Source organism: Scyliorhinus torazame, chromosome 5, assembly GCF_047496885.1.
Source record: "Scyliorhinus torazame isolate Kashiwa2021f chromosome 5, sScyTor2.1, whole genome shotgun sequence".
NCBI classification, from domain to species: domain Eukaryota; kingdom Metazoa; phylum Chordata; class Chondrichthyes; order Carcharhiniformes; family Scyliorhinidae; genus Scyliorhinus; species Scyliorhinus torazame.
The window spans coordinates 147,200,517-147,328,006 of record NC_092711.1 but is presented as its reverse complement, the minus strand read 5'-3'; the positions used below and the strand labels follow the sequence as shown (position 1 = coordinate 147,328,006).

Below are 127,490 nucleotides of genomic sequence, written 5' to 3'. Positions count from 1 at the left end.
ACTAACCCACCGGCTCAAACTGTCTCGAAACTTCATCCTTCCCTGAGCCTTGACCTCCCACCTTTCTTTAGTTTTTCTCCTATCTCTCCTCTTGCCCTCTGAGCTCACCTTGTCCACGAGACCCACCTCCTGCTCCCTTGACCGTATCCTCACTAAGTTACTGAGCAGACATGTTCCCCATGTGAGCTGATTGTTTTCACTGTTCCCTCACTTCCTATCTCACTCTGCAAACTGCTAACATCACCCTCTCCATGAAGAACCAGCCCTTGATCCCACCCTCTGTGCAAACTGCCTCCCCATCTTCAACCTCCCTTTCCTCTCCAAAATCATTAAATGTCTTGGAAATTGGAGTCCGAGAGAAAGCGTGCATCAAAAAACAACAGCAAAAGTTTCCACAAACTTATAAAAAGGAAAAGAGCAACTGGATTGAGCAAGTAAGACAGAGCATTCACTAAGTCACCCGACCTGCTGATCCACCAGCGAGTTCACACTGGGGCGAGACCATTTACCTGCTGAGTGTGGGAAGGGATTCACTACTGCAATCCAATTGATGAGACACCAGCGAGTTCACACCAGGGAGAGGCCATTAACCTGCTCTGAGTGTGGGAAGGGATTCGCTCATTTACCCAACCCGTTGAGACACAATGTCACCCAAACCAATGAGAGACCCTTTAAATGCTCTGACTGTGGGAATGGGTTTGAAAGCTCTTTGGTACTGATGGAACATCAGTGCACTCACACCAGGAAGTAGCCCTGTGGGAAGGGTTTGTGGGAAGGGATTCACTCGGTCATCCAATCTATTGAAACACCAGCGGATTTTGAGGATACGGGGTGAACCACTGAGGACTGAGATTAGGAGAAAGTTCTTCACACCAGCGAATTCACAAGTGATGACAGGAGTTGGACTCTACTGTTATTGCTGCTGTTAATCACACCCAGGACTGAACCATGTTCATTCTGACATTTGGTGAAGTGGGAAGGTCGGAGGGTTTCTCTCTGCTGGACTGGCCGGTCTCACAACTTTGCTTCCAGTGGGCTGATGCTCTTTGAGACTGAGAGTATTAGGTAACCAAAGGTAGTTTTAAGGGATTTATTTTTGTATGGATAAACATTAGAAAAAAGTTATAGTTTTGTGCCTCGAAGGGAGCTGTAGTTAGATGTTAAAGGCTGTCTGCGTGGGGGTTAGCTTCATCCTGAGATACTATTGTGTTTAGATAGCTCCGCATAAAGGAAAGATAATTGATTAACAACTAGAGAGGCCCTGTAAAGTAGCAAACAGCATTCTTTTGTTCTTTAGTTTATAGATGAAAGCTAGCAGTCGTTGCAGGCAGTTGGAATCAGGTAACAGAGCAGTGAACAGCTCCCAACTCTGCTCAGAGAAGCTGGAGAGAGAAACCAACTCTCTCATAAGAACTAGGAGCAGGAGTAGGCCATCTGGCCACTTTGAGCCTGCTCCACCATTCAATGAGATCATGGCTGACCTTTTGTGGACTCAGCTCCACTTTCCGGCCCAAACACCATAACCCTTAATCCCTTTATTCTTCAAAAAACTATCTATCTTTATCTTAAAAACATTTAATGAAGGAGCCTCTACTGCTTCACTGGGCAAGGAATTCCATAGATTCACAACCCTTTGGGTGAAGAAGTTCCTCCTAAACTCAGTCCTAAATCTACTTCCCCTTATTTTGAGGCTATGCCCCCTAGTTCTGCTTTCACCCGCCAGTGGAAACAACCTGCCCGCATCTATCCTATCTATTCCCTTCATAATCTTATATGTTTCTATAAGATCCCCCCTCATCCTTCTAAATTCCAACGAGTACAGTCCCAGTCTACTCAACCTCGTAATCCAACCCCTTCAGCTCTGGGATTAACCTAGTGAATCTCCTCTGCACACCCTCCAGTGCCAGTACGTCCTTTCTCAAGTAAGGAGACCAAAACTGAACACAATACTCCAGGTGTGGCCTCACTAACACCTTATACAATTGCAGCAGAACCTCCCTAGTCTTAAACTCCATCCCTCTAGCAATGAAGGACAAAATTCCATTTGCCTTCTTAATCACCTGTTGCACCTGAAAACCAACTTTTTGCGACTCATGCACTAGCACACCCAGGTCTCTGCACAGCAGCATGTTTTAATATTTTATCATTTAAATAATAATCCCTTTTGCTGTTATTCCTACCAAAATGGATAACCTCACATTTGTCAACATTGTATTCCATCTGCCAGACCCTAGCCCATTCACTTAGCCTATCCAAATCCCTCTGCAGACTTCCAGTATCCTCTGCACTTTTTGCTTTACCACTTATCTTCGTGTCGTCTGCAAACTTGGACACATTGCCCTTGGTCCCCAACTCCAAATCATCTATGTAAATTGTGAACAGTTGTGGGCCCAACACTGATCCCTGAGGGACACCACTAGCTACTGATTGCCAACCAGAGAAACACCCATTAATCCCCACTCTTTGCTTTCTATTAATTAACCAATCCTCTATCCATGCTACTACTTTCCCCTTAATGCCATGCATCTTTATCTTATGCAACAACCTTTTGTGTGGCACCTTGTCAAAGGCTTTCTGGAAATCCAGATATACCACATCCATTGGCTCCCCTTTATCTACCGCACTGTTAATGTCCTCAAAAAATTCCACTAAATTAGTTAGGCACGACCTGCCCTTTATGAACCCATGCTGCGTCTGTCCAATGGGACAATTTCCATCCAGATGCCTCGCTATTTCTTCCTTGATGATAGATTCCAGCATCTTCCCTACTACCGAAGTTAAGCTCACTGGCCTATAATTACCCGCTTTCTGCTTACCTCCTTTTTTAAACAGTGGTGTCACGTTTGCTAATTTCCAATCCGCATCCGCCGGGACCACCCCAGAGTCTAGTGAATTTTGGTAAATTATCACTAGTGCATTTGCAATTTCCCTAGCCATCTCTTTTAGCACTCTGGGATGCATTCCATCAGGGCCAGGAGACTTGTCTACCTTTAGCCCCATTAGCTTGCCCATCACTACCTCCTTGGTGATATCAATCCTCTCAAGGTCCTCACCTGTCATAGCCTCATTTCCATCAGTCACTGGCATGTTATTTGTGTCTTCCACTGTGAAGACTGACCCAAAAAACCTGTTCAGTTCCTCAGCCACTTCCTCATCTCCCATTATTAAATCTCCCTTATCATCCACTAAAGAACCAATATTTACCTTAGCCACTCTTTTTTGTTTAATGTATTTGTAGAAACTTTTACTATCTGTTTTTATATTCTGAGCAAGTTTACTCTCATAATCTATCTTACTCTTCTTTATAGCTTTTTTAGTAGCTTTCTGTTGCCCCCTAAAGATTTCCCAGTCCTCTAGTCTCCCACTGATCTTTGCTACTTTGTATGTTTTTTCCTTCAATTTGACACTCTCCCTTATTTCCTTAGATATCCACGGTCGATTTTCCCTCTTTTTACCGTCCTTCCTTTTTGTTGGTATAAACCTTTGAAACCTTTGAAAAAACCTCTCAGCTTTGCTATAAGCAAAGCAAAGCTGTACATTGGAGTAATGTGCAGGAAAGAAGATTCCGAGGAAACTCAGGGATAGCTGGGTCTGAAAACCTGGAAAGAGAACAGGATTCTGTTCAAGAATCAGACAACGCTGAGAAGTAATTGGTTAGTGAAAATACAAGACAAATGTTTTCTAAAAATAATCCTCACTGTTAAAATGTGTTAATACCGTCTATGAACAAATTGCAAAGTATTGGTTGGATATCGGAATTTGAGTAACAGTGAAAGTCAATGAAAGCAGTGAAATCATAAATGGGTTGATCCAAAATCCTGGCACGGATGTACTGCTAAAAATGGAGTCAAAAGGGCCCTTTGGAAAAGTTGGATTGGATTTTGGAATGTGGATCACTAAGTAAAGGTATTCTTATAAGGGAATATTATAAAAATTATTTTGGGTGTGAAGTTTGGAAACTTTCGAATGACAACCATCTGGGGGGATTCTAAGGAGAAATCCGGAAATACTAACTTTGTGCCAATTGGGGCTTCAAATGTATTTTGTCATCCATGTTAGTCTTAAAACTTGTGTGTATTGGTGAAGCGGAAGGAGGTGTAAAGGAGGATTGTATTATAATCCATTTTTATGTTTCATTTTTTTCTTATTGATAAACTAATCAGTAGCCCCGTGACTCTGTTTAATTTAAAAAAGTTAAAGTCTTTTGAGCCAGGGTTCCATTATGGGATCTTCCTGTTCCGTTATAACGTCAACTGGGATCGGAACAGGAGTGAAAATTTCCACTGAAATGGAAACATGGAAAATAGGAGCAAGAGGAGGCTATTCGGCCCGTCAAGCATTCTTTACCATTCATTCTGATCATGGCTGATCACCCAACTCAGTACCTGTTCCCGCTCCCCCCGTGTCCTTTGATCCTTTAACCCCAAGATCTCTATCTAACTCCTTCTTGAAAACATACAATGCTTTGGCCATAACTGCTTCCTGTGGTAGGAAATTCCACAGACTCACCGCTCTCTGGTTGAAGAACTTTCTCCAAATCTCAGTCCTCATTGATCGAAAATAAATTCAGAAAGAACTGGAAAAACGCAGCAGGTCTGACAGCATCTGTGGAGAGAGAAACAGAGAGAACGTTTCACGTCCAATGTAACTCTACTTCAGAACTAAAGAGAGGGAGAAATGTGATGGGTTTGATGCTGATGAGAAAGGGGGAGGGTCAGGTAGAATAAAAGAGAAAGTCACGGATTGATTAGAGGGTGGGTGAGATTAAAAGACAAAAATTCCTGGAACAAAAGACAAAGGGAGAGGTACTGGTTGCAGTAAAGAAACAAAGCATTGGGGCAGCATGGTGACACAGTGGTTAGCTCTGCTGCCCACGGCGGTGAGGTCCCAGGTTCGATCCCGGCCCCGGGTTACTGTCCGTCTGGAGTTGGCACATTCTCCCCGTGTCTGCGTGGGTCTCACCCCCACAAGCCAAAGATGTGCAGTGTAGGTGGATTGGCCACGCTAAATTGCCCTTTAATTGGAAAAAAATAATTGGGAATTCTGAAAAAAATGTAAAAACAAAGAAATAAAGCATTTTTTGAGTAAGTGTTAATGGCAGAATAAAGGACAGCTCTGTCTGGAAGTAAAAAAACATGTAAACAAGGTGCAGACTGGCACTGGGCAAAAAAACAAATCAAAATGGAGGAGAGCGTTCAGGGTCTGAAGTTGTTGAACTCAATGTTGAGTCCAGAAGGCTGTTAAGTGCCTCATTGGAAGATGAGGGGCTGTTCGTCCAGCTGGTGTTTCTTTTTTTAATTTAGAGTACCCAATTCATTTTTTACAATTTAGGGACAATTTAGCGTGGCCAATCCACCTACCCTGCGCATTACCTGGAATTGGAGGCTGATCTTATAAGAATGATTGGACATGCTGGGTTCGTGTCCGATGGAGTTTAGGTGACTTGATTGAACCGTATAAGATCCTGAGGGGCCTTGACAGGGTGGACGTGGAAAGGATGTTTCCTCTTGTGGGAGAATCTAGAAATTGGAGTCACTTCAAAAGCAATAACTTGCCCATTTAAGGCAGAGGAGAACTTTTTTCTCTGAGGGTTGGGAGTCTTTGGAACTCTCTTCCTCAAAGGGCAGTGGAAGCAGAGTCTTTGAATATTTTTAAGGCAGAGCTGGACAGATTCTTGAAAATCAAGGGGGTGAAAGTTTATCAGGGGTAGGTGGGAATAAGACCACACTAAGATCATAAGGAATAGGAGTAGGCCATTCGGCCCCTCCAGCCTGCTCCACCTTTCAATAGGATCATGGCTGAAACCAACATTCCTCACGTTCACTTTCCTGCCCTTTCCCCGGAATCCTCGGTTCCCTCACTGATCAAGAATCTATCTAAGCTGGGCAGCACGGTGGTGCAGTGGTTAGCACTGCTGCCTCACAGCGCCGAGGTCCCAGGTTCAATCCTGGCTCTGGGTCACGGTCCGTGTGGAGTTTGCACATTCTCCCCGTGTTTGCATGGGTTTCGCCCCCACAACCCAAAGATGGGCAGCGTAGGTGGATTGGCCACGTTAAATTGCCCTTTAATTGGAAAAAAAATGAATTTGGCACTCTAAATTTCCATTTAAAAAAAACAAAACAAAAAAAAGAATCTATCTCAGCCTTAAATATACACAAGGACTCTGTCCCCACAACTCTCAGTTCTAAAGACTCTCAGAAGAAATTCCTTCTCATCTCAGTTTTCAATTGACATCTCTTTATTCTGAGACTCTGCCCTCTGGTCAACTCTCCCATGAGGGAAACATCCTCTCCGCATTTACCCTGTCAAACCCCTTCAGAATCCTGTATGTTTCAATGAGATCACCTCTCATTCTTCTAAATTCCAATGAGTAGAGTCCCAACCTGTTTAAACTTTGCTCCTAAGACAAACCCTCCATACCTGGGATCATCCTCGTGAACCTTCTCTAAACAGCCTCCAATAAAATAATATATTTCCTGACATAAGGAGATCAAAACTGCTCTCTGTTCTCCAGATGTGGTCTCACCAGTACCTTGTACAGCTGCAGCAAAACTTCCCGACTCTTATACTCCAACCTCCTTGGAATCAGGGCCAACATTCCAGTAGCCTTCCTGATTACCTGCTGCACCTGTCGGCGAGCTTTCTGTGTTTCGTGCACAAGTCCCCCAAGTCCCTTTGTGTTGCAGCTTTCTGCAGTTTTTCTCCATTTAAATAATACTGTTCTTTTGTTCTCCCTTCCAAAATGAACTTCACATTTTCCCACATTATGCTCCATGTGACAACTTTTTGTCCACTTGCTTAACCTCTCAATATCTCTTTGCAAACTGTTAGTATCCCCCTCGCTACTTGCCTTTCCACCTATTTTTGTGTTGTCTTCAAATTTGGGCACAGTACGTTCGCTTCCTTCCTCCAAGTCATTAATATAAATTGTACACAGTTGCGGTCCCAACACTGCCCCGTGGAACCCCACTGGTTACAGGTCACCAACCTGAAAAAGAACCCCTTATTCCCACTCGCTGTTTCCTGCTCATTAGCTAATTCTCTATCCAGGCCAACTCCATGGGTTCTTATCTCATGACTTAATGTTTTGGGAGGTACCTTGTCAAAGGCATTCTGGAAGGTTAAATACAACACATCTACTGGTCCCCCTCTATCCACTCTGGTTGAGACTTCCTCGAAACACTCTGATAAATTAGTCAGACACGGTTTCCCTTTCACAAAGCCATGCTGACTCTGCTTGATTAGATTATGATTTTCTCAATGTGCTGCTATTACTTCCTAACAATTGATTCCAACATTTTTTCAACAATAAATGTTAGGCTAATCGTCCTATAGTGTCTCATTTTTTCCTCCCTCCCATTCTGAATCGGGGGGTTGTCACATTGACAGTTTTCCAATCCTCTGGTACTTCTCCAGAATCCAAGGATTTTTGGAAAATTACAATCAATGCATCCACTATCTCTGTAGCCATTTCTTTTAGGATCCTAGGATGCAGCCATCCAGGGGACTTATCTTATCCCCATTAGTTTGTCCAATACAACTTCTCCAGTGATGGTATTTAATTGCTTCCTCCGTATTCTTTCGTATTAATGGGATATTCAAAATATCTGTTTAACTCCTCTGCCATTTCCTTGTTCCCCATAACTGACACAGCGGCATGGAGGCACATGGTGGTTAGCACTGTTGCTTCACAGCTCCAGGGACCTGGGTTCAATTTCCGGCTTGGGTCACTGTCTGTGCGGAGTCTGCACATTCTCCCCAAAATTGCGTGGGTTTCCTCCGGGTGCTCCGGTTTCCTCCCACAAGTCCCAAAAGACATGCTTGTTTGGTGAATTGGACATTCTGAATTCCCCCTCTGTGTACCCGAACAGGTGCCGGAGTGTGGCGACTAGCGGATTTTCACAGTAACTTCATTGCAGTGTTAATGTAAGCCTTCTTGTGACACTAATAAAGATGATTATAATAAAGAATATTATTACGCTCTCTCAAGATTTATTTTGTAAGGAGCCTCTGTGAAGTTGAGATGTGAATCAGATCAGCCGTGAACTTATTGAATGGTGGAGCAGGCTCGAGGGGCCGAGTGTCCTACTCCTGCTCCTAATTTGTATGTTATCACATCCTTTATAATAGATTGCAGCATTTTCCCTCCGACTGATGTCAGGCTAATGGGTCTGTGGTTCCCCGTTTTCTCTCTCTTCTTAAATATTGGGGTTACATTTACCACCTTCCAATCTGCAGGAACCATTCCAGAATCTATAGAATGTTGAAAGATGATGACCAATGTATCCACTATCTCTCCAGCCGCCTCTTTCAACACTCTGGGACGTAGAGCATCAGCTTTTGGGCATTTATTAACTTTCAATCCCATTATTTCCTCCAGTACTACTTTTTCACTAATACTAATCTCTTTCAGTTCCTCGTGCTCACTACTCCCTTGGTTCTCTAGTATTTTTAGGACAATTTCTGTATCTTCCTCTGTGAAGACAGATTCACATTGTTTAGTTCTCTGCCATTTCCTTATTCCCCATTATAAACTCTCCTGTCTCTGCCTGGAATGGACCCACATTGGTCTTTGCTAATCTTTTCTTTTTCACATTCCTATTGGAGCTTTTCCAGTCGGTTTTTATGTTTTTCCCCAGTTTGCTCTCATATTCTATTTTCTCTTTATCAGTTTCTTGGTCTTTTGCTGAATTCTAAAACAAGTTCCCAATCCTCAGGCTCACAAATATTTTAGCGACTTTGAGTCTCCTCCATTGATCTAATGGAATCCTTAACTTTTCTTGTTCGCCACGATAGCTTCATTTTGCTGTTTAATTTTTGCTTCTTAAAGGAATCTATATTTTATGTCAATAAAATGCGAGCGGTTGCCTGTCTATTGTCTATCATCATACATAGATCAACAAAGAACAAAGGACAGTACAGCACAGGAACAGGCCCTTCGGCCCACCAAGCCTGCTTGGATCATGATGTCGGTCTAAACTAAAAACATCTGTGCTTCCAGGGTCTGTATCCGTCTATTCCCATCCTATTCATGTATTCATCAAGATGCCTCTTAAACGTCGCTATCATACCTGCTTCCACCACCTCCTCCGGCAGCGAGTTCCAGGCACTCAACACCCTCTGTGTAAAAAGACCTCCCTCACACATCTCCTCTAAACTTTGCCCCTCGCAACTTAAACCTAGGTCACCTGTTAATTGACTTTTCCAACCTGGGAAACAGCTTCTGACTATCCACTCTGTACATGCCACTCAATTTTGTAAACTTTTATTAGGTCGTCCCTCAACTCCGTCGCTCTACTGAAAACAATCCGAGTTTATCCAACCTCTCCTCATAGCTAATACCTTCCAGGCCAGGAAACATTCTGGTAAACCTCCTCTGTACTCTCTCCAAAGCCTCCACATCCTTTTGGTAATGTGGTGACCAGAATTATAGGCAATATTCCACGTGTGGCCTAACTAAGGTTCTGTACAGCTGCAGCATGACTTGCCAATTTTTATACTCCATCCCCCGACCAATGAAGACAAGCATGTCGCCTGCCTTCTTAGCTCCTTATCCACCTGCGTTACAACTTTCAGTGATATGTTTATTGTAATTTCCCAATCTACCACAGACAACTTGTCCCTCATACCATGACAGTTTCCTTCTGCGAGAAACACCCAGATAAATTAGGCAAAAGAACCCTGTAACCACCATAGCCCATCTTCATGGCAACATGGCTGCTTTGGGAACTAAATATCTTCCAACGTGCAAACACCTTTTTATTCTATGCTCGTCGTCAAACTTGGAACCAGGTAATCGCAACTAGCCTCAAAAATGGTCAGCCCACCGGAGGCAGCGGTGTTAGACTGGCCAGTCCAGCAGAAAGAAACCCTCCAATCATCACCGTTCACCAGATGTCAGAATAAACAAAATTCGGTCCTGGATGTCAGTAAGAGCAGAAACAATAACAACGGAGCCAACATCTGCAATTTATTGTGAACTTGTTGGAGTCACAACAGGTGCGATGAATCACAACCCCCCCACATTGAGAGCAGATGAATGGTCTCTCCCCAGAATTAACTCGCTAGTGTCTCCATAGTTGGGATGGATCATTGAATGTCTCCCCTGCTCAGAGCAGGCGAATGGCCTCTTCCAGGTGTGAACTCGCTCGTGTTCCTGCAGGGTGTATGGATATCTGAATCCCTTCTCTCACTAAGAGCAGGTTAGCGCCTTCTCCCGTGTGAACTCGCTGGTGTCTCTGCAGGTTGAATAACTGAGTGAATCCCTTATCACACACAGTGCAGATGAATGGCCTCTCCCCCGTGTGAGCGCTCTGGTGTATCTTTAGGGGGGATAAGTGAGTGAATCCCTTATCACACACAGTGCAGGTGAACGGCCTCTCCCTGGTGTGAACTCGTTGATGTATCCGCAGGCTCTTTAAAGTAGTAAATCTCTTCTCACACTGAGAGCAGGTGAACGGTCTCTCCCCAGTGTGAACTCGCTGGTGTTTCTTCAGCCTCGATGAAGTAGTGAATCCCTTCTCACACTCAGAGCAGGTGAACGGCCTCTCCCCAGTGTGAATTCGCTGGTGTATCAGCAGGCTCGATGAAGTAGTGAATCCCTTCTCACACTCAGAGCAGGTGAACGGCCTCTCCCCAGTGTGAACTCGCTGGTGTGTCCGCAGGCTTTTTAAAGAAGTGAATCTCTTCTCACACTGAGAGCAGGTGAACGGCTTCTCCCCAGTGTGAATTCGCTGGTGTGTCAGCAGGCTCAATGAAGTAGTGAATCCCTTCTCACACTGAGAGCAAGTGAACGGCCTTTCCCCAGTGTGAATTTGCTGGTGTGTCAGCAGGCTCGATGAAGTAGTGAATCCCTTCTCACACTGAGAGCAAGTGAACGGCCTCTCCCCAGAGTGAATTCGCTGGTGTATCAGCAGGCTCGATGAAGTAGTGAATCCCTTCTCACACTGAGAGCAAGTGAATGGCCTCATCCCAGTGTGAACTTGCTGGTGTTTCTTCAGTCTGGATAACTCAGTGAATCCCTTCCCACACTGAGAGCAGGTGAACGGCCTCTCCCCAGTGTGAACTCGCTGGTGTCTCTTCAGGCTGGATAACTCAGAGAATCCCTTCTCACACTGAGAGCAGGTGAATGGTCTCTCCCCAGTGTGACTGCGTCGATGAGTTTCCAGCTCTGATGGAGATCTATATCTCTTCCCACAATCCCCACATTTCCACGGTTTCTCCATGTTTTGGGTCTCCTTGTGTGTCTCCAGTTTGGACAATCAGTTGAAACCTCGTCCACACACAGCCCCGCTGTGAATAGTGTGATGTTTTTTTCAGGCTGTGTAACTGGTTAAAGCTCTTTCCACAGTCAGTGCTCTGGAACACTCTCACTCGGGTATGTGCGTGACTCGGTGCTTTTCCAGTCACACTGGTGTTTAAAATCTTTTGAAGCCGACAGATTGGGCAAACATTTCTCCTTCTGGATTCAAAGGCCGATGATACTCAGATCCCAAGGTATTGAGTGAGTCTGTAAGACCGAGACGTGACAATTGCGATTTCTGTCTGTAATTCCTCCTCTTGTAATATCTGTAAAAGGAGTTTACAAAAGTCAACACTCAGTACAGGATAGAAATTCAGAACAGAGAATTCTAGTTTCTATGGAACATTCCTTCCTCTCATTCCCCAATACCTCGTCTCCAATACCTATTCCCCATACCTAGTCTCCAGGGAGTGGACTCGGAGGGATGGAGTTTCGGAGCTGTGAGTACAGAAACCTTATCTCGGGGATTCGCAGCCGAGTCTCCAGGGAGCGGGCCCCGAGGGACAGGGTATCGGAGCAGTGACTGTAGAAGGATGAGCTGGCTGACCACTGCACCCTGGTACAGGAGGCCATTCAAGCGGGGGGAGGAAGTGGTAGTTGTCGGGGTTTCTATAATTAGGGGAACTGATAACATCCTTTGGAAGCAGGACCGAGAGTCCCACATGGTCTGTTGCCTGCCCGGTGCCAAGGTGAGGGGCATCTCTAATCGGCTTGAAAGGATATTGGAGAGGGAGGGGGAGGATCCAGTTGTTGGGGTCCACGTTGGGACAAACAACATCGGCAAGACTCGGAAAGAGGACCTTTTTGGTGATTATCAGGAACTAGCAACAAAATTAAAGAACAGGTCCCAAGGATTATAATCTCTGGATTATTCCCCGAGCCACGTGCAAATTGGCATCAGGATGAGAAAATTAGGGAGGTAAACACGTGGCTAAAGGAGTGGTGCAGGAAAGAGGGGTTCCATTTCATGGGGCACTGGCATCAGTATTGGGACAGGAGGGATCTGTACCATTGGGACAGTCTCCACCTGAACCGATCTGGGACCAGTGTCCTCGTGGAAAGGATAAATAGGGAGGTAGTCAGGAACCTAACATCAGAAACTGCAGCTCATAGCAAAACTACAAGTAGGGTGGAGGTATGGGCTTGGGTAGGGTGCCCTTTCCAAGGGCAGGTGCTGACTCGATGGGCCGAATGGCCTCCTTCTGCACTGTAAATTCTGTGATTCTATACTGGTTAAAGCAAAAGTGAAAAGTAAAAAACAAGTAAATAACAAACAAGCAAATAACAAACAAGCAAATAACAAACAAGCAAATAACAAACAAGCAGTGCTGAGGGAGCGGTCAGGGGGAACAGCCCGATTAAGAGTTCTGTAGACAAATGCACGGAGTGTAAGGAATAAACTAGACGAGCTGCAGGCGCAAATGCAAGTTGAAGATTATGATGTTGTCGCTATTACAGAGACTTAGCTGCAGGGTGGTCAGGACTGGGAACTAAATATACCGGTTATAAAGTTTACAGGAGGGACAGAGAATATGGCAGAGGGGGTGGAGTAGCCTTACTGATTAGAAATACTATCACCTCAATGGTGAGGGAGGAAACAATGAGGGGAAAACATCCAGTGGCGACCATAGGAGTGGAACTGAGGAAGAAAAAGAAATCTAAAACTGTAATGGGTGTTGTGTATCAACCTCCTGGTCGCAGTTCTGAGGCGCTAGATTGTATAAAGTCAGAAATTAAGCAAGTGCGTTGCAAAGGCAGACGAGTATTAATGGGGGATTATAACTGACACACAGATTAGGAGAGGCAGACAAGCACCTGTCAGAAAGGGAGTGAATTTCTGCAATGTGTCCGGGATAGTTTCTGGACCACCCTGCTGTCCCCTCTTCTGCCCATCTAGCCAGCCCATTTTTATTGTCCTGTAATCTAAGGCCTTGTTCCTCACCATTTACTACACCACCAATTTTTGTGTCATCTGTGAACTTCCTAATCATACCTCCTACATTCACATCCAGATCATTGTGTACTACAAACAAGTGACCCAGCACTGATCCCTGCAGAACACCGCTGGACACAGGCTTCCAGGCATAAAAACAACCTTCAAACATCACCCTCTGCCTCCTACCACTAAACCAGTTTTGGATCCAGTTTGTCAAAGTGCCCTGAATCCCCTGGGCTCTTACCTTCTGCATCAGCCTCCCATGTGGGAGTTTGTCAAAAGCCCTACTAAAGTCTATGTCGACTACATCAACCGCACTACCTACATCTACAACCTAGTCACTTCCTCAAAAAATTCAATCAAATTTGTAAGACATGCTCTCCCTTGTTTAATCTTTGCCTCTCCAAGTGGAGATTAATTCTGTCCCTCAGAATGTATTGCAGTAGCTTCCCTGGCAGTGAAGTTAGACTCACTGGCTTGTAATTTCCTGGTTTGTCCCTACTTGCCTTCTTGAATAATGGCACCACATTAGCTGTCTTCCAGTCCTCAGGCCACCTCTCCTGTGGCCACAGAAGATTTGAAAATTGTCAGAGCCTCTGCAATCTTCTTCCTTGCCACCCACAGCAGCCTGGAACACATCTCATCTGGCCCTGGGGATTTATTCACTTTCAGACCTGGTGAAACTGTTCATACTTTCTCCCTCTCAATGTTGTTATTCAAGCAAATCACAATGTGCCTCCATGATTTCTATACCTACATCACCCTTCTCCGTAGTGAACACAGATGCAAAGTACTCATTTAAAACCTCACCTGTATCTTCCAGTTCCATGCACACATTGCCACATTGGTCCGTACTCTTACCCTGGTCAACCTCCTGCTCCAAATATACTTATAAAACATTGTTGGATTTACCTTTATTTTACCCGACAGTGCTTTTCCATGCTCCCTCTTTCTCTCCTAATTCCTTTCTTAAGTAATCCTTTACACTTTCTATGTTCCTCTAGAACTTCCACTTTGAGCCCTCGGTATCTGTGTTAAGACACTTTGATTCCTTATCCAACCCTGGATATCCCTTGACATTCAGGGTTCCCTGGACTTATTGCTCCCATCCTTCACTATCATGGGAACATAGAATCACAGAATTTACAGTACAGGAGGAGGCCATTTGGCCCATCGAGTCTACACCGGCCCTTGGAAAGAGAACCCCACTGAGGCCCACACCTCTGCCCTATCCCCGTCACCCCACACCTCTGCCCTATCCCCGTCACCCCACCTAACCTTTTTGGACACGAAGGGCAATTTAGCATTGCCAATCCACCCAACCAACACATCTTTGGACTGTGGGAGGAAACCCACGCAGACACGGGGAGAACGTGCAGACTCCGCACAGACAGTGACCCAAGTCGGGAATCGAACCTGGGACACTGGAGCTGTGAACCAAAGCGCTAACCACTGTGCTACAGTTCCGCCATGTGCACTCCCTATTTCTTTTTTGAATGAATCCCACTGCTCTAATGTAGATTTTTTGACAAGTGGCGGCTCCAAGTTGCTTTTGTACAGATCCTGTCTTATTTTTTTTAATTTGCCCTCCCCATTCTGTAACACATGAGACCCCAACCTCAAATTCAGATGTTTCAATTTCATTGGCTTGCTCCTCCTGGGCTTCCCATGAGCGAATTCAATTTATCCATTTCAAGTTGACTCTGTTGTTAGTCAGTTTGCCAATACTTTGGGGTGTGTGAGCTGCATTGTTATCCTCCTGTTTTTATAGAATCTAACCCTCTTTCCCCACTCACTATGTGAACATGTTGACTGGTTGTTGAATTGCTGACATTTCATCTGGAGGCTGTGCTCCCTCAGATATCCTGTTCTGAATGAATTCCCAATGTCTGGTTGTATTTCTGCGGCAATATCTCTTGTTCTCTGGGCCCATTTCCCGCCAGTTCTTCTGCTGCTTTCAGTGTTTGAAAAATGGTGAAAAGAAAAGTAATAAAAATATTGACATTTGCGGGTGTCTGGCGGGAGGTGCGCGGCTTCCCTTCCGACAGGGAGTCAGGGACCCGCTTCAGCTCTTTCCGTGCAGCCTGGTCAAGCTGCCGAGAGCCTCGGGACTCGCTGCTCGGTGTCGCCGGTCGGTGCTGCGGGTCTGACGGGAGGACAACCAGTCAGTGACCTTCCCCTCCCCCGGCCCGGGACTGCGCATGTGCGGCTGAGCTCCCCCCCCCCTCTTCATGACCGTCTAGATGGGGTATTGACCAATAGAAAGACTTGGAGGACCGGAAGGACTCTGGGCCTCCAGCCAATCAGCACGCGGGCTGTGTGTAAATGCGAGATTGAGCTTCACACAGGGTGAAACTTCCTCCTGTCTCCAACATCTGTGAGTAAAACACTTTCATTTCTCCCCCTTTCCATTTCTTTACTCATTCTAAGAAGTCTTACAACACCAGGTTAAATCCAACAGGTTTGCTTCAAACGCTAGCTTTCGGAGCACTGCTCCTTCCTTCACCTGAGGAACGAGCAGTGCTCCGAAAGCTCGTGTTTGAAACAAACCTGTTGGACTTTAACCTGGTGTTGTAAGATTTCTTACTGTGATCACCCCAGTCCAACGCCGGCATCTCCACATCATTTTCTCATTCTGACCTTCAATTGGTCACTTGCAGCAACTGAAGGGAAAGGAAGTGAATCCAGGGAGGGTGCAGACTCTGGAAAGCTTGGCCCAGGTCTTTCTCTCTCTCTCTCTGAAAGACGTTGACATCCTTTGCTCCCTCAGCTTGACACGGGGAGAACGTGCAGACGCTGCACAGACAGTGGGACCAGGCTTTTGGACCGAGCCCCTGGGTGGTTCCAATGTGCTTGCCCCGGCGGTCACCTTAAGGTTATCCTGTTCCCGACCCACACTTGAGCCGAGGTGTTTATGTCACAAAGGCCCCTGGGTTAAGGGGGTAGCTCTGCCCCCCCCCCCCCCCCCTCATCCAGGTAGATTGTACTCGGGTTAGGCCTGAGGGAATGTGAGGTTGCAGATCCTTTGGCCTTATAACACTGGGGAAATGGTGCTGAGGTGGAGGGGCCAAGTATCTCATCGAATGGTTGAGCAGGCTTGATGAGCCAAATGCAGCTCCTATTTGTTCTGTCTTGAAGCGCATGATAGCATTGTGGTTAGCACTGTTGCTTCACAGCTCCAGGTTCCCAGGTTTGATTCCCGGCTTGGGTCACTGTCTGTGCGGAGTCCGTACACTCTCCCCGTGTCTGCGTGGGTTTCCTCCGGGTGCTCCTTTTTCCTCCCACAAGTCCCGAAAGACGTGCTCTTAGGTGATTTGGACATTCTGAACTCTCCCTCTGTGTACTCAAACAGGCGCCGGAATGTGGCGACTCGAGGCTTTTCACGGTAACTTCATTGCAATGTTAATGTAAGCCTACTTGTGACAATAAAGGTTATTATTATAAAGCAGGGAGCATGGATTTGTCAAACAGCCTGAATCAGCACCTTCAGGAAAATTGGACGGGTGAATATTAAAAACAGCAGAGTGAGAATGGAGGGAGAGTGTGTGGGATGGAGATTTACAACTTTTAGGAACATAGGAACTGGAGTAGGCCATTCAGCCCCTGGAGCCTGTCCCGCTATTCAATGAGATTATGGCTTATCTTTGACTGAACTCCATATACTTGCCTTTGGCCCATATCCCTTAATATCTTTGATTTACAAAAATCTATCTGTCTCATTTAAAATTAACAACTGATCTATGTTCAACTGCAGTTTGTGGGAGCGAGTTCCAAACTTCTCCAACTCTTTGAGTGAAGAAGTGCTTCCTAACATCTCTCTTGAACGGTCTTGCCCTAATTTTTAGAATATGGCCCTTAGGTTTAGAATCTCCAACCAGGGGCATCCGGTGGAGGCCATGGAGTGAGTGGTCACACATTTGGTGGCTCCCACTCAAGATGTTTTTGTTGTTGTCTTTTCCTGCTTGAAGGGCTTGTTATTTGAAGGCAACAGGTACAGGAGTGCCCGGGGAAAGTAATACTCCTCTGGTGTGGTTGGTGGATGGATCTGCGGACAAGGAGTGGTGCAGGAGAGTCTGTGTGGTGTGCCACAGGAAAAGATGACGGAGGACAAGTGGAGCGCGTTGCCTGCCCAGCGGTCGACGGAGCAGTTGGTAGAGTTTCTGACCAATAAGTTCCTACAACAGAGGAAAGAGGCCCTGGAAGACCTGGCCAAGGTGATGGAACTGCTGAGATCTGGGATCGAGCGAGTTAAGCAAAGGCTGAAGTCCCAGGGCCAGGCGAACCAGAAAGTGGAGGAGGCGGTGGGGGAAGCACGAGGGGCAGTTGGCCTCGTTGGTGCCGGAGGTGGGAGTGATGCTGGAGAGTTTGAAGAGGCTGAGGGAAAAGGTGGAGGATCTGAAGAATCAATCTAGCAGGCAAAATTTAAGGGATGCCTGAAGGCATTGAAGGTGCAGAGGTCGCTGTGTATGTGACAAGGATTCTGGATGGGGGAGAGGGCCGTCGAATGGCCTCTGGAGGTGGACCGAGTGCACAGGCCATAAGGAGGAGGCCGCAGGCAGTCGTGCCACCGAGGGCAATGCTGGTGCAGTTGCACCGCCTTCTGGTGAAGGAGAAGATCCTTTAATGGGTGAGGCAGACCAGAAAATGTACCTGGGAAGGGACTGAGCTGCAGGTGTACCAGGACCTGGGTGCGGAGCTAGGGAAGAGGAAGGCCGGGTTTAATCGGATTAAGGCTGCCGTCTTTGAAAAGGGGGTGAAGTTTGGGGTATTATACCTGGCCCACCTGTGGGTGACTTTCCAAGAACGAGAGCTTTATTTCGACATGCCAGAGGAGGAGATAGAATTTATGAGAGGCTATGGACTGAGAGGAATGCGAGGACATTGAACTTTGGAGGAGTTGTGAGTGGTTTCTGAAGTGTCTGGGGGTGGGTATTCTGGGGCAGGTCTTGGCAGGAGGGCAGTGATGGTGAGTGTGCCTTTTGTTACTCTTTAGGGGTTGACAGGTGAGATGGTCGGGGGGGAGGGGAATTGGAGGGAGGCAGGGTGGTTGGAGGCTTTGGGCGGGGGCCGCCATGCTAGCTGGGCGGACCAGTTAATAGGAGTGAAGTAGGGGGATGGCTTGGGAGGGGGGGATGGGGTTGTTTTTTGTTTGGGGGTAGGGGGGGGGGGGGGGGGGGAGCGTTGCTGACATGGGTGTGGTTGGTTTGCCGCAGTTGGGAAGGAATGGCGGTGACATCCGACGGCCTGGAGGGGTGCGTGATATGGGCTGGGGACTGGCCCAAAAAAGGAATATGGCTGATCGGCAGTGGAAGGGGGCGGGGAGCCTCCCGACTTTCCTGGTCATGTGGAACGTGAGGGGGTTGAATGGGCCGGTTAAACGGTCGCGTGTGTCCATGCGTTTGAGGAGTCTGAAGGCGGACGTGGCTTTTTTTGCAGGAGACGCACCTGAAACTGGGGACCAGACAAGACTGAGGAAAGAGTGGGTGGGGCAGGTGTTCCATTCGGGTCTGGATATGAAGCCGAGAGGGGTGGCAGTATTGGTTAATAAGAGGTTTGTGTTCGAGGTGGGGAGTATTGTAGACGATCCGGGGGAGGGGGGGGAGAGATATGTGAGGATTAGCGGGAAGTTGGCGGGGATGCCAGTGGTTCTGGTAACGTTTATGCCCCGAATTGGGATGTCGTGGATTTTATGAGGCAGATGTCAGGGAAGATTCCGGACTCCCGTCGGTTGATTAAGGGGGTGATTTAAATTGTGGTCATAGATCCGAGCTTGGACCTGTTAAATCCCAAGTCGTCGAGGGTGTCGACAGTGGCCAAGGAGCTGAGGGGGTTTCTGGGGGAGGAAAGGAGGGGAGGGGGCCCTCTGGAGGTTTTGGAGGCCGAGAGCGATGGAGATTTTATGCTTCTCCCATGTGCACTCGGTATACTCCGGATTGACTGGGGTGAGGGCTGCTATTTGGGGCTATGTGGAGCTGAAAGACACGGGGAAGGTCACAGCCACCATGCTGTAGGGGGCACTTAAGGCTGTAATCAGGGGGGAGTTTGTATCAATTCAGGCGCACAGGGAGCAAATGGAGCGGGAGGAGAGGACAAGGCTGCTGGATGAGATTTTGCGGGTGGACAGGAGATATTCAGAGGCGCCGGAGGCAGGTCTGTTGAAGGAGAGGCAGATGCTGCAGATGGAGTTTGCGCTAGTTTCCACGGGGAAGGTAATGGGACCATTGCGGAGGGCCAGAGGGGCAGTGTATGAATACGGGGAAAAGGAGAGCAGGATGTTGGCCCATCAGCTGAGAAAGCGGTAGGCAGCAAGGGAGATTGGTAGAGTGAGGGATGATAAGGATCAGATGGTGATGGACCCGGGAGGGTGTGAATGGGGTGATTGAGGCTTTTGAGAGGAGGCTCTATGAGTCGGAGCCCCCGACCGGAGAGGAGGGGATGCGGCGGTTCCTGGATGGGTTCAAGTTTCCCAATGTGGAGGAGGGACTGGTTCAGGGTGGGGACCCCAATTGGACAGAGGGAGGTGATGGATGGTATGGGGGCGATGCAGGCAGGGCTGAGGGAGGTGATGGATGGTGTGGGGGCAATGCAGGCAGGGCTGAGGGAGGTGATGGATGGTATGGGGGCGATGCAGGCAGGGCTGAGGGAGGTGATGGATGGTGTGGGGGTGATGCAGGCAGGGCTGAGGGAGGTGATGGATGGCATGGGGGCGATGCAGGCAGGGCTGAGGGAGGTGATGGATGGTATGGGGGCGATGCAGGCAGGGCTGAGGGAGGTGGTGGATGGTATGGTGGTGATGCAGGCAGGGCTGAGGGAGGTGATGGATGGTATGGGGTTGATGCAGGCAGGGCTGAGGGAGGTGATGGATGGTATGGTGGTGATGCAGGCAGGGCTGAGGGAGGTGATGGATGGTGTGGGGCGATGCAGGCAGGGCTGAGGGAGATATTGGATGGTATGGGGGTGATGCAGGCAGGGCTGAGGGAGATGATGGATGGTATGGGGGTGATGCAGGCAGGGCTGAGGGAGGTGATGGATGGTCTGGGGGTGATGCAGGCAGGGCTGAGGGAGGTGATGGATGGTGTGGGGCGATGCAGGCAGGGCTGAGGGAGATATTGGATGGTATGGAGGCGATGCAGGCAGGGCTGAGGGAGATATTGGATGGTATGGGGGCGATGCAGGCAGGGAAGTCCCCGGGGCTGGATGGGTTCCTGGTGATGGTATATAATGAAGCGTGGGGGAATTCCCCTGACATTGTCGCAGGCTTCCAGCTCTCTGATTTTAAAGAGGGACAAGGACCCGGAGCAGTGTGGGTCATACCGCCCGATATCATTATTGAATGTAGATGCCAAGGTATTGGCGAAGATGTTGGCCTCATAAATTGAGGACTGTGTACCGGGGGTGATGGGACGAGGCAGGGGTGTCCGCGCTCTCCATTGCCATTCCCCTTCGACCCGTTATATATTTCAGACTCGGTGGGCAGCATCGGAGGCATCATGGAAAATGTGGGAAAGAGAGACTACAGCTTCAAATTCCTGGGTGTGCTCGTCACCAACAATCTGTCCTGGTCCACCAACGTCGACGCTACGACCAAGAAAGCACAACAGTGCCTATACTTTCTCAGGAAACTAAGGAAATTCAGCATGTCCACATTAACTCTTACCAACTTTTACAGATGCACCACAGAAAGCATCCTATCTGGCTGCATCACAGCCTGGCCTGGCAACTGCTCGGTCCAAGACCGTAAGAAATTACAAAGAGTCGTGAACACTGCCCAGTCCATCACACGAACCCACCTCCCATCCATTGACTCTGTCTACACATCCCGCTGCTTTGGGATAGCGGGCAGCATAATCAAAGATCCCTCCCACCCAGCTTATTCACACTTCCAACTTCTTCCATCGGGCAGGAAATACAAAAGTCTGAGAACACGCACTAACACGTCCAAAGACGTGCAGGTTAGGTGGATTGGCCATGATAAATTGCTCTTAAGTGACCAACAAGGTTAGGAGTTATTGGTTATGGGGATGGTGTGGAAGTGAGGGCTCAAGTGGTTTGGTGCAGATTTGATGGGCCGAATGGCCTCCTTCTGCACTGTATGTTCTATGTTCTAACAGATTCAAAAACATCTTCTTCTCCGCTGTTACCAGACTCCTAAACGACCCTCTTATGGACTGACCTGATCTCTTCACACATCTCCTCCACTGAATAGTGCTACACTCCTGTATGCTTCACCGGATGCCTGTGTCTATGTATTTACATTGTGTATTGATGTTTGCCCTGTGTATTCTCATGTATGGAATGATCTGTCTGAACTGTACGCAGATCAATACTTTTCACTGTATCTCGATACACGTGACAATTAACAAATCCAATCCTCACCATTGAGGTGATAGTATTTCTAATCAGTAAGGCTACTCCACCCCCTCTGCCATATTCTCTGTCCCTCCTGTAAACTTTATAACCGGTATATTTGGTACCCAGTCCAGACCATCCTGCTACTTGTTTTTGAAACTGTGTTGAGCACTGTCCCAGGTTCGATTCCCTGTCGGGTCGCTGTATGTGCGTCGTCTGCACATTCTCCCCATGCGCGTGGGGTTCCTCCGGGTGTTCTGGTTTCCTCCCACAGTCCAAAGACGTGCAGGTTGGGTGGATTGGCCATGATAAATTGCCCTTAGTGACCAAAAAGGTTAGGAGGGGTTACTGGGTTACGGGGATAGGGTGGAAGTGAGGGCTTAAGTGGGTCGGTGCAGACTCGATGGGCTGAATGGCCTCGTTCTGCACTGTATGTTCTATATACAGGTAAAATGATAATGAAATGACATACAAAACAAGTGATAGAAACATGAAAAATGCCCATACAAAATACAAACAGAGGGAAAACGAAAAAACAAATACACCAATACACATTCAAGTAAATACAGTAATTCCAGTTACTGGTGCTAACAAGTAGGAGTACCAGAGGGTCCTCTAATTTGGTGCTATTTGGGGGGCCCGTGTCACAAACATGGGTCCCAAGTCCCGATGTGTGGTTATTTTGGCTTCCCACCTACGGAATTGGACTGTGAGGATGATGAGGTACATTAGTGTGAACAGGATCAGGATTGCAGCCAGGGGTAAAATGAGGTGAATGGTCGAGTGTAACTGTACATCTGAGTCCAAAACCTCATCCCACCACATGGTGGCTCCACTTGTCTTAATCTGCCTTGTTACCTCCTGGGTTAGTGAAGTTTTTGTGCGTAAAAGCCAATTTTAACCGAATCTAGTGCACTTCCTCAGGTCGGGGGTTTAATTTATTGTCTCGTGCTGACTTTAGTCCTGTCCTGATCTCACCTAGGGCGAAATGACCCTCGAGGAGTGTCCCAGGGCACTTTTGTCCAAGTTCTAATCCTTTTTCGAGGCTATAAGCAAGACATCCAATTTCAGGACACTCATTATTTGAAAATCCCCACCAATCCCCTTTTGTGGTGACACTCAGATAGCATTCATTCAAGGTCCTCTTTGGCTTTTGGTAAATAAGCCTCTGATTATTGCTCCTGAACAAAATACTCTTAATTCGGGTGTATCCATATCCCGCCATCCTCACATTCCGCTGCGTCAGGTGGAGAAAACCACAGATAGCCGGGGTATAAAAGGTTCATAATGTCCTGCGTTTTGAGTCCGGTGATGAGAATGATGAGAATACCAGGTTTCATCCTGTGTTGTCGTCCGTTGGTGCCCTGGGGAGATCAAGCATCATTTTTGTTATTATCTGTTGCTTAATCTCTGCCTTTTATAGTGTCACTATGTGTAAACCCCCCTTTCTTTTTGTTCTTATTTCAAAGAACACAAACAGCCTTAGAATGACTGAGGCTTGGAGTGGTCGGAAACTGTCTTCGAACACTGCCATCTTTTAACACAACCATACAGTGATTGAGGCTTTCTTAACTGGCCGAATTTTAGGGGGGTCGTTTCTATTCGGTTTTGTCCCGGGTGCTCAGAGGTTCACTGAAGGGGCCGAATTTTAGGGCAGCCCGATTCTGTGTAGCAGCAAACACCAAAAGGTTCAGAAGTGTAAATAGCATGTGGGATCAGCCAAACATGACCTCCGAAAAAGAGGAAAGAGAAAGGGAAGTGGAATGAGTCGGGTTATGGGATAAATACATTCTGCATCCCACAACCAAACTGTGGAGCAGCTCCCTCAATAAGTTCACAGCTGATCTGATTGTAACCTCAACTCCTCACTCCCAGCAACCCCCCAATAACCTTTCACTCCCTTGCTTATCAAGAATCTATCCAGCACTGCCTTCAAAATAGTCAAATCGAGGATTTGGATTCTCACCAGCTGATTATGGGAGGGGGTGGTCCGGATTTCAATTGTGTAAGGGAGCCAAGGTTGGATAGGTTCAGCCTGAATTGTCACAGAAACTTCATTGCAGCGTTAATGTCTGCCTACTTGTGACACTAATAAGACATAGGAGCCGAATTAGGCACTCGGCCCATCGAGTCTGCTCCGCCATTCAATCATGGCTGATATTTTCTCATCCCCATTCTCCTGCCTTCTCCCCATAATCCCTGATCCCCTTAATAATCAACAACCTATCTATCTCTGTCTTAAAGACACTCAGTGATTTGGCCTTGATCGATAATGTCCAACTAAATCCGCTACCTTGATGGCGGGGCTTGTCCCTACCGGCCATGTCGTTGGTGTCCGAGGCACATGGGCCTTCCCAAATGAGAAAAACTCAAATGCGGCAAAGAATTCCACAGATTCACCACCCTCTGGCTGAAGAAATTCCTCCTCACATTTGTTTTAAAGGATCGTCCCTTTAGTCTGAGATTGTATCCTCTGGTTCTCATTTTTCCTACAAGTGGAAACATCCTCTCCATGTCCACTCTATCCAGGCCTAGCAGTATCCTGTAAGTTTCAATAAGATCCCCCCCGATCCTTCTAAACTCCAATGAGTTCAGACCCAGAGTCCTCAACCGTTCCTCATACGACAAATAAAGGGTTGAGCAAGTTTAATGGGCTAAATGGTTGACTGCAGCTCCTATTTGTTCTGATCTCTGTGTCCAGGACACGAAGCAGTGAGCAGGGATCTGTCAGTCAGCCTGAATCAGCACCTTCAGGAGAATTGGGAGGGTGAATATTAGCTACAGTGAATGGAGGGAGAGTGTGTGGGATGGAGATTTACAGCTTTTGGGGAATGAGAGAGGGAAGAATGTTCCATGGAAACTAGAATGGTCTGTTCTGAGTTTCTATCCTGTACTGACAAGTGATGTATTTTGTAAATTGTTTTTCCAGGATATTAGAAAAGGAGGAATTACAGACAGAAATCCCAAACATCACATCTTGATATGACAGAGTCACTTGATTCTTTGGGTCACACACACCCGAGTGAGAGTGTTCGAGAGCACTGATTGTGGAAAAAGCTTCAACCAGTTACAGAGCTTCACAGAGGGGAGGGACTGTACACGTGTTCTCTGTACGAGTAAGGCTTCAATTGTCTAACCTGGAGAGACACAAGGAGACCCAAAACATGGAGAAACAGTGGAAATGCCGGGACTGTGGGAAGGGATTCAAAGCCCCATCTGCACTGGAAGCTCATCGGCGCATTCACACTGGGAGAGGCCATTCAGCTGCTCTCAGTGTGGGAAAGGATTCAGTCAGTCATTCACCCTGTAACACACCAGAGGGTTCACACTGGGGAGAGGCCATTGAACTGCTCTCAGTGTGGGAAGAGATTCAATCAATCAGCCAGCCTGACGTCCCACCGGCGAGTTCACACGGAGGAGAAGCCGTTCACCTGCTCTCAGTGTGGGAAGGGATTCAGACATTTATCCACCCTGCGGAGACATCAGCCAGGTCACCCCGGGGAGTGAACATTCACCTGCACTCAATGTGGGAAGGGATTCTGTGTTTCCTTGTACCTGCTGAGACACCAACAAGGTCACAAGTGATTCCAGGGGTTGGATTCTGCTGTTATTGTTGCTACTCTCAATTACACCCAGAACAGCAGTGTGTTCATTCTGTCAGTTGGTCAATGGGGAGGGTCGGAGGGATTTCGTTCTGCTGGACTGGCCGGTCTCACGACTTTGCCTCCAGTGGGCTGATGCTCTTGAGCCTTGTGGCAAATACTTGGCTTCAAATTTCACAAGATTACAGAGTGAAAGGGTGTTTGGAAGGTAGATGACAGATAGTTCCTGTTTCTGTTTGGAACCCCAAAGAAAGCAGGTTTAGATGAAGATAGGCTTTGGTGGTTACATGGTTCTGTCTCAGAAGGAAACTGTCAAGCTATGAGAGGCAAGTTGATTGGGAACTTACAATAAAATGTGTAATGATACAATCGCATTTAAAGAATTATCACATATTTACATAAAATATAGATTCCTTTAAGAAACAAAAATCCAACAGGAAAAGTGACGCAACCGTGGTTAACAAGAAAAATTAAAGATTCCATTAGGTCAAAGGAAGAGGCTCATTAATCGATGACAGATTTATTGCTTCACTGATTTATTGGTACCTTGAAGAATCGATGCAGTATAATTCTTAAATTCAGTATACATACAGACAGAAAATGGAATATCCACAAGGCAAAGTCATTGTTTCAGATAAAAATATGAGAATTGCTGTACAGAAACTTAATACGTGTCAGAATCTAACACGGTTTCAAGAAAAGTTGCATAAAAGCCCTCGTAATGAATAAACCGTTGTTCTACAAATACATCTAGTAATGAAAAAGTTTTGCAGCCTTAACAGAAACATTCACAAAATGTAGCAAAGCCTTAGCAACAAGCAAGGTTAATGCAGAACACCTTGGGGGCGATTCGCCAATATTGGGCCCAAGAGTTCGCGCCATCATGAATGCCGTCGTAAACCGGGCCCGGTTATGTACGATTCTGGCCCCCATAGGGGCCAGCACGGCGCTGGAGCAGTTCACGCTGCTCCAGCCTCCTTTCGCGGTGCCAAATGGGTGCCGCGCCAACCCACGCATGCGCAGTTGGGCCAGCTCAATCCTGCGCATGCGCAGTTGGGCCGCGCCATCCTGTGCATGCGCGGGGGACTTCTTTAGCACGCCGCCCCCGACTCAAGATGGAGTAGGTGTTCAGGGGCCGGCCGTGCCAGAAAGTAGGCCCGGGGAGGGATTTGAAGAGGAGGCAAACCCATCCACCCACTCCAGGTTCAGTCCTGGATGTGATTAACAGCAGGAATAACAGCAGAATCCAATCCGTCATCACTTGTGAACCCTTTGGTGTCTCAGCATGTTGGACGACTGAGTGAATCCCTCCCCACAGTGAGAGCACGTGAATGGCTTCTTTCCAGTGTAAACTCGCTGGTGTCTCCGCAATGTGGATGATGTTTGAAACCACTTTGTGCAGTGAGAGCAGCTGAACGGTCTCTCCTCAGTGTGACTGCGCTGGTGGGACATCAGTACCCTAGAGCTTGTAATCCCACTCCCATAGTCAGAGCATTTAAAGGGTCTCTCATTGGTGTGAGTGACATTGTGGCTCAGCAAGTGATGACCGAGTGAATCTTTTCCCAGTCGGAGAGGTGATCAGGCTCTCCCCGGTGTGACCTCGCTCGTGTTTCATCAGGTTGGATGAGGTTCTAAAGCTCTTTGTGCAGTGAGAGCAGCTGAACGGTCTCTCCTCAGAGTGAACGCGCTGGTGGGACATCAGTAGCTGAGAGCTTTTGAAACCCTTCCTGCAGTCAGAGCATTTAAAGGGCCGGCTCTTGGTGTGAGTGACATTGTGTTTCAGCAGGCTGTATAATTGAGTGAATCCCATATCACACACAGTGCAGATGAACGACTTCTCCCCAGTGTGAACACTCTGGTGTCTCTGCAGGCTGGATAACCGAGTGAATCCCTTCCCACAGTCAGAGCAGGTGAACGGCCTCTCCCCAGTGTGAACTCGTTCGTGTCTCCGCAGGTTGCCAATGTCATTGAATCCCTTTTCACAGTGAGAGCAGGTGAAAGGCCTCTCTCCAGTGTGAACTCGTTCATGTCTCTGCAGGTTGCCAATTTGAGTGAATTCCTTTTCACACTGAGAGCAGGTGAAAGGCCTCTCTCCAGTGTGAATTCGTTCGTGTTTCCGCAGGTTGCTAATGTCAGTGAATCCCTTTTCACACTGAGAGCAGGTGAAAGGCTTCTCTCCAGTGTGAACTCGTTCGTGTCTCTGCAGGTTGCCAATGTCAGTGAATCCCTTTTCACACTGAGAGCAGGTGAAAGGCCTCTCTCCAGTGTGAACTCGCTGGTGTCCCTGCAGGCTGGATAACTGAGTGAATCCCTTCCCACAGTCAGAGCAGGTGAACGGCCTCTCCCCAGTGTGAACTCGTTCGTGTCTCCGCAGGTTGCCAATGTCAGTGAATCCCTTTTCACACTGAGAGCAGGTGAAAGGCCTCTCTCCAGTGTGAATTCGTTCGTGTTTCCGCAGGCTGCCAATGTCAGTGAATCCCTTTTCACACTGAGAGCAGGTGAAAGGCTTCTCTCCAGTGTGAACTCGTTCATGTCTCCGCAGGCTGCCAATGTCAGTGAATCCCTTTTCACACTGAGAGCAGGTGAAAGGCCTCTCTCCAGTGTGAACTCGCTGGTGTCCCTGCAGGCTGGATAACTGAGTGAATCCCTTCCCACAGTCAGAGCAGGTGAACGGCCTCTCTCCAGTGTGAACTCGTTTGTGTCTCCGCAGGCTGCTAATGTCAGTGAATCCCTTTTCACACTGAGAGCAGGTGAACGGCCTCTCTCCAGTGTGACTGCGTTGATGCCTTTCCAGCTCGCACGGGGCTCTGAATCCCTTCCCACAATCCTCACATTTCCATGGTTTCCCCGTGGTCCGGATCATTTTGCTTCTCGCCACATTGGACGATCAGTTGAAGCCTCGTCCACACACCGAATTCCTATTGTTGGACGTTCAGTTGAAGCCTCGTCCACACACAGAACACCTATACAGTCTCTCCCTGCTCTGAATGGTGAAGTATTTTTTCTGGCAGTGTCGCTGGTTAATGCTCTTTCCACAGTCAGTGCTCTGTAACAGTCTCACACGGGTATGCATGTGTGTCTCAGTGCTTTTCCAGACACACTGATGTTTAAAATCTCTTGAAACAGACAGAATAGACAAACATTTCTCCTTCTAGATTCAAAGGCCAATGATCCCAAGAATTGAGTGACTCAGTCAGTTCTTGACGTGATATTTAGTTTGAGATATTGGCCTCAAACTCCTCTCGTTCGAACTTCCTGTGAACAGATTTTACAATAGTAATCATTGTCAGTACAGGATAGAAACTCAGAACAGACAATTCTAGTTTCTATCGAACATTCTTTCCTCTCTCTTTCCCTGAAATGCTCTAAATCTCCATCCCACACACTCTCCCTCCATTCTCACTCTGCTGTATCTAATATTCACCCTCCCAATTCTCCTGAAGGTGCTGATTCAGGCTGATTGACAGATCCATGCTCACTGCTTCCTGTCCTGGACACAGAGACCTGAAAAACTTCATGCAGGCTGCCAGACAGATATATGTCTATATTACTGGATGAAAAATGGGTGTAATATACAGGCTGTATTCACTTACTTTTCCTCCCAATTTTCCTGAAGGTGCTGATCAACAAATCTAAACTCACTAAAACCTGTACAAGAGTAGAGAATCTCCATACAAGTACATTTACTGATTAGAGATGGGGAAATTCTGAGGAAGAATTTTATTTAGTCATGGAGTGGTCATGACAGGGAACTCACTGCCCACAAGGGTTGTGGAAGTCGAGATGATCAATAATTTAAAATAAAATAGGATGGTCACTTGAAGAAAATAAGCTTTCAGGTGAACAGGGATATTGAGGGGGAATGGGACTGACTGGATTGTTGTACAGAGAGTCAGCATTGACTCGAGTTACCAAATGGATTCTGTCATTGCTGCAATGACTGTATGACTGGAAATATATAATGTAGGTACAGTACTATTTACAAAACTAGAAATAATAATACATGTATTTTATTACAGAACCATCAATAATATATATAATACAGACCATATAAACACACTCGACATATCTCTGTCCGATATTAAAGTTTAAAAAAATTAATTTACGGGATGTGGACAATGCTGGTTAGGCCGGCATTTATTGCCCATTCCCAGTTGCCCTTCCGAAGTAGTGGTGAGCTGCCTTCTTGAACTGCTGCAGTCCTTGAGGTGTAGGTACATCCCCTGTGCTGTTTTTAAAAAAATATTGTTTTTTATATATTTAAAGTTCCCAATTCATTTTTTCCAATTAAGGGGCAATTTAGCGTGGCCAATCCACCTACCCTGCACATCTTTGGGTTGTGGGGGCGAAACCCACGTAAACAAGGGGAGAGTGTGCAAACTACACACGGACAGTGACCCAGAGCCGGGATCGAACCTGGGACCTCGGTGCCGTGAGGCAGCAGCGCTAACCATTGCTCCACCATGCTGCCCTACATCCCCTGTGCTGTTAGGGAGGGAATTCCAGGATGTTGCCCCAGGGATAGTGAAGGAACGGCAATATATTTCCAAGTCAGGGTGGTGTCTAACTTGGAAACGAACCTCCAGGTGGTGAGGTTCCCAGGTATCTGCTGCTCTTGTCCTTCTAGATGGTAGTGGTTGTGGGTTTGGAAGGTGCTGTCTGAGGAACCTTTATAATTTATTGCAGTATATCTTGTAGATGGTATACACAGCTGCTACTGTTTGTTGGTGGTGGACGGTTTGAATGTTTGTGGAAGGCGACGCAATCAATCAGGCGGCTTTGTCCTGGATAGTGTCGAGCTTCTTGAGTGTTGTTGGAGCTGCACTCATCCAGCAAAGTGGAGCATATTCCATTACACTCCTGACTTGTGCTTGTAGATGTCCGGTAGACAAGCTTTGGGGCATCAGGTGGTGTGTTACGCGCTGTAGGATTCCCAGCCCTGGGAGCTACAGTATTAATATGGTTAGTCCAGTTCAGTTTTGATCAATGGTAACCCCCAGGATGTTGGTTGTGGGGGATTCAGCAATGAAAATGCCACTGAATGTCAAAGGGTGGTGGTTAATCCTCTCTTGTAGGAGATGGTCATTGCGTGGCACTTGTGTCGTACAAATGTAACTTGCCACTTATTAGGCCAAGCCTGGATATTGTCCAGGTCTTACTGAATTTGGACATGGACTGCTTCATTATCTGAGGAGTTGAGAATGGTGCTGAACATTGTGCAGTCATCCACAAACATCACCACTTCTCACCTTATGATGGAAGGGAGATCATTGATGAAGCAGCTGAAGATGGTTGGGCTGAGGAAACTGTCCTGAGGAACTCCTGCAGTGATGTCCTGGAGCTGAGATGATTGACCTCCAATCACGACAACCATCTTCCTTTGTGCCAGGTATGACTCAAACCAGTGGAGATTCCCATTGACTCCAGTTTAGCTAGGGCTCCTTGATACCATACTCGGTCAAATGCTGCATTGATGTCAAGGGCAGTGACTCTCACCTCACTTCTGGCATTCAACTCTTTCGTCCAAGTTTCAAGTAAGGCTGTAATGAGGTCAGGAGCTGAGTGACCCTGGCGGAACCCAAACTGAGCGTCCAGGAACAGGTTATTGCAGAATAATTGCCACTTAATAGCAACTTTGATGACTCCTTCCATCACTTTGTGTCCGCCCCCGGGCCGATTCGAAAGGCAGGCCGCCTCTGGGAGCTTCCTGGATGGGGTGAAACAGCAACTCGGCGCCCATTGCTCCTGGTCCCAGAGGGAAGGGGAGAAGACCGGTTTCGGAGTACTGCGACCAGTCGTGTTTCAAGTCAGCGGTTGAGCTGCGGAGACGCTGCTTCGGACTGCGAGGTTTGCTGTCGGCGGTTTTGAGTTCGCCCAATGGAGGACGAAGGAATGGAGGAAGGATGGCAGCTGGATAGGCTGCTGGAAGCGGCGGGTCGGAACCGGGAGTGGATACCCGATGGGCGGCCCGCGGCCTGCAGCCCGGGGTGGGTTGCTGCCGTTCCTGGGGTCTCCGGGGGTTCGGCCCCCCCTGGACGCCCTGTGGGCGGTTGGGACTGACTCTGGGACTTTCTTCCCCGTTGTCGACTGTTGCCAACATTGGAGCGACTCTGGCCGCTGCCATAGGAGGACTTTGAGGACATGTTGTTCCTTGTGAAATTTCGGCTGGAGCGCCGGGGTCATGATGTGGAACGTGCAAAATTAATGGACTCTTTTTTATGGACTTTTCTATGAGTACTAAGGGATTTTGTTTTCATGTTTTCTTTGCTTTCGTTTTCTTTAGCAGCCTATGACATTCAACTCATTTCGGGTTTCCCTGAAATGGTAATTAGTAATTGTGGTGGAACGCTAGTTGGTGTGAAACTGCTCTCCCTCCGAATGGTCCCGTGCCTTTGGGCGGGGTCCAGGAGGGGGGAACCCTCTCCTCCGCCGCGCCCAGGTCTGGCTCTCCGGAGGTCTGTGCTCTTAGCGAGGAGGGGCCTTTCCCCCGGGGTGTCGGCTGCAGGGCGGGGTGAACGGGGGTGGGTGAGCTGGGATTAGTGTTCGGTGATTGATTCTATCCTGTTAAATCTTTTCTGGGGTAAATTGAGGCCTGGTGCCTGGTGATTGGGTTTGATATGACACTGTTAAAATGTATCGAGGCCCTGTGGGTCATATTTGTTTCCGAAGCGGCCGTATTGTATCGGGGCCTTGTGCCTCGCGACTGCTTGTTCTCTTAGAGGCCGTTACCTCAAAATGTACTTGTGTCTTGTGGTTTTTTGTTCCTTTTTTCTTTGGAATGGTCGTTGGGTTTCGAGGTCTTGTGCCTCACGACTGTTCGTGTTATGTGACTGTTCGATTGTTACTTGAACTATGCGTAGGGCCTGTGCCTTGCGGCTGGTTGTGATAAGTGACTGGTTAATTGGTATCTGGAAACGTATTTCGGTCCTGTGCCTTGCAGCTGTTTGTGTTCAGTGACTGTTTAATCGTCAATTTGAAGTGCGTTTAATCGTCAATTTGAAGTGTAATGAGGCCTGGTGCCTTGTAAATTGGTTTCTGTAATAATTGTGACGACAATAAAAGAGTTACTCACAGAGGCAGGAGGGAGTTTCAGTCCGCGTGCAGCTCAATATCCAGCCACACAAAGCCCGCGCGCTGATTCACTGGAGGACCAGAGTCCTTCCGGTCCTACAAGTCTTCCCTTTGACCTGAGCCGGGCAGAAGCTCTGAATTGAAGGCGCGCGCATATTTTGGGGGTGATGCGCATGTGCAGGTTGGCTGGCGACCGGGACAAAGCGGTGCACTGTCAATTGTGTGTCCGGGTCTTCCAGCCTTTCCCATTGGACACCAGCTCAGCGCAGCTGGAGGGAAAAGTCACTCCCACCCCCACGTGGGGTTCCGCCCCTCATTATCTGTCAGCGGGGGACTGACCAATAGGAAACCGGTAGCACCGGAAGGACTCTGCTCCTCCAACCAATTAAAGCTTCCCCATTGTTTGAATGCGGAAGCTGGACAATGAGCAAAGCTGCTGCTTCTGTGTCTGAGCGGAGATTGAGCTTCACACAGACTGCATCTTCCTCCTGTCTCCCAAATCTGTGAGTAACTCTTTTATTGTCACAATTATTACAGAAACCAATTTACAAGGCTCCAGGCCTCATTACACTTCAAATTGACGATTAAACACACTTCAAATTGACGATTAAACAGTCATTGAACACAAACAGCTGCAAGGCACAGGGCCGAAATACGTTTCCAGATACCAGTTAACCAGTCACTTATCGCAACCAGCCGCAAGGCACAGGCCCTACGCATAGTTCAAGTAACAATCGAACAGTCACATAACACGAACAGTCGTGAGGCACAAGGCCTCGAAACCCAACGACCATTCCAAAGAAAAAAGGAACAAAAAACCACAAGACACGAGTACATTTCGAGGTAACGGCCTCTAAACCCAGAGAACAAGCAGTCGCGAGGCACAAGGCCTCGGAACCATACGACCACTCCAAAAGAGATGAAATAAAAAACCAAAAATAAAATCCACAAAACACAAGTACATTTCAAGGTGACGACCTCTAAACACATAAGACAAGCAGTCGCGAGGCACAAGGCCCCGATACAATACGGCCGCTTCGGAAACAAATATGACCCACAGGGCTCGATACATTTTAACAGTGTCATATCAAACCCAATCACCAGGCACCAGGCCTCAATTCACCCCAGAAAAGATTTAACAGGATAGAATCAATCACCGAACACTAATCCCCGCTCACCCACCCCCGTTCACCCCGCCCTGCAGCCGACAGCCCGGGGGAAAGGCCCCTCCTCGCTAAGAGCACAGACCTCCGGAGAGCCAGACCCGGGCGCGGCGGAGGAGAGAGGGTTCCCCCCTCCTGGACCCCGCCCAAAGGCACGGGACCATTCGGAGGGAGAGCAGTTTCACACCAACTAGCGTTCCACCACAATTACTAATTACCATTTCAGGGAAACCCGAAATGAGTTGAATGTCATAGGCTGCTAAAGAAAACGAAAGCAAAGAAAACATGAAAACAAAATCCCTTAGTACTCATAGAAAAGTCCATAAAAAAGAGTCCATTAATTTTGCACGTTCCACATCATGACCCCGGCGCTCCAGCCGAAATTTCACAAGGAACAACATGTCCTCAAAGTCCTCCTATGGCAGCGGCCAGAGTCGCTCCAATGTTGGCAACAGTCGACAACGGGGAAGAAAGTCCCAGAGTCAGTCCCAACCGCCCACAGGGCGTCCAGGGGGGCCGAACCCCCGGAGACCCCAGGAACGGCAGCAACCCACCCCGGGCTGCAGGCCGCGGGCCGCCCATCGGGTATCCACTCCCGGTTCCGACCCGCCGCTTCCAGCAGCCTATCCAGCTGCCATCCTTCCTCCATTCCTTCGTCCTCCATTGGGCGAACTCAAAACCGCCGACAGCAAACCTCGCAGTCCGAAACAGCGTCTCCGCAGCTCAACCGCTGACTTGAAACACGACTGGTCGCAGTACTCCGAAACCGGTCTTCTCCCCTTCCCTCGGGGACCAGGAGCAATGGGCGCCGAGTTGCTGTTTCACCCCATCCAGGAAGCTCCCAGAGGCGGCCTGCCTTTCGAATCGGCCCGGGGGCGGACACCAAGCTCGCACACAACCGCCCAAGCCTCCTCCACTTTTCACCCCAGGAGTTTGGACAGTGACGGCCGTAGCTCCCACAATCCCCCGCGCTGGGGAACCCGCTCTATCCGCCGCACGGGCGGGTGATCAGGTACTGCGTATGTCCAAGGGTGAGGGGAAGCTGCGCATGTGTGGACGAAAGCCCAGCCCCTGACCTTCCTGTGAGGTGTTGGCTAATGGATAGAGTTAGGACCGGAAGGACCCTGCGCCTCCGCCAATCAGACCTCCCCTATTGTCTCAATGCGGAAGCTGGACATGGAGGTTTCTGGCGAGCAAAGCTGTTGTTCCTCCAACCCTGAATGAGCTTGAGCTGCACACAGACTAAAACGTCTCCCTGTCTCCAACATCTGTGAGTAAAACACTTTCTTTTCTCCCCCTTTCCATTTCTTTTCTCATTATCACCTTCAATTGGTCAATTGCAGTAACTGAAGGGAAAGGAAGTGAATCCGGGGAGGGTGCAGACTCTGGAAAGGTTGGCTCAGGTCCCTCTCTCTCAAAGACATTGACATCCTTTGCTCCCTCAGCTTGACACATCTATTTGTTTGGCTAAAAGGGTGGTTTCTCTCCTAATGTTCACAATTAAAAGGGCTGGTTTCCCCAGAGTTCTCCCTGTGTCTATGCGGTTTACTGCAAGTGCTCCGGTTTCCTCCCACAAGTCCCGAAAGACGTATGTCTGGTAATTTGGACATTCTGAATTTTCCCTCTGTACCGGAACAGCACGGTAGCATTGTGGTTGGCACAATTGCTTCACAGCTCCAGGGTCCCAGGTTCGATTCCCGGCTTGGGTCACTGTCTGTGCGGAGTCTGCACGTTCTCCCCGTGTATGCATGGGTTTCCCCTGGGTGCTCCGGTTTCCTCCCACAATCCAAAGATGTGCAAGTTCGGTGGATTGGTAATGCTAAATTGTCCTTAATGTCCAAAATTTCCCTTAGTGATGGGTGGGGTTACTGGGTTATGGGAATAGGGTGGAGGTATAGCCTTGGGTAGGGTGCTCTTTCCAAGACCCGGTGCAGACGCGATGGGCCGAATGGCCTCCTTCTGCACTGTAAATTCTATAACAGGCGCTGGAATGTGGCGACTCGGGGCTTTTCACAATAATTTCATTGCAGTGTTAATGTAAGCCTACTTGTGACAATAAAGATTATTATTATTATTGGAGTTGGCTAAAATTTAAAGGAACAGTAAATACATGTCGGACAGAGATATGTCTAGTGTTTTTACATGGTACAGATTAGATATATTATGAAAATAAATTACTGTGGATGCTGGAATCTTAAACAAAAACAGAAAATACTGGACAAAATCTCAGAAAGTCTGACAGCATCTGTGGAGAGAAAAGGGAACTAATGTTTCGAGTCTGCATGACTCTTTGTTACATTTAGAGAGAACTGGAAATGGGGTCAGATTTGTACTGTATTGGGGAGGGGTGGAATGGAGCGGTGGGGCTGGATAGGGGCCAGCAATAGGTGGAGATATAGACAAAGATGTCGAGAACAGAAGATAAAAGGAATGCAAATGGTGGTAATTAAGGCTAAGTAGGGCTGATAGTGGTACATAAAAAGGTTAGAATGTGTGAATGGCAGAATAAAGGTGAGCAGTGTGTAAAGGGCAACTTGAAATAGTTGGAATGGGGGGAGGGGAGGAGAATAATGGGGAGGGAAAAAACGATCAATGGAAGAAACTAAAACAAAAATAAATTGATAGATAAAAATGGGGTAAAGGTGGTGGAGAGTCTGAGGTTGTTGAACTCAATGTTGAACTCAATGGTGTAACAAGCCTAATCGGAAGATGAGGTGCTGTTCCTCCAGTTTGCGCTGGGCTTCACCTGAACATTGCAGCAGGCCAAGGACAGACATGTGGACTGAGAGCAGGACGGTGAGTTGAAATGGCAAACGGCAGGAAGGTCTGGGAACTGCTTGCGGATGGACTGGAGGTGTTCTGCAAAGCCTGGAAAAATATATTCATTTTGCTTCGGTTTGCACCCCTCTATCACCTCCACATGGTCTATCTCCAACACTTCCCTTTCCTTCCTTGACCTTTCTATTTCAATTTCTGAGATAGGCAGTCCACTAATATCCATTACAAACCTACCGACTGCCACGGTTACGTCGACTACAGCACTTCATGTCCCACATCCTGTAAGGACTCCATCTCATTCTCTCAGTTCCTTCACCTCCGTCGCATTTGTTCCGATGATGCCATTTTCCAAAACGGTGCTGCTGACATGTCTTCATTCTTCCTTAACCGTGGCTTCCCACCCACTGTGGTCGACGGGGCTCTCAACCGTGTCCGACCCATCTCCCACACCTCTGCCCTCCCCCTCGCTCCTCTCTCCCAGAACCAGGATAGAATTCCCACTGTCCTCTGTAGCCACTTATAATGGCCAACTCCCAAATCAAAATGGCGAATGGCAGAGGCTGATGGGAATGTCAGCCAACAAGACACAAATGAGCAGCTACAGGTTGGCTGTGTATTTACCTCTGGAAAGGCCAGACAAGATCGATACCAGCAACCATCAGCATAACAAAACACCAGCCACCTGCATACTAATGAGAACTCCCTGTGAACAATATGCAACACTTGGACACACAAAGCAAAACCAGACTCTTCGGCGCCAGCAGAAGCCTACACAAAATGAGGTGAACGACCACCTGAAGACCGCCCATCGATCAGGGAACCGCTCCAGCATTGGAGAAAACCGAACCAAGCGATTGGGACAAAGTCCAATCACTTGGGACCAGGTACAGGGTCCTCCCCAAAAGGCGGGAAGCCCCCGAGGACTATAAGAATTGAGCCCAAGTTCAAGTCTCTCTCTTCTCCACCACTTCTCCAGCTCTTCACTCTTCAGCAGCTGGTCGAAACTGTAAGTCTTACTTCAATGCTCGCTACGAGATAGGCGCTCCTAGCTACCAATCTGTACCAACTTCGAATCCCGCAGGCTCAGAACCCGAATGAAAGGCCATTCGTTTCCCTGACCTGGTGGGCCAGTTCCAAGTTAAGTATAGGCCTGTTAGTTGTGGAAGTAGCTTAAACATAGAATTTGTGCATGAGTAGTGATTACTGTGTATAATAAATGTGCTATTCTTTAAACCTTACTAATCGGTGTATTGGATTATTGATCATTACTCGGACTTGAACCACGTGGCGGTATCATAAAGATACCTGGCGACTCAAGAGCAAAGGTAATAAAACACAGCAATTGAACTAAGGCAAAATTAGCACCACCTCACTTTTCACCCCACCAGCCTCCGCACTGAAGAAATCATCCTCCGCCAGTTCTGCCAACTCCAGCATGATTCCACCACCAAACACATCTTCCCCTCACTCCCCCGTCAGCATTTGGAATTCTCCACCCCAGAGGACTGTGGAACCTCAGAGTTTCAAGACAGAGATTGCTAACATTTCAAGGGAGTGAAGTTATCGAGGGATATGGGGGATAGTGTTGGTAAATGATGCTGAGGTAGATCGGCCAATGCTCTCATTGAATGGTTGAGCAGGATCGAATGGCCGACTGCAGCTCCAATTTGTTATGGTCCCTGTGTCCAGGACAGGAAGCAGTGAGCATGGATCTGTCAATCAGCCTGAATCAGCACCTTCAGGAGAATTGGGAGGTTGAATATTAGATACAGTGAATGGAGGGAGAGTGTTTGGGATGGATATTTACAGATGTTGCGAAATGCAAGAGAAAAGAAAGTTCCAGAGAAACTAGAATAGTTTGTTCTGAATTTCTATCCTGTACTGACAGTGATGTCTTTTGTAAATTGTTTTAACAGGAGATTCGAAGAGGACAAATTACAGACCGAAATCTAATACATGTTGTCTGGATCTGACAGTCCCTCAATTCCTTGGGACCTGAATATCATTGGCCTTCGAATCTAAAGGAAAAATGTTTGCCTCATCTGTCAACTGCAAAAGATTTTAAACACCATTGAGACTGGAAAAACACCCGAGTGAGAGTGTTCCAGAGCACTGACTGTGGAAAGAGCTTTAACCAGTTACACAGCCTGAAAAAACATTGCACCATTCACAGCGGGACAGACATGAGGAGACCCAAAACATGGAGAAACCATGGAAATGTGAGGACTGTGGGAAGGGATTCACAGCTCCGTCTGTGCTGGAGGTTCATCGACGCATTCACACTGGGGAAAGGCCATTCACCTGCTCTCAGTGTGGAAAAGGATTCACTCAATTCTCTGACCTGCAGAGACACCAGCGAGTTCACACTGGGGAGAGGCCGTTCACCTGCTCTCAGTGTGGGAAGGGATTCACTCAGTTATCCCACTTGCGGAGCCACCAGCGAGTTCACACTGGGGAGAGGTCATTCACCTGCTCTCAGTGTGGGAATGGATTGAAACATTCATCTGCCCTGCAGAAACATCTGCAAGTTCACACTGGGGAGAGGCCGTTCATCTGCTCTGAGTGTGGGAAGGGCTTCACTCAGTTATCCATCCTGCAGACACACCAGCGAGTTCACACTGGGGAGAGGCCGTTCACCTGCTCTCAGTGTGGGAAGGGATTCACTCAGTTATCCCACCTGCGGAGCCACCAGCGAGTTCACACTGGGGAGAGGCCGTTCACCTGCTCTCAGTGTGGGAAGGGATTCACTCAGTTATCCAGCCTGCGGACACACCAGAGAGTTCACACTGGGGAGAGGCCATTCACCTGCTCTGAGTAGGTGAGATATTCCGTGATCCATCCCAACTATGGAAACACCGCCGAGTTCTCACTGGGGAGAGGCCGTTCATCTGCTCTCAGTGTGGGAGAGATTTTGTGTTTCATCACATATGCTCACACACCAAGTTCACAATTGATTACAGGGGTTGGATTCCGCTGTTCTGCTCTCAATTGCATCCAGGACTGCATTTTGTTAATTGTGTCAGTTGATCAATAGGGATGGGCGGAGGGTTTCTTCCTGCTGGACTGGTTGGTCTCACAAATTTGCCTCCAGTGGGCTGATGATCATTGAGCCACGTTGTGAATTCCTGGCTTCAACTTTCACGAGGATCACAGAGCAAACGTGTGTTTGGTGGTGTAGCCATCTGGGATGGCCACTTACAAAGAAACATGGACATTTGCAAAGCCTCAAGGGAAATATGGCCAATGTAAGATTCAGGCAGGCTCAGAGCCTAAATGTATATTTGTAAGCAGAACCAGACAGGATCGAAACCCCCAGCCGATTTGCACGCTAATGACCCATTTCCCTAAGACAAAGGAACTGGTACTCAGGTATCCGATACAATTCCAGACACATCGGTGCCACTCCCTTTACTCAGGAAGCATAAACAGCCAAGGTCAATGACCGCTCAGGACCCGCCCAGCCATCAAAGCACCCGCCCCTTTATTGGCTCAGATCGAAAGCAGTGATCGAGGACTGCCGAATTATTGGGTCCAAACCCAAGGACCACCCAAAAGAGCGTGAAACCTCCCAAGGATAAAGAGAGACACTGCCATGTGTTCGGTCTCTTTTGGACCTGGCGCTCTGGCAACGTCTGACTCCATCTGCAGCACCACGACCAGAAGCACGGTCAAGTTCAACGTTCGCTACCAGGCGGATGAATCTAGCTGAACCACAGTTACTTCTCCAGACCCAGCAGATCCAGATTCGAACAAAGGCCACTGTTCCTCTGACCTAAGCCGGGTGCCTGAAGTTAAGTACAGGTTGTCATAATGATAGGTATAATTTAGCTCTTAGTTTTTATGTTGCATGTGTAAGTTAATCTTGTGTATAAATAAAGTATTATTGTTCTTGAACTAACTAACTGGTTGTTTGGGGCTTTGATCGATATCCGGTTGAACCTTGTGGCGGTATCATTTGATGCCTGGCGACTGAAAGCATATCCTATTCATATTTAGATTAAGACGGGCAACCTTATTAGCTGCCATATTTATAGCAAGTAAATATAGCAACAGTGGTTGGAAGATATTTAGTTCCCATTTCTGTTTGGAACCTCTGAAAGCATGCCACGTTGCCATGAAGATGGGCTATGGTGGTTACATGGTTCCTTTGTTTAATTTATCCACGTGTTTCTCACAAAGAAAACTGTTGAGGTTTGAAAGGCAAGTTGTCTGTGGTAGATTGGGACATTACAACAAAAGGTATGACAATAGACAGGCAATCACTAATTTTTAAGGTATTATTACATGTTGGCATCAAATGTAGACTCCTTTAAGGAACAAACAGCCACAGGAAAAGTGGTACAACTGTGGCTAACGAGAAAATTTAAGGATTCCATTAGATCAAAGGAAAAGGCTCCTAAAGAGGCCAAAATAACCGTATGCCTGTGGATTGGGAATTGATTTAGAATTCAGCAAAGGAGGACCAAGAAACTGATAAAGAGAAAAGAGAATATGGGATCAAACTGGCGAGAAACATAAAAACCGACTGGAAAAGCTCCTATAAGAATGTGACAAGGAAAAGATTAGCCAAGACCAATGTGGGTCCATTCCAGACAGAGACAGGAGAGTTTATAATGGGGAATAAGGAAATGACAGAGAAACTAAACAATGTGTGTCTGTCTTCACGGAGGAAGATACAGAAATCGTCCCAAAAACACGAGAACACCAAGGGGACTAGTGAGCACGAGGAACTGGGTGTGGTCAGTTAATCCTTGTTCCACTTGTCTTCTTCAATATTCTCTTGGCTGCCTGGGAGTGGCAGTGGTCACTTGATTGACTAGGGCAGGGCAGGAGTAACTGTGTTTATTGGGTCGGGCGGAGGGTCTGATGGGTGGTGGAGTGAGTTTCCCTCCCTGTGTTGTCCCCTATGGAGGCCCCTGGTCTGCTCCTCCTCTGGTCCTCCGCAGCCTGGTATGGCAACTGCTCGTGGCAAGACCATTAGAAACTACAGAGAGTCGTGAACACAGCCCAGTCCATCACGCGAACCCGCCTCCCATCCATTGACTCTGTCTACACCTCCCACTGCCTTGGGAAAGTGGGCAGCATAATCAAAGACCTCTCCCACCCGGGTTATTCTCTCTTCCAACCTCTTCTATCGGGCAGTGAGATACAGAAGTCTGAGAACACGCACTAACAGATAAAAAACAGCTTCCCCGCTGTCACCTGACTCCTGAATAACTCTCTTATGCTCTGACCTGACCTCTTCACACACCTTCTCCACTGAGTAGTACTGCGCTCCGTATGCTTCACCCGATGCCTGTGTCTATGTATTTACATTGTGTATTTATCTATGTCCTATGTTTTGTTTTTCATGTATGGAACGATTTGTATGAACTGTACACAGAACAATACTTGTCACTGTACCTCGGTGCACGTAACAATAAAACAAATCAATCAAATCATCAATCAATCCTCTCGGGATAGGTTCCACTGGGGAGGTAGTAACCTGTGGGTTGGAGGGTTTGAGTGAGAGTTTGAGTGTTGTGGATCAATGATGTTTGAGCCCTCATTGGGTCTGAGGGTGAGGCTGAGGGGGGAGAATAAGGGGAATAATCCCCTTATTCCAAGTGGGATTATATAGTGACTTCCTGAATGCCCTCCTTGTTGAAGCAGGGTCTCCCGTGGGGAGGCAGTGTTTTGACGCCAATGAGGCTACGCAGCTCTGCCCCGAGTATCCGTTTTGTGACGGTGCACGGTGCAATGTTCTTTCATTGGGCTGATGCTGAATCTTGATATTGTCGTGGAATAAAGAACATTAGACTTTGTTTCATAAACATAGTTATTTATTACTAACACTACACTAACGAATTACTAAAATGTCTAAGATTAATACAGTTGGAAATAATGGTCTAACGCTAACTTACACTAAGATACTACAGAGCTACTCGAATATGCGACTGCTGCAAACTCCTCACCAACACCTTCTCCTGGAACACATGGTGTGTCCGGGTCATGTGTCTGCATACTCATACCACCTGATGGTCGGATGCTGGAACTACAACAGTTATACATATATTACTATTTATGTACAGATGATAATATAGATGACAATCTACTTATCACATACGATGCTGGTTCTTGTCTGGCCTCCTTTGGCCAATCCTGGTGTTCCTCTCTTTTGAAGTTACTTTTCCTTGAGGAGGTAGCGTACTGATGTCGGCCCCGATTTGGTACATTGTATCTCGGGGGTTTCCTTTGCCGTGAGCGGGTTGGAGGATCGCACCCCTCCCGAGATGCCGAGTTGTTGGGTGCCTTGACGAATTTTCCTCTCCTTGTGGGTGGAATCTCCTTGGTGGAGGACGGTATGAATCTTCTTGTGTGTGCTGCCCTCGGATGTGGTGAGAGAGGAGTGAGGTTGGGTGTCCTGCACAGTGTGGCTATCCTTGCTTGCCTGACTCCTGTGTACGAGGGTGTACAGGGCCGGGCCAGGTCTTGTACTGTGGTCACTTTCCTGTTGCCCTCTTTTGCTTGGGAGGTTCCTTCTTGGCCGGGGTGTCCTGAGAGGCTGAGTGAGGTTTCAAATGAGCTTGTTGTGAGGGGCGTACGTCAGGGGACCCTGTGCTCAGAGCTGTATCTTGGTCCCTGTTATCCTGAGATCCTCTGCTTTTGGTCGTACTTTTTAAAAATCCTGTTATTGTTAATCTCTTGGAAAAGGAAATGGCTAAAGAGTGGGTGGGCGGGGATGGTGTGCGACGCTGGGGGAGCGAGCGGGAGCGCGGAGGCGGGATATGGGACTGGCCTAGAGAAGGTAATGGCTAGTCGACACGGGAGGGGGGCAGGTAGCCCCCTAGTGAGGCTGATCACGTGGAACGTGAGAGGCCTGAACGGACCGATAAAAAGGGCCCGAGTGCTCGCGCATTTGAAAGGACTAAGGGCAGACGTGGTTATGCTCCAAGAGACGCACCTAAAGGTGGCGGACCAAGTTAGGCTAAGGAAAGGATGGGTGGGACAGGTGTTCCACTCAGGACTGGACGCAAAGAATAGAGGGGTGGCCATTTTGGTGGGGAAACAGGTCGCATTTGAAGCAAAGAACAGCGTAGCAGATAGCGGAGGTAGATATGTAATGGTGAGTGGCAGGCTGGAGGGAATGGAGGTCGTGTTGGTTAACGTGTATGCCCCAAACTGGGACGATGCGGGATTTATGAGACGGATGCTGGGGCGTATACCGGACCTGGAGGTAGGAAACTTGATTTTAGGAGGGGACTTTAATACGGTGCTGGACCCGGGGCTAGATAGATCCAGCTCAAGGACCGGAAGAAGGCCGGCAGCGGCCAAGGTACTTAAGGGGTTTATGGACCAAATGGGGGGAGTGGATCCATGGCGATTTCTTAGACCTAGGGCTAGGGAGTATTCCTTCTTCTCCCATGTCCATAAAGTGTACTCCCGGATAGATTTTTTTGTTTTGGGAAGGTCGTTGATCTCTAGGGTGGAAGAAGCTGAGTACTCAGCCATAGCGGTTTCGGATCATGCCCCACATTGGGTGGACCTGGAATTAGGAGAGGAAAGGGAGCAGAGAACACTCTGGCGATTAGATGTGGGACTGATGGCGGATGAGGGAGTGTGTGCAAGAGTGCGGGGGTGTATTGAGAGATACCTGGAGGTCAATGACGACGGCGAGGTCCCGGTGGGAGTGGTATGGGAAGCACTAAAAGCGGTGGTCAGAGGAGAGCTGATCTCCATTGGGGCCCACAAAAGGAAAACAGAGGCCAAGGAAAGGGAAAGATTACTGGGGGAGATTTTAAGGGTGGATAGGGAATTTGCAGAGACCCCGGAGGAGGAATTGTACAGGGAGAGGAGACGACTCCAGACGGAATTTGACCTTCTGACCACCAGAAAGGCGGAGGTACTGTGGAGGAAGGCACAGGGGAGGAGGTATGAATATGGGGAAAAGGCGAGTCGCCTGTTGGCTCATCAATTGCGAAAGAGGGCAGCAGCGAGGGAAATAGGAGGAATTAGAGACGAAAGGGGAGACACGGTGCGAAGGGCAGGAAAGATAAATGAGGTGTTCAAGACCTTCTATGAGGAACTGTATAGGTCTCAACCCCCAGAGGGAGAGGAGGGGATGCGGCAGTTCCTGGACCAATTGAGGTTCCCGAAAGTGGAGGAGCGGGGGGTGGTAGGCCTGGGGGCACCGATTGGGGTGGACGAGGTTATTAAGGGACTGGGAAGCATGCAAGCAGGGAAGGCCCCAGGACCAGACGGGTTCCCGGTGGAGTATTACAGAAAATATGTGGACTTGTTGGCCCCGTTGATGGTGAGGACGTTCAATGAGGCCAGGAAAGGGGGGACTCTACCCCCGACGATGTCGGAGGCGACGATATCGTTAATTTTGAAGAGGGATAAAGATCCGTTGCAGTGCGGGTCCTATAGACCCATTTCATTGTTGAACGTGGACGCCAAATTGTTGGCAAAGGTACTGGCATCGAGGATAGAGGACTGTGTCCCGGGGGTGGTGCACGAAGACCAGACAGGGTTCGTAAAAGGGAGACAACTGAATGTTAACGTGCGACGACTATTAGGGGTGATAATGATGCCCCCAGTGGAGGGGGAGGCAGAGATAGTGGCGGCAATGGACGCAGAGAAGGCATTTGATAGGGTGGAGTGGGAGTATTTATGGGAAGTGTTAAGGAGGTTTGGGTTTGGGAACGGGTTTATTAGCTGGGTTAGACTTCTTTATGGGGCTCCAACGGCAAGCGTAGTTACAGGTCGACATAGATCGGAGTATTTCCGACTATATAGGGGAACAAGACAGGGATGCCCGCTGTCTCCATTGTTGTTCGCGTTGGCAATTGAACCTCTGGCCATGGCGTTGAGAGACTCCAGGAAATGGAGAGGGGTGATTAGAGGGGGAGAAGAACACCGAGTCTCGTTATATGCGGATGACCTATTGTTATACGTGTCGGACCCAGCGGGGGGAATGATAGAGGTTATGCGAATTTTGAGGGGGTTCGGGGATTTCTCGGGGTATAGGCTAAACATGGGGAAGAGTGAATTATTTGTGATACATCCAGGGGACCAGAGTAGAGAGATAGAAGGCTTGCCTCTAAGGAAAGTGGAAAGAAACTTCCGATACTTGGGGATTCAGATCGCTAGGAGCTGGGGAACCTTGCACAGACTTAATCTGACACGGTTGGTAGAACATATGGAGGAGGACTTCAAGAGGTGGGACATGCAGCCTCTATCGCTGGCGGGCAGGGTGCAAGCAATTAAGATGATGGTCCTCCCGAGGTTCTTATTTGTATTTCAATGTCTCCCTATCCTAATCACTAAGACCTTTTTTAATAAAATAGACAGGAGCATCACGAGCTTCGTGTGGGCAGGGAAAGTTCCGAGAGTAAGGAGGGGGTTCCTTCAGCGTAGTAGGGACAGAGGAGGATTGGCACTACCGAACTTGGGCGATTACTATTGGGCCGCCAATGTGGCAATGATACGTAAATGGATGATGGAGGGTGAGGGAGCGGCGTGGGAAAGACTGGAGAGAAAGTCCTGTAAAGGGACGAGTTTAGAGGCGCTGGTGACGGCGCCGCTACCGATCTCACCTAAAAAGTTTACCACGAACCCGGTGGTGGCGGCAACATTAAATATCTGGGGACAGTGGAGGCGACAGAGAGGGGTGCGGGGAGCCCTGGTGGGGTCCCCAATCAGGAACAACCATAGGTTCGCCCCAGGAAGAATGGATGGAGGATTTCAGAGCTGGTTCCAGTTGGGAATTAGGAGGGTGGGAGATTTATTTATAGATGGGACTTTTGCGAGCTTGGGAGCATTGGAGGAAAAGTATAAGTTGCCCCGGGGAAATTTCTTGAGATATATGCAGGTGAGGGCATTTACTAGACAACAGGTGAGGGAATTTCCATTGCTCCCGACGCAGGGGATACAGGACAGGGTGCTTTCAGGGGTGTGGGTCGGAGAGGGCAAGGTGTCAGAGATTTACCGAGAGATGAGGGAAGAGGGGGAGGAGTCGGTGGGCGAACTAAAAGGAAAGTGGGAAGAAGAACTAGGGGAGGAGATAGAGGAGGGTATGTGGGCTGATGCCCTAAGCAGGGTAAATTCCTCTTCCTCATGCGCCAGGCTTAGCCTGATTCAATTTAAGGTGCTACATAGAGCACACATAACGGGAGCAAGATTGAGCAGGTTCTTTGGAGTGGAGGACAAATGTGGGAGGTGTGGCGGGAGCCCGGCAAACCACGCACATATGTTTTGGGCATGCCCGGCACTGGAAGGGTATTGGAAGGGAGTGACGGGAGTGATTTCGCGGGTGGTGAAGGCCCGGGTCAAACCAGGCTGGGGGTTAGCTCTATTTGGAGTTGCGGAAGAGCCGGGAGTGCAGGAGGCGAAAGAGGCCGACGTTGTGGCCTTTGCGTCCCTAGTAGCCCGGCGCAGGATCCTACTCATGTGGAAGGAGGCGAAACCCCCCGGACTGGAGGCCTGGGTAAATGATATGGCGGGGTTCATTAAACTGGAGCAGATAAAGTTTGCCCTGAGAGGATCGGCTCAAGGGTTCACCAGGCGGTGGCAGCCATTTCTCGACTACCTAGGGGAACGTTAGAGGGAAGACAGATGACCAGCAGCAGCAACCCAGGGGGAGGGGGGGGGGGGGGGGGAGGGGGGGTTTAGTTTAGGTCAAAGATAAAGGGGTTTTGTTACTTGTGTATTGTTTAAAATTTCTGTATTGTTATTGTTGCGTTTGCTTTGTAAGAGGGGAAAAATTGTTGTTTGGGGAAAAATTTTCAATAAAACATTTATAAAAAAAAAAAAAAAGTTAATCTCTTGGAAGCTGCAGCGATTAGAATTTGAACCAATTATTTGAATATTTGCTGGTCTTCTCTGTGTAATTGTGAGAGTTTGGCTCAAGAGGAATAGAGCTTGATGGGAAATGGAATGTCAAATAGAGCTTGGTGTTAACTGGAGTGTCAAAGCTTTGTGACTGTACGTGACTTTCGAGATGAATCACTTCTGCTTTTGCACTCAAGAGTTTGCAATAACAGGATGCAGTTGGGAATGGGTTCCTCATTCTAAAGATAATTATAATTTAGCTGAGAGCAACAGAATGTCACAAGTGAGGCCTCCCAATTTTGGGAACCAAAGGGGCTGTCCCTGATGCTGTATATAACCTGCTGTATAATATTTGAAGACTGACTGAGTGCTGTAGCTGTTCCTGATATAGCATCTTGGTCCCGGCCGTGAAATAAGGTACACGTTGAAGTGACTTGGTGTTCGATTGATCATTTCATCCGGACTGACAATAGCGAATCCTCATTTGGTGGCAGCGGTGGGATCTCAAGGAGCCTCGCCGGAGACAGACGGCGTAACTGACTGATCATGCCTGGACGCCGAGGAGGGATTGGGCCCCCAAATGTGAGTACCCTTATTACCACTTTGGTTTCCCCCTCCGCTGTACTGAGCGCAACCAGGTCCTGCTGTCTGTTTCTGAAGAGACTCTTACGAGATCCAGGTTAGTCCGGCGAACCTGTTACAGGAAGGCTTGGAGCCCCATAAGAGGTTAGAGTCCTCTTCGAATCCCTGGGTTGGAGCCCCGTAAGAGGTTAGAGTCCTCTTCGAATTCTGGGGTTGGAAACCCGTGCGCGAGGGTAGGAGACCCTCAGCCCAAAAGAGATACGTAGGGAATGATGATCCTTCTGGTTGCTTGATACCTTCGCGATAAAAGGTTGTTTAAATTCTTGAGTAAATAAGTGATTTAGGATTGCTATCAAAATTAAGTAGGTAACCACAAGGATCATCCGAGGATAGGAGACAATGGGTAATACCCTGTATAGTACCTCTGATAGTGGAAGCGCGCTTCAGGTTCTTTGCGAGCAGTATCCGGAACATTCCAAACAATTACGACAGCTCTCCGGAGAATTACATAAGATCTTAGGAAAAGGACAATGGCCCCTAGGAGGACCAAAGGATTTACCCACTGTTCTCGAGGCACAACAACTTATTTGGCAGCATAACCGTAGTTGCAGGGCAAAAAAATTGATTGTCCTATGGCGAGAGTACTGCCAAAAATTAAAAGACGCGTCTCTGCTGGCAAGCGAATGCTCTAAAATTGGGAATAGAGTTGATGGAGGGTGGGATTGTTAAGACCGCTGAGGTCTTAAAGAAGGAGTGTGCCCACAAGAAACGGGCCCGATCTCCTAGGTCTAAACCACCACAACCCAGTCCGTGCGGACAAATGGCCGGCCTTGCCTTAACCGAGGGAGACGACGAGAGCGATTTAGAAAATTGGCCAGTGGGAAGGAGGCAGCCGACTGCACCCCTGCCTCAGCCATCGCCTCCACCATACTATGCCCCTGTGGCCATGGGACCGGTCCCTGTCTCGATTGTTCCTGTTGCCGTAATACCGGTCCCCGTTCCACAGTCCCCGCCCATGGCCCCCGTAACAATGGCAGGCCTTAATGCTCCCTAAACAAATAGCCGTGATAAAATGCGCAGCCCACACAACTGGTAAAAGTTTGGTGGACGTGGGCAACCGGCAGGCGGACCACCAAGCCAAAGAGGCCTCTTGACTAAAAGACGTGGTGGTGCCCAAAATGATGAGTCAGACTAAAAACTGGAAAAGTCAGTCTCCCTCTGAAAAGCCAATGCCGACCATCACTGACGTCATTCAATTACAGGAGGACGCTCCTGCTTGTGTAATACGATTGTGGGAAGAATTGGGATGTTGTTATGATCCTGTAAACAAATTGTGGGTCACCCCGGAAGGGCAAACCTGTATGCCCGACGCATTAGCAGCCTGGGTCACTGAGTGTGTTCACTTTGCAACTCATTGTGGTGCACGTGCAACAGGTGACGTGCTGCTCAAAACATGGTGGCATCCGAGACTGCAAGGTATAGCGCAAAATATTAGCAGCCGTTGCCTGGTATGCCAGCAGTATAACCCTGGAAAAGCAATACCCTGTGAAATGGGTAAAACCCCGCTACCAGAAGGTCCCTTTGAGACCCTCCAGATGGACTACATTGAGTTGGAAAGATGTCAATGTTATAAGCATGTGTTAGTTATCGTTGATGTATTTAGTAAATGGATAGAGGCCTACCCCACCGTGGACAACAAAGCCGCCACGGTGGTGAAGGTCTTGATGCGGGAAAATGTTCCCAGGTTTGGGATCCCGTATCGGCTAAGTTCAGACAATGGCCCCCATTTTGTGGGACAGATTAACAAAGAATTTTGTGCTCAGCTGGGCATAAAACAACAGTTGCACTGTGCATATAGGCCACAAGCAGCAGGAATGGTGGAGCGCGCCAACCAGACATTGAAAACCAAACTAGCCAAATTACAGGCTGAGACAGGCGCTACCTGGCTCAAGCTATTGCCCATTGCCCTTTTCAAATTCGCGCTACACCAGCTGGAAAAACTCGATTAAGCCCTGCTGAGATATTGTACGGAAGGCCTTTTCACACTCCCTGGGATCAAGACAAGCCAAAAGATGTAAACTTTCACCACATAACCACGGAAATGGCCAATTACGTTAAAACTCTGACAAAGGTTTTAAAAGGTCTCCACTCGTGGGTCTGAGCGGCCCGTGGGGAAGTACCCCCCCTTGCCAGTACTGTCACTATTAACCGCGGCGAGTACGTTATGATCCGGAACTGGGTTCGGAAAGGGCTGGAGCCACGATGGGAGGGACCGTTTCAGGTTCTCCTGACCACCCCCACGGCCGTGAAAGTGGAAGGCCGGAATGCTTAGATTCATATTCATCATTGTAAGAGTGTAAAAATGTCGTAGGAATTAAAACTCTTTGTCTTAAGTTCTAGGGGAACGATAAAGTTGAACTACAGTCATGAATATCGTTCTCGTCGCTCTGACCTTGGTTGGCCTCATAATCCTGAAAGGGGAAACTAGACGAAAGGTCTGTGAGCCCCAGCGGAGGAGCCCTCACCATCTTTGCCAAGGGGACACCCTGCATTGTGCCAGTCGGGGCCCGCAAAGGAGATCATGGGCCATGATGCCCGTTGATCGATGTTCGGCTCAGTTCCTGCGCCAGGGTCAAAACTGGCCCTTGGATACGACACATCACCTATCCTGCGACCAACATGCCTGCAAATGAGATTATGAATGCAGGCACAAAGACAGAACAATGCCGTTACAATGTGAAATGAAATGAAAATGAAATTAAATGAAAATCGCTTATTGTCACAAGTCGGCTTCAAATGAAGTTACTGTGAAACGCCCCTAGTTGCCACATTCCGGCGCCTGTTCGGGAAGGCTGGTACGGGAATTGAACCGTGCTGCTGGCCTGCCTTGGTCCGCTTTCAAAGCCAGCGATTTAGCCCCGTGCTAAACCAGCCCCTAAACCAGTGACTTGCAGAAGCAACCATCCCGGGCTAAACGAGAATTGCATGTGAACACTTATTTGTATATGTCATATGTGTACGCAAAGGATATGAATGTTTCTGGTTGCTGGGTATGTACACATATCCCGACCCATGCTAAGGGAGGGATCCCCTCAGACTTGTTCCCCTTCACCTGTCAGAAACAGTAGAATGGTATATTTACCAGAATGGTACTCGTCAATCCCCGAGGACAATAAGAATCGCAACTGTGGTAAGACACCCAGACTGCGGGGCAGCTTCTAGTTTATCGTTTCTCCCCATATCCCCAAGGCCTTGGAAAGAGGGGGGCTATCCAATGAATACCTTTGAGATGTGGTACCAACCAAGTTATGACTGATCCCACCAGCCTCCGTTTCTTACCCTCACTAATACCACCAACATGGGAAGACCACTGGGAATAATATGTTTAGTGAGGAATGTGGTTAAAGGGATATTCGTAGGTGCGAGTCAATGTGAGCACAGATTTGTAGTGGCCAACATATCCAAGGTCTATCCCGCATATACGTCTCCTCAGTTTATGGATGTACACTGGACGTCCCATACGCTAACGGGACTGGTACCTTCAAGTACTCCCTGATGGCTGAAGGGTTTGACGTGGACAAACTCACTTCATACAATGGGACGTACTTTATTTGTTGCCACAAGGCATATCCCTGGCTGCCAGAGAATTGGACGGGATCCTGTTATCTGGGGTATGTAGTCCCCTTTATACACCACCTCGCCAATTTAGGCGACCATTACCAAATGATGAAGTGAGAAAAGAGAGCAATAACTGAAACGCAGCGATACTTTGGGATCCTGCCTCCCCCTATCGGGGTAGCTCTTGCAATAAAGGAAATAAGGAAGATAGCAAAAATCCTGGAAGAGGTAGCAAACGACACCACTGAAGCATTGACTGAGATAAATAATGAAATGGTGGCAATAAGAACCGTAGCCCTACAAAACCGAAAGGCCCTCGATTACCTCCTTGCAAACAAAGGTGGGACATGTGCCGTGATCGGTTCGGAATGTTGCACTTACATCCCCGATAGTTCGGAGAACATCACCCACCTCGTGGATTATATCCGCAAAAAGGTTAAGAAACTGCATGAAACATCAAGAGATGGGTGGTTAGATTGGTTGTTTGACGGATCATGGGGGTCTTACCTGGTGCATGGATTAATAATCCTGGTAGTTGTAATACTTGTAATAATCATGCTTAGCTTCCTAATGAAATGCTTGTGTAAAAGTGTCGGTGCAGCAGTAATTTCCCAACAGTTAGTACAGCAACATGAAGTGAGCCTCGAATAGCTAATGGATGTGAAAAAAGGTGCAGAGGTACGTAGGAAAATGATGGAAGTGCAGATAGAATGGGAGAAAATGAGACAAATGGCTATGGATTAGAAGAAGTTATCATGAAATGATCAAAGGGGGGAATGAGAGTTTGGCTCAAGAGGAATAGAGCTTGATGGGAAATGGAATGTCAAATAGAGCTTGGTGTTAACTGGAGTGTCAAAGCTTTGTGACTGTACGTGACTTTCGAGATGAATCGCTTCTGCTTTTGCACTAGAGAGTTTGCAATAACAGGATGCAGTTGGGAAAGAGTTGGGAAAGGTTCCTGCAAAGGTATAGACAGGTCTTGTACCCAAGAAGGGGAGATATGGATGTGTTATTGATGCCTCTGGTATGACTGGAGCTGGGGGAGATGTGTTCTGACACCCGCCTGAACCTGGCAGCGTGATCTTATCCTGGATTCTGGTGGGCGATGCGAGCACTCGCTACGTGAGAAGGTGTGCACCGTTTCACCATGTTTTCATGGCTTTTTCTTCTTCTCCCTTGTTCTCCAGGATATCCATTGGTACATACGGATGCATCAAGCTTAATGATTACACAGATCCATCTGTATTGTCGTCCTCCTGTCCTCTCCTGTATTTCTGTATTGCTGAGACATTTCTGCTGTGCTGCACCAATCCTGAGCTTTTGTTGGATATTTGTTAAAATGGAGAAACATCAATAAAAATATAAATACAAAAACCTGCAAATGGCTGAAACATTGGCTCTTGTTCCTCCCAGACTGACTCACTCTCCGTGTCTTCCCCCATCGTGGAAGTCTCACTGCTGGAAAGACGGATCTCCCGCAACAGTAAACCTCCCACTGAAGGAACATTCCATTAGACTTTGGATTCTGGACACATGGAAAACCATGTCTTGGATTTTATTGTGGTCATTCCCGGAACCCTCTTCCTTTTTCCTTATCCCCCGTTTATTGTACAAGTGCAAAAGTGGGTGGGTGTTGGGAAACCCCTCTCACCCCCGTGTGTGTAAAAATAAACCAACCTCTTTATTTCATCTTACCTTGAGTTTGCTGTGCAGGTTATTCACAGAGAATTGAAACATTCTCCGATTTTGGGCCTGTTTTACGTGGGAAAAATGGGCGAGGTCCCAGCACCGATCCTCTGACCGGAGAGGGGCTAGCAGCCGCGCCACGTAAAACGCACGGCCTCCACAAAATAAACAGCCAGAGAATTGCCGGGTCCGTGGCCGCACATGCGCATGGCGACGACCTGCAGCAGTCGCGCTGTACAACATGGGGTCGGCCACGCGCGGACCTGATCTGGCAGATAGTGCCCCCCTGGACCTCCCCTCGCCGAAGCGCCCCCCCCCCTCCCCCCGGCCAGCAGCAAGGCCCCCCCCCCCCTGCTGACTGTGGAGCTGCTGGACACAGTGCGCAGCCGCCACACAGGTTGCCGCACGGCTGGGCCCACACGTCAACTGCGTGGTCGGGCACTCGGCCCATCGGGGGTGGAGCATCAGGGGAGGGCCTTCAACTAACATCCTGAGGCCGTCCCAATGGCATGCGGCTACTCCTCGATGTAGCCGTTTTGGAGGGTGCGGAGCGTCCAAAAACCGCCGCCACCCCCGATTCGGTCGGAAAAAGGAATTCTCTGCCTGATCGCTGATTACAAAATCGCCGTCGGCAAGCGGAGAATCCCGGCCCCTGTCTCTTTAATCAGTGAGAGTTCCTGGGCCAAATTCTCCAATTCCGAGGTGAAGTGCGGAGGATCTGTGGCATTTTACAGAGAAACAATCGGCGCAGCCCCCTCACCGATGCTGCGACCGGTGAGGGGCTGGCAGCCACGCCACGAAAAGCTCTCGGCCTGCACAAAATAAATAGCCGGGTCTGTGGCCCCCCTGGCCACACCCTCGCCAGAACAGAGATCCTGTCCCTTTAATCAGAAAGTGACCCTGTCCCTGGAACAGAACAGAGATCCGGCTCCTTTAATCAGAAAGTGACCCTGTCCCTGGAACAGAACAGCGGCGGTGGGGTAGATGATAAGGGTGAGAGGGGCGGTGTATGGGTATGGGGAGAAGGCAAGCAGGATGCTTGCGCACCAGTGGAGGAAACAGGAGGCTGCGAGAGAGATCGGGAAAGTTAAAGACGCGGGAGGGAATATGGTCTTGGACCTGGCCGGGGTGAATGGGTTGTTTAGGGACTTTTATAGCAAGCTGTATGAGTCAGAACCCCTTGCCGGGGCAGAGGCGATGAGTCGATTTATAGAGGGGTTGGAGTTCCCAAAGGTGGATGAGGAGCTGGTGGAGGCCCTGGGGAACCAATTGGGTTGGGAGAAGCGGTGGAGGGGCTGGGGGCGATGCAATTGGGCAAGGGTCCACACGGGTACCCGGTGGAATTTTAGAGGACATTCTCGGGGGGTATTGGGGCCGCTGCTGGAAAGGGATTTTACGAGGCAAGGGAGCTGGGAGTGCACCCCCCCGATGTTGTTGCAGCTTTGTTCGCCCTCATTTTGAAGTGGGAAAAGGACCCGGAACATTGTGGGTCATAGAGACCGATCTCCCTGCTAAATGTTGGCTAAAATGTTGGCCTCGAGAATAGAGGATTGTGTCCTAGGGGTGATAGGGGAGTATGAGACAGGTTTGTGAAAGGAAGACATCTGGCAGCCAACATCAGGAGGCTACTGAATGTGATCATGATACCTCCATGGGGGCGAGAGGTAGAGGTGCTGGTCGCAATGGATGCAGAGAAAATCTTTGATCGAGTGGAGTGGGACTATTTGTCGGAGGTCCTGGGGCGGTTTGGATTTGGGCAAGTTTTGTGGACTGGGTCTGGTTGTTATACTAGGCAGGGATGGCATTTACACGGACGAACAGGGTGAGTTCAGATTATTTCAGGCTGCACTGGGGGACGAGGCAGGGGTGACCACTCTCCCGCTGCTGTTTGCCCTGGCAAAAGAACCGTTGGCGATGGACTGAGAGCGTCAGGGGATAGTGGACATTATAAAAGAGACCATTCTTTTCGCCAGACAAATAAATGTGTCAAGCTGAGGGAGCAAAGGGTGTCAATGTGTTACAGAGAGAGAGAGATCTGGGCCAACCTTTCCAGAGTCTCCACCCTCCCTGGATTCACTTCCTTTTCCTTCAGTTGCTGTAAGTCACCAATTGAAGGTCAGAATGAGAAATGAAATGGAAAGGGGGAGAAAAGAAAGTGTTTTACTCACAGATGTTGGAGACAGGAGGCAGGTTCAGTCGGTGTGAAGCTCAATCTCAATTCACAGAATTGGATGGTTTGGCTGATTGGATGGAGGACATTGAGTCCTTCCGGTCCTAACTCTTCCCATTGGTCAATACCTCAGAATGAAGGTCAGGGAGTGGGTTTTCCCTCGCACATGCGCAGCCTCTCCTCTCTTGCACATGCGCAGTCCCGGGCCGGAGGAGGGAAAATCACCGAGAGGCTTCTCGCTCTGGCCGGAGCTGTCAGCCAATTGCCTGGAAACCTTGTCTCGAGGAAGGGGAACAATGAGTGGGGCGGAGCTGATGTGTCCGTGCGCCGATCATGCGCACTGGAACCCTGAGACGTCACCGCGCATTCCTATGCATGCACCGGAATGTTGTTGGCCAATGGGAAGAGTTGGTGAACCGGAAGGACTCTCTTCCACCATCCAATCAGCTCCCCCGTTGTTTGAATGCGGAAGCTGAACAATGAGGAAACCTGGGGCCTCACACAGACAGAAACCTCCCTCCTGTCTCTAACATCTGTGAGTAAAACACCTTATTTTCTCATTCTGGATGGAAAGGATGTGATTCGAGGGCGGGTGCAGACTCTGCAAAGGTTGGCCCAGGTCTCTCTCTCTCTCTCTTAAAGACATTGATATCCTTTGCCCCCTCAGCTTGACACATTTATTTGTCTGGCTAAAAGGATGGTCTCTTTCCCAATGTTCACAATTAAAGGGCTGCTTTCCCCAGGAGATGGCTTACATTTAAGGGGACAGTAAATTAATATCGGACAGAGATATGTCTCGTGTTGTTATATGGTACAGATTAGATATATTATTTATGGTTCTGTTATAAAGTACATTTATTATAATTTCCAGTTGTGTAATATTGTGCTGTAGCTATGTTATATATTTCCAGTCATCTCTTCCCTCAAGAGGGTTATTAGTCTCTGGATTTCTCTTCCACAGGGACCAGTAGGGTGTGAGGGTCATTGAATATATTCATGGATGAGGTGGACAGATTGTTAATAAGTTATTATTTTTTTAAATCATTTTTAAAACAATGAGTGCTACAGAGTAACAGAAAAAATGGTGGAAAATGGGCACAAAGCGGAACAAGAGATATTGCCAACATAAATCCAAGCAACACATTGCAGAATTAATTTGGAACAGGATATTTGAGGGACCAGAGCCTCGAGATGAAATGCCAGATCAATTGAACGACCAGTTAACAGGTTAAAATGGTGAGTGGGGAAAGAGGGTAAGATTATATAAAAACAGAGGATAACAATTCAGTTTGTAAAATATGACAAAACAGACTAACCGCATATACAAATGAAAATTAATAACACAAAATGAATGACAGAGAACGCCAAGAATACAGAAAGCCATTCACCCCTCAAGTCTGCCGTGAGCCTCGGAAAGAACAGTTCACTGAAGCCCACTCCCCATCCAATTCTCTTAACCCGGTGCATTGATCATGGTCAAGCCACCTAACCTGAACATCTTGGACACTAAGGGGCAATTTAGTGTGACCAATCCACTTTAGCACAGTGGAACCACCCTTCGGCAATGGCACCACTCAGGTCTGCCATGATTAACACTCGGATAATAGAAGAAAGACGATGGATAATAAGCACACGGCACATCTACCATAACTGAGATAAGATAACACGAGTCCCTGGAACACTCGAGGAGAAGAATAACAACTCCCTTCAACAGGATAAAAGATAACAAATTCAAACAACAAATCCATGATAGGGAAAGAGTTCAGATTAGAGCCTGAGTTAGTCTGAGCTGCAAATCATCGCTCCAATCCTTGCCCTTTAAGGATTTAGCGAAGACTAAGGCAGTATTAGGATTATTGAAAGACTTGACGGAGTTGTCGGATTCAATTTTCAGGGTCACAGGATAAAGTGACATAATTTACTGTAAGGTGAGATGGGGGCCAGGTCCCACCTCACTTTACCCGTCTCCAAGACCCTCTGGTGATCTTTCAAGTTGTGGAAGGGAATGATTACAGGCCTGGGATGAAAACTATCCCTCGGCCTCAAAGACAGAATCCGATGCCCTTTCTAATTTGAAACGCCAAGGCTTCACATCCCGCTTGAGAAAACGTGGCAGCCGGTCCTCGAAGAACCGAACGGGGGCCTTACCCTCCACACCTTCTGGCAGGCCGACGACTCGGATGTTCTTTCTCTGACCCTCGATTCTCCAAGTTCTCCAGGAGTCCACCACACCACTCAGCCAGTTTTCCAAGGATTGAATTCTTGCCTCCGCCGAGGCTCAACGTTCAGGATTCTCTCCTCCGGATCATTGAGCCTCTTCATGGTGTTTTACAGCTCGGCCTCATGAGCTCACAGATATTGAGTCAGCACACTCAGCCTCTGGTCAATAACACTGATAATGTCGCTGACATAGATCGACCAATGATCCCACAGAATAGACGAGCAGGCTCGATGGGCCCAATAGCCAACTGCAGCTATTTGTAATGGTCTCTGTGTCCAGGACAGGAAGCAGTGAGCATGGATCTGCCAATCAGTCTGAATCAGCACCTTCAGGAGAATTGGGAGGGTGAATATTAGATACAGCACAGTGAGAATGGAGTGAGAGTGGGATGGAGATTTACAGCGTTTGGGGAATGAGTGGAAAGAATGTTCCAGAGGAACTAGAATTGTCTGTTCTGAATTTCTATCCTGTACTGACAGTGATGTATTTTGTAAATTGTTTTTACAGGATATTAGAAGAGGAGGAATTACAGACCGAAATCTCAAACTTCACGTCTCAATCTGACTGAGTCTTTCAATTCCTTGGAACTGAATATCACCGGACTTTGAATCGAGAAGGAGAAATGTTTGTCTTTTCTGTCAGCTTCAAAACATTTTAAACATCAGTGTGACTGGAAAAGCACTGAGACACACACACCCGAGTGAGAGTGTTCCAGAGCACTGACTGTGGAAAGAGCTTTAACCAGTTACACAGCCTGAAAAAACATCACACCATTCACAGCGGACAGAGACCGTACACGTGTTCTGTGTTAGAACGAGGCTTCAACTGATCGTCAAACCTGGAGAGACACGAGGACACCCAAACAAAACATGGAGAAACCGTGGAAATGTGGGGACTGTGGGAAGGGATTCAGAGTCCCATCTCAGCTGGACGTTCATCGACGCAGCCACACTGGGGAGAGGCCGTTCACCTGCTCTGTGTGTGGGAAGGGATTCACTCAATTATGCACCCTGCAGACACACCAGCGAGTTCACACTGGGGAGAGGCCGTTCACCTGCTCTGTGTGGGAAGGGATTCACTCAATTATACACCCTGCAGACACACCAGCGAGTTCACACTGGGGAGAGGCCGTTCAGCTGCTCTCAGTGTGAGAAGGAATTTGCTCAGTTATCCAACCTGAGGAAACATCTGCGAGTTCACACTGGGGCAAGGCCGTTCACCTGCTCTCAGTGTGGGAAGGGATTCACTCAGTTATCCAACCTGCGGAAACATAAGCGAGTTCACACTGGGGAGAGGCCGTTCAGCTGCTCTCAGTGTGAGAAGGAATTCACTCAGTTATCCAGCCTGCAGTCACACCAACGAGTTCACACTGAGTAGAGGACCTTCACCTGCTCCCAGTCTGGGAAGGGAATCCATGATTCATGGCGCCTGCTGAGACACCAAGTTCACAAGTGATTACAGGGGTTGGATTTTGCTGTTATTGTTTCTGCTTCAGTTACATCCAGGACGGCATTTCGTTCATTCTGACAGTTCATCAATGGGGAGGGTCGGAGGGTTTTGTTCTGCTGGACTGGCGGTAAATGAGCTATACTGTACACAGTGCTCCAGATGTGGTCTCGCCAATGTCCTGTGTAACTGAAGCATAACCTCCCTACCTTTGTATTCAATTCCCCTCACAATAAACAATAACATTCTATTGGCTTTCCTAATTACTTGCTGTTCCTGTATACTCGCCTTTTGTGATTCATGCTCTTGGACACCCAGATCCCTCTGAGTCTCAGAACCATGTGAGCTCTCCTGTGTTTCTAACAGACCCACATATTCAACCAATACATCACATATCTCTGCTTTCCTAGCTTCAGCTGGCATCTCTAATTTCATTCACCTGCCAATTCACCAGTTTGCCGTTTTGAAACCCTTTTCAAGAAACCAAAGACAGGCCGTCCACCTGAAAAAACTCTCAGCAGCCTCCAGAGCCATCCTTATACCACTACAAATCTGGTGTGTCTTTTTAATTTATACTGTAACCCAATCATCGCCCTCTGCCATTCCAAAGATCAGGGACCTGAGCCCCCAAGTTATATTGCAACCCTCGGCCTGGTGTGTAGTCAGTTCTAGCCCCGGAGGACTTCCGGTGGTGGCTATGAAGGAGTAAGTCGCACATTTGGTGGCTCCCGCTCTGGTCGGACTTTTGGACCTTTTCCCCCTATTTTTTAACGGAGTTGAATTGTAGAACGGATGTTAGTGGCAATTTTCTACTGAATTCCCATTTCGGTGCATGGAGAAAAGGACTAGAAGTGTTCGTAAGGGCAGAAACAAAAAGACAGAGAAGACTTGGGCTGAAGTTGCAACAGGAAACAACATGGCGGAGGGGCGAACCTCTGGCTTGTCGACCCAGCAGTCTGTGGAGCAGCTGATGCAAGTCATTCAGGAGGGCTTTGCTGCGCAGAAGCGGGACTGCTTGGACCCAATAAAAGCATCGATTGAGTGGTTGGAGCTCAGATTGAACACCCAGGATCGGGCGATCCAGAAGGTGGAGAAGGCGCTGGCTGAGCAGGAGGAGCATCAGACTGCGGTGGAACTGGAGGTGGGGATGCTGAGGGACCAGCAAGATAAGCTTCTGGAGAAGGTGGAGGACCTAGAGAATAGGTCCCGCCGGCAGAACCTAAGAATTGTCGGGCTCCCGGAGGGGTCCGAAGGAACGGTGCTGGGGCATACGTCGCAGGCATGTTTGAGAAGCTGCTGGGGGATGGGGCATTCTCCCGGCCCTTGGAGGTGGATAGGGCTCACAGAGCACTCGCGAGCAAGCCGCGGATGGGAGGCCCCCCCAAAGGTTATGGTGGTGAGATTCCACAGATACTCAGATAAGGAGCGTATTCTGCAGTGGGCCAAGCAGATACGGAGCTGTAAATGGGACAATAGCATCCTGCGGGTTTACCAAGACCTGAGTGTGGAGGTGGCCAGGAGGAGGGCAGGCTTCAATCAGATCAGGGCGATCCTTTTCAAGAAAAAGGTGAAGTTTGGACTGTTATACCCAGCCCGTCTCTGGGTCAGGCATGAGGATCAACACTTTTACTTCGAGTCGCCTGAGGACACGTTGGACTTTGCAAAAAAGAAAGGGCTGGCGAAGGACTGAGAACTTTTGAACTTGGCTGCAATGTTCATGTTTTTGTTTCTCTGTTTTGTTCCTCTGTTTTTGTAAAAAGTTTCTCGTTCTGCGTTTTATGGAAGATGGGTTTGAGGTGCCATTTGCACTGATTTGGAACCAGAAGTAGAGCTGAGTGAGTTAAGGTTTTCATTTGCACTGTTGGGGGATGGAGGTGTGCTTGTTTTGATCTTGGTGTTTTTTCTGTTGGGCAATTGTGTGGGGACTGTTTGATGTTGGAGTTTGTTTGTATGAGCGGGGGGTCGGGGGGTGGGGGGGTGGGGGGGGGGGGAGGAGAGAGAACAATAGGTGGAAGACTATCTGCCGCCGGGGATGGGGGCCGCCAAGCTAGCTGGGTGAGCTAGCTCTCGGAAGTGCAGTGGGGGGTGTGCATATGTTTGGTTTAGGAAAGGGGTTGGGTTACAGGGTGTTGTTGCTGGGGGGGGGTGAATGTTCTGCTGACAAAGGAGGGACTTGGGCTGAGGGACAGAGAGGAGGTCGGGGGCTGCCTGTGGGCGGACCGGTGGAGGCGCGGAACACGGGCTGGAGGTGGGCCTAAAATAGGGGGTGGCTGAGCAGCGGAGGGGGGGGGGGAAACGAGCCCCCCAACTAGGCTGATCACCTGTAATGTTCGAGGGTTAAATGGACCGGTTAAAAGGGCACGTGTGCTCGCGCAACTTAGAACTTAGGAGATTGAAGGTGGACGTGATAATGTTGCAGGAGACGCACCTTAAGATAACGGTCCAGGTTAGATTGGGGAATGGCTGGGTCAGCCAGGTGTTTCACTCGGGACTAGATTGAAAGACTAGAGGGGTCACGATCCTGATCAATAAACAGGTGGTGTTTGAGGCGGGTAGAACAGTCTCGGACGTGGGAGGTCGGTACATTATGGTCAGTGGGAAACTGGAGGGGGTGCAGGTGGTATTAGTAAATGTATATGCGCCAAATTGGGACAATGTGGAGTTTATTAGGAGGATGCTGGGAAAGATACCGGACCTGGACTCGCACAGGTTGGTCATGGGAGGAGACTTCAATACAGTTATGGACCCTGGCTTAGACCGGTCAAGCTCAAAAACGGGCAGGGTTCCAGCAATGGCAAAGGAACTAAGAGGGTTCATGGAGCTGATGGGCGGGGTGGATCCATGGATATTTAGGCAACCGAGGGTGAAGGAGTTCTCCTTCTCTCACGTGCATAAAGTGTATTCCCGGATTGATTTCTTTATTTTGAGCAGGGTCTTTCTGACTGGGGTAGTGGACACGGGGTATTCGGCGATTACAATCTCAGACCATGCACCGTACTGGGATGACCTGCAGGTTAGCAAAGACAGTAACCAGCGCCCGCACTGGAGGTGGGACTTTTGGCAGATGAAGGGGTGAGCGAGAGGCTGAGGAAATGCATTCAGAACTACCTGCAGGTCAATGACACGGGGGAAACTTCGGCAGCAGTGGTTTGGGAAGCACTGAAGGCGGTGGTAAGGGGGGAGCCGATCTCGATCCGGGCTCATGGGGAGAAGGTTGACAGGGCAGAGACGGACAGACTGGTAAAGGAGATACTACAGATTGATAGGAGGTATGCGGAGACCCCCAGAGGCAGGGCTATTAAGGGAACGACGGAGGTTGCAGGCGGGGTTTAGTTTGCTGACCACAGGTGGAGCAGCTGAGAAAGGTGAAGGGGGCGATTTATGAAGATGGGGAGAAGGCCAGTAGAATGCTCGCACAGCGGCTTAGGAAGAGGGAGGCAGCTAGGGAGATAGGGAAAGTAAAGGACTGAGATAGGAACCTGGTTGGTGATTCGGTCGGGGTGAATAAGGTGTTCAGAGATTTTTACAGCAGGCTGTACAGGTCGGAAACCCCTGCGGGGCCGGAGGGGATGAGGCACTTCTTGGAGGGGCTGAATTTCCCAATGGTGGACGTGGAGCGGGTAGAAGGGCTGGGGGCCCCAATTGGGCTGGAAGAGATAGTGGACGGCTTGAAGGCCATGCAGGCGGGTAAGGCCCCGGGTCCGGACGGGTACCCAGTAAAGTTCTATAAAAAGTTCTTGGGGATATTGGGGCCAGTGTTGTTGCGGATGTTCAATGAGGCAAGGGAGAGAGGGGTGCTGCGCCCGACGATGTCACAGGTAATGATTTCGCTGATTCTTAAGCGGGACAAGAACCCGGAGTTGTGTGGGTCCTACAGGCTGATCTCCCTGCTGAATGTGGATGCCAAGTTGCTGGCCAAAATCTTGTTCTCCAGGATTGAGGATTGTGTTCCGGATGTTATTGGGGAGGACCAGAAGGGGTTTGTTAAGGATAGGCAGTTGATGGCCAATGTAAGAAGGCTGTTAAATGTGATCATGATGTCCCCGGAAGGTAGGGAGATTGAGGTAGTGATCGCAATGAATGCAGAAAAGGCTTTTGATGGGGTAGAATGGGACTATCTGTGGGAGGTACTGGGACAGTTTGGATTTGGGCGGGGCTTTATTGACTGGGTCAGGTTACTGTATCAGGCTCCTGTGGCAAGTGTGTGGACGAACAGACAACTTCGGACTATTTTGGACTGCACCGGGGGACGAGACAGGGATGCCCCCTCTCCCCACTGCTGTTTTTGCTGGCTATAGAGCCACTGGCAATTGCTCTGAGAGCTTCAAGGAGCTGGACTGGTTGGGGGTGGGGTGGAGCACAGGGTTTCGCTCTATGCGGATGATCTGCTTCTGAACGTTTCGGACCCAGTAGAGGGGATGGAGGAAATCATGAAGATTTTTGGGGAATTCGGCCGGTTTTCGGGGTATAAGCTAAACATGGATAAGAGTGAGATGTTTGTGGTTCAGGCGAGGGGACAGGAGGGGCGACTGGGGAGCTGCCGATCAGGTCGGTAGGGAGTCGTTTTGGGTACCTGGCATCCAAGTGGCACGGGAATGGGACCGGCTGCATAACTTGAATCTGGCCCGGCTAGTGGACCAAATGAATGACGATTTTCGGAGATGGGACGTGCTCCCGTTGTCTCTGGCCGGGAGGGTGCAATAGGTGAAAATGATGGTCCTCCCGAGGTTCCTATTTGTATTTCAATGTCTCCCCATTTTTATTCCGCGTTCCTTTTTTAAGTGGGTCAACACGGTGATCACGGGCTTCGTCTGGGCGGGCAAGACCCCACGGCTAAGGAAGGTAACGCTCGAGCGGACCCAGGGAGAGGGCGGGCTGGCGCTGCCAAATTTTAGCAATTATTACTGGGCAGCTAACATAGCCATGATCAGGAAGTGGGTGGTGGGGGAGGGGTCAGCGTGGGTGCGTAAGGAGGCGACTTGTAAGGGCACCAGTCTGGGGCGTTGGTAACTGCATCTCTGCCATTCCCGCTGGCACGGTACTCTTCCAGTCCAGTGGTGGTGGCGGCCCTGAGAGTTTGGGGCCAGTGGACGTTGCATGTGGGAGCAATGGGAGCATCGGTCTGGGCCCCAATTTGTGCTAACCACCGGTTTGCCCCGGGGAGTATGGATGGGGTGTTCCGGGTATGGCGGAGAGCGGGGATTGAGAGGATGGGGGATGTGTTCATAGAGGGGAGTTTCCCAAGTATGAGGGTGCTGGAGGAAAAGTTTGGGCTGGCGAGGGGAAACAAATTCAGGTATCTGCAGGTGTGGGACTTCCTTCGTAAACAGGTGTCAACCTACCCGCTCCTACCGCTGAGGGGGATTCAGGACAGGGTAATTTCCAGAGGGTGGGTAGGGGAGGGGAGCGTCTCAGACATCTATAAGGAGCTTATGGGGTCGGAGGAGATGCAGACCAACGAGCTGAAGCGTAAGTGGGAGGAGGAGCTGGGAGGTGAGATAGAGGATGGTTTATGGGCAGACGCGTTTCGAGTCAACACGTCTGCAACATGTGCCAGGCTCAGCCTGATACAATTTAAGGTTGTGCACCGGGCTCACATGACAGTGGCCCGGATGATCAGATTCTTTTAGGTGGAGGACAGGTGCACCATGTCCACATGTTTTAGACATGTCCAAAGCTTCGGGGATTCTGGCAGGGGTTTGTGTACATCATGTCCACAGTGTTAAAAACAAGGGTGGCGCTAGGTCCAGAGGTGGTGATTCTCGGGGTGGCGGAAGTTCCGGGAATCCAGGAGGAGAGAGAGGCGGATGTTCTGACCTTTGCTTCCCTGGTAGCCCGGAGACGGATACTTTTGGCATGGGGGGACCCAGAGTCCCCGAAGTCGGAGACCTGGTTATCGGACGTGGCTAGCTTTCTCTGTATGGAGGAAATTTAGTTTGCCTTGAGAGGTTCACTATTCGGGTTCACCCGGAGGTGGCAACCGTTCGCGACTTCCTTGCGGAAAATTAATTGTCAGCAGACGGGGGTGGGGTGGGGGGGGAGAGTAGGTTAGGTTAGAGTCGGGGGTCAATAAGGGTGAGACCTGTACCAAAGGTAAACGGTTTTTGCACGATGTTTATGGTTTCATGTATCTTTTCTATTTTGTTGTTGTTTCTACATGCGCACGAACAGACTCAAAAACAGCTTCTTCCCCACTGTCACCAGACTCCTAAATGACCCTCTTATGGACTGACCTCATTAACACTACACCCTGTATGCTTCATCCGATGCCAGTGCTTATGTAGTTACATTGTATATGTTGTGTTGCCCTGTTATGTATTTTCTTTTATTCCCTTTTCTTCCCATGTATTCAATGATCTGTTGAGCTGCTCGCAGAAAAATACTTTTCACTGTACCTCGGTACATGTGACAATAAACAAATCCAATCCAATCCAAAATACCTCAATAAAATGTTTATTAAAAAATAAAATTAGGGCTGGACCGTTCAAGAGAGATGTTAGGAAGAACTTCTTCACTCAAAGAGTTGTAGAAGTTTGGAACTCTCTCCCACAAACTGCAGTTGAAGTTAGATCAGTTGTTTATTTTAAATGAGATAGATAGATTTTTGTAAATCAAAGAGGTTAAGGGATATGGGCCAAATGCAGGTATATGGAGTTAGGTTACAGATAAGCCATGATCTCATTGAATAGCGGGACAGGCTCCAGGGGCTGAATGGCCTGCTCCAGTTCCTATGTTCCGAAAAGTTGTAAATCTCCATCCCACACAACTCTCCCTCCATTCTCATTCTGCTGATTTTAATATCAACCTCTCAATTTTCCTGAAGGTGCTGATTCAGGCTGTTTGACAGATCCATGCTCACTGCTTTATAATAATAATCTTTATTGTCACAAGTAGGCTTACATTAACAGTGAAGTTACTGTGAAAAACCCCGCATCGCCACATTCCGTCGCCTGTTCGTGTACACAGAGGGAAAATTCAGAATGTCCAAATCACTGAGGGACTGGTTTAGCACAGGGCTAAAAAGCTGGCTTGTAAAACAACAAGGCCAGCAGTGCGGGTTCAATTCCCGTACCAGCCTCTCCGAACAGGTGCTGGAATGTGGCGACTAGGGGCTTTTCACAGTAACTTCATTTGAAGCCTACTTGTGACAATAAGTGATTTTCATTTCATTTTTCATTTCACCGAACAGCAAGTCTTTGGAGACTTGTGGGAGGAAACCGGAGCACCCGGAGGAAACCAACGCAGACACGGGGAGAACGTGCAGACTCTGCACAGACGGTGACCCAAGCCGGGAATCAAACCTGGGACCCTGGAGCTGTGAAGCAACAGTGCTGATCACTGTGCTATCATGTGTTTCAACACAGAATAAATAGGAGCTGCATTTGGCCCATCAAGCCTGCTCAACCATTCGATAGATAATTGGCCCCTCTACCTCAGCACCATTTTCCCTGTGTTGCAACCCTACAGGAGACCAAGGAATCTGCAACCTCAGATTCCCTCAGGCCTCACCCGAGTACCACCTACCTGGATGAGGCGGGCAGAGCTACACCCTTAACCCAGGGGCCTTTGTGACAAAAACACTTCAGCCCAAGTGTGGGTCGTGGACAGGAGACCCTTCAGGCGACCGCCGGGCCAAGCACATCGGAACCACCCAGGGGTTCAGTCCAAAAACCTGGTCCCACCGTCTGTGCGGCGTCTGCACGTTCTCCCCGTGTCAAGCTGAGGGAGCAAAGGATGTCAATGTCTTTCAGAGAGAGAGAGAAAGATCTGGGCCAAGCTTTCCAGAGTCTGCACCCTCCCTGGATTCACTTCCTTTCCCTTCAGTTGCTGCAAGTGACCAATTGAAAGTCAGAATGAGAAAATAAATGGAAAGGGGGAGAAAAGAAAGTGTTTTACTCCCAGATGTTTGAGACAGGAGGAGGTTTCCGTCTGTGTGAAGCTCAAACTTCGTTCACACAAAGCCGGAGCTCTGATTGGCTGGGGGACCAGAGTCCTTCCGGTCCTCCAATTCTTCCTATTGGTCCAAACGTTACCAGTAAGGTCAGGGGTGGGCGCTCCGCCCCACGGACGCGGCTTCCCTTCTTCCCCGCACATGCGCAGTCCCGGGCCGGGGGAGTGGAAGGTCACTGACTGGGTTGTCCCCGCGTCAGACCCGCAGCACCGACCGGCGACACCGAGCAGTGAGTCCCGAGGCTCTCGGCAGCTTGACCAGGCTGCACGGAAAGAGCTGAAGCGGCTCCCTGACTCCCTGTCGGAAGGGAAGCCGCGCACCTCCCGCCAGACACCCGCAAATGTCAATATTTTTATTACTTTTGTTTTCATCATTTTTCAAACAATGAAAGCAGCAGAAAAACTGGCGGGAAATGGGCCCCGAGAACAAGAGATATTGCCGCAGAAATACAACCAGACATTGAGAATTCATTCAGAACAGGATATCTGAGGGAGCACAGCCTCCAGATGAAATGTCAGCAATTCAACAACCAGTCAACATGTCCACATAGTGAGTGGGGAAAGAGGGTTAGATTCTATAAAAACAGGAGGATAACAATGCAGCTCACACACCCCAAAGTATTGGGGAACTGACTAACAACATAGTCAACTTGAAATGGATCTGTCCTGTGTCTTGCATTTTTGTGCGCCCTTTCTTTTAATTTTAAGCTGTCCCTAACCTCTTATTTGTCCGTGGCTGTTTTTATTTGTGAAGCGGAGCCTTTTCCTCTCGGGGATATACTTGCTCTCTATCTCGTTAAATGTTTCTTTAAATATTCTCCACTGATCTTCAGTTGTTTGACCCAGTAACCGATCTCCCCAGTTTACCGTGGACAGTCTCTGTCTCATCCCATTAAAGTCAGCCTTACCCAATTCTAAAATTCTACTGTCTGTAACGTGCTTTTCACTTTCAAACACTACAGTGAATTCAATCATGTTGTGATCACTATTTGATAAATGTTTGCGCAGTTAGGCTACCAACTAAATTAGGGTTATTACTCATAATTAAATCTTTTTTCAAATATATTTAGAGTAACCCAATTCTTTTTTCCCCAATTAAGGGGCAATTTAGCGTGGCCAATTGACCTACCCTGCACATCTTTTTGGGTTGTGGGGGTGAGACCCAGACAGACAGGGGGAGAATGTGCAAAGGCTTTTATACTCTTAGCTCAGATTCTCTGCCCCTCTGAGTCCCGTCCCTGGAGACTAGGCTGTGAATCCCGAGGTACGGTTGTTATACTTACTGCTCCAATACTCCATTCCTTCCTGGAGACTAGGTATGGGGGAATGAGAGAGGAAAGAATGTTATGCAGAAACTAGAATTGTTTATTCTGAATTGTTATCCGATACTGAGTTGACTTTGTAAACTCCTTCTGCAGGATATTACAAGAGGAGGAATTACACACAGAAGACTCAAACGTCACGTCGCGATCTGAAAGAGCCACTTGATTCGTTAGCATCTGAATATCATCGGCCTTTGAATCCAGAAAAATTAATGTATACCCAATCTGTCGGCATCAAAACATTTAAACCATCAGTGTGACTGGAAAAGCACCGAGACACACACACCCGAGTGAGAGTGTTCCAGAGCACTGACTGTGGAAAGAGCTTTAACCAGTTACACAGCCAGAAAAAAACCACACCATTCACAGTGGGGAGAGACCGTACACGTGTTCTGTGTGTGGTCAAGGCTTCAACTGATTGTCCAACCTGGAAAGACACGAGGTCACCCAAAACATGGAGAAACCGTGGAAATGTGGAGACTGTGGGAAGGGATTCAGAGTCCCATCTGCACTGGAAACTCATCGACGCAGTCACACTGGGCAGAGGCCCTTCACCTGCTCTGTGTGTGGGAAGGGATTCAGTCAGTTATCCCACCAGCAGTCACACCAGCGAGTTCACACTGGGGAGAGGCCGTTGAACGGCCCTCAGTATGGGAAGGGATTCAGTCTGTTATCCACCCTGCGGATACAGCGAGTTCACACTGGGAAGAAGCTGTTCATCTGCTTACAGTGTGGGAAGAGATTTAGACAGTTATCCAGCCTGAAGTTACACCAGCGAGTTCACACTGGGGAGAGGCCATTCACCTGCTCTCAGTGTGGGAAGGGATTCAGTCAGTTGTCCACGCTGCGGATACATCAGCGAGTTCACACTGGGGAGAGGCCATTCACCTGCTCTCAGTGTGGGAAGAGATTTAAACATTTATCCAGCCTGAAGAAACACCAGCGAGTTCACACTGGGGAGAGGCCGTTCACCTGCTCTCAGTGTGGGAAGGGATTCAGATATTCATCCAACCTGCGGAAACACCAGCGAGTTCACACTGGGGAGAAGCTATTCACGTGCTCTCAGTGTGGGAAAGGATTCAATCGGTTAACCCACCTACGGACGCACCAGCAAGTTCACACTGGGGAGAGGCCGTTCACCTGTTCGCAGTGTGGGATGCGATTCATTCACTTATCTAGTCTGAAGACACACCAGCGAGATCACACTGGGGAGAGGCCATTCACTTGCTCTGTGTGTGAGAAAGGATTCACTCGGTTATCTAACCTGAAGACACACCAGCGGGTTCACACTGGGGAGAAGCCATTCACCTGCTCTGTGTGTGAGAAAGGATTCACTCGGTTATCTAACCTGCAGTCACACCAGCGGATTCACACTGGGGAGAGGCCGTTCACCTGCTCTGTGTGTGAGAAAGGATTCACTCGGTTATCTAACCTGAAGACACATCAGCGAGTTCACACTGGGGAGAAGCCGTTCACCTGCTCTCAGTGTGGGACGCGATTCACTCACTTATCTAGTCTGAAGACGCACCAGCACGATCACACAGTGGAGAGGCCATTCAACTGCTCTGTGTGTGGGAAAGGATTCACTCGGTTATCTGACCTGAAGACACACCAGCGGGTTCATACTGGGGAGAAGCCATTCACCTGCTCTCAGTGTGGGATGCGATTCACTCGCTTATCTAGTCTTAAGACACACCAGCGAGATCACACTGGGGAGAGACCATTCACCTGCTCTGTGTGTGAGAAAGGATTCACTCGCTTATCTATTCTGAAGAGACACCAGCGAGTTCACACTGGGGAGAAGCCGTTCACCTGCTCTCAGTGTGGGAAGGGATTCAGTGATTCATCCAACCTGCAGACACACCAGCGAATTCACACTGGGGAGAGGCCGTTCACCTGCTCTCGGTGTGGGAAGGGATTCACTCAGTCATCCAACCTGCAGAGTCACCAGCGAGTTCACACTGGGTAGAGGCCATTCACCTGTGGGAAGGGAAAGCATGATTCATTGCATCTGCTGAGACACCAATAAATTGACCAGTGATTACAGGAGTTGGATTCTGCTGTTATTGTTTCTGCTCTCAGTTACATCCAGGACTGCATTGTGTTCATTCTGACAGTTGGTCAATGGGGAGGGTCGGAGGATTTCTTTCTGCTGGACTGGCCGGTCTCATGGCTTTGCCTCCAGTGGGCTGATGTTCTTTGTCTTGTTGCGAATACCTGGTTTCAAATTTCATAAGGATCACAGAGTAAAAGGATGTTTCGCAAGTGAGAAGATATTCAGTTTGCATTTCTGTTTGGATCCCCCAAAATCATGCCACATTGCCATGAAGATGGGCCGTGATGGTTACATGGGTTTTTTTTTGTTTAATTTATCTGGGTGTTGCTCACAGAAGAACGCCATCAGGGTATGAGGGGCAAGTTGTCTGAGGTGGACTGGGAAACTGATGGGAGACCTAGAATAGCTAATATTTAAGGAATGATTACATATTTACCAGGGGCTCTCTCTCTATTGAGATTTTTGTGGTATACAGAAGAAGGATCAGTGTGTACGTACAGACACGGTTGTTTTTTCTCTCGCATTATTCACAGTGGTGGTTGTGGTTTCCTGTTTTTCGTTCCCCACTGTTTATTTTTGTTCCGGCTGTTGCCCCGCCCCCCCCTTGTTTCTCATGCTTCTTTTGTTGGGCGTGGTTGGGTTCCATGTCTCCTGCCCCCCTCTCATTCCCCTATCCCACCCACCCCCTCCCCCTCCCTTACTGTGTCATGACTGCCTTCTCCTGTTCTTTGTCTTCTAAGCTGTTGGGCTACAAACAGGTCTTGGAACAACCGAGTGAATGGCTCCCACGTTTTGTGGAATCCCCCTTCCGACCTCGGATGGCAAACTTTTGCTTGACTCTTCCGAATTTTATTAACTATTACTGGGCGGCCAACATATCGATGGTTAGTGTTGAAGTCCGATTTAGAAAGAAGATTTTAGATAAAGGTACCCTGGCTTGGATGCCTGGACAAGAGGCAATTTGTAGGAATAGATAGTGTATAACATGCTTGTGATTTTATAACCGAAGAATTACTAATATCAGAAAGGACACAAAATGGCTGTTAGCTGAGCTAGGCACATTGCTGAACAATCATTAGCTGGGTTACTTGCAAACTGGTACAAATAACATCATTTAATTACAGACAGCAGAGTTAGTCAGGGAAGCAGGAATGATTGATATCAAGGAATTGAATGTGAAACATACATGGGAGTTTTTAGGGAGGATTTTACCAGCACTGATAACAGCTCCACAGGACAAAGAGCAGAATGTATCCTCACCAGCTCAAGGTCTCCAGGTGCAGGCAGGAGACATAACTTTAAGTTGGTTTTGAGTGACTTCTTCATGAAGTTAGGGGTTGGTAAGACACCAACCCACTTTACATAATGTCAAATTTAATTGGATATATATCTAATGTATGTAATCTATAATCAGTATTATTGGACAAGGTCCGGCCGGAATGGGCTGTGTAGCTGTTTTGAAAAATATAAGAATGGATGTTTTCCTTTGTTCAGTGGAGAGATGGTCTGGGACTGTAACAGACGCCATCTCCCCGCCGGCGAAATGAACCGTTTGGTGCGAGGACCAGTAACCCTGGGCGTTGAGTGATTTCTTTGAGATTCTCTCCCGCTAACAGTTAGGAAGTGGGTAGTGGGGGAGGGGGTCGGTGTGGGAACGAGTGGAGGCAGCATCTTGTAAGGGTACGAGTTTGGAGGCTTTACTAACGGCGCCTCTGCCATTCTCGCCGGCTCGGTACTCCACAAGCCCAGTGGTAGTGGCAGCCCTGAGAGTGTGGGGGCAATGGAGGCGGCACATGAGACTGGAGGGGTCACCGACCTGTGACAATCACTGTTTTATTCCGGGAGGATTGGTCGGGGGCTTTAGGAGATGGCAGCGGGCAGGGATCGAGGGATTTGGTAATCTCTTCATTGAGGAGGGTTTCCGAGCCTGGAGACACGAAAGGAGGAGTTTGAGTTGCCGGGTGGGAACGGGTTTCACTCCCTGCAGGTTTTGGACTTTGTCCAGAGACAGGTCCCAAGTTTTCCCCGCCTCCCCCTAAGGGGACGACAGGATATGGTGATGTCAAAAACAGGGGTTAGAGAGGGTAGGGTCTCGGAAATATACAAGGAATTGATGGAGTGGGAAGGGGTCCCAAATGGGGAGGCAAAGAGGAAGTGGGAGGAAAAGTTGGGAGGGGTGTTGGAAGTCGGACTATGGGAAAAGGCCTTGATGAGAGTCAATTCATCCTCGTTGTGTGCCAGGCTTAGCCTGATCCAGTTCAAGATGGTTCATGGGGCTCATATGACTGTGGCCCGGATGAGTAGGTTTTTGAGGAAGTGGAGGATAGGTGCGGGCGGTTTGGGGGTAACCCGGCGAACCACGTACACATGTTCTGGGCATGTCCGAAGTTGAGGGGATTCTGGCAGGGATTTGTGGACGTCATGTCAGAGGTCCTGGAAGGGAGGGTGACTCCGAGTCCAGAAATGGCAATATTTGGGGTATCGGAAGATCCGGGGGGGGAGGGGAGGAGAAGCCGACGTTTTGGCCTTTGCCTCCCTGGTGGCTCAGAGACAGGTTTTGTTGGGATGGAAGGATTCAGAGCCTCCAATGTCAGTGACATGGCACGGTTTCGCAGGCTGGAAAAGATTAAGTTCGCCTTGAGAGGTTCAATTCAGGGGTTCGCTCGGAGGTGGCAACTGTTCATTGATTTCTTCAAGGAAAACTGTCCGTCAGCAGTAAGAGAGGGGGGCGGGGGGGAATGGGAGGCACAGCAGTGTAAAATAAGGATGGGGAATCTAATATACGGGTAGTTCGGAGCTCGGGCGGAGAGGGCAGTTGGGTATTTTATGGTGATGTTGTTGCATGTGTCGGTCCGCTCGCTTGTTTAGAATGTTAAATTGTTAAACTGTGAAAATTACAAATGCTTCAATAAAATGTTTTCTAAAAAAAAAAAGGAAGAGGAACCTGGGCAGTACATTCATTTTGATCGTCTGCACCCTCCCCGCCAAGGTGAGTGGGAGTGTGTCCCATCTCTGCAGGTCCTGTTATACTTCCTCCACCAGGCTGGTCAGGCTCCACTTGTGGATCCCTGTCTTGTGATGAGCGATTTGGATCCCCAGGTAGTGGAATTTGTGCCGGGCCTGTTTAAAAGGTAAACCTTCCAGCTCTGCTCCTCTCCCTTATGGGTTCACCGGGAAGATCCCGCTTTTGCTCAGGTTAAGTTTGTCACCCAAATAGGTTCCAAACTCTTTCAAAAGCCCCATAATTCATTCCATGCGGTTTGCAGGTCCGAGATGTAGAGGAGGCCATCTGCATAGAGCAAAGCTCTGTGTCTCCTCTCCGGATCCCTTTCCAGTTCTTTGCCACCCTAAGCGCGATCTCGAGTGATTTGATCGCCAGGACGAACAGTAGCGGGGATAACAGTCATCCCTGCCTTGTGCCTCTGTGCGGCTGGAAGTATTTAGAGCTGGTGGGGGGGGTTTAAACGGGGGTTTCATCCAGGCAGTGAATCCTGTTCCAAGCCCGAACCGCTCCAGTACCTCTATGAGGTACTTCCGCTCAACTCTATCAAAGGTCTTTTCTCTGTCCAGGGAGAAGATCACCTCAGGTTTTCTCTCCACGGATGGGGTCATGATCACGTTCAGCAGGCGCCTGATGTTCAGATTTTTAACCTCCTTATGTCCTCTTCACAACTTACTTTCCTGCCTATCTTTGTGTTATTGAAACATCGGAGCAGGAGTTGGCCATTCAGCCCGTCGAGCCTGCTCCACCATTCAATACGATCATGGCTGATCATCCACTTCAATGTCTTTTCCCCCACACTGTCCCCATATCCCTTTGTGTTATTGGGTCTCTGTTAGTCAGTCTCTGCTTTAAACACGCTCAATGGCTGAGCTCCCACAGCTCTCTGGGGGAGAGAATTCCAAAGATTCACAACGTGTAGATCTCTGTAGATCAAACCAACATTCCATCATCTCTGCTCCTACCCCCCTCGTAGGAAGTGGCTTCCAGGTATTTCCCACTTTCTTCAAATGCAAACGAGTCAGAGAGCACAGAAAGAGGCCATCCCGCCCATTGTTCCCATGCTAGCTCTTTGAGTGAGGTATCTAATTAGTCCCATCGCCCGGCAAGTTTCTTTTCCCACAGAATCTGTCCAGTTCCCTTTTGAAAGTTACAGTTGAATTTACTTCCTGCACCTTTGTCAGGCAGTGAATCCCAACAGCTCGTTCGGTTTTAAATCTAATTATTTCATGATATACTGTGTTTGGATTTTCACACTGTATTTGAAATGGAGAGAAAATCAAGCCTCAGTCTTTATGAGTGATCTTCATGAATGGGCAGAGTGTGATATACCCAAGTTTTCAGTGCCAAGGTGCCATCCGGCAGTGCCAAGGTACCCATGTTCCCGGGGAAGGCCAGGGGTCCGCCCTGACCATTCAAGGGCTTCCAATGGCCGGGAGACCCCTCAGGTGCTGTGATGCCTGGTCCATGTCTGTGTAGACCAGTAACACTCGGCGCCCGCATGACCGCTTGCTGGGGAGCTAGTTAGATCACCGGGGGCTATTAGAGGGTCCTTCCGTTAATGGGATGGAGATTGGCCTTCATTGGAGCTCGACCTCGCCAACGGGAGTGGGCCGGTTAGATCGGAAAGCGATTAGCGCTTGGCGTGGTTACCAATTCCGGACTCTCCAGCGGTCTAACCGGCTCGCCTGGCTCAATATGGCCATTAGATCATGGCTTGAGTTTTATTTGCTGTAAAAATGTAAATACTTAATTGCTGTGTATGTAAAGAATGTGCAATGAGGACAAATGTACTGGCAAGAGAGACCTTCAACCTCTGATTAGCCTCAACATTTGAAACTATGAATAAGGGATTGTATAGAATCAGATAAACGGATAGTATGAAACAGTTCTATTGTATTCCTGTCTGAGATAGAGAAGGTGGTGTCAGGAATTGGAGATCCAATTAAATTAATCCAGTGACCAAATTGACCAATTGTCATGTTACAACAGGCCCAACTCTGACGTGAGGTAATGGTCACTTTGGGGATAAAAGTAGAGGTTCCGAAGGTCTTCCTTGCTGGCCAAGTACTGAAGATTCCCGCGGCCGAGTTCCAAGGAAATTACTGTCAAAGAAGGAGCCAGACTCCCGAGGCTGAATTCCACAAGAATTACTCTCAAAGAAGGAGCCAGAGAGGGTTACCCTTCTACAGACTGATCACCCGCATGAAGTTGTAAAAGTCAATGGGCTGGATTCTCCGATCACTGCGATTGGCCGGAGAATCCACTTTTACGACAGAAGCGGCGGCATTTTTGCGATTCTCCGCCCACTCAAAAACAGCGAACTCGAAGAGGTCACCTGAGACCCTCCCCAGATACTCCGCCCCCGATGGGTCGAGTCCCCGACTGCGTCACTCGCCTGTGCTCACACCATTAGGGGACCTCGCGTGGCAGCGGCGGACTGAGTCCAGCGTCGCCACAGTCACGGGGGGAGAGGGAACTGTTCTGCTGCCATGGGGGGCTTCAGCGGGGGACTGGTGGGGGTGGCGAGGCTGGTTACAGGGAGGCAGTGTTTGGCAGGCCGGGTCCGCTCGTGGCGGGCGCCATGTTGCGCGGCGCGGCAGCCGGCATGCACACGCGGAGCCAATGACCCGGCAATTCTGCGACCGTTCATCAGGTAAAGCCGGGCTTTACGCTGCGTGACTACAAGCCCCCCCCACCGGGCGGAGGATCAGCGGTGTGGACTTGGCCACAGGATCGGAAAATCCAGCCCAGTGTCTTAAAGTTGTTCAGTAAACTTTTCATCTCATAAACCTCTTTTGAAATTTACTATCCAGAGAATTCTGCCTTTGCCTTAATTGGTTAAAGTCTTGTCTGAACCAAAGTGAATTTATGAAATGGTAAGTTGGGGGTGGCTGAAATCAATTAAGTTCCAGATAACAAGATCTTTTAACATAAATCTTCAATTTAAAAACCTGCATTTCTATAGCACCTTTCACAACCACAGGACGTCCCAAAGTGCTTTACAGCCAATGAAGTACTTTTGAAGTGTAGTCACTGTTGTAATGTAGGAAACACAGCAGCCAATTTACACACAGCAAGATCCCACACACAGCAATGTGATAATGAGCAGATGATCTGGTTTTAGTGATGTTGATTGAGGGATAAATATTGACCAGGACACTGGGGATAACTCCCCTGCTCTTCTTCAAAATAGTGGCTGTGGAACTTTTACACCCACCTGGGAAGGGCAGACAGGACCTCAGTTTAACATCTTATTTGAAAGTAGCTGTTCTGACAGTGCAGCACCCCCTCAGTGCTGGGACGAGGAATGTTGGATGTGATTTCTGTCCTCAGGTCCATGGAGTAGGATTTGAATCCACAACCTTCTGACTCCGAGGTGAGAGAGCTGCCCACTGAGCCACGGCTGACACTATAGACAATACAAAATTAGAAAGGGGGATATCCGGTGGCGGCCACGGTGTGAGTGGTCGCACATTTGGTGGCTCCCGCCCGTGGTGGAATATTCTGACTTTTTCCCTTGTTAATGGGTGGATTTGTTGATTTATAAAGTTGCAGGAGGAGTGGAACAAAGAACAAAGAAATGTACAGCACAGGAACAGGCCCTTCGGCCCTCCTAGCCTGTGCCGACCATGCTGTCCGACTAAACTACAATCTTCTACACTTCCTGGGTCCGTATCCCTCTATTCCCATCCTGTTCGTGTATTTGTCAAGATGCCCCTTAAATGTCACTATCGTCCCTGCTTCCACCACCTCCTCCGGTAGCGAGTTCCAGGCACCCACTACCCTCTGTGTAAAAAAACTTGCCTCGTACATCTGCTCTAAACCTTGCCCCTCTCACCTTTAACCTATGCCCCCTAGTAATTGACCCCTCTACCCTGGGGAATAGCCTCTGACTATCAACTCTGTCTATGCCCCTCAGAATTTTGTAGACCTCTGTCAGGTCGCCCCTCAACCTCCGTCGTTCCAGTGAGAACAAACTGAGTTTATTCAACCGCTCCTCATAGCTAATGCCCTCCATACCAGGCAACATTCTGGTAAATCTCTTCTGCACCCTCTCTAAAGCCTCCACATCCTTCTGGTAGTGTGCCAACCAGAATTGAACACTACACTCCAAGTGTGGCCTAACTAAGGTTCTATACAGCTGCAACATGACTTGCCAATTCTTATACTCAATGCCCCGGCCAATGAAGGCAAGCATGCCGTATGCCTTCTTGACTACCTTCTCCACCTGTGTTGCCCCTTTCAGTCACCTGTGGACCTGTACACCTAGATCTCTCTGACTTTCAATACTCTTGAGGGTTCTACCATTCACTGTATATTCCCTACCTGCATTAGACCTTCCAAAATGCATTACCTCACATTTGTCCGGATTAAACTCCATCTGCCATCTCTCCACCCAAGTCGCCAAACAATCTAAATCCTGCTGTATCCTCTGACAGTCCTCATCGCTATCTGCAATTCCACTAACCTTTGTGTCGTCTGCAAACTTACTAATCAGACCAGTTACATTTTCCTCCAAATCATTTATATATACTACAAACAGCAAAGGTCCCAGCACTGACCCCTGCGGAACACCACTGGTCACAGCCCTCCAATTAGAAAAGCATCCTTCCATTGCTACTCTCTGCCTTCTATGACCTAGCCAGTTCTGTATCCACCTTGCCAGCTCACCCCTGATCTCGTGTGACTTCACCTTTTGTACTAGTCTACCATGAGGGACCTTGTCAAAGGCCTTATTGAAGTCCATATAGACAACATCCACTGCCCTACCTGCATCAATCACCTTTGTGACCTCCTCGAAAACTCTTATCAAGTTAGTGAGACACGACCTCCCCTTCACAAAACCATGCTGCCTCTCACTAATACGTCCATTTGCTTCCAAATGGGAGTAGATCCTGTCTCGAAGAATTCTCTCCAGTAATTTCCCTACCACTGAAGTAAGGCTCACCGGCCTGTAGTTCCCTGGATTATCCTTGCTACCCTTCTTAAACAAAGGAACAACATTGGCTATTCTCCAGTCCTCCGGGACATCACCTGAAGACAGTGAGGACCCAAAGATTTCTGTCAAGGCCTCAGCAATTTACTCTCCAGCCTCCTTCAGTATTCTGGGGTAGATCCCATCAGGCCCTGGGGACGTATCTACCTTAATATTTTTTATGACGCCCAACACCTCGTCTTTTTGGATCTCAATGTGATCCAGGCTATCTACACACCCTTCTCCAGACTCAACATCTACCAATTCCTTCTCTTTGGTGAATACTGATGCAAAGTATTCATTTAGTACCTCGCCCATTTCCTCTGGCTCCACACATAGATTCCCTTGCCTATCCTTCAGTGGGCCAACCCTTTCCCTGGCTACCCTCTTGCTTTTTATGTACGCATAAAAAGCCTTGGGATTTTCCTTAACCCTATTTGCCAATGACTTTTCGTGACCCCTTCTAGCCCTCCTGACTCCTTGCTTAAGTTCCTTCCTACTTTCCTTATGTTCCACACAGGCTTTGTCTGTTCCCAGCCTTTTAGCCTTGACAAATTCCTCCCTTTTCTTTTTGACGAGGCCTACAAGGACAGAGGGTACCACCGGTGGATATATTTGTGGACCAGAAGTTGTCTAAAAAGAAAGGAACAGTTGGAGATAGTTGGGGTGGTGCCTGCGACACAGGAGAAGGTGGCGGACGGTCATGGACTGATCCTGCCCTCTCAATGGTCGACGGAGCAGCTGGTGGGCTTTCTGAACAAGAAGTTCACCCAGCAGAGGAAGGAGAATCTGAAGGACCTGGCTAGGGTGGTGGACCTGATTAAAAGCGGGATCGAACGTCTGGAGACAAGGCTGGAGGCCCAGAGCCAGGCGATCTGGAAGGTGGAGGAGATGGTGGGGTAGCACAAGAAGCAGCTCACTTCAATGGCAGCGGAGATGGGGTTGATGCGGGATAATCAGAGGTGGCTGCAGGAGAAAGTGGAGGACCTGGTGAATCGGTCTCGCAGGCAAAACCTGCGGATCATGGGACTCCTGGAGGGCAGCGAGGGAGCGGACGCTGGCACGTGTGAGGCTCGCTTGTTTGAGAAGTTGCTGGGTGAGGGGACATTTGAACGCCACTTGGAAGTGGATCGGGCACACAGGGCGCTGATGAGGAAGCCGCAGGGGAGCGAGACGCTGAGGGCGGTGGTGGTGCGGCTGCACCAGTTCCTGATAAGGAGCGGATCCTGAGGTCAGGCAGGTGAGGTGAGGTACCTGGGAGGGCAGTGAAATCCGCGTGTACCAGGACCTGGGTGCAGAGCTGGGCAAGAGGAGAGCGGGCTTCAACAAAGTGAAGGCGGCCCTCTTTAAGAAGGGGGTGAAATAACTTCCGGATGCGGCGATGCGGAGCTAAGCCGCACGATTCGGCAGCTCCCACGATCACGGACTTTCGGGCTCTCTAGAAGAGCCCCAACGGGAATTTTTTGAAGACGTTCCGTGTGGGAAGGGGAGAGTGAGGTCCTCCTTCACTGTTTATGGATCAGACAAGAAGTGAAACGGCCAAAAAAGCGGCGTTGGAGCAACGGGAGAAGCAAGGGAAGAAAAACAAGATGGCGGCGGCCGGAGATAAAGTGGAATGTGGGCCGGAGCTGCAAGAGTTCATTAAGCGCTGTTTTGAGGAGCTGCGGAAAGAGATGCTGGCGCCTATGCGGTCGGCGATTGAAGGATTGGGGATGACCCAGAAGGCCCACGAGGTAAAGATCCAGGAGGTGCAGAAAAAAGTTAATGGGAACGAGGATGAGATCTTGGGCCTGGCGGTGAGGGTGGAGGCGCACGAGGCGCTGCACAAGAGGTGGGCGGGAAGATACGAAGACCTGGAGAACAGGTCGAGGAGAAAGAATCTTCGGATCCTGGGTCTGCTGAGGGAGTGGAGGGGGCCGATGCCAGGGCATATGCGAGCACGATGCTCGAGTCGATGATGGGCGCGGAGGCCCCTTCGAGGCCTTTGGAGCTGGATGGGGCACACCGGGTGTTGGAGAGGAGGCCCAAGGCTAGTGAGCCGCCAAGGGCTATTGCGGTGAGGTTTCACCATTTCACAGACAGAGTGAGGGTCTTGAAATGGGCCAAGAAAGAGCGGAGCAGCAGCTGGGAGAATGCGGAGATCCGAATATACCCGGACTGGAGCACGGAGGTAGCAAAGAGGAGAGCGGGTTTCAACCGGGCCAAGGCGGTGCTGCACCGGAAAGGAGTGAGATTCGGAATGCTGCAGCCAGCGCGATTGTGGGTCACATTCAAGGATCAACATCACTATTTGAAACGCCTGAGGAGGCTTGGACCTTTATTCAAACTGAAAAGTTGGACTCAAACTGAGGGTTTGTGAGGGTGGGGGGGTGTTTGATGTTTGTTGCACATGGGGTGTTAATCACGCGCAGGAAATGTTCCACGGGCTGGGGGATGGATGGGGATGGGGAAAGGGACCGGGTGAGTAGACCGTACGAGACGGCGGGCGCTGGTGCTGGAGGGAGAGGAGGCTCGGGGATGGGGGAAATGAGACAAGGCCGCGACAGGAGCTGCGGCAGAGGGGGCGGGGCAGGCTTAGGAAAGCACGGGCTTTTTCCCGCGCCAGGGAAAGACGGGTGGGGGAGGGGGGGAACGGAGGAGCGAACACTGATTGGGAGATTCCCACACGGGGGGTCAATGTGACGGCGGGGGAAGCCGGGGTCAGCAGGCGTCAGCTGACTTACGGGAGTGCTATGGGGGGAGCAAAAGAGCTAGACACGGGTCTAGCGGGGAGGGGGGGGGGAAATAGGGTTGCTGCTGCACTGGCCGAAGGGGAATGGGACACAGAAGAGGTGGGCGGGGGTCGCCCATCTGGGGGACTGGAGGGTGATGGCGGCGCGGGCATGGGACTGGCCTAGAAAAGGAGATGGCTAGCTGGCGAGGGGGGGGGGGGGGGGGGGGGTGGCCCCCTCCGGCTGATAACGTGGAATCCAAGGGGCCTGAATGGGCCGGTAAAGAGGGCCCGAGTGTTCGTGCACTTAAAGGGACTGAAGGCAGACGTGGTCATGCTCCAGGAGACACATTTGAAGGTGGCGGATCAGGTCAGGTTAAGAAAGGGATGGGTAGGACAGGTATTCCATTTGGGGCTGGATGCGAAGAACAGAGGGGTGGCAATATTGGTGGGGAAGCGGGTGTCGTTTGAGGCCAAGAATATCATAGTGGACAATGGAGGTCGATACGTGATGGTGAGCGGTAAGTTGCAGGGGAGGTGTGTGGTATTGGTAAATGTATACACCCCGAACTGGGACGATGCCGGATTCATGAAGCGCATGTTGGGGCGCATTCCGGACCCGGAGGTAGGAAGCTTGATAATGGGCGGGGATTTTAATACGGTGTTGGACCCAGCACTGGCTCGCTCCAGATCTAGGACCGTAAAGAGGCCGGCTGCGGCCAAGGTGCTTAGGGGGTTTATGGATCAGATGGGGGGAGTGGCCCCGTGGAGGTTTGCCAGGCCGCAGGCCAGGGAATTTTCTTTTTTCTCCCACGTGCACAAAGCCTACTCCCGGATAGATTTTTTTGTTCTGGGCAGGGCGCTGATCCCGAAAGTGGAGGGAACGGAGTATTCGGCCATAGCCATTTCAGATCACGCCCCGCACTGGGTGGAACTGGAGTTGGGAGAGGAGAGGGACCAATGCCCGTTGTGGCGGTTGGATGTGGGACTGCTGGCAGATGAGGCGGTGTGTGGGAGGGTGAGGGGGTGTATTGAAAGGTACTTGGAGGCCAGCGACAATGGGGAGGTGCGGGTGGGGGTGGTATGGGAGGCGCTGAAGGCGGTGATCAGGGGAGAGCTAATCTCCATCAGGGCTCATAGGGAGAAGATAGAGGGCATGGAAAGGGAGAGGTTAGTGGGGGAGATTTCAAGAGTGGACAGGAGATACGCAGATGCCCCTGAAGAGGAATTACTTAGGGAAAGGCGACGCCTCCAGATGGAGTTTGACCTGTTGACCACAGGGAAGGCAGAGGCACAGTGGAGGAAAGCGCAGGGGGCAACGTACGAGTATGGGGAGAAGGCGAGTCGGATGCTGGCACACCAGCTCCGTAAGAGGATGGCAGCGAGGGAAATAGGTGGAGTCAAGGATGGAAGGGGAGCTACGGTGCGGAGTGCGACAAAAGTAAATAAGGCATTCAAGGCCTTCTATGAGGAGCTGTACAGATCCCAGCCCCCAGCGGGGGAAGAGGGGATGAGACGATTCTTGGACCAACTGAGGTTCCCAAGGGTGGAGGAGCAGGTGGCGGCTGGTTTGGGGGCATCAATTGGGTTGGAGGAGCTGAGCAAAGGTCTGGGGAGTATGCAGGCAGGGAAGGCCCCGGGACCGGACGGGTTCCCGGTTGAGTTCTGTAGGAAGTACGTCGACCTGTTGGCCCCGTTGCTAGTGAGGACTTTAAATGAGGCAAGGGAGGGAGGGACCCTGCCCCCGACAATGTCGGAGGCCACCATCTCTTTGATCCTGAAGCGGGACAAGGACCCACTGCAATGTGGGTCGTACAGGCCGATCTCGCTCCTCAACGTGGATGCTAAGTTGCTGGCAAAAGTGCTGGCTACGAGGATCGAGGACTGTGTCCCGGGGTGATTCACGAGGACCAGACAGGATTTGTAAAGGGCAGGCAGTTAAATACCAATGTGCGGAGGCTCCTAAACGTGATAATGATGCCATCGGTGGAGGGAGAGGCGGAGATAGTGGCAGCTATGGACGCGGAGAAGGCCTTTGACCGAGTAGAGTAGGAGTACCTCTGGGAAGTGCTGCGTAGGTTTGTGTTCGGGGGAGGGTTTATTAGTTGGGTTAAGCTCCTTTACAGAGCCCCGGTGGCGAGTGTGGTTACGAATCGGCGGAGGTCGGAGTATTTTCGGCTGTATCGTGGGACGAGGCAGGGGTGCCCCCTGTCCCCCCTGTTGTTTGCATTAGCAATTGAACCCTTGGCCATGTCATTAAGGGAGTCTAGGAAATGGAGGGGGGTGGTCCGAGGGGGAGAGGAGCATCGAGTGTCGCTTTATGCAGACGACCTGTTGCTGTATGTGGCAGATTCAGTGGAGGGGATGGTGGAGGTCATGCAGACTCTAAGGGAGTTTGGGGATTTTTCGGGCTATAAGCTTAATGTAGGGAAGAGTGAGCTTTTTGTAGTACAGTCAGGAGACCAGGAAAGGGGGATAGACGATCTACCGCTGAGGAGGGCGGAAAGGAGCTTTCGGTACCTGGGGATCCAAATAGCTATGAGTTGGGGGGCCCTACATAAACTGAATCTGACGAGGCTGGTGGAGCAGATGAAGGAGGACTTCAAACGATGGGACATGTTGCCGCTCTTGCTAGCGGGTAGAGTGCAGTCGGTCAAAATGGTGGTCCTCCTGAGGTTTCTTTTTGTGTTCCAGTGCCTTCCAATTGTAATCACCAAGGCCTTTTTTAAGAGGGTAGGCAGGAGTATGATTGGTTTTGTGTGGGCGAATAAGACCCCGAGGGTAAGGAGAGGGTTTCTGGAGCGCAGTAGGGACGGAGGAGGGTTGGCGCTGCCGAATCTGGGTGGCTACTACTGGGCAGCAAATGTGGCAATGATCCGTCAGTGGGTGATGGAGGGAGAGGGGGCGGCATGGAAGAGGTTGGAGATGGCGTCCTGCAAAGGAACGAGCCTGGGGGCGCTGGTGACGGCACCGCTGCCGCTCTCGCCGACAAGGTACAGCACGAGTCCGGTGGTGGCGGCAACGCTAAAGATCTGGGGGCAGTGGAGCCGACACAGGGGTGCAATGGGAGCCTCGGTGTGGTCCCAGATCAGGGGTAACCATCGGTTTGTCCCAGGGAGGATGGACGGGGGGTTTCAGAGCTGGCATCGAGCAGGGATTAGAAGAATGGGGGACCTGTTCATTGATGGGACGTTTGCGAGCCTAGGGGCACTGGAGGAGATGTTTGGGCTACCCCCGGGAAATGCTTTCAGATACATGCAGGTGAGGGCGTTTGTGAGGCGACAGGTGAGGGAATTCCCATTGCTCCCGGCACAGGAGATTCAAGATAGGGTGATCTCGGGTGTATGGGTCGGAGAGGGCAAGGTGTCGGCGATATACCAGGAGAGGAAAGAAGAGGGGGAGGCCTTGGTAGAGGAGCTGAAGGGTAAATGGGAGGAGGAGCTGGGGGAGGAGATTGAGGAGGGGCTATGGGCTGATGCCCTAAGTAGGGTTAATTCCTCCTCCTCGTGTGCCAGGCTTAGCCTAATACAATTTAAGGTGGTTCATAGAGCGCACATGACGGGGGCGAGGCTGAGTAGGTTCTTTGGGGTGGAGGACAGATGTGGGAGGTGCTCAGGAAGACCGGCAAACCATGTCCATATGTTTTGGTCATGCCCGGCACTGGAGGGGTTCTGGAGGGGAGTGGCGGGAACAGTATCTAAGGTGGCGAATGTCCGGGTCAAACCAAGCTGGGGGCTAGCAATATTTGGAGTAGTGGACGAACCGGGAGTGCAGGAGGCGAAAGAGGCCGGCATTCTGGCGTTTGCGTCCCTAGTAGCCCAGCGAAGGATCTTGCTAATGTGGAAGGAGGCGAAGCCCCCCAGCATGGAGGCCTGGATAAATGATATGGCAGGATTTATCAAGTTGGAGAGGATAATGTTTGCCTTGTGAGGGTCTGCGCAGGCGTTCTACAGGCGGTTTCAACCGTTCCTAGACTATCTCGCGGAGCGTTAGATGAAGGTCGGTCAGCAGCAGCAGCAACCCGGGGGGGGGGGGGGGGGGGGGGATGTCTGGGGGGTCTTTGAGCAAGAAAATACATGAAGGATCTGGAAAACTGACATGTACGGGAGGAATCCAATGTACAAAGCTCTGTAACATATCGTTTTACCATGTTCATGTCTTGCTATGTGCGCTTTCTTTCTTTCTGTTACGGGGGGGGGGGAGGTTTTGTTTATAAGGGTGAAAAATTGTGTTAAAAATCTTAATAAATATATTTTTAAAAAAAGAAGGGGGTGAATTTCGGTATGCTGTACCCGGCGGGCCTGTGGGTGACCTATAAGGGTCGGGAGCTGTACTTTGGGATGCCGGAGGAGGCGATGGAATTTGTCAGTGACAATGAACTGGCAGGAGAAGGAGGACACTGAATGTTAGAGGAGATGATCGCTTTCTGTTTGTTTTTGTATTGTGTTTGGGACCATTGCTCGGAATCTGTTCTTGTTCTTTTCTTTGTGTTGGGTGGGTGTTGTTAAGTTTGCACTGGGAGGATGTTTGAGCGGAGGGGAGGGGAATCAGTGGGGTGTAAGATGCTAGGTGCCATGGGTGGGGGCTACCAGGCTTGCTGGGTGGACTAGCTCACGGAAGCACAGTGGGGGGTGAGCAGGTGGTTAGTGTGTTGATGGGGTTTGGTGTTGTTATTTTGTGATGGGGGAGAGGGGGAGGTAGTGCTGACAGGGGAGGGGTTTCTAGAAGGTGGTAGGGGAGGGGTTTCTAGAAGGTGGTAGGGGAAGGGTCAATGACGGTGGGTGCCTGAAGGTGGGCCTGAGGTGAGAGGTACCTGCCCTCCCGACCCGGCTGATTACATGGAACGTGAGAGATATGAATGGGCCGGTCAAGAGGGCCAGTTTGTTTGCACATTTAAAGAGTCTAATGGCGGACATAGCTCTGTTACAGGAGACACATATGAAGTTTGGGGATCAGACTAGGCTGAGGAAAGGGTGGGTAGGGCAGGTATTCCATTCAGGATTAGATTCTAAGACGAGGGTTGTGGCAATTTTGATGAACAAACGGTGGCGTTCGAAGAGGCTGACTTTGGGGGGGAGGTATCTGATGGTGAGTGGGAAATTGGAGGGGATGCTGTTGGTGTTGGTGAATATTTGTGCTCCGAACTAGGACGATGTGGAGTTTATGAGGTGGGTGTTGGGGAAGATCCCTGATCTGGACTCGGATCAGTTGATAATGGGGGGGATCTGGACCCAAGGCTGGATCGGTCGAGTTCGGGGTCGATGAGGGTGTCGGCGGTAGCGAAGGAGCTGAGGGGGTTTCTGGAGAACATGGGGAGGTGGGGGGGGGGGGGGGTCTGTGGAGGTTTGGTAGGCCGAGGGCAAAGGAATTTTTGTTCTTTTCACATGTACACAGGGTGTACTCCAGAATTGACTTTTTGGTCCTGTTGGTGGGGCGAGTCGATGTGGAGTAGTCAGCGATTGTTGCATTGCAGCGATTGTTGCATTGGATCATGCGCTGCATTGGGTTGGCTTGCGGGTGAATAAGGGAGGGGACCAGTGCCCACAATGGAGGCTAGATGTGGGGCTTTTGACAGATGAGGAGGTTTGTGAGTGGGTGAGGGAGGCCATTAGGGGGTTTGTGCAGCGAAACGACACAGGGGAGGTCTCGCGGCCACTTTGCGGGAAGCATTGAAGGCAGTAGTGAAGGGGGAGTTTATCTAGATACTGGCGCACAGGGGGAAGGCAGTGCGGCTGGAGATGGAAAGGCTAGTGGAGGTGATCCTGCAGGTGGACAGGAGGTATTCGGAGGCCCCGGAGGTGGGGCTGTTGAAGGAGCGGCAGAAGCTGCAGATGGAGATCGGATTGTTAGCCACAGGGAAGGCGGGTGGGGCAGCTGAGAAGGGCGAGAGGGACGGTTCATGAATATGGGGAGAAAGCGAGCAGGATGCTGGCGCACCAGCTGAGGAAGCAGAAGGCAGCGAGAGAGATCGGGAAAGTGAAGGACGGGAGGAAATGGGTAGTGGGGGAGGGGGTCGTGTGGGAGCGGGTGGAGGCAGCCTTGTGTAAGGTCTCGCGTTTAGGGGCACTGTTAAAGGCACCTTTGCCGTTCTCACCGACCAGGTACTCCACAAGCCCTGAGGGTGTGGGGACAATGGCGGCAGCACATGGGGCTGGAGGGGGTGTCAGTGTGGGCACCGATATGTGGTAACCACTGGTTTGCTCCAGGGGGGCTGGATGGGGGTTTCGGGGGTGGCAGCGGGCGGGGATGGAGCGATTTTGAGGATTTGTTTATAGATGGTGGCTTTCCGTGTTTGGGAGAGTTGGAGGAGGAGTTTGAACAGCCTGCTGGGAATTGGTTTGGCTACTTGACGGTGAGGGACTTTGTGCGGAGGCAGGTTTCAACCTTTCCGTACCCACCGCCCCAGGGGCTACAGGGTAAGGGAGTGTCAAAAGCGGGAGTGGTGGAGGGGAAGGTATCGGAATAAAGAACAGATAAACGCTAGATGTGATATATGTAAGAAATATAGAAGAACGCCATCCCAACCCATAGAGAGTATGCCCTCAGTGAAAGATTTTAATGAAGTTGTAGCCGTGGACCTTCTGGTGAGGGATAAAGAAAAGAACATTTTCATTCACACTTTGTCAACTTGGCAACTAAGTAGGGTCAGTCAATAATTCTACACAGTAAAGAAAAGAAAATAATTGTGGACAAACAAGACCGGACGGCAGCTTTGGTGTTTTAGAGGCTAAGCACTGAAATGAACGATCCTAAAATTGAAGAAACTATTGCAGCAAACCAAACTTTGGCAAAATTAAAATTGGAGAATTGTGTTTTGAAATTCCCATCTTTAAGTAAGATTAGACAATGGAAACTGATTGTTTACAGGGACACATCTTATGCTAATCTCTGTGATGGCTTTTCGAGTGCAGGAGGATTTATAGTTTTCCTCCAGGGGGAGAAAGGTGAATGTTGCCCTTTGACACGGGAAACTAAAATGATAAGAAGAGTGGTAAAAAGTACATTGGCAGCAGAGACACTTGTCTTTGTGGAGGCAGTAGATATGGCATTTTTTATATCCAAGATCCTGGCAAACATTTTCAATGGAACAGGACATTATGGGAACAATACATATAGAATGTCACATAGACAATACATATAGAGTGTCACATAGACAATAGATATAGAGTGTCACATAGACAATATGTCCCTTTGGGAGAATGTCCTCTCTGCAAAAAGCTTCAATGAAAAGAGACTGCAGATTAACATAGCGATCCTAAAACAGATGCTCGAGAACAGGGAGATTGACAAGATCAAGTGGTGTTGATAGCAGTTCCATTTATCTGACTGTCTGACATGAAAAGGGGCAAGTTTGAAGAAGTTATTAGAAATTGTTAAAGAGGGGAGTCTTTTCCCTTAAGGAAGAGAATGTGAGGGTGGATATTAAAAAAAAATGTTTTAAGAACAAGGAATAGGGTGCATTTATTGTCAAAACGAAAATAGATACATTTGTATAATTTGTTGTGGTAATTTACATCAAACTTAGAAATTATTATTTGCAAATCTGTTAGGAAAGAGTTAATGTTCCCCAGTGCTTAAATTTAGTTGCTTAATCGACCACATTGTTTGAGAGATTGCAAATATGTGTAAAGGGGATACAGGTGGAGGAGAAGTGATTGTAGAACACAATAAAATTGGAGTTGAAGAAGACTTGCTTTCTAGTTCTTATCACAGAGGTTCCATCTGAGTTTAACACCGATGTCTCAGCAGGTGGGATGACCGAGCAAATCCCTTACCACACTTAAAACAGGTGAACAATCTCTGCCCGGTGTGAATTCGCTGGTGTATCCGCAGGTTGGATGAATCCCTGAATCCCTTCCCACATTCAGAGCAGGAGAACGGCCTCTCCCCAGTATGAACTCGCTGGTGTCTCAAGAGGCTGGATAAATGACTGAATCTCTTGTCACACACTGAGCAGGAGAACGGCCTCTCCCCACTGTGAATTCGCTGGTGTCTCACCAACGCGGAAGAATCTCTAAATCCCGTCCCACATTCAGAACAGGTGAATGGCCTCTCCCCAGTGTGAATTCGTTGATGCATTTGCAGTTTGGTCAGCTGAATAAATCCCTTCCCACACTCAGTGCAGGTGAATGGCCTCTCTCCGGTGTGAACTCGCTGGTGTTCCAGCAGGTTGGATGACCATCTAAAACTCTTTGTGCAATGAGAGCAGCTGAATTGTCTCTCCCCAGTGTGAACTCGCTGGTGCGTCAGCAGGTTGGATAACTGAGCGAATTCCTTCCCACACTCAGAGCAGATGAACGGACGCTCCCCAGTATGAACTCGCTGATGCTTCTGCAGGGTGGATGAATGTTTGAATCCCTTCCCACACTCAGTGCAGTTGAACGGCCTATCCTCAGTGTGAGTGCGCTGGTGTCTCAGCAGGTGGGATGACCGACTGAATCTCGCCTCACACTCAGAGCAGTTGAATGGTCTGTCACTCGTGTGAACTCGCCGGTGTGTCAGAAGGTGGGATGAATTTGTGAATCCCTTCCCACACACAGCACAGGTGAATGGCCTCTCCCCAGTGTGACTGCGTCGATGAATTTCCAGCTTTGATGGTGATATGAATCTCTTCCCACATTCCCCACATTTCCATGGTTTCCCCATGGTGCAGGTGTTCTTGTGGCTCTCCATGTTCAACAATTAACTGAAGTGTCCACACACAGAACTTGTGGACGGTCTTTCCCTGCTCCAAAGGGTAATGGTTTTTTCAAGCTGTGTAACTGCTTAAAGCTGGAATTCTCACACTCGGGTGTGTGTGTCTCGGTACTTTCCCAGTCACACTGATGTTCAAAAACTTCTGAATCAGACAAACATTCCTGATGAGTTGCGTGACTCTTTCAGATCTTGATGAAAAATTTTGGTCTCCATTTCCTGTCTGAAAATTCTCTCCTTCTGATATCCTGCAAAAGGAGTTTACAAAATTCATCACTGTGAGTAGAGGATAGAAATTTAGAACAGGCAATTCTAGTTTTTGTGGAACATTCAGTCCTCTCATTCCCCAAAAGTAAATCTCCATCCAACACACTCTCCCTCCATTCTCATTCTGTTACATCAAATATACACCCTCCCAATCCTCCTAAAGGAGTGATTCATAGCCTGGAGACAGACACACAAAAATCTTAATATAGGCTTTACGTTATATGTTGTGTTGCCCTATTATGTATTTTCTTTTCTTCCCATGTATTTAATGATCTGTTGAGCTGCTCGCAGAAAAATACTTTTCACTGTACCTCGGTACACGTGACAATAAACAAATCCAATCCAATCCAATACAGATATATTTCTATGTACATCATGAGCTGCACAACAGATTTTGAGATACAGGACTGTATATCCTAATTAGAGATATAGTGCGGGTGTGAGGAAGAACTTTATTTAGACATTGAGTGGGCAAAATCTAAAAATCACTTTGTACGCCAGTGGTGGCGGTGAATAAGAATAATTTCAAACTGAAATTGGACGTGCAATTAATCTTGCAGGAGAACGGGGCTTTAGTGGGGAATGGAACTGACTGGATTGTTGTACCCAAATTCGGCATAGGCTCTGGTTACTGGATGGACCCTGCCTGTGCCACAATGAATCGACGCCTGGAAATATATAATGTAGCTACAGTAGAATATTACAAGACTAAAAATAATAATAAATATCCTTAATTACAGAACCATCAATAATCTATCTAATCTGTATCATATAACACTAGACATATCTCTGTCCGATATGAATTTACTGTCCCCCTTAAATGTCAGCCCTTTAATTGTGAACATTAGGAAAGAGACCATCCTTTTTAGCCGGACAAATAAATGTGTCAAGCTGAGGGAGCAAAGGTCTTTAAGAGAGAGAGAGAGAGAGACCTGGACCAACCTTTCCAGAGTCTGCACCATCCCTGGATTCACTTCCTTTCCCTTCAGTTGCTGCAAGTGACCAATTGAAGGTCAGAATGAGAAAAGAAATGGAAAGGGGGAGAAAAGAAATGGAAAGGGGGAGAAAAGAAAGTGTGTTACTCACAAATGTTGGAGACAGGAGGCGATTTCAGTCTGTGTGAAGCTCAATCTCGTTCTGATTGGCTGGAGGTCAAAAGTCCTTCCGGTGCTCTGACTCTTGCCATTGGTCAATACCTCAGTAGGAATGTCAAGGGCGAGCTCGCCTCCGCAACTTCCCCTTTCCTTGGACATGCGCAGTCCTCGGCCGATGGGAATGGGAAATCATCGAGCGGCTTCTCGCTCTGGCCGGAGCCGTCACCCGGTTGCCTGGAAACCTTGTTTTGCGAGGTGTCAGGGGAGCGGAACATTGGCTGGCGGGCGGCGGGGGCGCGGGCGCGCGGGGGCGCGGGGGCGGGGGGGCCCAGCCACGCTGGGCCTGCGCATTGGAACCCAGAGACGTCATCAAGGAGCAGCATGATTCCAATTGGCTGATTCAGGCAGGGCTAGATTGTGACGTCACAATGCGGAGGTTGGGCAATGAGTTTCAGATTAAAGCTCCCTCTTCTGGGCAACATCTGGGAGCAAATCAATGTCTCCCCCTTTCCATTTCTTTTCTCACTCTGGTCAGACATTGGTGACTTTAATAGGGCAGGTCTCTGGAAAGGTTGGTTCTCTCTTAATGACATTGTGATACTTGAGTGAGAGTGTTCCTGTGCACTGACTGTGCAAAGAATTTAACCAGTTACTCAGCCTGAAAAACATCACACCATTCACAGCAGGGAGAGTCAGCACACGTGTTCTGTGTTTGTCTGGCCTTGAGCTCATCTTGGAATTTGAGTGACACAAGAATGTTTGCACCATGGAGAAACCTTGGAAATGTGGAAACTGTGGGAATGGATTCATATCCCCATCTCCTCTTGAAATTCATCGACGCAGTCACACTGGGGAGAGGCCGTTCACTTGCTTTGTGTGTGGGAAGGGATTCATTCATTCATCCCACCTAGTGAGACACCAGCGAGTTCACACTGGAGAGAGGCCATTCTCCTGCACTGAGTGTGGGAAGGAATTTATAGCTTTATCTGGCCTGCTGACACATCAACGGGTTCACTCTGGAGATAAACCATACCCCTGCTCTCTGTGTGGAAAGGGCTTCAGTCAGTTATCTCACTTACAGATACACCACAGAGTTCATACTGGAGAGAGGCCATACACCTGCTCTCGATGTGAGAAGGGATTCAGTCAGTTATCTCACTTGCAGACACACCAGCGAGTTCACACTGAGGAGAAGCCGTTCATCTGCTCGGAATGTGGGAAGGAAGTCAATGATCCATCTAACCTGCGGACCCACCAGCGAGTTGACACTCGGGAGAGGCCGTTCACCTGCTCTGAGTGTGGGAAGCGATTCACTCAGTCATCTCACCTGCTGAGGCACCAACGAATTCACAAGTGATGATGGGGGTTGGATTCTGCTGTTAATCACAACCAGGACTGAACGATGTTCATTTTGAAAGTTGATGAAGTCGGAGGGTTTCTTTTTGTTGGACTGGTCCTTCCCTCAATTTTCTTCCAGTGGGCTGATGCTCTTTGAGCCTGGGAGAGCACATTTCCACTGAAATGATCCCTAAAATCGGATGAAGGACATTTATTTTATCCTGGAGAGTAAATAATGATTTCCTACCACTACAGGTAGATCTGCCCAGAGGGCAGATTATCGACTTCTCTGGGAAAAATTAAGCTGTCAGCAGTGGGAGGGGCAGGGGTGGGGGCGGGGGGGGGGGGGGGGGGGGGGGAAGGTGGGGGGAGGTTAGGGGGAACTGGGATTTGGGTGTCGTTGATGTAAACCATGTCGACTAGGGCTTTGTTGGTTGGGTGTGTGTTGTTCATTTTGTTATTTTATTATCTTGTTAAAATTGTTACAATTCTAATATAAATGCCTCAATACAAACATATATATTTTTTTAAACTACAGGTAGATCTAAAATTTGTCACTTTTCCATTTGTTGTCCGGTGAATTATCAGATACTTTGACCAGTTTATTATTAAATATTTTACCCAGTTATCCTTACTTATGAGACAAACAAAGGACAAAACAGATTCATGGGTTCACCCAATTTTATTCACAATTCTCTGATTGTTTTGCTGTTCTTCTGTTTTATTTGGGCATTACAATCTTCAACAGCACTCACACTGAATATGACTCAGACTCACAGCTGAGCTCCAGGTATTACCCGCACTTCGTGAAGTAAGCTGGCCAGGCCAAGATCACTCGATGTGGATACCTTCTTCTCTGAGCTCAGAGCCCAGGGCCCCTTCTTCTTGTGATAGTTGTGCCTGGGAGATTCCCAGGTTGTCACTCGCGACAGGTTTCAATGTTCCTTCTTCTATACCAGTTCTGCTAGCACTGAGTTGTAAGTACACACCCACATCTGGCCTGAGTTCTATTGTCCCATCCAGACTTAAACTCAGAAATAGGAATAAACAGGATACTCCTGTTCACCCAGGGTGATTCAAACAAGATCCATTGTCCTCTGAAACACTCTTGGCTGACCAGCTATTAGTCCATTATGGAGTCTGATATCGTTTGCATGCTGTAAAGTTGATTACTTCTGCCTCGTAGTTAATTAGGTATTCATAATATTTTTTTTTGCCCTTTTGTGTAAAACTGTTAACTACTGTAAGTGGGAATCACAAAGTTCCATATAGTGTAATGAATTTCTGTACTGACCTGGGTGCTCTGGCAGATGTCCAGTATCGAATTTAGCCAGGGCCTTATTTGGCAGTTCCTATTTTTCGGCCTATGTGTGTTTTTCTTCCTTGTCAGCCTGTTCCCAGTATCACATTTCCCCCTTTGATCCCATAAATATAAACGTATGGGGCCACTAGTTTGGGCAACTGTATTTCCCAGTGTGAGTCCGAGATACATCATTTCTTTACATTATTCAAAACGTATTCAATTACATACTTAGTTACAGTTATTAAAAGCTTGTTTAATTATGTATTTTTATATTTAGAAACAAATCCCTACGTCTCATTACCTATTCCACATTGAATCTCTCTTCCATTTGCCTTTTTCCATCTCTTAAACATAATTATCATTGAAGCTTGATGTATAGTTACAAGAACAACAGCAATAACAAAATGCAATGTGACCTGTATCCAAGGGTGTATGTCCATATTAGAGCCCCAATCCCAAATATTGTCCGACCAAGTTGTCTCCTTTGTCTGCTTGATGTTATTATTAATCTCCTCAGTTTCCTGTTCTACCTGAACATGTGTCTTGTAGACCCTTTTTTATATAATAAACATTTTGAGGTAGTTCTGGTATTACAACAACAACAAAATAAACAATGTACATGAATCTATAAACATAGTGCAAAAGATGTCTCCCTCCTTTACAGGTCCCACCTTTATTAACCCCCTACTCTAAACTAACCTAACCCCACCTCCTGCTGATGATTAATTTTCCGCAAAGAAATCGACGAATGGTTGCCACCTCCGGGCGAACCCTAACATTGACCCTCTCAAGGCGAACTTGATTTTCTCCAAACAGAGAAAGCTAGCCATGTCTGCTAGCCAGGTCTCCGACTTTGGGGGCTTGGAGTCCCTCCATGCTAATAGTATCTGTCTCCGGGCTACTAGGGCAGCAAAGGCCCGAACGTCTGCCTCTTTCTCCTGATTCCCGGATCTTCTGACACCCCGGAAATCACCACCTCTGAACTCGGTGCCACCCTTGTTTTTAACACCGTGGACATGACATCTGCAAACCCCAGCCAAAATCCCCGAAGCTTCGGACATGCCTAAAACATGTGGACATGGTTCGCTGGTCCTCCCGCACACTTTGCACACTTGTATTCCACCCCAGAGAATCTGCTCATCCAGGCCCCTGTCATGTGAGCCTGATGAACGACCTTGAATTGTAATCAGGCTGAGCCTGGCACATTGACTCTGCTCAAAGCGTCTGCCCACAGACCATCCTCTATCTCTCCTCCCAGTTCCTCCTCCCACTTGCGCTTCAGCTCCTCGGTCTGCGTCTCCTCTGACCCCATAAGTTCCTTATAAATGTCGGAGACACTCCCCTCTCCCACCCACCCTCTGGAAACTACCCTGTCCTGAATCTCCCTTGGTCGTAGGAGCGGGAAGGTTGACACCTGTCTACGTAGGAAGTCCTGCACCTACAGGTACCTGAATTTGTTTCCCCTCGCCAACCCAAACTTCTCCTCCAGCGCCCTCATATTCGGAACGCTCCCCTCTATAAACATATCCCCCATCCTCTCAATCCCTGCTCTCTGGCATGCCCGGAACCTCATATCCATACTTCCCAGGGCAAACCGGTGACTATTACAGATTGAGAACCAGACCAATACTCCATCTGCTCCCATGTCTCCTCCATTGCCCCCAGATTCTCAGGGCCGCCACCACCACGGGGCTGGTGAAGTACTGTGCCGGCGGGAACAGCAGAGGCGCAGTTACCAATACACCTAAACTGGTGCCCTTGCATGAAGCCGCCTCCATACGCTGCTATGCCGACCTCCACCCCCCCCCCCCCACCCACTTCCTGATCATGGCTATATTCGCCACCCAGTAATAGTTACTGAAATTTGGCAGCGCCAGCCCGCCATCTCCGCTCAAGCATTACCTTCCTTACTCGTGGGGTATTGCCCGCCCAAATAAAGCCAGTGATCACTTTGTTAACCCGTTTAGAAAAGGACCTCGGAACAAAAATGGGGAGACACTGAAATACAAACAGAAATCTCGGGAGGACCATCATCTTCACCATCTGCACCCTCCCAGCCAGTGACAACGGAAGCGCTTCCCATCTCCGAGAATCGTCCTTCATTTGGTCTACTAGTCGGGCCAGATTTAATTTATGCAGCCATTCCCATTCCCGCGCCACATGGATGCCTAGATACCTAAAGCATTTCCCCACTAATCTAAACGGTAGCTCCCCCAATCGCCGTTCCTGTCCCCTCGCCCGGACCGCAAACATCTCACTTTTCACCATATTTAGCTTATACCCGAAAACCAGCCAAATTCCCCGAGAATTCTCATGATTTCTTCCATCCCCTCTATTGGGTCCGATACATACAGAAGCAGGTCATCTGCATAAAGCGAGACCCTGTGCTCCACCCCCCCCCCCCCCCCCCCCTCCCCCTCCACCCTGGCCCCTTCCAGCCCCTTGAAGCTCTCAGAGCAATTGCCAGTGGCTCTAATAGCTAGCGCGAACAACAGTGGGGAGAGGGGGCATCCCTGTCTCGTCCCCCGGTGCAGTCTAAAGTAGTCCAATGTTGTTCTATTTGTCCGTACGCCTGCCACAGGAGCCTCATACAGCAACCTGACCCAGTCAATAAAGCCCCGCCTAAATTCAAACCGTCCCAGTACCTCCCACAGATATTCCCATTCTACCCGATTCAAAAGCCTGCTCTGCGTCCATTGCGACCGCTACCTCCACCTCCCTACCCTCCGGATAATAGAAAGATCCTGAACAGTCCCATTGTTCTGCTCCAAGGAGCAATTTACATAAATGGTTAAATCCAATAAAATTAACCCAATAAAAACAATAACCAATTGTCTGATTACAACAGGTCTTATTCAGATCAGGGAATGTTAATTCAAGAGGTAAACGTGGGATTTGTGAGTGATCTTGGGCGTTGCAAGTTGGACTCTAGTCATGGAGATACTCAGTGCTCCTGTGGCAGGATTTTGGGAAATCGCTGTTTCACACTCCTACCTGGGGTGGTCGGTCAATTGAAGGGGTGAACAACACCAGATCCATTCGAGTATTTCCCTCTGTAATTGTTTCTCTGGCACCCAAATGTATATGTACCTCCCCAGTTGCCCCCTCCCCCACAAACAGATGCCTACTTATGTGTTAAAAATAATATTGCCAATTGTACAGAGTTGCTGTTGTTGAGCTAGTGCATAATACTCTACCAGCTATTTTATTTTATTATTTTTTGTTTGTGTGTGCTCTTCTATATATATATATATATATATATATGTATATTTTATTCTGTGTACATAACAGTAAATATACTTTGTTCAAAAACCCACTGGAAAACATGTTTAAAAAAAGATTGAAGGGGTGAAAGTCGTTCATGTTTTTTAAATAAACATTGATATTGTTAGCTGTCTTCTCAGATGGTGAAGTCACTTGAACTAAAGCATTGATAGTATTTGCTATTTCACAGTTCTGTCTTGCCAGATGTTTAAGGCTTTTCCTAACTAAACCTTTAGGAGGGTCAATTTAGAATAGAGCAATTAGGCACCTGTAACTAAATTATACTATGCCCAAATATTAATTATTTGCTCGTTCAAACGGAAAGACAACAAAGAACAAAGAGAAGTACAGCACAGGAACAGGCCCTTCGGCCCTCCAAGCCTGTGCCGACCATGCTGCCCGTCTAAACTAAAATCTTTTGCACTTCCGGGGTCCGTGTCCCTCTATTCCCATCCTATTCATGTATTTGTCAAGATGCCCCTTAAACGTCTCTATTGTCCCTGCTTCCACCAGCTCCTCCGGTCGTGAGTTCCAGGCACCCACTACCCTCTGTGTAAAAAAGCTTGCCTCGTACATCTCCTCTAAACTTTGCCCCACGCACCTTAAACCTATGCCCCCTAGTGACTGACCCCTCTACCCTGGAAAAAGTATTTGACTATCCACCTTGTTTATGCCCGTCATAATTTTGTAGACTTCTATCAGGTCGCCCCTCAATCTCCGTCATTCCAGTGAGAACAAACCAAGTTTATTCAACCTCTCCTCATAGCTAATGCTCTCCATATCAGGCAACATCCTGGTAAATCTCGTCTGCACCCTCTCTAAAGCCTCCACATCCTTCTGATAGTGTGGCGACCAGAATTGAACACTATACTCCAATTGTGGACGAACTAAGATTCTATACAGGTGCAACATGACTTGCCAATATTTATACTCAATGCCCGGCCAATGAAGTCAAGCATTCCGTATGCCTTCTTGACTATCTTCTCCACCTGTGTTGCCCCTTTCAGTGATCTGTGGACCTGTACACCTAGATCTCTCTGACTGTCAATACTCTTGAGGGTTCTACCATTCACTGTATATTCTCTACTTGCATTAGACCTTCGAAAATGCAAAACCTCACATTTGTCCGGTTTAAACTCCATCTGCCATCTCTCCGCCCAAGTCTCCAAATGATCTAAATCCTGCTGTATCCTCCGACTGTCCTCACTGCTATCCGCAATTCCACCAACCTTTGCGTCATCCGCAAACTTACTAATCAGACCAGTCACATTTTCCTCCAATTCATTTATATATACTATGAACAGCAAAGGTTCCAGCACGGTTCCCTGCGGAACACCATGAGTCACAGCCCTCCAATCAGAAAAGCACCCTTCCATTGCTACTCTCTGCCTTCTATGACCTAGCCAGTTCTGTATCCATCTTGCCAGCTCACCCCTGATCCCGTGTGACTTCACCTTTTGTACCAGTCTGCCATGAGGGACCTTGTCAAATGCCTTACTGAAGTCCATATAGACAACATCCACTGCCCTACCTGCATCTCTAGAAAGTTTCACAGGGATGATACCAGAACTGAGAGGGATTAAGTTACAGGATATGTTGAACAGGCTGGTAATATTTTCTCTGGAAAAGAGAAGGTTGAAGACTGACCTGATAGAGACTTTAATGGGCGTAATAGGATTGACATCATCAAGTCATCACTGTAATTATAGGATAGAAATTCAGAATTGATAATTCTTGTTGTCACAGAAATCCTTCTTCCGAAACTATAAATCTCTATCCCCCACACACTCCCTCCTCCCAATTGATTTCAACACTAATTAATCCCACTGTCCCCATAGGACATACAACATACAGTGCAGAAGTACTTCCTGCTTTTTCCCCAATTCTCCTCCTGGAAGGTGCTGACTCTCGGGTTCAGTTTCACTCTCACCCGTTGCTCTCCCCAATATGTCACCCAGGTGTCTAAATCTTTACACCTGAAGTTAACAAACTGTTTTACTAAGGGGGGCGTCATAATCCAATCCAGTGACTACCCCCCTCCCCCCCCCCCCCCCCACCCCCAAAAGTCCCAAGTCCAAGGAGTTTGGAGACTGGGCTCCGAATGAGTAATGGCGGCCGAAGCCCCCATAATGCCCCGCGCTGCGGAAACCACTCTATCCGCCGTGCAAACGTGCGGCTGTGCACGCCCAAGGGTGAGGGGAGCTTGCGCATGTGTGGGGGAAGAGTTGGAGGACCAGGACAGTCAGAGCGCGGACGTTGTGTGAATGAAGACTGAGCTTCACATCGACTGAAACGTCCTCCTGTCTCCAACATCTGTGAGTAAAACACTTTCTTTTCTCCCCCTTTCCATTTCTTTTCTCATTCTGACCTTCAATTGGTCACTTACAGCAACTGAAGGGAAAGGAAGTGAATCCAGGGAGGGTGCAGACTCTGGAAAGGTCGGCCCAGGTCTCTCTCGCTCTTAAAGACATTGACATCCTTTGCTCCCTCAGCTTGACATATTTATTTGTCTGGCTAAAAGGATGGTCTCTTTCCGAATGTTCACAATTAAAGGGCTGGTTTCCCCAGGAGATGGCTGACATTTAAGGGGACAGTAAATTAATATCAGACAGAGATATGTCTCATGTTGTTATATGGTACATATTAATGATAATAATCTTTATTGTCACAAGGAGGCTTACATTGAAGTTACTTTGAGAAGCCCCTAGTCGCCATATATGTATTATTTATGGTTCTGTTATAAAGTACATTTATTTCCAGTCTTGTAATCTAGTACTGTTTTGTTATATATTTCCAGCCTCAGAGCATTGCAGCACAGAAGGAGTTAGTCAGCAACTCGAGTCGATGCCAACTCTCTGTCGAGCAATTCTGTCAGTCTCACATTTGTCCAATTCTGTAGCCCTGCAGTGCCCTTCTGATTTTATTGCAAAATTATTGATCAGCTATTTGCAGGCAAGGGGACAGCTGGCAAGTGGGAGTCTTTCAAAAAGGTGTTACCGAGGGTTCAGGGTGAGCACATTCCTCTTAGGCTGGTAGAGGAGGGAACCCTGGATGACTCGGGATATTGAGGCTGTGGTCAAAAAGGAGCCATATGGCATGCATACGCAGCTGGGATCAAGTGGATCCCTTGAAGAGTGCAGTGTTTGTCGGAGTAGAGTTAAGGTAGAGATCAGGAGAGTAAAAAGGGGACATGAGATTGTCTTGGCAGATGAGGCAAAGGAAAATCCAAAGAGCTTTTACAGATACATAGAGGGTAAAAGAGTGACTAGGGAGAGGGTAGAGCCTCTTAAGGATACACTAGGTCATCTATGTACAGATCCACAAGGGATGGGAAAGGTCCTAAATGATATTGGCCTTCTGGAAGTTTAAATACAACACATCTACTGGTCCCCCTCTATCCACTCTGGTTGAGACTTCCTCAAAACACTCTGATAAATTAGTCAGACACGGTTTCCCTTTCACAAAGCCATGCTGACTCTGCTTGATTAGATTATGATTTTCTCAATGTGCTGCTATTATTTCCTAATAATTGATTCCAACATTTTTTTCGACAATAAATGTTAGGCTAATCGTCCTATAGTGTCTCGTTGTTTTCCTCCCTCCCATTCTGAATCGGGGGGTTGTCACATTGGCAGTTTTCCAATCCTCTGGTACTTCTCCAGAATCCAAGGATTTTTGGAAAATTACAATCAATGCATCCACTATCCCTGCAGCCATTTATTTTAGGATCCTAGGATGCAGCGATCCAGGGGACTTATCTTATCCCCATTAGTTTGTCCAATACAACTTCTCCAACGATGGTATTTAATTGCTCCCTCCATATTCTTTCGTATTAATCGGATATTTTAAGTATCTTCCACCATAAAGACTTTTGCAAAATATCTGTTTAACTCCTCTGCCATTTCCTTGTTCCCCATAACTGACACAGTGGCATGGAGGCACAGTGGTTAGTGCTGTTGCTTCACAGCTCCAGGGATCTGGATTCAATTCCCGGCTTGGGTCACTGTCTGTGCAGTCTCCACGTTCTCCACAAAACTGTGTGGGTTTCCTCCCACAAGCCCCAAAAGACGTGCTTGTTAGGTGAATTGGACATTCTGAATTCTCCCTCTGTATACCCGAACAGGTGCCGGAGTGTGGCGACTAGGGGATTTTCACAGTAATTTCATTGCAGTGTTAATGTAAGCCTACTTGTGACAATAATAAAGGCGATTATAATAAAGAATATTACTATCTCCCAAGATACAATCAGATCAGCCATGAACCTTTTGAATGGTGGAGCAGGCTCGAGGGGCCGAGTGGCCTACTCCTGCTCCTAATTTGTATGTTATCACATCCTTTATAATAGATTGTAGCATTTTCCCTCCTACTGATGTCAGGCTAATGGGTCTGTGGTTCCCCGTTTTCTCTCTCTCTCCTTAAATAGTGGGGTTACATTTACCACCTTCCATTCTGCAGGAATCATTCCAGAATTTATAGAATTTTGAAAGATGATCACCAATGTATCCACTATCTCTACAGCCGCCTCTTTCAACTCTCTGTGATGTAGAGCATCAGCTTTTGGGGATTTATTAATTTTCAACCACATTAATTTCTCCAGTACTGCTTTTTCACTAATACTAATCTCTGCTCACTAGTCCCTTGGTTCTCTAATGTTTTTGGGACAATTTCTGCATCTTCCTCCATGAAGACAAACACACACTGTTTAGTTTCGCTGCCATTTCCTTATTCCCCATTATAAACTCTCCTGTCTCTGCCTGGAATGGACCCACATTGGTCTTTGCCAATCTTTTCCTTTTCACATTCCTATAGGAGCTTTTGCAGTTCTCCCCAGTTTGCTCTCATATTCTATTTTCTCTTCCATCAGTTTCTTGGTCCTTTGCTGAATTCTAAAACAAGTTCTCAATCCTCAGGCTCACTACTATTTGGGCCACTTCATGAGTCTCCTCCATTGATCTAATGGAATCTTTAACTTTCCTTGTTCGCCACGATAGCTTCCTTTTGCTGTTTAATTTTTGTTTCTTAAAGAAATCTATATTTTATGTAAATAAAATGCGAGCAGTTGCCTGTCTATTGTTTATCGACATACAAAGAACAAAGGACAGTACAGCAAAGGGACAGGCCCTTGGGCCCACCAAGTCTGCTCTGATCATGATGTCTATCCAAACTAAAACCTTCTGTGCTTCCAACTGTATCCGTCTATTTCCATCCGATTCATGTATTTGTCAAGATGCCTCTTAAACGTCACTATCGTACCTGCTTCCACCACCACCTCCGGCAGCGAGTTCCAGGCACTCACCACCCTCTGTGCAAAAAACTTCCCTCGCATGTCTCCTCTAAACTTTGCCCCTCACACCTTCAACCTGGTAATTGACTTTTACAACCGGGGAAAAAGCTTCGGACTATCCACTCTGTCCATGCCACTCTTTTATCAGGTCGTCCCTCAACTCCGTCGCTCTAGTGAAAACAATCAGAATTTATCCAACCTCTCCGCATAGCTAATACCCGCCAGGCCAGGCAACATCCTGGTAAACCTCCTCTGAACTCTCTCCAAAACTGATGCACGATCAATTACACAAAGACGAGAGTTGGATGCAATCGAGGCTTTATTACACTGAGATGTGTGGCCTCCGACAGCAGCTGGCGAAATGGCTGCTATACTGGGAGCACACATATTTATACTCCGCCTACTGGGCGGAGCCAGCAGGCAGGGAACTACCCCCGTATCTGTAGTACAGGGCCTCACCATAAAGTATCTACATCGACATTCTCTATATACAATACATACATCAGTGGTGACGACCACATTCACCCCCTGTTAAAATTGAGTCCGGCGGGGGTGGTGGAGAACTATATGCAGAAAGATGTGATTTCAAATACAGAAAATATTACAAGTTCAGGCGGTCCGGAGCCTTGATCTGCCGTTGAGAGCAGTGCTGGCGGTGACTCCGGCGTTGGTTTGGTCTTCGGTGACTCCGGGCGGCGACTCCGGTGTTGATTTGGTCTTTGGTGACTCCGGGAGCGTGGCAAAATCCTCTTCATCCCCGGGTGTGAGCCGGGGGAGGACGGATTATCCTGGAGCGGGAACTGCGGTGGGGTGCGCCGGAGCAGGGGGGTGGGTGGTGGAACCAGCTGGTGCCAGGTCCCTGAGGGAGACTGTGTCTTGGCGGCCGTCGGGGTACGCTACGTAGGCGTACTGCTGGTTGGCGTGAAGTAGCTGTACCCTCTCAACCAACAGGTCCGTCTTGTGGAGTCGAACGTGCCGACGGCGGAGAACGGGTCCGGGGCTGTCAGCCATGTCGGGAGGGACACAGAGGTGGACTTCCTAGGGAAGGCAAAGAGACATTCATGAGATGTTTCATGAGTCGCAGTGCACAGGAGCGACCGAATGGAGTAAGGGCGTCGGGGAGGACCTCCTGCCAGCGGGAGGCCGGGAGATTTCTGGACCCTAGGGCCAGCTGGAAGGCCCTCCAAACCGTCCCATTCGCCCTTTCCACCTGCCCGTTTCCCCGGGGGTTGTAGCTGGTCGTCCTGCTCGAGGCGATACCCCTGTTGAGCAGGAACTGGCGCAGCTCATCGCTCATGAATGAGGATCCCCTGTCGCTGTGGACGTAGGCGGGGAAGCTGAACCGAGCGAAGATGGTGTTGAGGGCTTTGATGACGGTGGCAGACGTTATATCAGGGTATGGGATGACGAAGGGGAATCTGTAATGTTCATCGACCACACTGAGGACGTAAGTGTTATGGTCGGTGGAGGGGAGGGGCCCTTTGAAGTCCACGCTGAGGCATTCAAAGAGGCGGGAGGCCTTCACCAGGCGCGCACGGTCTGGCCAGTAGAAGTCCGGCTTACACACCGCGCAGACCTGGCTGTCTCTGGTGATTGCCCGGACTTCCTCGATGGAGTAGGGCAGGTTGCGGGCCTTAATGAAATGGTAAAAACGTGTGATCCCCGGGTGACAGAGGTTGTCGTGCAGAGTCCGGAGTCGGTCCACCTCTGCGCTGGCACATGTACCTCGGGATAGGGCATCAGGGGGCTCGTTGAGCTCACCGGGGCGATACAAAATCTCGTAGTTGTAGGTGGAGAGCTCGATCCTCCACCTCAAGATTTTATCGTTTTTGATCTTGCCCCGCTGTGTGTTGTTAAACATGAAGGCAACTGACTGTTGGTCAGTGAGGAGAGTGAATCGCCTGCCAGCCAGGTAATGCCTCCAATGCCGCTCAGCGTCAACGATGGCTTGGGCCTCTTTTTCAACGGAGGAATGCCGAATTTCGGAGGCATGTAGGGTGCGGGAAAAGAATGCCACGGGCCTGCCTGCCTGGTTGAGGGTGGCGGCCAGAGCGACGTCTGATACATCGCTCTCGACTTGGAATGGTAACGTCTCGTCGACTGCGTGCATCGCGGCCTTGGCGATGTCGGCCTTGATATGGGTGAAGGCCTGGTGGAGCCTCAGCCGTCAGGGGAAAACAGTGGATTGAATGAGTGGGCGGGCCTTGTCCGCATAGTTTGGGACCCACTGGGCGTAATATGAAAAGAACCCCAGGCATCGTTTGGGGGCCTTGCAGCAGTGGGGAAGGGGGAGTTCTATGAGGAGGCGCATGTGATCGGGGTCGGGCCCCAGAACTCTGTTCTGGACCACATAGCCGAGGATGGCTAAGCGGCTCATGCTGAACACGCACTTCTCCTTGTTGTAGGTTAGGTTGAGGAGAGTGGCGGTGTGGAGAAATTTGGCAAGGTTGGCGTCATGGTCCTGCTGATCGTGGCCGCATATGGTGACATTGTCCAGGTACGGGAAAGTGGCCCGCAGTCCGTACCAGTCAACCATTCAGTCCATCTCCCGTTGGAAGACCGAGACCCCGTTAGTGACGCCAAAGGGAACGCTAAGAAAGTGGTAAAGGTGGCCACCTGCCTCGAAGGCTGTGTATGGGCGGTCCGCCTTGCGGATGGGGAGCTGGTGGTAGGCAGATTTCAGGCCCACAGTTGAGAAGACCCGGTACTGTGCAATCTGATTGACCATATGAGATATGCGTGGGAGGGGGTACACGTCGAGCTGCGTGTACCGATTGATGGTCTGGCTGTAGTCAACGACTATCCTGTGTTTCTCCCCAGTTTTAACGACTACCACTTGGGCTCTCCAGGGGCTGTTGCTGGCATCGATGATGCCCTCCCGAAACAGTCACTGGACTTCGGACCTGATGAAGGTCCTGTCCTGGGCGCTGTACTGTCTGCTCCTGGTGGCGACAGATTTACAATCCGGAGTTAGGTTTGCAAATAGGGGAGGTGGGTCGACCTTTAGGGTCGCGAGGCCGCACACAGTAAGGGGTGGTAGGGGCCTGCCCCATTTCAGTGTTAGGCTCTGGAGGTTGCACTGGAAGTAGCAGGGCAGCGCAGAGGTTAGGAAGGACGTAGAGACGGAAGCCGCTGAACTCCACGCCTTGGACAGTGAGAGTGGCGATGCAACACCCCCGGATCGCCAGGGAGTGGGACCCGGAGGCCAGGGAGATTCTCTGGTTAACGGGATGTAGTGCGAGGGAGCAGCACCTTACCGTATCGGAGTGAATGAAGCTCTCGGTGCTCCCGGAGTCCAGCAGGCAGGAGATCTTGTGCCCATCGACCTTCACTTTGGTTGAAGCAGTTGCAAGGTTGTGTGGACGAGACTGTGGAAAGCGGATAGATCCAAGTGGACTTTGTCCTGAGATGATCCCACTCGTATCAGTTAACCACTCTAACGGTTGTGTGTTGAAAATGAAGGATCCCTTTGAGTGATGTGCACTCTCTCCTAATTATGATCCAAATTCTTGGAGGATGTTTCTTTTTGCGACCGTGACCGAGGCGAGACGCGGCTGGTCATCGGTGGTTGCGGGCGATGAGCAGCTGGTTGAGGTGCCGGATGGGCAGGGGTCCTGGGGGGAACACGATGGCGGCACCCACGGGCCGCACGTGTCGTGGGGAAAACAAGATGGTGGCGCCCATTGGTCCTGGGGGGGAACAGATGGCGGCGCCCACGGGCTGCACGTGTCGTGGGGAAAACAAGATGGTGGCGCCCGTTGGTCCTGGGGGGAACAAGATGGCGGCACCCTTAGGTCGCACGTGGTCTGAGGAAGGGAAAATGGCGGAGCCCACTGTCCGCACGTGGCGGGTGCCGGAACAATAGTGGCAATTGAGCAGGCCTGGCACACTGCAGCAAAATGATCGGTTGGCTGCCGCGTGGCACAGGCGTGGGGTTGGCTGAGGGCGTTCGCTGATAGGGTCCATGACGGGGCGGCCGTCTGCGGAGTCCATGATGCACAGGGGGGGGGGGGGGGGGGGCGCTCGGCCGGGTGCATAGGCTGGACGTTGCATGAAGCGACCGTGAGTGAGAGCTCTAGCTTTTTGGTTTCTGCGAGGTCGAGCGTGGACCGTTCTAAAAGGCGCTGGCGGATGTGATCGGCCCCTATGCCCGTAACAAATGCATCTCTCATGAGCAAATTCGAGTGTTCCATGGACGAGACGGCCTGACAGTAACAGTCTCTAACTAGGGGAACCCGGGCACGCCAGAAATCTTCCACTGACTCACCAGGAAGTTGACGACACGTGGAGAGGAGGTGCCTGGCGTATAGTGTGTTCGGCCGCTGAGCATAGTTTTCCTTCAGTAGCGCCAAGGCTTCTGCGTCGGTCGGCGAGTCCTGGATAAGTGGAAAGACGTTGGAGCTCAGCCGCGTGTAAAGGATCTGGATCTTCTGTGGTTCTGGGATTGGGGCTGGCGCAGACCCGATGTACGCTTCGAAACAGGCTAGCCAGTGTTGATACTCCTTTCTGGCGTTGTCTGCTTACGGATGCAGCTGCAGGCGATCCGGCTTGATGCGGAGGTCCATCTTCTGAAAACTTAGCGTAATAAATTGATGCACGATCAATTACACAAAGACGAGAGTTGGATGCAATCAAGGCTTTACTACACTAAGATGTGTGGCCTCCTACAGCAGCTGGCGAAATGGCTGCTGTACTGGGTGCACACATATTTATACTCCGCCTACTGGGCGGAGCCAGTAGGCAGGGAACTACCCCCATACCTGTAGTACAGGGCCTCACCATAAAGCATCTACATCGACATCCTCGATATACAATATATACTTCAGTGGTGACTACCATGAAAGCCTCCACATCCTTTTGGTAATGTGGTGACCAGAATTGTAGGCAATATTCCACGTGTGGCCTAACGACAGCTGCAGCATGACTTGCCAATTTTTATACTCAATACCCCGACCAATGAAGACAAGCATGCCGTCTGCCTTCTTAGCTCCTTATCCACCTGCGTTGCCACTTTCAGTGATTTGTTTATTGTAATTTCCCAATCTACCAGACAACTTGCCCCTCATACCATGACAGTTTCTTTCTGCGAGAAACACCCAGATAAATTAGGCAAAAGAACCATGTAACCACCATAGCCCATCTTCATGGCAACGTGGCTGCTTTGGGAACTAAATATCTTCCAACGTGCAAACACCTTTTCATTCGGTGCTCCTCGTCAAACTTGGAACCAGGTAATCGCAACTAGCCTCAAAAATGGGCAGCCCACCGGAGGCAGAGGTGTTAGACCGGCCAGTCCAGCAGAAAGAAACCCTCCAATCATCACCATTCACCAGATGTCAGAATGAACAAAATGCAGTCCTGGATGTCAGTGAGAGCAGAAACAATAACAACGGAGCCAACATCTGTAATTTGTGAACTTGTTGGAGTCACAACAGGTGCGATGAATCACAAAACCCCTCCCCACATTGAGAGCAGATGAATGGTCTCTCCCCAGAATTAACTTGCTGGTGTCTCCGGGGTTGGGTCGGATCATTGAATGCCTCCCCTGCTCAGAGCAGGTGAATGGCTTCTTCCAGGTGTGAACGCGCTAGTGTTCCTGCAGGGTGTCCGGATATCTGAATCCCTTCTCTCACTAAGAGCATGTTAACGCCTTCTCCCCGGTGTGAACTCGCTGGTGTCTCTGCAGGTTGGATAACCGAGTGAATCCCTTCTCACACTGAGAGCAGGTGAACGGCCTCTCCCCAGTGTGAACTCGCTGGTGTCTCCGCAGGCTCGATGAAGTAGTGAATCCCTTCTCACACTGAGAGCAGGTGAATGGCCTCTCCCCAGTGTGAACTCGCTGATGTATCCGCAGGTTGGATAACTGAGCGAATCCCTTCTCACACTGAGAGCAGGTGAACGGCCTCTCCCCACTGTGATCTCGATGGTGTCTCTGCAGGCTCGATGAAGTAGTGAATCCCTTCTCACACTGAGAGCAGGCGAATGGCTTCTCCCCAGTGTGAACTCGCTGATGTATCCGCAGGTTGGATAACTGAGCGAATCCCTTCTCACACTGAGAGCAGGTGAACGGCCTCTCCCCAGTGTGAATTCGCTGGTGTGTCTGCAGGACGGATAACTGAGTGAATCCCTTCTCACACTGAGAGCAGGTGAACGGCCTCTCCCCAGTGTGAACTCGCTGGTGTGTCTGCAGGCTGGATAACCGACTGAATCCCTTCTCACACTGAGAGCAGGTGAACGGCCTCTCCCCAGTGTGAACTCGCTGGTGTGTCAGCAGGCTCGATGAAGTAGTGAATCCCTTCTCACACTGAGAGCATGTGAATGGCCTCTCCCCAGTGTGAACTCGCTGTTGTTTCCGCAGTCTGGATAACTCAGTGAATCCCTTGCCAAACTGAGAGCAGGTGAACGGCCTCTTCCCAGTGTGAACTCGCTGGTGTAACTGCAGGGTGGATAACCGACTGAATCCCTTCTCACACACAGAGCAGGTGAACGGCCTCTCCCCAGTATGACTGCGCCGATGAACTTCCAGCTGAGATGGAACCCTGAATCCCTTCCCACAGTCCCCACATTTCCACCGTTTCTCCATGTTTTGGGTATTCTTCTTTCTCTCCAGGTTTGACCTGTCAGTTGAAGCCTCGATCACACACAGAACACGTGTACGGTCTCTCTAAGGGGCTGGTTTAGCTCATTGGGCTAAATCGCTGGCTTTTGAAGCAGACCAAGGCAGGCCAGCAGCACGGTTCAATTCCTGTACCAGCCTCCCCGAATAGGCTCCGCAATGTGGCGACTAGGGGCTTTTCACAGTAACTTCATTGAAGCCTACTTGTGACAATAAGCGATTTTCATTTCATTTTCATTTCATTCATTTTCCCCGCTGTGAATGGTGCGATGTTTTTTCAGGCTGTGTAACTGGTTAAAGCTCTTTCCACAGTCAGTGCTCTGGAACACACTCACTCGGGTGCGTGTATCTTGGTGCTTTTCCAGTCACACTGATGGTTAAAATCTTTTGAAGCCGACAGAACAGACAAACATTTCTCCTTCGAGATTCAAAGGCCGGTGATATTCAGTTCCAAGGAATTGAGAGACTCAGTCAGATCGAGAAGTAAAGTTTGAGATTTCTGTCTGTAATTCCTCCTCTTCGTCTAATATCCTGTAAAAACAATTTACAAAAGACATCACTGTCAGTACAGGATAGAAATTCAGAACAGACCATTCTAGTTTCTAGAGAACATTCTTTCCTCTCTTATTCCCCAAGAGCTGTGAATCCCCGCCCCGCACTCTACCCCTCCATTCTCACTCTGCTGCATCTAATATTCACCCTCCCAATTCTCCTGAAGGTGCTGATTCAGGCTGATTGACAGATCCATGCTCACTGCTTCCTGTCCTCTGCACAGAGATCATAACAAATACGAGCTGCAGTTGGCCATTCGGCCCATCGAGCCTGCTCGTCTATTCTGTGGGATCATTGGCCGATCTATGTCAGCGACATTCTGCGTGTTACTGACCAGAGGCTTAGTGTGCTGACTCAATATCTGTGAGCTCATGAGGCCAAGCTGTAAAACACCATGAAGAGGCTTGATGATCCGGAGGAGAGAATCCTGAACGTTGAGCAAGATGCCTCCTCGGCGGAGGCAAGAATTCAATCCTTGGAAAACCGGCTGAGTGGTGTGGTGGACTCCTGGAGAACTTGGAGAACTGAGGGTCAGAGACCGAACATCCGAGTCGTCGACCTGCCAGAAGGTGTGGAGGGTAAGGCTCCCGTTAGGTTCTTCGAGGACCGGCTGCCACGTTTTCTCAAGCTGGATGTGAAGCCTGGGCATTTCAAATTAGAAAGGGCCTCGGATCCTGTCTTTGAGGCCGAGGGATAGTTTTCATCCCAGGTCTGTAATCATTCACTTCCACAGCTTGAAAGATCACCAGAGGGTCCTGGAGATGGGCAAGGTGAGGTGAGACCTCACCTTACAGTGAATTATGTCGCTTTGTCCTGTGATCCTGAAATTGTATCCAACAATTCCGTCAAGTCTTTCAATAATCCGACTACTGCCTTGGCATTCGCTAAATCCATGAAGGGGAAGAATTGGAGCGATGATTTGCAGCCCAGACTAACTGAGGCTCTAATCCGGACTCTTTCCCTATCTTGGTGTTGTCTGAATTTGTTATCTTTTATCCTGTTGAAGGGAGTTGTTATTCTGTGAGGGCCGATTGAATGTCTTCTTCTCCTCGAGTGTTCCAGGGACTCGTATTATCTTATCTCAGTTATGGTAGATGTGCCGTGTGCTTATTATCCGCCGTCTTTCTTCTATTATCCGAGCGTTAATCGTGGCAGAACCGAGTGGCGCCATTGCCAAAGGGTGGGTGGTGGTGGATGCAGGTCTTCACGGGTGGGTCTAAAATGTAGGAGGGACATTCGATCTCCATTCCCTTGTTGGCCCTTCTTTTCTTCTCCTCATTTTGGAGAAGGTATCCTGAGGGTAACGACAGTCTGGCCGTGGGGTTAATCCTCCGGGTCCTCAGTCTTATTGAGGAATGTCCCCTTGGATCTATTGTGGTGGTGATTCTTTTGTATTTTTGTTATTATGGGAGGGTTTATGTGTTGTTGACTTTATCCTACTCTGGTACAGACGGGGCTTTTATCTGTGAAAGGAGCAGTTTGGGGAGACTTTGGTGCCTCTGGTGTAAAGTGAGTTGGAGGAGGGGGTAATGGCGCATGCCCGATTGAGGCGTGAAAATCTGTTCCTGTTCTCTCTGTCATCTAACTAATGGCGGCAGTTAATCTGCAAATTTTCTCAGGGAATGTACGGGGCATCCATCACCCTATCAGAAGGAAAAAGATAATCTCCTTTCTTAAGGAGAAAGTCGACATAACCTTAGTACAGAAAATTCATCTGGATGATGGGGAACAGTTCTGGTCAGCCTATTATAGGAAGGATATTGTTAAACTAGAAAGAGTGCAGAAGAGATTTACGAGGATGCTGCCAGGTGTTGATGGTCTGAGTTATAAGGAGAAGCTGGATTGGCTGGGACTTTTTTCCCTGGAGCGTAGGAGGTTTAGATGTAATCTTATAGAGGTCTATAAAATAATGAGAAGCATAGATAAGGTATACAGTCAACATCTTTTCCCTAAGGTAGAGGAGTCTAGAACTAGAGGACATAGGTTTAAGGTGAGAGGAGAGAGATACAAAAGAGACCAGAGGGGAAATTTCTTCAGATAGAAGGTGGTGAGCATCTGGAACGGCTGCCAGAGGCAGTGGTAGAGGCAGGTACAATTTTGTATTTAAACCCCAGTTACATGGGCAGGGTGGGTATAGAGGGATAGGGGATAAATCCTGGCAAGTGGGACTAGCTTAGTGATAGAAACTGGGCGGCATGGACAAGCTGGGCCGAAGGGCCTGTTTCCATGCTGAAAAAAATCTATGACTCTATCTGGAACACAAAGAAATCTCGCCTGAAGTCTGTTGAGCTCCAATTGCCAGGAGCTAAGGGAGTGTATGGTCTCCCGAAAATCATGCTTCATCAATTGGCCTCTCGTCTTAGGTTCATAATGTCTTGGAATGGACCCAACATTCATCTGGCTCAATACAGAAGCAGACCAGTCAGGTCTCCCTGTATCCAAAACTGGCATAGGCTGATTATGGAATGCATCTCCATGCAATTTTTAATGTCTGTAATTCATTCCGAGTCTGATGCATTGGGTAAAGTGTGGGACTCCTATCTCAAATACATAGCCTCCAATTTGACTGACTTGCGCCTCCTGAGCCTTGTGTCTTTGTGGGTTTCCTCCGGTTGCTCCAGTTTCCTCCCACTGTCCAAAGATGTGCAACAAAAGTGTATTGGTCACACTAAATTGCCCCTTAGTGTCCAAGATGTTTAGGGTAGATAGCTTGACCATGATCAACGCACCGGTTTACGAGAATAGGATGGGGAGTGGGCTTCAGTGAAGTGTTCTTTCTGAGACTCACTGCAGACTTGAGGGGTGAATGGCCTTCTGCACTATCGGAGTTCTCTGTCATCTATGTTGTGTTATTCATTTTAATTTGTATATCCGGTTAGTCTGTTTGTAATATTTTACAAACTGAATTGTTATCCTCTGTTATTATATAATCTTACTCTCTTTCCCCACACACTATTCTAACCTGTTAACTGGTTGTTCAATTGATCTGGCATTTCATCTCGAGGCTCTGGTCCCTCAAATATCCTGTTCCAAATTAATTCTGCAATGTGTTGCTCGGATTTATGTTGGCAATATCTCTTGTTCCACTCTGTGACCATTTTCCACCATTCTTTCTGTTACTCTGTTGCATTCATTGTTTAAAACATGATTTAAAAAATAACAACTTATTAAAAATCTGTCCACCTCATCCGTGAATATATTCAATGACCCCCACACCCCACTGGTCCCTGTGGGAGATCCAGAGACTAATAACCCTCTGAGGGAAGAGATGACAGGAAATATATAACATAGCTACAGCACAATATTACAAGGCTAGAAATAATAATAAATGTAATTTATGACAGAACCATAAATAATATGTGGAGATTATATATAAATGTCTAATTTGTACCATATAACAACACGAGACATATCTCTGTCTGATATTAATTTACTGTCCCCTTAAATGACAGCCATCTCCTGGAGAAACCAGCCCTTTAATTGTGAACATTGGGAAAGAGACCATCCTTTTAGCCGGACAAATAAATGCACGGTAGCATTGTGGATAGCACAATTGCTTCACAGCTCCAGGGTCCCAGGTTCGATTCCGGCTTGGGTCAGTGTCTGTGCGGAGTCTGCACATCCTCCCCGTGTGTGCGTGGGTTTCCTCCGGGTGCTCCGGTTTCCTCCCACAGTCCAAAGATGTGCAGGTTAGGTGGATTGGCCATGATAAATTGCCCTTAGTGTTGGGTGGGGTTACTGGGTTATGGGGATAGGGTGGGAGTGTTGACCTTGGGTAGGGTGCTCTTTCCAAGAGCCGGTGCAGACTCGATGGGCCGAATGGCCTCCTTCTGCACTGTAAATTCTATGATCAAGCTGAGGGAGCAAAGGATGACAATGTCTTTACGAGAGAGAAAAGCTTTCCAGAGTCTGTACCCTCCCTGGATTCACTTCCTTTACCTTCAGAATGAGAAAAGAAATGGAAAAGGAGAGAAAAGAAAGTGTTTTACTCACAGATGTTGGAGACAGGAGGAAGCCTCATCGTCCAGCTTCCGCATTCAGGCAACAGGGGAGCTGATTGGATGGTGGAAGAGTCCTTCCGGTTCACCAACTCTTCCCATTGGTCAACAACAGTCCGGCGCACGCACAGGAATCCGTGGTGACGTCTCAGGGTCCAGTGCTCAAGCCCGGCGCGCGGACACGGCAGCTCCACGCCACTCATTAATCCCCCTCCTCCAGACAAGGTTTCCAGGCAACCGGCTGACAGCTCCGGCCAGAGCGAAGTGATTTTCCCTCCCTCCGTGCCGGGACTGCGCATGTCCAAGAGAGAGGAGCGGCTGCGCACGTGTGAGGGAAAGCCCACCCCCTGACCTTCCTGGTGAGGTGTTGACCAATGAGAAGAGTGAGGACCGGAAGGACTCTGCTCCTCCAGCCAATCAGCGCGAGCTTGGTGTGAATGGAGATTTTACTTCACACAGACTGAAATGTCCTCCTGTCTCCAACATCTGTGAGTAAAACACTTTCTTTTCTCCCCCTTTTCATTTCTTTTCTCATCCTGACCTTCAATTGGTCACTTGCAGCAACTGAAGGGAAAGGAAGTGAATCCAGGGAGGGTGCAAACTCTGGAAAGCTTGGCCCAGGTCTCTCTCTCTCTTAAATACATTGACATCCTTTCCTCCCTCAGCTTCATAGAACCAATGAATTTACAGTGTAGACGGAGCCCATTCAGCCCACCGAGTCTGCACGGCCCTTAGAAAGAGCACCCTACCTAATCCCACGCCTCCACCCGATCCCTGTAATCCAGTAAACCGACTGAACCTCTTGGACATTAAGGGCAATTTAGCATGATCAACCCACCAAACCTGCACATCTTTGGACTGTGGGAAGAAACCACAGCACCCAGAGGAAACCCACACAGACACGGGGAGAATGTGCAAACTCCACACAGACAGTCTCACAACGCCAGAATTGAACCCAGGTCCCTGGAACTGTGAGGCAGCAGTGCTAACCACTGTGCCTCCCTTGATACATTTGTTTGTCTGGCTGAAAGGATGGTCAGTTTTCTAATATTCACAATTAAATGGCTGGTTTCCCCAGGAGATGATTGACATTTAAGGGGACAGTAAATTAATATCAGACAGAGAAATGTCCAGTGTTGTTATATGGTACAGATTAGATATATTATTTATGGTTCTGTAATAAAGTACATTTATTATTATTATTAAATCTGCACTGACCCGCAGAAAGAGCACTTCACTGAGGCCCACTCTCTGCCCTATCCCCATAACCTCATGCATTGATTATAGACAACCCACCTAACCTACACCAGCACAGTGGGCTGAACAGCTGGCTTGTAATGCGCAACAATGCCAGCAGCGCAGCTTCAATTCCCGTACCGGCCTCCCTGAACAGGCGCCGGAATGTGTTGACTAGGGGCTTTTCACAGTAACTTCATTGAAGCCTACTTGTGGCAATAAGCAATTATTATTATACCTCTTTGGACACTAAGGGGCAATTTAGCATGACCAATCCACTTTAACTGCACATCTTTGGACTGTGGGAGGAAAACGTAGCACTCAGAGGAAACACACGCAGACACAGGGAGAATGTCTATCTTCACACAGACAGCCACTCAAGGAATCAAACCTGGGTCCCTGGTGCTGTGAGGCAGCAGGGCTACCCACTGTGCCCTATTCCTGGCCGAAGTTGAATTTAATTCACTCGTGGAATGCCCAGGAGGAGCAAGTCAGTCAAATTGGAGCCTATGTATTTGAGATAGGAGTTCCATACTTCACCCAATGCACCAGACTCGGAATCAATTACAGACATTAAAAATTGCATGGAGATGCATTCCATAATCAGCCTATGCCAGTTTTGGATCGAGGGAGACCTGACTGGTCTGCTTCTGTATTGAGCCAGATGAATGTTGGGTCCATCCTAACTCAATCCCTTATGAACCTGAGACGAGAGGCCAACTGACATAGTCTGATATTCGGGAGATCCAACCCTCCCTTAGCTCCTGGTGACTGGAGCAGAACAGACTTGAGAACAGATAAATGTACTAATCGTTCCATTAATTTCCTTAACAATTCTGTTCGACAGCAGTATAGGCAGCATCTGCAGAGGATACAACAGTCTGGGCAACACATTCATTTTAATGAAGGTGATTCTCCCTCACCATGAAATCGGAAGAGCCGACCACCGGGCAAGGACCCACCTAATAGTCACCATCAGCTGTGGAAAGTTGGCCCCATATAGCTGTCTAAAAAGGGGGGACATTGACATTCCCAGATATTTAAATCCCAAGGGGAACCATCTGAAGGGTAACTTGGCAAGAAAAGAGGGCTTACCCCTCAACAGCTCAAACCCCCTCCCCCACTCTAATAATGTCCGGGTCTGAAACACTGGGTTCGACACAAACAGCTGCCCGTCATCTTCGCTCAGAGTGATCTTGTGCTGCCTCACCCCACCCTCCAGTCTCGATATCAGAGTTTCTGATCTAATATCCTCCAGCAAGGGCTCAATGGCCAACGCAAACAGCAAGGGGGGCAGAGGGCAGCCCAGTCTTGTCCCTCTCTGAAGCTCAAAATTTGACATCCTTATACCATTGGTGAGCACCGCCGCTGCCGGTCTGTGATGTAACAATTGAATCCACTCAATATAATCCTCACCCAACCCAAAGCCGCGCAGCGGATACACCAGATAATTCCACTCAACTCGAGCAAAAGCTTTCTCTGCATCGAAGGAGATCACCAGCCCATCCAATGCATATTTCTGAAAAGCCTGAATCACATTCAGCAACTTTCCAACATTGTTACTGGAAAACCTTCTCCTTATAAACCCAGTCTGGTCCTCCCGCACGATTGTCGGAAGGATGTCCTCCACCCTTTTCGCCAAAACATAAGATCGCAGTTTCAAGTCAACATTCAAAAGAGAGATTGGCCGATGAGAGGCCCACTCCTCTGAGTCCTTGCCCACCTTCAGAATCAAAGAGATATTAACCTCACAAAGAGTCGGTGGCACCATCCCAGAGTCAAAAGAGTGACAACACATATCTACCAATGGGTCCAACAACAAATCCTCAAACCCCCGATAAAACTCACCCACAGCCAATTGGTCCCGAGGCTTTACCCGGCTGCAGCTACTTCTTGGCCTTTGACACCTGTTTCCTAGAAATAATATAATAATCTTTTATTGTCACAAGTAGACTTACATTAACACTGCAATGACTTTACTGTGAAAAGCCCCAAGTCGCCACATTCAGGCGCCTGTTTGGGTCACAGAGGGAGAATTCAGAATTCTCAGCCGGTACAGGAATTGAACCCGCGCTGCTGGCCTTGTTCTGCATTACAAACCAGCTGTCTCATTAAGATTTTCTGAGGCCTCCAGAAGCTTCAGGGAAGAGAAAGAATGTTCCACACCCACCAACACATCACCAGACTGCTCAGACTTGTGTAATCCTGCATAGAATTCCTCAAATCCCTGTTTTTCTCCTCCGTCTTCATGACCCTTTTCCATCCCCAAGCTGCATCGAGCAATTTTCTCTAAAGTCGGCCTTATTCTTTGTCAGACAGGCCAAGTATTTGCTCGGCTTATTCCCAAACTCGTACAACTTCTGCCTGACAAACGTTCAACTTTTCTCGGCCTGCTGAGTAAACAGGGAGTCCAAAGCCACTCTTGCTGCGTTAACCTCCTTCAGCAATAGCTTACTCGGGCCCTCCATATGATTCTCCTCCACCTTCACCAAACAAACCTCCAGACGCCGCTGGTTCTCCAGCATCCTGCACCTTTTGTTAGCAGTGTGAGAAATGATCAGCTCCGAGTATAAACTTTACACATCTCCCACAAAATGGAGCGGGGAAATACCAGCAGTCGAGTTAACCAAAAGGAAGAACTCAAACTCTTCCCGAAAGTGCACAATAAATGAATTCAGGGAGGCTCCAAACCTCCACATTCTCGACCTGGGGGTGAGCCCTCGAGCAGAAACTCCAGACAAACGGGGGAAGGTCTGCGATTAGGATGCTCCCTGTGGTGCAAGAGGACACCAGGTGTAGGATCGTCCTCGGCACAAAAAAAGTTGTCGATTCTAGTCTGACATTGCTGTGGGGCTGGAAAGAAGGTAAAATCTCTGCTCCTCGGGTACAAAGTTCTCTAAACATCCACATAACCCACCTCCTCACTGTTATGACCCCGGACCAGACCCCAACAGTGGCTCGGATACTGGACACAAACCCCAATATTTTATTTGTGTTTTGTCAGACTGTGAGTGAAGGATACCTCACTCCAGGAGTGATTTCACAAAAAATAGGCTGTGCTGTATGAAAACAAACTTTATTACTGACACAATATTAAAATAAATTTAACATCGCACCAGAAAACAGCTGACAAATAGCCCTTAAACAATGCTAATCAATACAGTGAATACAGTAACCCTTAACTGCTCCCTTTATTCCCACTCAAACAACAAAAACACCATCTCAGCTCTCAATCCACCGTTAAACACAGTTCGCCCTCAGCAATACCTGCTTTACACAGATATTCTTTGAGAAAGAGAGATCTTGTGTCACCGCTTCAAAGACAAGATCTCGATCCTGTCAGAACCATGAAGAAACTTGGGAAGCTGTTTCAGCTCGCCTTCGAATGACACTCTTCTGAACTGCTTGGAAAGAAACTGCCAATCTAGCTGCAGACATATATTTTCAACTGAACTGAGATGCTTGACCTCTGCTCACGTCTTGAACTAATTCTCAACTAAAACACTGTTTTGCTGCAAAAAGCCTGAAACCGTGGCTCCTCCCAGTACTGTCATCATCTTACCAAGCTGAAATCTAATTAACTCCACAGGGAATCCCCTTCATCCAAACAACATTCCATTAGTCCACGCTTTTTACGATGCTTTAATTACACCTCTGGCTCCAAAACTTCATTGTCCTTCAAAAAGAATAAATTTAGAGTACCCAATTCTTTTTTTTTCCAATTAAGGGGCAATTTAGCGTGGCCAATTCACCGACCCTGCACATCATTTTACATTGTGGGGGTGAGACCCATGTAGACACAGGGAGAATATGAAGACTCCACATGGACAGTGACACGGGGCCAGAATCGAAACCAGGTCCTCGGCACTGAGGGGCAGCAGTGCTAACCACTGCGCCACCGTGCTGCCCCCGGCAATGAATTCAAAGACAATGTGGTGAAGCTTTGGGATTCTCTACCCCAGCAGACTGTGGAGCCTCAGTCATCAAGTATTTTTAGTCCGAGAGTGATAGGTTTCTCGATATTGAAGATATCGAGGGATATGGGGGATAGTGTGGAAAAATGGTGCTGAGGTAGATCGGCCAATGATCCCATTGAATGGGCGAGTAGGCTTGATGGGCTGAATGGCCGACTGTGGCTCCTATTTGTTATGATCTGTGTCCAGGACAGGAAGCAGTGAGCAGGGATCTGTCAATCAGCCTGAATCAGCACCTTCAGGAGAATTGGGAGGGTGAATATTAGATACAGCAGAGTGAGAATGGAGGGAGAGTGTGTGGGATGGAGATTTACGGCTTTTGGGGAATGAGAGAGGAAAAAATGTTCCATAGAAATTAAAATAATCTGTTCTGAATTTCTATCCTGGACTGACTGTGATGTCTTTTGTAAACTCCAAAGGATCGGATTTACAGACAGAAATCTCAAACATCACGTCTGGATCTGACAGAGTCACTCGGTTCATCGGCCATTAAATCTAGAAGGAGAAATGTTTGCCCGACCTGTTGGCTTCAACAAAGTTTAACCATCAGTGTGACTGGAAAAGCACCGAGACACACACACCCGAGCGAGAGTGCTCCAGAGCACTGACTGTGGAAAGAGCTTTAACCAGTTACACAGCCTGAAAAAACATCACACCATTCACAGCGGGAGAGACGTTACACGTGTTCTGTGTGTGGACGAGGCTTCAATTGATCGTCTGACCTGGAGAGACACGAGGAGACCCAAAACATGGAGAAACCGTGGAAATGTGGGGACTGTGGGAAGGGATACAGATTCCCATCAGAGCTGGAGATTCATCGACGCAGTCACACTGGGGAGAGGCCATTCGCCTGCTCTCAGTGTGAGAAGGGATTCACTGAGTTATCCAGTCTGAAGAAACACCAGCGAGTTCACACTGGGGAGAGGCCGTTCACCTGCTCTCAGTGTGGGAAGGGATTCACTGAGTTATCCAATCTGAAGAAACACCAGCGAGTTCACACTGGGGAGAGACCATTCACCTGCTCCCAGTGTGGGAAGGGATTCACTCAGTCAAGCAGCCTTCAAACACACCTGCGAATTCACACTGGGGAGAAGCCGTTCACCTGCTCTCAGTGTAGGAAGGGATTCACTGCTTCATCGAGCCTGCTGAAACACCAGCGAGTTCACACTGGGAAGAGGCCGTTCACCTGCTCTCAGTGTGGGAAGGGATTCACTACTTCATCCAACCTTCAGAAACACCAGCTAGTTCACACTGGGAAGAGGCCATTCACCTGCTCTCAGTGTGGGAAGGGATTCACTACTTCATCCAACCTGCTGAAACACCAGCGAGTTCACACTGGGGAGAAGCCGTTCACCTGCTCTCAGTGTGGGAAGGGATTCTGTGTTTCCTCATCCCTGCTGAGACACCAACAAGTTCACAATTGATTACAGTGATGGATTCTGCTGTTATTGTTCTGCTTCAATTACATCCAGGACTGCATTTTGTTCTCTCTTCTCTTTCTCTCTCAGGGATTCTGAGACAGGAAAAGTGATGGAACCGTGGCGAACAAGAAAAGTTAAATATTCCATTAGATCAAAGGAAGAGGCTCATGAAGTGGCCAAAATAGTAGTAAACCTGAGGACTGAGAACGTGTTTTAGAATTCAGCAAAGGAGGACCAAGCAACTGATAAAGAGAAAATAGAACCTGGACTTGCACAAACCGATCATGGGAGGGGACTTTAATACAGTTATTGATCCTGGCCTGGATCGATCATGCTTGAAAACGGGCAGGGTGCCAGCAATGGCAAAGGAAATGAAAGGGTTCATGGAGCAGATGGGGTGGGGTGGATCCATGGAGATTTAGGCAGCCGAGGGTGAAGGAGTTTCCTTTCTACTCCCACGTACATAAGGTATACTCTCAGATCGATTTCTTTGTTTTGGGTAGGGCCTTGCTGGCAGGGGTGGTGGACACGGGGTATTCGGTGATTACGATCTCGGACCATGCTCCACACTGGGTTGACCTGCAGATGAGTAAAGATAGCAATTAGCGCCCGCAACGGAGGTTGGATGTCGGGCTGTTGGCGGACGAAGCGGTGTGCGAGAGGCTGAGGAAATGCATGCTGCATTACCCGCAGGTAAATGATACGGGGGAGGTCTCGGCAGCGGTGGTCTGGGAAGTGCTGAAGGCAGTGGTGAGAGGAGAGCTGATCTCGATCCGGGCTTACAGGGACAGGACGGACAGGGCAGAGACGGACCGACTAGTAAAAGAGATTCTACGAGTCGATAGGAGGTACGCGGAGACTCCAGAGATAGGGCATTTAAGGGAACGGCGGAGGCTACAGGTGGAGTTTGGCTTGTTAACCACAGGGAGGGCAGTGGAACAGCTCAGAAAGGCGAGGGGGGGCGATATACGAGCATGGTGAGAAGGCCAGCAGGATGCTTGCACAGCAGGTTAGAAAGAGGGACGCAGCTAGGGAAATAGGGAAAGTTATCGACGGGGATGGGAACTTAGTTGGGGACTCCGTAGGGGATGTAAGACATTTCGGGATTTTTACAGCAGGTTGTACAGCTCAGAACCGCCTGTGAGGCCGGAGGGGTTGAGGCACTTCCTGGAGGGGCTGACTTTTCCGAAGGTGGACGGGGAGCTGTTAGAAGGGCTGGGAACCCCGATCGGGTTGGAAGAGATAGTGAAGGGTCTGAAGGCCACGCTGCCGGGTAAGGCCCGGGATCGGACGGGTACCCAGCGGAGTTCTATGAAAAGTTCTCCGGGTTATTGGGACCGGTGCTGATGAAGGTGTTTATCGAGGCAAGGGAAAGGGAGGTTCTGCCCCAGATGATGTCACGGGCCACGATTCCGCTTATCGTGAAACGGGGCAAGAACCCGGAGCTACGTGGGTCCTACGGCCGATTTCCCTGTTGAACGTAGATGCCAAACTGCTGGTCAAAATTTTGTTGAACGTCATTGTGGAGGATCAGACGGGCAGGCAGCTGGTGGCCAATGTAAGAAAGCTGTTAAACATGATCATGATGCCCCCGGAAAGTAGGGAGGTGGAGGTAATGGTCGCAATGGATGCGGAGAAAGATTTTGACCGGGTTGAGTGGGATTATTTTTGGGAGGTCCTGGGGCGGTTTGGATTTGGGAGGGGCTTTATTGACTGGGTCAGGTTGCTGTACCAGTCTCCAGTGTACGGATGAACAGGACGACTTCGGATGAGACAGGGATGCCCCTTCTCCCCACTGCTGTTTTCACTGGCTCTTGAGCCGCTGGCAATTGCTCTGAGGGTCTCAAGGGGCTGGAAGGGGCTCGTCCGGGGGAGGGGGGGAGCACAGAGTCTCGCTGTATGCAGACGACCTGCATTTGTATGTTTCCAATCCAATTGAGGGGATGGAAGAAATTGTGGGAATTTTAGGGGAATTTGGCTGCTTTTCGGGGTATAAGCTTAATATGGGGGAGAGCGAGATGTTTATAGTCCAGGCGACTGGGGGAACTGCCGTTTAGAGTGGTAGGGGACAGTTTCAGGTCCCTAGGTGGCGAGGGATTGGGACCGGCTACCACCTCCGCTGGCAAAGCATTCCAGGCACCCACCACCCTCTGCGTAAAAAACTTTCCACGCACATCTCCCTTAAACTTTCCCCCTCTCACCTTGAAATCGTGACCCCTTGTAATTGACACCCCCACTCTTGGAAAAAGCTTGTTGCTAGCCACCCTGTCCATACATCTCATAATTTTGTAGACCTCAATCAGGTCCCCCCCTCAACCTCTGCCTTTCTAACGAAAACAATCCTAATCTACTCAACCTTTCTTCATAGCTAGCACCCTCCATACCAGGAAACAGCCTGGTGAACCTCCTCTGAACCCTCTCGAAAGCATCCACATCCTTCTGGTAATGTGGCGACCAAAACTGCACGCAGTATTCCAAATGTGGCCTAACCAAAGTCCTATACAACTGTAACATGACCTGCCGACTCTTATACTCAGTACCCCGTCCGATGAACGCAAGCATGCTGTATGCCTTCTTGACAACTCTATCGACCTGCGTTACCACCTTCAGGGTACAATGGACCTGAACTCCCAGATCTCTCTGTACATCAATTTTCCCCAGGACTCTTCCATTGACCGTATAGTCCGCTCTTGAATTGGATCTTCAAAAATGCATCACCTTGCATTTTCCTGGATTGAACTCCATCTGCCATTTCTCTATCCAATTCTCCAATCTATCTATATTTTGCTGTATTCTCTGACAGTCCTCGTCGCTACCTGCAACTCCACCAATCTTAGTATCATCTGCAAACTTGCTAATCAGACCACCTATACCTTCGTCCAGATCATTTATGTATATTACAAACAACAGTGGTCCGAGCACAGATCCCTGTGGAGCACCACTAGTCACCTTTCTCCATTTTGAGACACTCCCATCCACCACTAATCTCTGTCTCCTGTTACCCAGCCAGTTCTTTATCCATCTAGCTAGTACACCCTGAACTCCATACAACTTCACTTTTTCAATCAACCTGCCATGGGAAACTTTATCAAACACATCTACAGCTCTTCCCTCATCAATTAACTTTGTCACTTCATTAAAGAGTTCTATTAGATTTGTAAGACATGACCTTCCCTGCACAAAACCATGCTGCCTATCACTGATAACTCTATTTTCTTCCAAATGTGAATAGATCCTATCCCTCAGTATCTTCTCCAACAGTTTGCCTACCACTGATGTCAGGCTCACAGGTCTATAATTCCCTGGATTATCCCTGCTACCCTTCTTAAACAAAGGGACAACATTAGCAATTCTCCAATCCTCCGGGACCTCACCCGTGCTCAAGGATGCTGCAAATATATCTGTTAAGGCCCCAGCTATTTCGTCCCTCGCTTCCCTCAGTAACCTGGGAAAGGTCCCATCCGGACCTGGGGACTTGTCCACCTTAATGCCTTTTAAAATACCCAAAACTTCCCCCTTCCTTATGTCGACTTGACCTAGAGTATTTAAACATCCATCCCTAGCCTCAACATCAGTCATGTCCCTCTCCTTGGTGAATACCGATGCAAAGTACTCATTAAAAATCTCACCCATTTCCTCTGACTCCACGCATAAATTCCCTCTTTTGTCTTTGAGTGGTCCAATCCTTTCTCTAGTTACCCTCTTGCTTATATATGAATAAAAGGCTTTGGGATTTTCCTTAACCCTGTTAGCCAAAGATATTTCATGATCCCTTTTAGCCCTCTTTATTGCGTGTTTGAGATTTGTCCAATTTCCCGATATTCCTCCAAAGCTTCATCAGTTTTAAGTCGCCTAGATCTTATGTATGCTTCCTTTTCATCTTAGCGAGTCTCACAATTCCACCCGTCATCCATGGTTCCCTAATCTTGCCATTTCTATCCCTCATTTTCACAGGGACATGTCTATCCTGCACTCTAATCAACCTTTCCTTAATAGACTCCCACATTTCAAATGTGGATTTACCCTTAAACAGCTGCTCCCAATCCACATTCCCTAGCTCCTGCCGAATTTCGTTATACTTGGCCTTTCCCCAATTTAACACTCTTCCTTTAGGACCACTCTCGTCTTTGTCCATGAATATTCTAAAACTTACGGAATTGTGATCGCCATTCCCAAAGTAATCACCGACTGAAACTTGAACCACCAGGCCGGGATAATTCCCCAATACCAGGTCCTGTATGTCCCCTTCCCGAGTTGGACTATTTCAACACTGTTCTAAAAAAAACTCTCCTGGATGCTCCTTACAAATTCTGCTCCATCTACGCCTCCAACACTACATGAGTCCCATTCAATGTTGGGGAAGTTAAAATCACCCATCACGACCACCCTATTGCTCCTACATTTTTCTATAATCTGTCTACATATTTGTACCTCTACTTCACGCTCGCTTTTGGGAGGCCTGTAGTAAAGTCCCAACGATGTTACTGCACCCTTCCTATTTCTTAGCTCTACCCATATTGCCTCAGTGCTCGAATCCTCCATCGTGCCCTCCTTAATCACAGCTGTGATATCATCTCTGACCAGTAATCCAACTCCTCCACCCCTTTTACCTCCCTCTCTATCCCTCCTGAAGCATCTATACCCTGGGATATTTAGTTGCCAGTCTTGCCCTTCCCTCAACCTAGTCTCAGTAATACCAATAACATCATATTCCCAGGTACTAATCCAAGCCCTAAATTCATCTGCCTTACCTGCTACATTTCTCGCATTGAAACAAATGCACCTCAGACCACCTGTCCCTTTGCGTTCATCATCTCTTCCCTGTCTACTCTTCCCCTTAGTCACATTGAGTTTATTATCTAGTACCTTACTGGCTTTAGTTGCTGCCTCTTTATTGACCTCTAACTTCATAATCTGGTTCCCATCCTCCTGCCACATTAGTTTAAAACCTCCCCAACAGTGTTAGCAAAAGCACCCCCTTGGACATTGGTTCCAGTCCTGCCCAGGTGTAGACCATCCGATTTGTAATGGTCCCACCACCCCCAGAACCAGTTCCAATGTCCCAAAAATCTGAACCCCTCCCTCCTGCACCATCTCTCAAGCCACGTATTCATTCTGACTATTCTTGAATTTCTACTCTGACTGTCTCGTGGCACTGGTAGCAATCCTGACATTACTACCTTTGAGGTCCTACTTTTTAACTTATCTCCTAACTCCCTAAATTCTGATTGTTGGACCTCATCCCGTTTTTTACCTATATCGTTGGTGCCTATATGCACCACGACAACTGGCTGTTCACCCTCCCTTCAGTATGTCCTGCAGCCGATCTGAGACATCCCTGACCAGTGCACCCGGGAGGCAACATACCATTCGGGAGTCCCGTTTCCGACCACAGAAACGCCTGTCTACTCCCCTTACGATTGAATCCCCTATGACTATAGCCCTGCCAGTCTTTTTCTCGCCCTTCTGTGCAGCAGAGCCAGCCACGGTGCCATGAGCCTGGCTACTACTGCCTTCTCCTGGTGAGTCATTTCCCCCAACAGTATCCAAAACGGTATACCTGTTTTGGAGGGAGATGACCGCAGGGGACACCTGCACTGCCTTCCTGCTCTTTTGCTGCCTTTTGGTCACCCATTCCCTGTCTCCCTCACCAACCCTAATCTGCGGTGTGACCAACTCACTGAACGTGCTATCCACGACCTCCTCAGCATTGCGGATGCTCCAAAGTGAGTCCATCCGCAGCTCCAGAGCCGTCATGCAGTCTAACAGGAGCTACAGCTGGACACACTTCCCGCACATGAAAGAATTAGGGGCATCGGCCGCGTCCCTGAACTCCCACATTGAGCACGGGGAGCATAACATGGGTCTGGGATCTCCTGGCATTTTTACACTTTTACCTTAACTGAATTCAAATATAATATCAAATAATGAATAAGTGAAAGGAATAAAGATTTTACTTACCAATCACAATACTTACCAACACACAAAGAGTTTAATTTCACCCAGCTACTGCTAATTGGAGCACTTTCCTTACCAGCCAATCCGGTCACTGCTTTGCTGTGATGTCACTCTTCAAGGTAAGTTTTTAAAGAGGAAAACTTAACCTTCCCGACAGACCCCTGGCCACTGCCCCCGCCGAAAATCTGAAGGCCGCTTCTCCGGCAGCTGTGTCCCCGCCGCTCTCCTCGCGCTCTTTTATCCTGTGTCCCCGCCGCTCTCCTCGCGCTCTTTTATCCTGTGTCCCCGCCGCTCTCCTCGCGCTCTTTTATCCTGTGTCCCCGCCGCTCTCCTCGCGCTCTTTTATCCTGTGTCCCCGCCGCTCTCCTCGCGCTCTTTTATCCTATGTCCCCGCCGCTCTCCTCGCGCTCTTTTATCCTGTGTCCCCGCCGCTCTCGCGCTCTTTTATCCTGTGTCCCCGCCGCTCTCGCGCTCTTTTATCCTGTGTCCCCGCCGCTCTCCTCGGTATGGGGGGTTAAGTCCCCGCGAGTGAGGAGGCTAATGCTTGAGCGGAGCCGGGGGGAGGGCGGGCTGGCGTTGCCGAATTTTAGCAATTATTACTGGGAGGCTAACATAGCCATGGTTAGGGAGTGGCTGGGGGGGGGGGGGGGGGGTCGACATGGGTACGTATGGAGGTGGCTTCTTGCATGGGCAGAAGTCTGGGGGTGGTAACTGCCCCTCTACCGTTCCCGTCGGCGCAGTACTCCACCAGTCCCGTGGTGGCGGCCTTGAGAGTCTGGGGGCAGTGGAGTGGGAGCATCGGTCTGGTCCCCAATCTGCGATAATCACCGAGAAACATAAAAACCGACTGGAAAAGCTCCTATAGGAATGCGAAAAGGAAAAGATTAGCAAAGACCAATGTGGGTCCATTCCAGACAGAGACAGGAGAGGTTATAATGGGGAATAAGGAAATGGCAGAGAAACTAAATAATGTGAGTCTGTTTCACAGAGGAAGATACAGAAATTGTCCCAAAAACACTAGAGAACCAAGGGGACTAGTGAGCACGAGGAACTGAACGAGATTAGTATTAGTGAAAAAGTAGTATTGGTTGAAAGTTAATAAATTCCCAAAAGCTGATGCTCTACATCCCAGAGTGTTGAAAGAGGCGGCTGTAAAGATAGTGGACACATTGGTGACCATCTTTCAAAATTCTATAGATTCTGGAATGATTCCTGCAGATTGGAAGGTGGTAAATGTAACCCCACAATTTAAGGAGGGAGAGAAAACAGGGAACCACAGACCCATTAGCCTGACATCAGTAGGAGGGAAAATGCTACAATCTATTATAAGATGTGATAACATATGAATTAGGAGCAGGAGTAGGCCACTCGGCCCCTCGAGCCTGCTCCGCCATTCAATAAGTTCACGGCTGATCTGACTTTAACCTCAACTCCACACTCCTGCCGACCCCCCGATAACCTTTCACCTTCTTACTTGGCAAGAATTTATCCAGCTCTGCCTTAAAAATATTCAAAGACTCTGCTTCCACTGCCCTTTGAGGAAGAAAGTTCCAAAGACTCACAACCCTCAGAGAAAAAAAGTTTTCCTCTGCCTTAAATGGGCAAGTTTTAACTTTTAAAGTGACTGCAATTTCTAGATTCTCCCACAAGAGGAAATATCCTTTCCACATCCACCCTGTCAAGGCCCCTCAGGATCTTGTACGCTTCAATCAAGTCACCTACATTTCATCACTCACAA

At 48.9% G+C, this 127,490-nt stretch overlaps 6 protein-coding genes and 2 long non-coding RNA genes across 14 annotated transcripts; 4 read left to right on the top strand and 4 right to left on the bottom strand.

Moving 5' to 3' along the window:
• Window positions 1–9,950: 9,950 nt before the first annotated feature.
• Window positions 9,951–55,178, bottom strand: LOC140421920 (uncharacterized). 3 transcript variants are annotated; one of them, XM_072506890.1, is made up of 3 exons: window positions 55,068–55,178; window positions 22,446–22,951; window positions 9,951–11,568 (listed from the first exon to the last, which is right to left on the bottom strand). In XM_072506890.1, the coding sequence occupies exon 3, from the start codon at window positions 11,223–11,225 to the stop codon at window positions 10,110–10,112; it is 1,116 nt and encodes a 371-aa protein (XP_072362991.1). In that variant the 5' UTR covers window positions 11,226–11,568; window positions 22,446–22,951; window positions 55,068–55,178; the 3' UTR covers window positions 9,951–10,109. The 3 variants fall into 3 exon arrangements, with proteins under 3 accessions (XP_072362991.1, XP_072362990.1, XP_072362992.1); XM_072506889.1 differs by lacking the exons at window positions 22,446–22,951; window positions 55,068–55,178 and adding an exon at window positions 15,035–15,349; XM_072506891.1 differs by lacking the exons at window positions 22,446–22,951; window positions 55,068–55,178 and adding an exon at window positions 15,242–15,323.
• LOC140421916 (uncharacterized) lies at window positions 25,709–32,593 on the bottom strand. The gene is made up of 2 exons (XM_072506883.1): window positions 32,262–32,593; window positions 25,709–28,444 (listed from the first exon to the last, which is right to left on the bottom strand). Exon 2 carries the CDS (start codon window positions 28,050–28,052, stop codon window positions 26,697–26,699), a length of 1,356 nt encoding a protein of 451 aa, XP_072362984.1. The 5' UTR covers window positions 28,053–28,444; window positions 32,262–32,593; the 3' UTR covers window positions 25,709–26,696.
• On the top strand, window positions 47,063–52,907 carry LOC140421978 (uncharacterized). The gene is made up of 2 exons (XR_011947192.1): window positions 47,063–47,595; window positions 52,401–52,907. It is a non-coding gene; the product is annotated as an uncharacterized lncRNA (long non-coding RNA).
• A 120-nt stretch (window positions 55,179–55,298) lies between the features above and the next one.
• LOC140421997 (uncharacterized) lies at window positions 55,299–58,189 on the top strand. Its single transcript, XR_011947211.1, has 3 exons — window positions 55,299–55,604; window positions 56,138–56,305; window positions 57,798–58,189. It is a non-coding gene; the product is annotated as an uncharacterized lncRNA (long non-coding RNA).
• Window positions 58,190–58,665: 476 nt separating this feature from the next.
• LOC140421909 (uncharacterized) lies at window positions 58,666–92,464 on the top strand. 4 transcript variants are annotated; one of them, XM_072506873.1, is made up of 3 exons: window positions 58,666–60,571; window positions 68,105–69,973; window positions 91,652–92,464. In XM_072506873.1, exons 2-3 carry the CDS (start codon window positions 68,463–68,465, stop codon window positions 92,163–92,165), a joined length of 2,025 nt encoding a protein of 674 aa, XP_072362974.1. In that variant the 5' UTR covers window positions 58,666–60,571; window positions 68,105–68,462; the 3' UTR covers window positions 92,166–92,464. The 4 variants fall into 4 exon arrangements, with proteins under 4 accessions (XP_072362974.1, XP_072362972.1, XP_072362971.1 ...); XM_072506871.1 differs by lacking the exons at window positions 58,666–60,571; window positions 91,652–92,464 and adding an exon at window positions 66,854–67,029 and having other exon boundaries at window positions 68,105–73,001; XM_072506870.1 differs by lacking the exons at window positions 58,666–60,571; window positions 91,652–92,464 and adding an exon at window positions 66,854–67,236 and having other exon boundaries at window positions 68,105–73,001.
• LOC140421938 (uncharacterized) lies at window positions 88,189–91,096 on the bottom strand. 2 transcript variants are annotated; one of them, XM_072506923.1, is made up of 2 exons: window positions 90,801–91,096; window positions 88,189–89,695 (listed from the first exon to the last, which is right to left on the bottom strand). In XM_072506923.1, exon 2 carries the CDS (start codon window positions 89,424–89,426, stop codon window positions 88,482–88,484), a length of 945 nt encoding a protein of 314 aa, XP_072363024.1. In that variant the 5' UTR covers window positions 89,427–89,695; window positions 90,801–91,096; the 3' UTR covers window positions 88,189–88,481. The 2 variants fall into 2 exon arrangements, with proteins under 2 accessions (XP_072363024.1, XP_072363023.1); XM_072506922.1 differs by lacking the exon at window positions 90,801–91,096 and adding an exon at window positions 90,657–90,792.
• Window positions 92,465–106,031: 13,567 nt separating the features above from the next.
• Window positions 106,032–113,300, bottom strand: LOC140421936 (uncharacterized). The gene is made up of 2 exons (XM_072506920.1): window positions 113,159–113,300; window positions 106,032–109,144 (listed from the first exon to the last, which is right to left on the bottom strand). Exon 2 carries the CDS (start codon window positions 108,578–108,580, stop codon window positions 107,630–107,632), a length of 951 nt encoding a protein of 316 aa, XP_072363021.1. The 5' UTR covers window positions 108,581–109,144; window positions 113,159–113,300; the 3' UTR covers window positions 106,032–107,629.
• A 273-nt stretch (window positions 113,301–113,573) lies between these two features.
• On the top strand, window positions 113,574–119,890 carry LOC140421960 (uncharacterized). Its single transcript, XM_072506951.1, has 2 exons — window positions 113,574–113,651; window positions 118,793–119,890. The coding sequence occupies exon 2, from the start codon at window positions 119,123–119,125 to the stop codon at window positions 119,795–119,797; it is 675 nt and encodes a 224-aa protein (XP_072363052.1). The 5' UTR covers window positions 113,574–113,651; window positions 118,793–119,122; the 3' UTR covers window positions 119,798–119,890.
• The last annotated feature ends 7,600 nt before the right edge of the window (window positions 119,891–127,490 follow it).

Excerpts from the sequence above, each read along its gene's own strand:
- LOC140421916 (XM_072506883.1), bottom strand. The coding sequence starts at position 28,052 with ATGATCCGGACCACGGGGAAACCATGGAAATGTGAGGATTGTGGGAAG.
- LOC140421960 (XM_072506951.1), top strand. The coding sequence starts at position 119,123 with ATGGAGAAACCGTGGAAATGTGGGGACTGTGGGAAGGGATACAGATTC.
- LOC140421909 (XM_072506873.1), top strand. The coding sequence starts at position 68,463 with ATGGAGAAACCGTGGAAATGTGGAGACTGTGGGAAGGGATTCAGAGTC. Across the intron at positions 69,974-91,651 it reads CACCAGCGAGTTCACACTGG|TCACACTGGGGAGAGGCCGT; the intron begins GTAGAGGCCATT and ends TCATCGACGCAG.
- LOC140421920 (XM_072506890.1), bottom strand. The coding sequence starts at position 11,225 with ATGGAGAAACCGTGGAAATGTGGGGATTGTGGGAAGAGATATAGATCT.
- LOC140421936 (XM_072506920.1), bottom strand. The coding sequence starts at position 108,580 with ATGGAGAAACGGTGGAAATGTGGGGACTGTGGGAAGGGATTCAGGGTT.
- LOC140421938 (XM_072506923.1), bottom strand. The coding sequence starts at position 89,426 with ATGGAGAGCCACAAGAACACCTGCACCATGGGGAAACCATGGAAATGT.